The sequence below is a fragment of the Patiria miniata genome, unplaced genomic scaffold (genome assembly GCF_015706575.1).
Source record: "Patiria miniata isolate m_02_andy unplaced genomic scaffold, ASM1570657v1 HiC_scaffold_7, whole genome shotgun sequence".
Classification (NCBI taxonomy): Eukaryota; Metazoa; Echinodermata; class Asteroidea; order Valvatida; family Asterinidae; genus Patiria; species Patiria miniata.
In genome coordinates, this window is record NW_024037074.1 from 36193116 (window position 1) to 36316487 (window position 123372).

At 40.5% G+C, this 123372-nt stretch overlaps 1 protein-coding gene across 3 annotated transcripts; it reads left to right on the forward strand.

Moving 5' to 3' along the window:
* The first annotated feature begins 17370 nt into the window (after nt 1-17370).
* Nucleotides 17371-75091, forward strand: LOC119746021 (zinc finger protein 608-like). Of its 3 annotated transcripts, XM_038222775.1 has the most exons (8): nt 17371-17492; nt 37608-37709; nt 58414-59487; nt 65494-65623; nt 66645-66732; nt 67132-71171; nt 71668-71740; nt 72251-75091. In XM_038222775.1, the coding sequence occupies exons 3-8, from the start codon at nt 58648-58650 to the stop codon at nt 72255-72257; spliced, it is 5178 nt and encodes a 1725-aa protein (XP_038078703.1). In that variant the 5' UTR covers nt 17371-17492; nt 37608-37709; nt 58414-58647; the 3' UTR covers nt 72258-75091. The 3 variants fall into 3 exon arrangements, with proteins under 3 accessions (XP_038078703.1, XP_038078704.1, XP_038078705.1); XM_038222776.1 differs by lacking the exons at nt 17371-17492; nt 37608-37709 and adding an exon at nt 49239-49464; XM_038222777.1 differs by lacking the exons at nt 17371-17492; nt 37608-37709 and adding an exon at nt 50300-50454.
* The last annotated feature ends 48281 nt before the right edge of the window (nt 75092-123372 follow it).

Below are 123372 nucleotides of genomic sequence, written 5' to 3' on the forward strand. Positions count from 1 at the left end.
CAGCTTATTTCTTATGACTTTCGCAAATTGTAGATTTCTCCCCGAGAAATGTGGGATAACGTACTTTCGTCTGATTTGTTTTTTGAGTAACTGTCAAGAAACCCGAGGGATTCCTGCTTTGTTTGTGAGGGGGAAAAAATCCTAATTCCTTGTGGGATATGTAGCAATTAATATATTAAAAGTCAATTTGTCCAGAGAGTTCCCTGTTGAGTTTATGTTGTTGTTGTGGCTGAATAAAGTTAATCATTTTGGAGCTGTTCTCTGTGTATTTGGACAGATGCTTTGTGTACTCAAGCCAGGGCCCTTTTGACACTGTAGAGAATAGAGAACACACACACGTGCACCGTCCATTGCGTGCACAAAGTGTCTGGGGCCTAAACAGCTTTTTAAATGGCAACAGTGCATTTCAGCCGCGGCGAACAAGGATTTAAGATTCTGGCTCCTGGCACAACCCGGACCCTTCGTATTGATATGTATCGCGGTATTTGCATACACTGTTTGGCTCGGATGTTGCTGGGACATTGGGGGGGGGGGGATGGAACACGGACCCGAGCCTTAGCACAGGGGAGCTTGATAAACGAAAGAAAAGGACAGGCCATACATGCCCGTTCAATAATGCATACACGGAGTCATTTCCATGAGAGGCTTTTTGGAGGGAAATTAAAGCTGAAGCCAGGGATCTAGGGTTTCCTGTGTGCTTGGCATAATGCATTGGCTCCTGGCTAATACAGACGAGAGCGGAATAGTGGAGAGTGGGATAGTTGAGAAATACACAAAAAATATGATGGGGAAAAAATCGAACAACATGTACTAATAAAGTTTTTTTTTTTTTTCTTTGGCGTGGATTTGCATCAAGCAGTCTCGTGAGGATTTCTTGCCATTCTGCCCCCGAGGTTTTCTTCCCTTTCTTAAGCAATTGACAACGAATTTTACAACCTGAATGTCAAAAGAGTGGATTTTGAGTGAGGGAAAATACTGGACACGCATAAGTCCTGCCACGAAAGCTGAACAGCAAAATGGACAGGGTTTTCAGAATCACAGTGGGGAAGTTGAACCTGCACTGATTTTTTTCTGGTTTTTTTTTTACCTCAACCTGTGGGGATTTTTTTGCTTTGTAAAGTTTTCTTGAAATGCCTGACTGACTAAATTCACGGGCAGAATCCACATCAGTTCTTTTGCTTTCATCATATTTATGTTAATATTTTTGTAACCTTTTTTTTATTTGTGATTCAATAAATGCTTCTAAAAAGTGGAGAAATAGACTAAGATCTAACAGAAATATTACATGGTATTTAAAATCTAGGCATATTTGAACAGAGTGGATAAAAAGATTTAACAATATTATGAACCAATTTTCGCTCTACACTACTGTCTTCTTTTTAAAAAGAAATTGCTTTTTTTTTGAAAAATGTGCCTCTTAAAAACGAAAAGGTCTCTTAGTTAAAAATGTATATGGTCAAAAATGTACACGGACAGTCTAAAACATCCTTTAAAATCATTGCACCTGGTGTACTGTCATTTTCAAGAATGTAGTATTTTTGCATCAATTTCCAACGCTTTGTCGGCCGTCCAGTGTTGTAAAAAATTGGCTTTTTTCAAATACTGCCCCCAATTTACCATATTTATTTAGTCCGCATGTTGTTTGCAATCGAGTACACACCTGTGAATGGGTACAAGCCAGCTCGACTGGTTCCCTGACATTACAATTCCCCGACGTTTATAAATTGCTCTGTTTCATCTTATGTGGGGTCAGGGAAACAGACTACAGGAACATGATTGTTTTTCTTGGGTTTTTTTTTCACAGCATCTACGAACACAAACCTTCAAACAAGTTAGTGTAACAATATTTGCTATAAAACACGAACCCCAAAACCATCCATTTCTGAAAATTACAGCAAAAGCAAATGTTGCATAATATTTTCCCTTTAAAGATCTGCTCTACTTTTCCCCTTTTTTGACAACATGTCACACATCATCCATGTATTTGGGTCAGGGTGTACATTTAGACCTTGTAAGATGAAAGCAAATGTATTTCCCTGAAGTATTGACATGCTAATCTAGTCTACAAGGTAATCCATACAAAAAAGGGGAGAAAAAAAGGTATCTCACATGAGCTCTGGTAAGTATTATCACCGTCGGTGCTTACAGCAGCGAGAGAAATTAGGTCGAAAATTTACAGTCTAGTTACCACCAAGGGCAAGACTATAATAATCAAGAGGGTCTAGTGCACAGCTCAATAAAAAGAAAGAGTGGGGTTTTTTTTTGGCAATAGCTGCATGATGTTTCACTTGATTAGACATGCTTTTTAGTTTTTGTACCAACATTGATTTCAGTTGTCACATAGTTTTCCTTCAATTCCGGGGATAAGTACATTTGAATTGACGCGGAGTTCTAATGTGGTTTGTAAGGCAGTCAGTTGGAAAAGTGTACAACTTTTGAGTGATCTAAATTGCTTGCTGTCCATATGGATCAGAACATACCGTTCTCTATGAACAGTTACAGTTAAGGGCGGATCTAGAGAGGTTCCTGCGGGACGGGGGGGGGGGGGGGGGGGGGGAGCGGACGGGCTGTCTCAAGTGAAAAATTGCCTTATTTGAGAACATTTTGGTCACTGCTGGGGGGGGGGGAGTGTGCCCCCACCACACCCCCTGGATCTGCCACTGAATTATGTAGAGCACAGAACCATTACAGAAAAAAAAAACGTGAGATTTTTGGGTCAAAGAGGAAACAATACAACAAGGAATCGATAGCGTGAAGTGGTGTCGAAACTTGTGGATTTTGGCGTTCAATAGGTTTCAAAGTTTGCAGCTTATCTGAGCGGGGAAAAAAATTACTTGTGCATGAGGGGTGAGAAATTGCCCGATTAATCATTGCTAAACGACTGGAGGTTTTTTTTTCTTTTTTTCCCCGATTAGAAAATAGGTTAAAAGGGTTGGCTTGTTCTGGCTAGCGCTAAGGACAAAGTGATACTGAACATTGATGGTATATAAATGCTGGCAGCCAAAGACAAATTTACATAAAGCAGCTATTATCTCTACTGAGATGTGAGCTATTAACAAAATATTGATCTATATATTTAAAGAAGGCTTTAAACAGGCCATATTTGCACAGGGAATAATGGTGTATTTTTATCTCCTAGGTTTTTTGTAGGTTTTTATTCCTTGTTAAATGCTTCTGTCGTTATTTTGTGATGGTACCTGAAAACCCTAATATTGAATTGGTGTTTTTTTCTACCAGTATGGGTATTGATTTGCTTTTTATTGTGTGTTTGTGTATTTAATTTCTCATCCAAGTGTGCGGGTCTAAAATTTGTGTATTTTTGGTTGTAGCAGTTTATTGCGTTCAAAATGGCGCTGAAAACCCGCATTACATGTCTGGTGATACACAGTGCGAACGGAATAACATGTCAATTACAAAAGACAAATCAACCAGTCAACTTTTTAATGCCACAAAAGTCCGAAAAGATATGGTTAACCACTAAAAATAGGTTTACGAAGGGAAAAAAACAGGACAATAGGGGTAGGGAGCAATTATTGAGAAGCAACTTAATTTTTTTTTAATAGAATATTGGTGAAAGTTGTTTAAATTCTGTAACTTTTTGGGAGCAAAATGTTACCTTGTAAATTGTACTGAAGGCTCGTAAACCATTTCAGATTGTTTATAAGGATTATACCTTCAGAGCTATGAACTCAAAAGCTCGCCAGTTGACAGAATCCAGCAGGACATATGGGGGGGGGGTGACTATCCACAAACCACACTCACTGGTCAAGAGAGGCTGATTGTTTTTGTTTTTTTCATGACTTTGCATTCGATAATAAATTAAACTACAGAGGTTTTTATGAGAAGGACTTGTCCATACACATCCCTAAATTATTTGCATGGTTTGCATATCTTCCTGCCACTTTGATTCTCGCCATGCGGGTCGTGCAGTCCGGGGTTTGAATGTTGAGCCCAAGACTTGTGCTCAGTATTTCTTAAAACGTAGGAACATACATGTTATTATTATGAATCATTTCTGGTAATGAAACCAAGGATTCCTCAAAAGCGCCCTAGGCACTGTAGCTCGCAAGCCTGAAGAAACCTGTAGAGAGAAGACACTGAGAAGAAATCACAGTTTTAGGGGTGGGAGGAAAAGCCCAGAAGAATATTCTGGGGAAAACCCTTGGAGTCAGGTAGGGACTAAAAACCCAATCCACATATTGGCCCAGGCGGGATTCAAACCCGGGTCACAGCGGTGGAAGGCGGGGAAAGTACCACAAGGACAACCTGACTCCCCCTTTAACCTTTAATTTTCTCCATTCAACCTGACATGGAGGTAATTACCCGAAAATGTAATGTAAGAGAAAAACCTGGCTCAGCGTGAAGATCATAAGCCTGGTCCCAACTACCCTGTGAAATTATTCCACCAGAAATGCCATGGGCAGACTTTTTTTTAACATGCGTTAGCAGCAGTGGACTCCAGTCACAAGATACCAAAAATTGGGCACGTTTTCTCTGTTTTTCTGAAAAAGTCAATTAAAGCCACGGAGCTTCAATATCAACAGGTTTAGTTGTTACGCACCCTACTTAATGATTTTTAACAGTGTTGGCGCTTCAAATGAAACAAAATGCAAAAAAAAAATGCAAATGATCTTATGAGCCTTTAATTTTCTCCATTCTCATTTGGCTGTCCCTGTTACTATCGAGCGCGTGTGTGTCAACGGCTGCCGTCAATACTCCATTGATTGGAAAGCCGGGCCCTTCCTGCGCTCGGCAATGAGGTCATTTTTAGATCACACTCCCGGTCTCTTCTCAACCGTCCTGTACATGCCCGCAAGCGCAAGTCTCTTTTACCGAGAGCCCCATGCTTGTTAGCCCCGCGCTTGTCGAACGACGAGAGCCGTGCATCGCATAATTTTCTGAGCATCTCCCTTCTTCCTTTGTTGTGTGTGTTTCCCTCCCGTATGCTGGAGGGGGTGTGATGTATTGGCTGGCCCATGCTGGCCGAGGCCGGCGACGCATGTTAATCTGCGTGTGTGTGGCAAGCCAAGTTGTGCCATCCTGGCAAAGAATTTCCAGTGCGCTTTGATTAATTGCCTTGTGCTAGTCTTACTGTATCATTTCCCCGGAAGATTTTTGTTTCGCTGGCATCCCCAAAAAATTCTTTTCAATACTTGATATTTCATATTTAATGACTTAACTGATTTCGTAAAACTATTTAAGAGGGGGGGTTAAGTGTTTGTAATCTGCATACACCATTCCATTTGCATTAAATTGTTGGCAAAACACAGCCTCTGTAAAAAAAATATTTTGGTTACATTAGTTTGGTTATTGAATTATTAGTGAGTTATTTTATCATATACTCCTCAGCACTTTGAATTGTATTCATGTACATAGATTCACCTGACAACATTAAAAAAAATGTTGCTTCATGTACATTTGACTCCTGCTCTAGTCAAAGACTCAGAAATATTAAAGTTATGTTTTATTTTGGACAAAACGTTGCCTGTAATTTGTTATTTTATATTGAATACTAGAATACTTGGATTTTACAGTTATGTTTCAATAATGAAACCGAAACCGCAGTAAATAGGTCATCAGGTTGATGATATACTCTTATGATAGGCCCTTATAAACTGTATCATCTTTTATTCCCTCAGAGCAGGTCAAAGGTCCAACCCATGACATTTTTTTCCTCCTGACATCACAAAGCGTGTAGTTGTTCATAACTTACAAAAATAAAGCGCAAATCAAATAATTATCGTCGTGTCGCGGCCGTCGGATTGAGTAATTGTTTTTCTCGGGCGGCAACCAACCGCTCATGAGCCAGGCTATGAGCCAGTCACATCCCTCCCTGACTCTCCTCAGAAAACAAGCCCTTGAAACGGTAACTGGTTTATCTCCACTCGTCCAGATGGAATGAGTCAGTGAGCTCGGTCTCCTCCGAAGGTTTTTTTTTTTTTCACCTGGCATATAAAGAGCCAGTTAGTGACATTTATCTGTGCTTTTGCTCCGGGGTTTCAGCAGCTTCCGATGAATCAAGGCTCTAATCTTTGGGAAAGGCCAAGTTGGAATTTGCTTTCACTGTAAATACGTCTGCAAGGAGAGAGAGAGAGTATCGACGGATTAAGTGCATGAATAATTCTCCGGGCCGCCGCTGTTTATTTTCATTGCTTCTAAGCTATTTGCACCAACACTTGAATCTGTTTTTCCATTCTCTATCTCTCTTAAGTATGGATGGGGCTTGGGCGGGTAACATGTGCTGCATAGGCAAAATGAAAATTGCATTTTGCTCGGGTCATTGTGTATCAAAATAAATGTTTCTGTAACTGTTGAGAGAAATGCAACATTGTAATCTGGCCACTTCAAAACAATGATTTGTTGTCGAGCAGTTTGGGGGGAAAAAAAATATTTTAAATGTACAGGGTAAGTAAAAAAAAAATGCAATAATGCAAAGGAGCCCTCTTTTTTCAAAAATTAAAGTTTTGAACTTTTTAAACCTTGTAAGAATGACATATTCGTTTGTGTGTGAAAAATGAAGATAATTGCATTTACCGTTTGTCTTTAGTGAACCTTTTTACTGCGGTACCCGATTTATTTTTTATCCACGAGGCGTCTGAAAATTGCATAAGAGCAAGAAATGTGTCCCCAGAGCCGTTATTACCATGTCGAGAGCTGAGACATGCATTGCCTTGCAGGGTTGCCAAGTTAGAGGGCAAAGCTGCAGTTGTGTGGACAATGAAGGACACAGTTGTATAGAGAAACTTTGCATAAACCTAAAAAAGTGAAACAGAAAATAAAGCTTGAGCTAAGGTTTAGTCAGTTTTAAAGCTACAGTCCATCATTTGTAATTTGTGCATTTTGTTCGTTTGAAGCAACAAAAGAGTTCAAAATCTAATGAAGGATACTGAGCAGCTAACCTGATGAAGTTTCAGCTAAGCTTCAGCTAAGCTTCAGCTGTACATTCCGAGAAAAAAACAGCATTCTAAGATCTCAATTTCAAATCAAAAGTTACTGAATCATGTTTTGAATCGTTTTGAATTGCAGCTATATGCGACGTAGCGCACTGATCCGACGCATGTGCGTCGTTCCAATAATTGTGCGCGCTGCGCTAAATAACAAAACGAACTATTAATTTAAATTTTCCTACGGTGCTTCTTAAGAATCACCGTTGGAAATGCCTTCTTTCGTTGATTACTTCAAAATGACAGCTTGCCAGTAAGAATAATTTCACAGGGAGTTTAGTTCCCTTACTATCTTTCAACCAAGTTTGTTTTTCAACAATAATTACGCCAGTTACTTTTCGGATGGCTGCAAATGATGGACTATAGCTTTAAATCTGTGTTGTCTTTATTGTACCGTTCCTGCTCTTACATGAATGCACAATTCTGATGCCTCGTGGACAAAAACATAAATCGGGTATGGCAGTAAAATGGTTCACAAAAGACAAACGGTAAATGTGATTAACTTCATTTTTTCACACAAGGTTACTGATGCATGTGTCATTCTTACAAGGTTTCAAAAGTTCAAGACTTCAACTTGGTTTTGAAACAAAGACAGCTCCTTTACAATATTGCATATTTTTTTTACTCACCCTGTATATCTTTACAGTTTATAACTTGGAATTGAATTTAGATTGCTTAGTTTTTGCTGTTCCCAGAGGGCCATCCTATACAGGGTGGATAAAAAAAAATTGAAACCGAGATATTATTGTGGTTTTTGTGGTGTCATTAGTCACAGAGTGAAATGCTATGGTTGCCAATCAAGGCAGGTGGGGAAAAAAAGAGATTTTTCCATGAAAAGTGGCGCAACTCTCTAAGGCCAAAAAACAAAGTCTCCTGTTTCTGGTGTGGGCGCGTCACCGTAGCCATGCGCGTTGGCAAAATTAAAAAGTTTTTTTTTCAATGTAAGATGATGTCTCAAAACCGCCAAACTCACTGGTTTTACTGGAATCATGCTGCTGCACAATTTTAACGTGTTTTTAGATAGGGTTACGATCGAGTATAAGCTTTATGTGGCCTCTCTGGGCTCCCATACATTTTGCACTTAATTTAGTCGGGCACCATTTGCAGTCATCAACCGACATTTGACGGGGGGGGGGAAAAAAGAAGAAAAAAAAGCCACGTCACCGCACCACTTTTGGGGCAAGCTCCATACCAGAAACCGGAGCCTTTTTTTTGGCCTTTTTAATAGACCCTTTCATAAAATTGGTCACTGCTCAGTCAACCGTGAATGTAAGGACATGATCAGGGTGTCATTTTCAAGAGGAGATTCAACCCTAACAGAGGATATCTCCCTTTCATTCACATGTGCCCTACTTCTGTTCCAATTAGCAATAATATCTCAGTTTCGTGTTTTTTTATCCACCCTGTAGTGTCTTATTATTACGTATCTCACTAACTGACGGACTGATAAACTGACTTGCTGGGCAGTGCTTTCACATAGGATTACCCCATTTCACAATGAATGGGCTAAATCCGGCCCATTGTGTAGGCCACATGCAAGTAGCTTCCAGTGAATAGCCGTTCTGTATCAAATGAATACAATTTTCTGCACTCTGGGACCAGTAGTAGGCCTGCCTTTACTTGTTTAAAGGGAAGATACAACATTTGCAAACATCAAAAAACGAAATTATCAAATTATCCCAAAATGTCTTACTTGATTGTTAGGGAATGACAGTCTAAAGCATCCTGTAAAGATGTGGCTCCCGGTGTGCTGACATTTTCAAGAAAGACTTTATTTTTCCAACGCTGGTCGGCCGACCAGCGTTGGAGAAAACTGGCTTTTTTTCAAAAAGTGCTCCTAGTTTTTCATATTTAGTTCGTCTGCATTTTCGTTGCAATTGATTACACCTAGTATGAAGACTACAAGCCTGCTAGATGGATTCTCTGATCGTACAATTCCCCAAAGTCTATAAATTGCTCCGTTTCTTCTTAAGTGGGGTCTGGGAACCAGACTACAAGAATATGATTGGTTTTCTTGGTTTTTTCCAGCATCTACGCATCCAAAACGTGAAACAAGTCAGTGGAACAATATTTGCTATAACATACTAACTCCAAATCCATTTATTTCTGAAAATTGCAGCAAAAGCAAATGTTGTACATTCTCTTTAAAGGTAATATACAAGTTATAATTTGCAAACATCAAAAATCAAAATTACCCAATTTTTAAAAAATACCTTAGGCCTACTCGACTGTAAGTGAATAATAGTCTCAAGCATCCTGTGAAATTGGTACCTGGTGTGATGCGATTTTCAGGAAAAGTGGAAATTTTGTATCAATTTCCAATGATGGTTGGCCGACTGTCATTGGGGGGAAAAAAACTGACTTTTTGTCAAATACAGCACCCAATATACCACATTATTTATGCAGATGTTTGCAAAAACAAATGTTGTATATTAGTGTATAATAGAGAGTGCAATCAGTTCTGTTTATAACCCAAAATGGACTCAATAAGGTGGGGGTTGGTTTGTTTGTTTGGGGTTTTTTTTTGGGGGGGGGTGTTTTTTATTTTATTATTTAATCTGCCATACTTCAACATAATTGTTAAGGTTCCACGGATCGCCCATTGCAGTTTACTTCATGGCTAAAGTTCCCCAACAAAGATTTCTGTTTTCTGTAATCACTTTAAACACCCGTTTGAACTCGTTCCAGGGTAACTGTTTATGTCTGGAAGCGTTTTATCTGTTTCCATTCATTTGTAGTCGAGGCGTTGATAAACAATTCAGGAAATTGGGACTACACGTGAAAAGCATCAGCGAAAGGGGGGAAGTTGAGGCGAGGATATCCTGGTAACCTTATCCGCAAGAAACCCTTCCCCTCTTGATAAGTTGATTTTGGTTTCCCAAAACCGTGGGTGGCAATATTTGAGCACCCACAGGAAAGTGGATACACGGGACATAATTGGGGTGATACTTTGGGAGGGGGGGGGGGGGCGTGGTAGCCAAATTGATGGAGCAGCACACAGTGCACTAGTACTGCAAACACACAAACTTTGCCGGGCCAAAGTAGGTCGTTGGTGCCCAATTTCTGATAATCACAGAATTCCATGCTTAACGATCACCATTCTGCCAAAATGTTGCAACCTGACGCCACTTTTTTCTTCATATATCATCTCCATGAAGGTCATTCATTGCAAAAATGATGATAAGACATGAATCTGGGACTGAGAAACATTTCCAATTTTGTTAGGAAATACTTAAAAAAAATTCTTTACTCTCCATAGACTTTGTACACAATCGCAGGAGTGGCGTCAGGTTGCTGGATGCGCCCAGCAGGCATTACTTTGTACACAAAGTTAGCGCTCTAGTAATTTAATATAGCTCTATGATTTTAAAGTACATTTTCTTGTGTTTTTATGTGCATCTATTTATTTACCAGTCTGATTTTAGCTTTTAGGATCATTGTTCATTGTCGATTTTGTTTTAACTTTAATGTTTTTAACTATTGTAAAATGACCATAATTCAGCCTTCGGGCTGCCATGTGTCCTTTAAATGAAATAAATAAACATGAATAATATATAATAATGCAACATTTTTTCCCAAAAAGACAACCATACATCCCCTGATGGAACGCTGTTGCCACATATGGACCGGAGCTTCTGCATGCCAAATATCTCTATTACATTGGTCACAGAAGCGAATCGTTAAATTAACTTGGTTGGCTCATCATTGCAACCCCTTTCCCACCGTAGGTCAGTAGCCACCCTCAGTCCGTTCCACCATACAGAGATACTTCCATGGACATTGTTCCACCAGTTTGTTTGACTTGGTTCCTCCTGTCAGGGTGTTTGAGCGTGCAACCAGGCTCTCTGCTTCCTCTCACCCATACACTCTAGCTGTGCCCAGATGTAGAACCAAGAGCTACTATAATCAGGCATGCAAGTTGTTCCACCAGTTTGTTTGACTTGGTTCCTCCTGTCAGGGTGTTTGAGCGTGCAACCAGGCTCTCTGCTTCCTCTCACCCATACACTCTAGCTGTGCCGAGACGTAGAACCAAGAGCTACTATAATCAGGCATGCAAGTTGTTCCATCAGTTTGTTTGTCTTGGTTCCTCCTGTCAGGGTGTTTGAGCGTGCAACCAGGCTCTCTGCTTCCTCTCACCCATACACTCTAGCTGTGCCCAGATGTAGAACCAAGAGCTACTATAATCAGGCATGCAAGTTGTTCCATCAGTTTGTTTGACTTGGTTCCTCCTGTCAGGGTGTTTGAGCGTGCAACCAGGCTCTCTGCTTCCTCTCACCCATACACTCTAGCTGTGCCCAGATGTAGAACCAAGAGCTACTATAATCAGGCATGCAAGTTGTTCCACCAGTTTGTTTGACTTGGTTCCTCCTGTCAGGGTGTTTGAGCGTGCAACCAGGCTCTCTGCTTCCTCTCACCCATACACTCTAGCTGTGCCGAGACGTAGAACCAAGAGCTACTATAATCAGGCATGCAAGTTGTTCCATCAGTTTGTTTGTCTTGGTTCCTCCTGTCAGGGTGTTTGAGCGTGCAACCAGGCTCTCTGCTTCCTCTCACCCATACACTCTAGCTGTGCCCAGATGTAGAACCAAGAGCTACTATAATCAGGCATGCAAGTTGTTCCATCAGTTTGTTTGACTTGGTTCCTCCTGTCAGGGTGTTTGAGCGTGCAACCAGGCTCTCTGCTTCCTCTCACCCATACACTCTAGCTGTGCCCAGATGTAGAACCAAGAGCTACTATAATCAGGCATGCAAGTTGTTCCACCAGTTTGTTTGACTTGGTTCCTCCTGTCAGGGTGTTTGAGCGTGCAACCAGGCTCTCTGCTTCCTCTCACCCATACACTCTAGCTGTGCCGAGACGTAGAACCAAGAGCTACTATAATCAGGCATGCAAGTTGTTCCATCAGTTTGTTTGTCTTGGTTCCTCCTGTCAGGGTGTTTGAGCGTGCAACCAGGCTCTCTGCTTCTTCTCACCCATACACTCTAGCTGTGCCCAGATGTAGAACCAAGAGCTACTATAATCAGGCATGCAAGTTGTTCCACCAGTTTGTTTGACTTGGTTCCTCCTGTCAGGGTGTTTGAGCGTGCAACCAGGCTCTCTGCTTCCTCTCACCCATACACTCTAGCTGTGCCGAGACGTAGAACCAAGAGCTACTATAATCAGGCATGCAAGTTGTTCCATCAGTTTGTTTGTCTTGGTTCCTCCTGTCAGGGTGTTTGAGCGTGCAACCAGGCTCTCTGCTTCCTCTCACCCATACACTCTAGCTGTGCCGAGATGTACAACAATGAGCTACTATAATCAGGCATGCAAGTTGTTCCATCAGTTTGTTTGACTTGGTTCCTCCTGTCAGGGTGTTTGAGCGTGCAACCAGGCTCTCTGCTTCCTCTCACCCATACACTCTAGCTGTGCCGAGATGTAGAACATATAGCTACTCTAATAGCTTTCTCCCACGTTCTGTATCTCTTTGGAACTCCTTGCCTAGTGGCTGTTTCCCTCTGTTCTATGTTCTAGCCTCTTTTAAGAGGAATATCAACTCCTACCTCCAGCTTTCCTGATTGTTATTTTTCTTTTCTTCACATTTTTCTTCTTTCTAGCGCTTTGCCAAAAGTGGCTTTCATAGCCTTGCTTGGGCGATTTTCCATTTCAAATAACAGCAGGAGCAAGAGAATTCTGTGCTAAGCCCTGTAAGCACAGAATCCTTAGTTACAAAAATAGTTGCAGGATGTACACATGCGCATAAGCAAAAAGTTCCGTGCTAACCCTGGAAATACGCTTACCCTAAGCACGGAAGTTTCTGCTATACAGTAAACAGGAATTTTACTGGGGTTTTTTTTTGGCTTGGCTTGTAAATTTGCTTGACAATATATCTTGCTTAGGTGCTCTCTGAAATCGGGCCCAGAACATCAGTGAAAAGTCAAATTTCACGCATTTGGCATTCGACGAATGTCAACTACTGTGAACATACTGTGACAGCTTGAAGTGAATAAATAACAGAGAAATAAACATGTCCGACAGACGAAAACGGTTAAATGTCATCCATCTCGCTTCGAGTCCATGATGAGACGTGCACACATGTGCATGTGATTTCTGTACATCTGGCTGGCAGACTCCTCCATTCAATTTGTCTGGTCCGTTCACGGGTGAAAAAAAATTAAAACACGAAGTTGAGGAACTTGTGATGTATAAGTTGTTCCTGTGAGCGTCAACTACAACCATTTGTCATTTCCTCCGACAGCGCGTCCCATCAAATCAAATCACGTCAGAATCTTTTCTGGGTTTTTTTGGCACAACCTTTTGAGTGGCACGCACTAACTGTATGTTTCAAAGGGTTCATGAAATGACTTTTTTATGCTGAGACATATTTTGTGTAAATTCCATGCGTCTGAATGGTATGAAAAGAATTAGACACCGTTGTTTGGTTGATTATATGTGTAAAGTGCCATTTTTCAATCCTTAAAATGTCCCATGCTGTTCCTGACAAATGAGGATATTATTTCGATGATTTCACTTCAGGCACGCTCTCTACAGTTTAGGGATTTTCAAATTATGAACACGAAAAGAGGCTCAGTAAAACAAAATTGTATCAAATGTTTGGTAAGTTTGTGATGTTCGAAAAAAACATGTGGGGAACTGCTCCGTTGGCTATTTACACTATTTACAAAAAGGACGAAATGATATTATTATTAATAAAAACTTGAAGGTCCTGCCAAAACTGTTCTTGGGGCCGCCATCTTTACATTTGTCCTGATTAAACCAAACAAAGTAATGAAAATGTAATCTGATGAATCAAGGAACATCAAACTGAAAGTTAATTGAATTAGGTGCTAATCTGTAACTACAAACTTTATCGGCGTTGGATTTAAGGCTTTGAAATCGACACATTGGTGATCTTAGTCTTCAGGGCAGAATAACTATCTCTCTAAGTTATTATTTTACATGATGATTGAAACGTCAATCAACATGATAACTTGCACACGTACATCATAGGCCTAATGGTACATTATTAAAGTACAGTTAAATAAAAAATGGAAAAAAATTAAATAGTCATTTCCTGCAAGACGAAGACAAAATATACATGTTGTCAGGTCTTCGCATGGCAAGGGTAATGATGAAGCTCGCAAAAATAATTTAACAAGGCAGAGCAGCCGAGGGCGCTAAACAACAGATATGTTGCATAACATGTTAACACAAAAGAAATAAAGGGGGTGTCTTTAAGTCGACTTTACATTTAAGGCAACTTCATGTGTACACTTTTCAAATGTGTTTGGGTTTGAGCCCAACACACAAAACATGATAAGTGTGATTTTGGGCTGTCTGATTTTTGTGAAGAATATCTTGAGAACAAGTCAAGAACTGAGAAAGATGTACATGGATTTGGATATTTTACGTCAGTTTGACAACTACTATGATTTTGTAGTTTGTATCTTTGAAAAAAAAAAGCTGGCTGTCATTGTGTTGGATGCCTGCAGATGATTTGCAATTACCCCAACAGCTAGTCAGCCAGTGTGTCATAGCACAGACTGCATTGGGGAATTGAAGGATATGTGGAGCATGCGTTTATTGCCCTTGCATTCTTCTGGTGGGAATTCCATATAGTACAAGCAGACGGGTGTAGGAGACCTCCGGATCTCGGCCTATGGTCTCATCATGCACTGATGGGCGTTCGGAGAAATGGATTTGAACTCTAGCGAGAATGCCAACGACGCCGGGATTGAATGTTCAATCTGGGATGGGAATTGAAATTTCTGAATGGCGTTCGTTGGTCGTGAGGTATGTTTGTGTGTGGGTTGGTGTGTCATCCAACCATGGTTTTGAACTAACTGCTGAGTACTGGTTATGGCATACATGTACCGGTATAGCATTCTTAGGCTGACTTCACGGAACTGCTCGGCACTGAAATTTACTGAGCATAAAAGAAATACTTGCTAAGCGGAAACAGGTTGACAGCCAAAGTTTCACGCATTTATAATTGCTTTTTACTTGCTAACTTTTGCTTACCACAAAAAAAAAAATTGAAACATCTGGGGTCAATTTCATGGAACTGCTCAGCACAGAAATTTGCTACGCATGAAAAATACTTGCTAAGCAAAAACAGGTCACCAGCCAAAATGCCATGTGGTTTATATTACTTGTGCCTGGTCCTTGGCTGATTTGTGCTTAGCACTATAAAGTCTGCAAAGCAAGGTTTTCAGCTTATATTATAAAGCAAGACCTGTTCATTGAGACATACATGTACTGACATGCATTCTTGCGAAATTACTGAAGTTTCTGTTATTGATAACTGGTTATTCCTACTACTCAGAACCATACATACAGAGATAGTTGTGACATGAGGCGAACCGATTTCAGACGCCATTTTGGGGTCTAAGAATGGGGAACCCTTTCTGTTGTGAGATTCTAGGGTTATTTTAATGGTATTGTCAACCTAAGCGACAGAAAATTAGAGAAACTGGTGACTGTGCACAAAAGTCCCACTGCGCGTTTTATGGACACTGCTCGTGCTGAATTGTGGACCGAGTATAATGGCGTCCATATTGATAGTTGTTGCAACTCTCTTTCTCTCTCTTTAAACAGCACCTGTGCTTCTCATTCTAATTGCCCACTTCACTGGAATCGGAGAACTCGTATGGCAGCCATATTTTCACTTGTTCAGGAAAAAAAATATTGGCCTTGGTTGAATGAATATCTGCAAACAGACTTTTGTGAATTTATCAGCACAGGCTTATTGAGAAAGGTTCATCAGGACAGAATATGTGTTATTGAGTGGATGTTTTGCAGTCGTGATCCAGAATCTTTTGTTGCGAGAACGGAATTGGCTATCAGTCCATATGTATGTAAGCCTACAGGCAATTTTGATCTAGCAGAGAGATCCATGGTTGAACAACAAAGTGGCTGAGCGGTTTGTCATACTTGCGATATCAATCAATCAATCAATCTAAACTCCTGGTCTGGGCCATCACCGAGCAATTAAAGGCTGTACATGCACCATTAATCTTGCTCAATATGTATCACACTGGGTTCCCTGCTGTACCAATTGTGCCCAGCTTTTTCTGTTGTGTCATTAAAGGGACACCCCGCTTGTATGGTAAGAAAACAAATTACGGGATTAAAAAAAAAGGTGAAATCTGAAATTAATTCCGTGTTGGGTAAAATTGTTTTCCACAGTGCTTGTTGGTATCTTATTATGGTGTGTACTGCATAGCAATTTTGTTAGCACCTTCACTCACTGTTCAAAACATTATGATTCTTTTTGTGAAAGTTAGTATCGGTTTTTCATTGTTTAAAGGGAATATACATCATTTGCTTTTGCTGTAATTTTCAGAAATGGATGGAATTGGGGGGTTGGAAATATATAGCAAATATAGTTAAACTGACTTTTTTGAGGTTTTGGGTTCAAAAATGCTATAAAAACCAAGAAAAACAATCATTGTCCTGTAGTCTGGTTCCCTGACTCCATTTAAGAAGAAACAGAGCAGTTTACATACACTGGGGAATTGTTAGGTCAGGGAACCAGTCTAGCTAGCTTGTACCCGTTCATAGGTGTGTAATCGATTGCAAACAAGTGCGATGGTCAATTGGGGCCAGTATTTGAAAAAAAGCCAGTTTTTTCCAACGCTGGTCGGCCGATCAGCGTTGGAAATTGATACAAAAATACCACTTTTCTTGAAAATGACAGTATACCAGGTGCCATGATTTTACAGGATGCTTTACACTGTCATTCACTAAAAGTCCAGCAAGGTATTTCAAAATGATTTGGTAGTTTTATTTTTTGATGTTTGCAAATGTTGTATTTTCCCTTTAACCACTAGTATAGTTACTGTTATCATATGAATGCTTGGTTTTATAACAGTAGAAGCCTACTAAACTTAAGGCTCCAAAGGCTGTGGCATAATTGAAAATTGAGAAACTGTATATTTCTTGTTTCTTTGCTGTGGCTATATGGTCTTCTGCAGTTTGGGGCTTTTTCCCCTTCATGTTGTTAAAGTGCAACCATAGAGCCGTTCCTTGCTCTATGGTGAAACTATGGAGCTATTAAAAAGCTTGACGGTGAAACCATCATAATAGAGCAGGGAACAGGCCAAGTCTGCTTTTTCACTTTGCATATCCCCTTAAGCAATCAGTGGCCAAGCATGGTGTTAACTACAGTGCTGCTAATTTCAAGAGGTGTTTAATCTGATTACAGGTAGTTTATTCTCCATCCAGGAAAGGGAGATTTGGGGATAATGAACAGATGACTGATGTTGCGGCCACACTCCAGTTGTTCATTTTTGTGGTCAGTAATGAATGGAGACTAGGAGGCCGTGTTGACAGAAGGCTTGTGGGTTTTGCATTGTATGCAAGACAGCCAGTGATTTCAACTCCTGTTGCCAATTCAGTGTTTGTCCCTGATGGTAGATCGATGGTCTCAACAACTGTTTCATGTTTGTTTTTTTATCTTTCCAGGTAGAGTTCTGCTGAGTTTGCTTTCGGAATACGTTCTCATGTGTCATCCTTTACCAGTAAAGTTCAGTTAAGAAACTGGTTTTGCTTCCGTTTTCAAGTTAATTCGGGTAAGTAGATAGTGTGGTGCTGTATTTACTTTGTATCGTTCATGTTCACGTGTTTTGTTTTGCCACGTTTCACTTTCAGCCGTAATGAAACTCAACATGGGAATGTTTTGATGGACGTGTTTGTGTTGTCTTTGGTGTCGCAATTCTCGGCTATTGCGTTTCAAGCTTTTCTCTTGTGATGGAATGTAATGTAATAACAGGGATACATATATCCTTATAGTACATTGCAAAGGTCCCAGCCTTACTTCCTTTTCTGATATAAGGAAATACACAATGCTTCATTTTAATTTTATGTTATGTAAGTTCCAACACTAATTTTGTACCACATGTAAAAGTGTAATGCTTGAAAAATTTTCATAATTCTGTCTGTCCATGTTCTGTTAAAGGGAATCATACAACATTTGCTTTTGCTGCAATTTTCAGAAATAAATGGATTTGGAGGAATAGTATGTTATAGCCAATATTGTTACACTGACTTGTTTCATGTTTTGGGTTCGTATATGCTGGAAAAACCAAGAAACCAATCATATTCTTGTAGTCTGGTTCCCCGACCCGACTTAAGATGAAACGGAGCAATTTATAGACTTTGGGGAATTGTAAGATCAGAGAATCAGTCTAGCAGGGTTGTAGTCTTCACAGGTGTGTAATCAATTGCAAAGTAAATGCAGATGAACTAAATATGAAAAAAGAAGGAGCACTTTTATTGAAAAAAGCCAGTATTCTCCAACGCTGGTCGGCCGACCAGCGTTGGAAAAATACAGCTTTTCTTGAAAATGTCGGCACACCAGGAGCCACAACTTTACAGGATGCTTTAGACTGTCATTCCCAAACAATCCAGTAAGATATTTTGTGACAATTTGATCATTTCGCTTTTTGATGTTTGCAAATGTTGCATCTTCCCTTTAACAACAGCAGCGTAGCCATGGGAAAGGCATAGAGGACGCATCCCCCTCCCACCTCCCAAAAAAAATGGTTGGACCCCCCCCCCCCAACTGGAAATTTTTAGGGCTATAAAGTGACCATGGTTAACAGGTTAAACAGATATTGCCCCCTCCACACTCCCCCACTGCTACGTCCAGCCCCCCCCCCCCCCCCCCCCCCCTCAACACTTTGGTGATAATCTTCCCTCTGGTTAACAAGGACAGTAAATATGTTGACAAAAAGATGATTTGAAACACCTCTTCTTCTTTCCTTTTCTTATTTCCTTTTCTTATTTCCAGTTTCTTCAGAATGTATACCATACTGTCTCTTTTTCCCTGAATGCTTGTGACTTAAGATTATTTGCACACATGTTCTTTCTTTTATTAATGACCACCGCATTGTTTGGGAAAATGGACATGAAATTTGTGTAAACATTTACCCACTGGTGCACCGACGAACAAATATCATGTTAGCATTTTCACGCATCAATTTGTCAGAGTCCCTTGGCGGAAATATGTAAATTATTTCAGCATTCTTGGAGCATGCTCAAGCAGCTCTGTGACATGGAAAAGTCTTTTGATTCACCATCTTGCTAAAGAGCAGAGCAGTGTGAATATGTCTATGCCGACAGTTGCAGATGCATGCCCCATGTTCTTAAAAAAAAAAATTGTTTTAACGATTTTTCAATTCGTTTGTTTCGTTTAAATTTTTTTTTTTACTTCGCCCTGTGAGAGCCGAATTATTGTTGGGCCACAAAGAAGTTGAATTTTGTAAAGTAATCACTCAATAATTAGACATGGATATTTTCATTTCAATGACTTATTTAAAAGTAAAAGCAAGATAAAAATAAATAACATTTTATATTGCTGGGAAAATGGCAATTGAAAAATATATTTTTGGGGGATGAAAAGTTCTTCAAAATAGCACAGGGAAGGCATCTTGCTAAGATGCTGGAGTATTCTGGTCCGAGGGATAAAAATCAATGGAGTAACTGCTTCTTGAATTGGCTCTGTTCCTCCTTGACATTTAAAGACTCCCGTCATCGTCTCTGAAAGGTGTCGCTATTGACAAGCCGGCATTCTGATATGTCCCCTCCCCTTCCCCCAAAAACACCTGCAAGTAGTGGACTGTGAGGGATCGGTCTCCGTCTAAATAAATTCTGTCTCGTTTGTTTTGAAAAAAATTGTTGTCGGTAATGGCACCATGTGCAATGACCAGCTGCTATCGCAAAGAGTTGATGTGTGTGTGTGCGTAGGGCGGACTTGATAAGATCATGTGAATACAGCATGAATATGTTTGTTAATCTCTAAGCATTAAAGTTGCATCCCCCTCGCTATTTTTTAAAAGTTTTATCCCAAAACAACTATTCCTTTTCTAAATTGCTATTTTGCTAGCATACAAAAAATATTCCCTTTTGAAGGAGACATCCAATAAAAAAACATCAGCATATTGTTAGTTATTGAATTATTACTTTGTAAATTTGAATTTCTTGCAGCCTGACAATAAATCATTCTTACGGGGTAGACTGGTTCCTTGCCTTACAATCAGAGTGTTGCAGATGCCAAAAAAAGAAGAAAAAAAAAGAAAGAGTTGTGGGGGTTGGAAATTGGAATAACACATACAAAAGTGGCCATTTATTAAGAGAAAAAAAATGAATTTCTTTTTTTCCTGCTCTTCAATTTATTATATCTAAACATAGTCTTCTAATTTACTTTTTGAAGAAAACCTTTCATCCCTAAACGCCTACTCAACCAATTATTTTTCCCAAATAGGTTTCTGAAAAAATTGCCTCGTCCCCCAAACCTCTGTCTTTCTTTTCCAACAATCTGAACGGAAGCATCTTGTTCCAAAATTACTTGCAGAGCAATGCCTTTTTCCTTCCATCAGAACCCTGCCTTTTCCCACCAAATTACTCTTTCAATATTGCCTCATTTCCCCAAATAACTACTGTATACAAAAATTCCCAAAAAGTATCTGAGCAGTGCCTTCTTTTTTCCTAAATATTTACCAGAGCAATGTTATTACAGGCATGCATTTTTTTTCCCTCGGATCAGCTGATTTCCCCTGTTTGTCACTTCACACTTGCACCATTGAAAATGTAAAAACACTGTATAAAGTCTTGTAAAGCCAAATATTTCTATAAATTTGTGGTACACTTTTCTTTTTGTGTCCCTGTTACATCTGACATTTATGATTTTATAATTCTTGATGCAATCCTTAATGCAATCATCCTCCAAGAGTGATTATGAATATCAAACTCCCTACCCAACAAATACAAAAAATTGTTCGAAGTCACTCATATTAATGATATTCCAATGGTAAATTACAAAGTTCCAAGGTAACGGGGATAGGAAGAATGTCACACTTTGGATGCCAAATTTACAGATGACCCATTTCTGATCAATACCTCTTTTTCCCCCTTAATAACTCTCTCAGCAATGCGTTATTTTGCATTGCAAGTCGGTGCACGGAGGTGGTCTATTTAATCTCCTGTTATTTGCCAGACGAACATTCTACTATTATTGCCACTGAGGTGATGGGGGGCAGTCAACCATCAGTCATTACCATCCTCCATTTATCCCTGGGATTACCCGGGTAGTGCCATTTACCCAGAAATTGCCCATTCGATTGCTTGGGGGAGTGTAGGGCAAGGCAAACCAATGCACATAATGTACAGATCTTCTGTCTGTGCTATACTATACTAGTACAATGTTCACACAGTGTCTTGCGAAATAAAAAACATTTTACTCAAATAGAGAATATAATGATGGCATTTTGTGGGTTTGGCATTCGAAGGATATATGTCTATAGTATTAGTCCTGCAGTATTTCAGTCGGGTGTGCAGTGAATGGTACTATTCAACTCAATTCCTCTTTGTACAATGTACATGTGCACTATGTCAGACAGTACACTTGTATAATAGAAATACATGTATGCAGGGCCCAATTTCACGGCGCTGCTAAGCACAAAAATTTGCTTAGCACAAAAAAGTCTGGCTTACAAAAGCAGGTTACCAGCCAAAACTCCATGTGATTTTCATGCTAAGCAAACAACAGTTGAATACTAATCACGAGCAATATACATCACGAGGAGTTTTGGCTGGTAACCTGCTTTTATAAGCCAGACTTTTTTGTGCTAAGCAAATTTGTGTGCTTAGCAGCGCCATGAAATTGGCCCCAGGTCTCACAGCGAAACCTAAAAAAAAATAGGTCTATAAAAACCTATATTTTAACTTGGGAGTCTGTTTTTTTCCTTAAAGTAACATATTGGCCTATAACCTATAAAAACCTATATATTTGTTTATTCTGCCATACAATTCAACCATTTTTTAAGGACATTTTGTAAAATTAATTTGACCCACAGTTGCCAAAATCATAATGCCAAAATAACCTGATTGTCAATTTACCTAAGTGTTTCAGAATTTGGGCAGTTTGCATGAAATTGGTTTCAGGTAACTTTATCTAGTGTGCAGAACTTGACATGAGCAAATCTCTGTATTTCTGATATCTCATGCTGAACAGTTGCACAGTTGTGCACACTAAAAACCTATAAATGCCTATATTTTGGCGCTTGGGAAACCTTTAAAAAACCTATATTTGAAAAAAAAAAAATCTTTATGGATGAAGAAGGGCACTGTGGGGCCTCAATGTTTATGAACTCAGAAATAATGGCTTTCATCCGGACTGTCCAAACAAAACCGGACTGATGATTTTCCCCGACAGATTCTCACAGAGTTATTCCCAAAGGAAATTACCTAAAGCGGGCTGCAGGTACGTACTCATTTCATATAACATTACGTGCATGTGCAGAAGAGGCCTTTAATTTCTCTGCCACACACATTCACGATCCCCAGCGCACCCGATGAAATAACAGGATACGATGAAGCACATGTGTATACATATGGAGCCTCTCTTCTGCCAGTGTGGGCTGATGAAAAATGGGGTTGCACAAACCATGGAGCTACAGCTCTTCATATACACAAACAAGACAGGACTAACATTTTCACAAGACCTGGGCCTGAATGAAGGGACTGATGGGTGTACATATTCACATGTTTATCACAAGCTTCGTCGGTGTACATATGCACTATATATGTACATTGATCAGTTTTCCTGCCAGGTTTGAAGACGTCTGTTTGCCCGCCCGTGGTTTTCAAGAGAAAAGTATGGAAAAGGGGAAAACACGTACAATGTATCTGTAGTAGTTTAAGGACGGCATTAAAAAGAGGAAACCATATATTCATTGAAGAGAAACATTGATCTTTCATTGTTACATATGTAAATTTTTAGCTCTTTTTAAAATTACTTTGTTTTACTCTATTAACAATACACACAAGCTCAAATGTAGATAAGGTGACAAATAGTCTAAAATGTAAAAATGCAAAATGTTTGTGTTGTAGCTTCGAGAAGAGATACTTAAGTATTTAAAGAAGGGCAAAAATTTAAAAAAACTGTTGTAATTAAAAAAAAAAAAACGTTTTAAATAAGGGAAAATTAGTCTTCATTTTACAACTGAATCTCTCATTGTAAATATTCAGTGCTTTAAAATATTTTGTGTTTAAATCTATCAACAAAAATATCAAATAGCTGATGAAATACCAAAGATGTAACCTAATTTGTGTTGTGCCTTCACTAAGAGATGCTTCAAAGCATATTTTTGAGAAGAAAAAAAAATAAAAACAGTGAAGATTACAACACTAAAGAGGAAGCTATTCAAGCCGAAGCCACAAAATTGTCTCTGTTATTTACAAAGTCTTCAACAGTCTGTATTCACCACGTTGTTTGTATTACCCCCCAGCGATCCAAGCCAGAGATCCACAATCCTTTTCTTTCCCTCGCATTCAGTCGCTCGTTTCTTTCCTTTTTTTTCTCTTCCTGTTCTCATCGCCTCTCGTCCTCTCTGTCTCCCCCCTTCTCTCGCTCTCCCGTTCTATCTGCTTGAGTGAGTTAGTCAGTCAATTATTATTGATTGTCACTTATTGTGCGCTAGACGCTACCCTGCGTATTACACAGAGCATGCATGCTGCGGTGCGGACAGAGCGGACGGATGTTTCGTTTGCCACACAGTCCTGCCTTGCTGTCCAGTGTTAGCATATTGATATCATCTGCTAAGGGGAACTGGCGGCGAAATTTCACAGCACGGGGTATATTTAAAATGCTGCATATCGGAGTGATTTGTGTTTGAGCGATTCTCTTGTGTTTTCTAATTTGATGTTGTTGACTTGGCAAAAACTGTGACTGCTCTAAAAACAAGTTACCAGAAAGAAAACCAAATTGTGTTTGAGCTGATATGATCGTTACTTTTTGTCAGTTGGGAGTCGGCAATTTCCCTGCTCAGAAGATTTTGTTGTTTTGTTAATATGCTTCAGCAAGTCTAAGCATTTCAATTTCTTACTAGTAAATGCACCCTTTGAAAAATACTTGGTCAGCTCTACATACAAGTACATGAAGAGCTGAAAAAGTGAACGCTCATTGAACAAAACATTTCCCCTCTATTTGGAAAACTGACATGAACTATTCTGATGCACTTTGTGTACCATTCTGCTGGAAATGTAAACATGTTGCAAAATTTTGAGACAAAAACCATCATGTTTTTTATATATACAGTCTACTCTCGTTATAACAAGGTCGATGGGACTAGCCAAATTACCTCTTTATAACAGGAACGTTTTTATAAAAGGATAGCGAAACAAAGAAACACAAAAAGAACCTGAGATTTGGGCCCTCAGAATTTGCTCTTTATAAGCAGAACCTCTTTATTAAAGAGCTCTTTATAATGAGAGTCAACTGTATTCATAATTTGGTTCAGAATTTGAGAAACATTTTCAGTAAAAAAAGAAAGAAAAAAATTACAATAAATTAAAAAAAAAAAACCAAAGATAAACACTTATTTCTTAACAATTTCAAATAAACCTAATGAGGATCTGTAGAGCTTGTAATGATACAACATGCTCCAGTTTAGCATATTTTTGTGCTTGTGGTCCTTGTCTTTCAACATGGATGCAGAGGAATCAGGTTTTAAAGTTCGTCAAGATTTGGTTTCACAAGTCTGTTGTCAATTGAGATTTTTCGGAGTCTCAGAAATGCAAGGGAAAAAACCTTGCAATTGACAATCTGTGGATTTCTAGGTCATTTTTTTTTCTTCTGATCTTGAGTAAGTTCATGTAAATCCGACCCGACACCCCTCCTAGACTGAATGACCTTAACCTTTCAGCAAAAAAAAAAGGACCTGCGTCTCCACCCCAAAGGTGCAAGTGACTAATCGCAGATTATCCTGCGTTTCTGCTGTCAAAACTATGAATTCACCGAGGGGGCTCAGTAAGTGACTTCTACCATGGAGCTATAAAGCTCCGTGCTCTGTCCACAGCAGCCGAAGGAACTCAGGGCGTTTTTTCAAACCTTGATTTCATCTGTGGCTTTAGGTTGGGGACCGTGCTGGTCTCAGCGTGCCAGCCTGTGTTCTGTTGTACCGATCTAAATGAAACTGACTAGATGATGGACTCAGTGACTGTCACTTGTGTGCCTGGGCAGTGCTGTCGTATAGGATTACCCATGGGGCTAAGTCTGGCCAATTGTGTAGACTGATGCGTGAAAAGATTTCCATTGAATAGCCAGTCGGAATCGATTGAAAAGAATTGTGTGCACTCTGGGACCAGCTTTACTAGGTTTGCCTTGTCATGCTAGGCTCCTGACTTATGTACGGGCACTTCAGTTCAGCAATGTTGTTTACATGTTAACATTTGTTTTGGATTTAAATCTTGTTTTGTCCAAAATGTTACCCTGCACATGTATGCATCGCAAAAATCTATTCATACTCTTTAGCTATGTACTCATTAATATTTCCCTCAATTTGACAATCTTCAAGGAAGGTTATCAAACTCATTATATTCTCTCAGCTGACCATGAAATAAAGAAAAGGAAAAAAGAAGAAAAATATGCATCCAATTTGTGCAATTATTTCTATAAAAAAAAAAAAAAATTAGTTTGCATAAGTACTACTCAGTGTTAGTTTACCAGGGGGTAATGTACTAAGAAAATTATTTTCCAGGGGGAGGGAAGTTAACTTAATATAAGAAACAGAACATTCTAGAATTATCCCCTACACACTGATACCCACACATTTGTACTTGAACAAGTTTTTCCTGCATGTTTTGGTTACAGTATTAGTATAGTAATAATTATGTATTTATACCTTTATTGGTGCTCAAGGCGCTACATAATTCTGTGGAGTATGCTGCCTGCTTGTGACAGCTTTTGAAACAGAATTTTCAAGCTTACTCACATCGGACTCGAACCCCTGATCTTCTCCATAGTATATAGGAACTGTGACAAATAAATTGAATATTCAACATCATCAACCCAATATTTGAATAGCATTTTTTCCATTCAAATAATTGGGAAATATGGAGTCACCAAGAGATGATCTTTTTATGTTGTAATTATACAACTTGTATTATTTCGTTGTTTTGTCATATGTGCCATACTTGTGTCTGAATCCACTTTTGTGCTTGATTTGAGAGCTACAATGAGGAATATTAGCTAAAATGTCTTAAAATCGGTCAAATATCAGCCATTCAACTTCCTCTTTTTTGTATTACTTTAATATGACCTTTGTCAATTTTCAACAACCGCATGAGCATGCAAATCTTCATTGGCGGACAATTTTGGCTGGCGCATGTCAAATTTGAGTAGCGCTTATCAAATATTCAAATATTTGATCACGTCAAATGTACTAAATTATTTGAAAATAAACAGCCCTAACTACAAAAAAAAATTAATCTGCGATAGTGACAAATTGGGAGATTGCCAACATATGGTAGGCTATAAACTCAAGTACATGTAGTACAGTAGCAGCCCAATAGTCCGCATTTCAAATAATTATTATCAAGTTCAACACAGAAATTGACTGGAGTGGGGCTTGAACCTGCGACCTCTGGATTACCATTCCGGTGCTCTACCAACTGAGCTATCCAGCCCTTTGTTGGCAGTTTCCCAATTTATCAAATAAAATTGAGGGAAAAAATGAGATAGGCCTGATTATTCCGACTCCTCCCGACCCTTCCCTCGATTCCTTCTCAAGCGTCAAGGCAACGCGAACTCGCACGGTGATGCAGCACTGGGCCAATTACAGTCCAAAGGATGTCAGCAAACAGGAAAATGACACCGTCACCCATTTATGACGATGATGATGTCAGATCATAACACAGAGAGGATGGCCAGCGTTAGCCCCGTTTAGGGTTTTTTTATCTCGGCTAATTAGGAATACGGTCAGGCGGTCCACGTTTTGACCTTCAAAGCACACCTGGGAAAACATCATCCGAGGAAGTGACACGTTGGCTTTTTTTTTATTATTATTATTTCAAAATAGAACTTGGGAAGCTGGAATGATAATGGGTTAGTGTGGTTTGAAGTTTGAGAGTTGAAAGCTGTGATAACAACATTGGATCTAATTGGTTAAAATATTACAATGAATTACTGTGTAAGCTCGCGGATGTTTGCAAGACTGCATAATGTGCAGCGTAGCAGTGCTTGTTATATAACAAGGGTTGGACTGTATTTAATTGATATTTGGGAATCCGCTGTTAAAGTTAGTTGACACCATTTTGCAAACATTAAACAAATGAAACTGTCAAAATATCATGAAATGTTTTACTTGATTGTAAGTAAATAATACGATCATGCATTAGGGCCTATGTGAAATTGTTGCGCTAGTATGCTGTCATTTTCGAGAAAAGAGGATTTACCAGCATTTCCTCGCAAGGGTTAGGATTGAACGATGAATGCTTTCAGAGGAAAAAAATGCTTTGCGTCAAGAAAAATGAACATGTATTTTCAAAATGTTCTCAAAAGCGTGACATCTGCTGAGCTGAACTTTGGCAGGTTAGTTTTTTAATAATCTGCTTCAGATTTTTTGTATTGTTCCTTGAATCAGCAAAAAAAAACATTTTGGGGTTTTTTTTGGCAAATTGTGTCCATTATCTTTAAAGTCTGTTACAGCTGTTTTGTCCAAATGTTACCACTTTTTTTTTTAAACTTTGACAAATGTATATTTGACAATTAGATTTATTGTGCTACTTTTTCTTGTCAAAATACATGCTGTACATTTGTATGCACGGTAAAAGAGCAAAGAATTTCAGAAACTTGGCACACAAAAAAGAGAAAAGATTCATTACAACATTTCGGAGGATCATTACATCCCCGAAAGCCTAGAGTACATGTCTGTACATGTAAGTGATTCCTTAATGTGGGTGGTTTTGGGGGTTTGGTTTGTTGCTGCTGCTGCTGCTGCCGCTGCTGCCACTGCTGCTGCCGCCGCTGCTGCTGCTGCTGTTGTTTACTTAAACAGTCATGCAGAGATTTTCATTCAAGATAATTTGTTAATTATAAACATTACACTAAATAATTTTTTTAATAAACCTGAAAATGAATTACACTGCTAAAAATTAACTGCTTACTGACTAGATTGACCTGAAATATACAAATCAACAAAACTAGCTGGCCTGACACTTCGGTCTTAACAAGACCTGCTTCACAACTTTTATTTAATAAAAAATTACGTTTTTAAAAATTCAAAAATATGTTTTAAAAAAAGTGTGTTGGCATATGAAAAAAGCTTCCGTTTCACTGTAATAGATAAGTCTACATGTACATGTGAGTAGTGCACAGTGTACATGTACCAGTACATGTAAGGGCCTGACCGGATCCACTTTTGTTGTCACAGTATATTTGCTAGTTCCCCCGTCCACCAGAGTGAGTCCTTTTATTAACGAAAGTGCACAGCCACTCTGCTGTAGGATGACTGTATGTGTAATAACAATGGCCCACAGCTAAGCGTATGGTAAAACCGCAATATTATATGTGTGCTGGTCAGTTGGACCAAAATATAATGAGTAATGAATAATTTATGAGGCTGTGAGGAGGACGTTGGCTTGACCGCAAGATTGGCAATTTGTTTGATTAGTTTTGCACCTATTCAAAGTATTTGAAGCAGTTAGTATTTTTTTTCTAACTTTTGCAGTTATACATGTACATGTACATGTACTTTGGTTTGACTTTGTACAATAATGACATGTAAATTTGCGTTCATATTGTGTTTTCTAAATTAATGTAGTAATACTGTAAATAAACGGTATTAGTGGCACTGTGCACATACCAATTGTCTCTCGAGACATAAGGAGGCCAACAACCTGCGCTGGTGCGGATCCAGTGGGGGGGGTTTGGGGGTCGGAAAAAATTAATAATCCTCCCCTGCTCTGACACCAAAAAAAAAAAAATGTCTGCCAGTCCGCAACAATCGAACATTAAAATATATTTGACGGCCTGACTCAACCCCCCCCCTGCAAAAATTCCTGGATCCGCCCCTAAGCTGTACATGTACAATGTTCATTTAGCAGTTACACTTATACCGTACATGTACAACGTACATGTAGTTTGGTTTTACTGTACATTAATGGGCAGTGTACATCATGTACATTTCCCCTATTGTGTTGGATCATAAAGGCTGTTCATGTACATGTACGTGTGCACAATTACACACTGTATGTACATTTGCATATTACCCTGGTGAATTTGTGTTTGCACATACTGAGCTTTGGCAGCTGAGAGCATTGTATTAATCCCATGCATTAGTCACACATTAAGCCTTGATAAATCATTCAGTCAGTCTTTTCTCCCTTTTTTGTGTGTGGATTATTTGGGAACAAAAACATAACGAAATTGTCGATACATATATTAATATTTCTTCAAGCCTCCAAACATCACTGTAAGCCACGGGAATGAGAAATGTCATTATTAAGAGAGCTCCCTCATTCGCGACTGCGTTAGGCGGACAAAGAAAAAATGGCAGTCAGTCCATCTCCCCCCCCCCCCTCCCGAACACCACCACCTTTTGTACACTGGATAAACACAAGATAACGTGATAGTGTAGTCTGCTCATGCAAGTTTTTACGCTTTATATACCCACAGGCCAAAGCACTGATCGTTATCATCAGTACGCTGAGCTGATCACAAGAACATTTTTTTTTATCGAGGCAGAACAGGATGTATGCAGTCGTGCCTACAAAAAAGACCTCACACCCCCCCCATGAAATCTGTAATAATATTAGTTTTTAATCCGGAGTTTAAAAACGCAGGCTTTAATAATAATAAAAAAAACAACACTGTTGTCACATCAACAAGGGGATAATAACATCTAAGGATTTCTAATTTTGCGATAATGGACCCAGTTTCCACGCAGATGGCAAGCATTGTTCCGTGACAAACAAGTCGTTTGGGTCGGAAACCGAGGGGGGGGGGGAGGAGGGGAGAGTCGGTAAAAAGGTAACAGAGTCTAGGGCCTTTAACGTCCATTGTGGCGAGCAAAGCTTCCCCATTGTGCGGCTATGAAAACAGCTGAATCGCTGCCTGCACAAAGGCGTTTTTTTTGTGGATCACCCAAGGTTTTTATCAACGGCTTCAAACCGTGCGTTTATATCACATTTATTCTGTTCATGCGCTGGCAGAATCCCACTAGCGTCATATCCATCTTGTTGGCAGTAACACAAGAGGACATAGAACAAGTATTGGTTTACACTCGACTGTCGTAACACATACAAATTATTAAAGGGATTTTATTAAACCTGAATTTTTCCTCACTTCAAATTGTTGATTTTCTCAAAGCAAAAAAAAATACTTGGATCTTTTTATTATTGCTGTCCCTGGACCCTAACACATAATATGATTATTGCATCAGCTATCAAATTTTTTTTGGCTAATGTCAAAATCCTGATTTTCTCAATGAAAAAAAGAGCTCAAGCTGAGAAATGTGATTTACTGAATTCTGTCTCGGCTCTCGGTAATCGTGATTGATTTTCCGCAAGTACTGACCCATATTGAATTCCACACAGAGTGCATATATTGAGAGGTGCTTATTATGCGTAGTCATCCACGGGCTTGAAGTCATCAATTGGGATTGCCGAAACAACGAGTAGCCTGATATTAGGTTTTTAAAAAAGAGATTCATTTTGTATTCATACAATTAAATCTCACACACAAAACAGTTTTGTTTGTTAGACACAAAAAAGGATCAAAATACATTTTTGAAAATTATAATTTTCATTTCAAATTGTAGAAAACTGTGTTTCACTTACATTTGTATTTCCCTCTTTGTTTTTCTTCTTTGATTTAATAATCACTCCAAAAAAACACTTCACTGTTAATTTATGAAAACATTCAATTTTATTCTGCCTTCCACAACATCCAGCAGCAAGAATAATAACAAGATTGATAAAAAACAATCAGATAAATTTCAATTTAAAGTTGCATATGTTATGTACATGTATTGAGCATGTTGAAAAAAACATAATGTCAGCGTCGTTGTAAGCTTTTCACTTGTAGTTCTGACTTAAAATGTTAATCAGAACAAATTACAAATCTCTGCCAGGGTGGTGCAGGGCGTAATCTGTGTCAAACATTTAACTTTTTCTGGGGACGAAACATTGTAGGTTTTGTCTGTGACTTCATTCTCATCAGTCCAGTCGACACTCTGAACAAATTGCACAGAAGAGATCTTGTGTGACATTTTTCACCCCCCACCCCTTGGCACAAGTCATCCCGTCCCCGAAATTGACTTCATTTCTCACAACCAGATTCCGACAAGTGAACTCATTAGGCCCTGTTTTATTGGGGCATTGATATGTAAGCCTGTCAGATATGTGCTGAGCTCGTAAATTGTCGGGCAGCTCTCATGAGGTATGGCATGAGTTAACTTAACCCCAGGATCGGAGGAATCCTGGGAATGTCGGAGACATATATAGTTTCTGTGAACGCTTCTCCAGAAAGAGAAAACTGACAAATGCTACACGGCATTCATGAACTCGTTCCGGGAGTCTTTCATTTCAGGTTAATGGTTCTAGTTCAATTAATTTTAATGACAAGCAGGGGAATCTTTGGGAGAAAAGGAATCAAATTTTTTTTTTTTACCTGACAAAATTGCATATTACATTGTATTTCCCCTTTTTGGTTTTGCAGTGTAATTATTTTAGAATCAGACTATGATTTTTAAGGACTCCATGGGCCAGCCTACTGTCTACTGAGTGTCTGGGTAGGTGAATGAATACCGACTGATGACCGCTGGCTGACTGACTGACTCCCCTCAGACAAGCTTAGGCTTGTTTTTCAATGTCAGTCTGTGTACATCTGTAATATTTCATTCACTTTAGGCCGAATAAAAAAAAAAAACATGTTTCTCGTCCGGGTTTTTGAAAAAAAAGGAGGAAGAGGGGCTTTTTATTTTTTTATTTTTTATTTTTTAAGATGGCTGCCATTTTAAAATTTCCTGCAACCGTTGGTGTTTCCACTGTTCAAAGACACTTTTAAAATGAAAGACAATTTGCACAAGAGAACTAAACATATTTACAGTGTCGTTTAGAGTTGTATTGGTCTACAATGAACAGTTTTAGATGCATTTGCTTTAACCGCCGAATTTGTGGACTTTTCTCTGTGTTTTTTTTACTGCATTTTTCAAAAATAAAAAATAATTTAAAAATCCAGGCGGCCTCCAAAAAGGAAGCGGGCGGGGACGAGAAACTTTTTTTTTTTTTTACTTCGCCTTACTCTCATAGCTGAAAGCCCCTCTTCCTCCTTTACTCTCATAGCTGAGAGTAAAGTAAATGAAAAAAAAAAATTTCCAGTAATTTATTGTGGTTTTACAAACATGCTAGTTTTCATTCCAGAATGATAACACATTCCAACTCGTTTTTCTTTCCTCCATGCTCTGACACACATGTATGTACATGTACACCCATTAAATTTCTGATATCCCTATTTGCCTGTTCCGTCTACTTCACTTGCAACAAATTTATCTGCCATTGTACTTCACCCACAGATCGGAATTTAACCTCCTTCCTTTTTTTTCACTCAGGCAAGGACTTTTTTTAATAGTGTGTCACGGGGGCTGAACTAACAGACACACAAGAATGCGTTTGAATTCATTCCCTCGGATTACCCTCGCTGCACACTCGGTAAATAACCAGTCATATAGCGTGACCCTGTCAGATTTGTGCCGACCCCGGTGTCACGACAGTACTAGTAACCTGGGTTCTCCTCTCTGGTTTCCACGGGTGCATTTTGTCACTGTGTATATAATATATGCCTCGTCAGTCAGTGCAGACACATTTGTCATACTGGGCGTAAAGAGTGCATAATAAACGAGATAGGGAATTGGGTTTCTAAAGAAATTTTGCACTCTGCTGGAACTGGGGGGGGGGGGGGGGAATGGGAGGGACTTTTGGGGTTCATGGACTTTTGACAGGTCAGAATGATTTAGTTAAAGCCAGAATCCATCATGTGCAGCTATCCAAAAAGTAACTGGCGTAATTAATGTTGAAAAACATAGTTGGTTTGAAAGATAGTAAGGGGACTAAACTCCCTGTGAAATTATTCTTTCTGGCAAGCTGTCATTTTGAAGAAATCAACAAAAGAAGGCCTTTCCAACGGTGCGTCTTAAGAAGCACCTTTGGAAATTTCCGTTAGTAGTTCGTTTTTTTTATTCGGCGAAGCACGCACAAGCGTTGACATGATGCACACGCGTGCGCGGTTGCTATAATTTGTCGGATCAGTGCGCAACATCGCGTAGCTGCAATCGGCTCAGTGAGAACGTATCTCGGACGCTTAATTCTGTCCCAATTCAAAACATGATTCAGCAACTTTTGATTTCAAATCGAGATCCCAGAATGTTGTTTTTCTCGAAATATATATAGCTGAAGCTGAGCTGAAACTTCATCAGGTTAGTTGTTCAGCACCCTTCTTTAGATTGTGAGCACTTTTGGTGCTTCAAACGAACAAAATGCACAAATTACAAATGATGGACTATACCTTTAAATGAGTTGGTTCCTTTTGATAATTAGCGTATATTCAGGGGTTTGTATGTATAGTGGGGCCAAAGCACAGAAAGTTGAATTTTGCTTCATGAAAACAGGTTACCAGCCACAATGTGATAAATTGTACTTATTATTTATGACTGGTTAAAAGCAGGTTCCTGCTTAGCTCATACATTTTCCAGGCAATATTTTGAAAATGCAGTAGCTGACCTGAAACCAACAATACAATGCAACTTCTGTTTCCATAGCAGTGGATTGAAGCCTATATCAAAATGCATTTGACAATTTCAAATTTTTTTTTTTACATCTTGGCCTAAAATGCGTCAAGTAATCCGCTTAATTTCTCAAGACTATCGTTTTATATCTTTGTATTTGTGTGACATTTAAAAAAAAAAATGTATTCACTTTACTGTGGGATTAAATTTGATGCAGCCTTCTTTTTTTTGTATGAATGCCATGTAAGTTTCACAGTTTTGATGATGAGACTACCAGTATCATTGAAAAATCCTTGAAAATTAAACTCTACAGATGAGCAACATCACAAAATAAATTGATTAAACCTTACCTTGATAAGTATCATGTATTTACAATTTGTTGTTGTCATGTTATATGGTAGCCCTCTTTAAACTGCATTCGGTATCATGGCTGTACCAGTACTGTGATACATAATACATGCTGTCATACATAATACATGTACTGTCCTACATAAATGTATGCTATAAATACATGTACTTTCAAGCCTTGTACATGTGTTACCTTATGAGTGTAATAAGAAGCCTTAGCTTATTTGTAATGCACTAAACGTGCTTGAAAGGAGTAAATCCCTTTTTTTTGGTTTGATAAACAACAACTCATTATCCTTTGGCTTTCTTGTCTTTCCTCCGTTGCATCATGGGATCGCTGTAGTCCATGCTTCAATTGACTCACCCTCAAAAAAACGACCCTCAACAAAGAAAATCACACATAATAAACCACAATAACAGCACTCCAATATAAAAATCTATACACACAACAGGCCAGCTTTAGTCAGAACATTTACTGTATTGATCTGTGGAGCTCCCGCCTTTTTCATGTTGTGTTTAGCCTTCCTGTCTAGAATCTGGTAGGCCATCGAGAATTATAAAAAACCCGGCTCTGCCCAGCCAGGCATGCATTAATCTACCCCCAACACCCTGCTTGCAATCACTGATTACATCAGGCCTCCGAATATTTTCCCCCGATTTCAGCGGCAGGCCGGCGCATTACGCTGGCGTCCCGCGCTGCTATTTCTCTATTAATGCTCTCATGGCTCTAAAGCCATACTCTGCATGCCGTGCAGTGTCCTGTCTGTACCGGCCCGGGTTTATAAGGGGCAAAAAAATCCAGTGATTGATCGGGATAATATTCCCAATTATTATAGCCGTGGAGCTCGCTATTGGAAATCAAATCAAGAGAGTAATAAAACCGTGTGTCTCACCACACAGAGAGAGAGAGAGCAAGGACTTTGTGTGGTTATTCATGAATGGCAGCACCGTGTGGAAAGCACAGCATGAATGTGTGAAAATTCCGCATTGTGCAGTGTAAGCACATCTTAACAAAGAGAGAATTTGAGATATACAAATTTACGATCCTTATAACATACGCATGTTTCATCTCATCCTTATATTTGAAAAGAGTGAAGTTTAGATACAGACTGGAGTTACATGTGTATGTACATGGAAATACATGTGCACATGTACATGTATTCAGTTTTATTCCACAAATGAAATTGTACATAAACATTAATGACCGGCCCGTGTTTCAAAAAATCGCCCCAAAAAAACATTAGCGGGAGAAAAACACCACATTTTAGTACATACACTTGTTTGCTAAATCAGGTCATGCAGTAATAAGGTTCAATTTTAATGGTAGGTTTTATTGCTTCAGCTATTGATGTACATGTACGTGTGCCAGTTTCAGACGGATGAATATTATCAGGGTGGGGGACGGTTCTTCAATTATCGTGAAGGCTTAGCCATAATGGTGTCTGGCATATGACCCATGGACTGTACATGTGCTTGACCCGGGGACTAGATATCGGCATTGCACGACCAGAATTAATCCCACCGAGCATTAAAAACCATGCTGATAGGTTGGGGGATATGAATAAAATATCAAGGTGTTTCAGACAGTGTTTAATAGTGCTTCTGTAGACACTAATACATGTACATGTACTTTTTTTAATAGCTGTTGGATTAGTGCTGGTCTGACAAGTAGGAAGTCATTTCAGAACTTCATTTATATAATTTTAAGTTCTTCAGTTTTTTTAATTGATATTTTGCATAATTATGTACAAGGTTTTATTGGCAGTTCTTTCTACATGAACTGAACTTGTGAATATATACAAGTTGTTTTAAGTTAACCCTTGCTCTTTGTTATAATCTTCTTGTTTTTCTTGTTTCATGTTTGTTTATTTCCACACTATCAAAACAAAAATCACGAAATCATTTATTCAAAAATTACAAGATCATCTTAGGTCTATGTCTCCAAGTTTAATCTTTTCCCAATCATTTCCCATCAGCACCTAGGCTTTGACAAGTCCTAGGGATGTAGTTTCATTGTCCAATTTTGTTTTCAGTTGACTTTTCAGATGATCATGATATCTATCATCTCATGTGCCACAAAATCCATTCTTCCTCTTTACTTGTTACAACCAAATCATTTCCTGTGTGTTTTCTGCATGAACCGATACTTCCCTTGTTGTTTCAAACATACATGTAACACTGAGACTGCCCTGTTAAAGCTACAGTCCATCATTTGCAGCTATCCATAAAGTTACTGACGTAATACTTGTTGAGAAACATACTGGGTTGAAAAATAGTAAGGGAACTAGACTCCCTGTGAAATTATTCTTTCTGGCACGCTGTCATTAATGAAAGAAGGCCTTTCCAACGATGCGTCTAAACTCTAAAGAAGCATCGTTAGAAATTTCCGTTAGAAGTTCATTTTTTATTCGGCGAAGCGCGCGCAAGTGTTGACACGACGTACACCCGCCCGCGGTTGCTATAATTCAGCGCGTCACATCGTGTAGCTGCAATCGGCTCAGTGAGAACGTGTCTCGGATGCTGAAATCAGGCCAAATTCAAAACATGATTCAGCAACTTTTTATTTCAAATCCAGATCCTAGAATGTTGTTTTTCTTGAAATACACAGCTGAAGCTGAGCTGAAACTTCATCAGGTTAGTTGTTCAGCACCTTTTTCTAGATTTTGAGCACTTTTGTTGCTTCAAACGAACAAAATGCACAAATTACAAATGATACTGATAGACTGTACCTTTAAATATAATCCTACTTAGTGATCCCAACCTTCATATCAGCAGACATAAAAGTCACATTAACTACATTATATGTGCACAACACTGGCATGATTTCAAGCCACACATATTCATGCTGCATGTTAGCCTGTTTATTGTTACTCAAAGTCTGTGCTGTCTGGTGCACTACACAACAACAACAAAAGTCCTATACCACAACTTATTGTTGATTGCACAGAAAGGTGTCACATATCCCTACTTTGTGTGGACATCAAAGGCCATTATGCACATTGAGTAGTCTAGTAGTGAAAAAGAAAGAAAAGCACCCATCCTGTTTGGCTTTGCATGGGATCCTTTCCATTATAGCATAGTGCATTGCTGGCATGCAAGCACATGTGTATGCTTACACCCCTTGCAGAGCGCTCTAAGCGGCCTCCCTGATTGGCCAGTTGGCGATACAATGCTGGGTTCTGATTGGCTGCCTGGCTGGGTCTGGCTGTATGGCAAGTGTGTGTGCATTATTACCACAGCTCTCTCATAGCGGATTTTTTTTTCGTGTGATATGTGCAGCGTGTTTGCAGTAGGCATTGTGAGATAGGCTTTCTCCAGTCTGTCCACTGTGTATGTGTGTGCATGCATGGGACACATCCAAACCAAAGGATTATACAGTACACTGTGTACCGTGTACTGTACATGTACATGTACATGTACACACCATGTGCATGGGCTGAATTTTATTCGCATCATAATGTGTGGTGGAAATGTGTGAAGGGATTTTTTTTAATTTCCAACAGTGGAGTTACAAGCAACCAAACGGATACACTGAGAAAATCTGCCTGTGTTGCTACATGGAGTTACTATGCTGAGAATTTCTATTCACTGGGACAAATCCTACAGGAACCTCGGTAGAACAACGGGAATGACTTTTATCAACTCTTCACTTCAGTCCCGGCCAGGCTCATTGGAATATTATTACCCGGATTTTTACACCTCTGTGCAAGTCCCCAAACGTCACTGAGGATTTCTAGTTACTTTTTTTCCCCCTTTCCTTCCCCTCTTCTGTAGTTTGTTATTTTGATTGAGGGAGTGGAACATAATATACATACCGGAGTGTCGCGGCGTGTTAACGGAATAGCCTGCTAAATGAACCGATGACCTCTCCAACATGTGAGTATTATTGTTTTGGTGGGGAGCGGGGGCTAAAGCAGCATTTATGCCTTGAACTCTAAATCCATACGGGGCTCCGGGGGAGTTGTATACAGTACACTGAACAAAGAGGTTCACTTACTGGTTGGGGTTGTGTGCGGTGCGGGCAAGGGGGGAGGGCAAGCTGGGGCGTATTAGGGCTCCAAAAAAACGATTCGCAGTTGTTTTTTTGTTAGCCAGTGGAGTGTGTGTGTCTGAAAGGGGTTGTACATCTTTGTCTTTGTTCGTTCTTTTTTATTTAAATATGTGGCTGTAACTCCTCTGTCAGGCTCTTTGTATCTTGTGTTACGGACCGACTGCTTAATGCTATATATAGGAAGAATGGGGTTGTTAAAACACTAATTACCCGCATTATTTTCAAGACTTGCTGATGTGTGAGCGACTGACTGTTTGTTTTGACCATGGAGCCGTTTTGACTTGCATGTGTGGTTACTGTTTTTGTGTTCCCGCCGCCCAGTCTGCCTATTTACATTGCACATGTAAATGCATTGTGTGATATTGATTGCTTTTTTTTTTTTATGTTATCTATCTGTGATCATTGTGATTGTTCTTTGGCAACTGTGTGTGGTTGCTACGTGTCTTTGTCATGGAAGAGTGCTTTCCGATGATACACGCATTGAAATTTTTCATATTTTTTTTTCACTTTGGGTTAAAATACTTGCTTAAAATCCATTAATTCATTTTTTTTAAAGAGTTTAGTCCATATCAAGACATTCTTTGATTGAGTCTGAATTCTTTACTGACATTCACAGTGCATCCTGTCTTACACTAGTTGAGTTATTTTTGCATGAAGAATTTATTTAGAAGAAAATAAAATGTTCAAACAAATATCCTGTTGTCCACTTGTACATAAGAATAAAGCTCTTAAGCTTACTATGTAAAATTATTCAAAATGCAACATGCAAGGCAGCAACAAGTCTGTTCTTGTACTTTGACTTGAAAGAAAATAAGAGGAAAGAAATCAAATATGCACACACAGAAAATCAAACTGTTTTAAGAGTAATTGAGACACCGGAGGGAGTAAAACTATAAATAAAAAAAAAAATAAAAATTAAAAAAAAACTGAGGTTACATGCCAACAAGAAAATATATTTAAAGTATACAATCCTTGAATTAGAGTAAATATTTGAATTGAAGATTTCCACACAATAGAATCTTCTATGGCACAACTTCCCCCTGGATCATGCCCACAGGAAAATAAATACCCATTTGATGTCATTAATATCCTCGGCCCAATCATCACAACCCTTTGGAGTTTGGGGAAGCGCACATCCTTTCCCCAACAGATGGCCAACCACTTACTACTAGTACTAGGTTTGGAAACAGGGAAACAAAGTTAGAAAAGATTCCGGCAATCCGGCTACAGTTCTCAACTGAATCTTCATCGACCATTGTTCAGTTTATCTTCCAAGAAACACAAACACCACTCCTTAATGTCATCCGTTAAATCCAAAGGAGGAAATTAGATTGTGTTTTTAACACATCTGCTTGGAAAACAGTTGCATCACGTGCTAATCTCTTCAGTGTTTGAGGCCTTGCATTTTTATATTAACCATTGTGAAAATCCCAAGTGGTTATGTAAAGTCACTACAAATTTTATTGCGTCAGCAAAGCACTGAACACAACCCAAACAGGCAAACTTGAAATACATGTATACATGTTCAATAAATTGGAACCACAACTGTTGTACTCTCTTTATGAAGAACTGCGCATACAGATAGTGAAATACACACAAAAACCACTCAGACAATTTTGAGCTGACATCTTTAATTAGAAATCCTCTTCTAGTAGAAAATGTATTCAGACGAATACAGTTAATGGTGGGTTAATGTCCGATGTCGGCCATAATTTCATGATCCTTTGCATACAGCACTGTTCAAGCTAGTTGAAGCACTACCAGTACAATTTTCACATTTTCAGTTATAACACAAACGGACAGAGCCACCTCCAAAAAAAATCATCCTTTCAATATGTTCATATTTTCAGAAAAGTGCAGCTTTACAAAGCCAAGCAGTTTCAGATAAATTGCCTCCATTGTGTTTTCAATATTTGCAATTCATAAGCCCCTTTCTAAAGTCAACAAAGAAGTCATCCTTCTAGATCATTTCTGACTTTTTTTGGGGCAGAATTACAGTTACACTGCGTAGACTAAAGGTCACCTCAAACTGCCTTTGGGCAAACTACCTTTTTTTTTCTTTTCTTTTTTGAGGTCATATCCTGCCCCTGTTTATGATTCGCTGTACTCGGCCAATACCCAATGCATTTACACCCCCTTGGTATCCTGCTCCGACCCATGCATTAGCCAGTTTAATTTCATATTTTAACAGAATGCCCCACTTCAACTTGACCGCTCAGCTGTGAACATCCATCAATCAGTTGTCGTAAATATTTCTCGTAATCGGTTGAAGAGGGGATAGGGCCCAACAAAAAAATTACCAACACAATGGTGCAAATAAGTACTCAAACATATGGCAACTGCACTACATGTCATTGTGACACTTTTCGCCAGATACATGAACTGGTACAGTTTTGTTCTTGTAATAACCTTAACCACCCCAACCCTTCAAAAATCCAACTGCATGTTTTGCTTGATTCTGTTGGAGTGAGTACTGCACAAGTAAACTGAGGTACACCACATAATCAGAGTCCAACAGTTTGGGTGCATAGAGTTTACCATATGGTGTTGGATTTTGCAAGAGTGAGGAAGGTTCCTAGCTAGTAAATCACTCAAGGGGGTAAAGGATGATAGAGCCTTTTTTTCATAATAATGAATAAGAACATGCACACACACACACACATAAAAAAAACATAAGAAAACATAAGGACCATTCACAGACTCAGTGTAAACATGGTATAAATAACATGTCTTCTCTCTGTAGTCTAAACTCTTCTAAATCAACTCGGTGGCATTTTCTTTGTTGTTATAAAAAAAACACTACTTCATGAGGTAAATGTCACCCTTGTCTTGAGATGACTAGCGGTCTGTCCACACAGAGAAAAACGTCAACACCCCCCAATTAATTGGACTTGTGAGATCTCACTGGAGATGTCTGTGTTTGTGTGTGTATAATGTAATAGGGAGGGTCGGTAATTCATCAAGCGTGCCCTTTGTTGCTCCGTACATGGAACTCAATTAGTCCAGTTGATCTAGTTCATATCACACTGAACAGCAGGAGGAAGGACTCTTTATCACATAGAGCCAAAGAAGGAGAATTCATTTGTAATTCAGATACTTAATTACAAGCCAAGCTTCACATGTGTACATTGTGAGTGTGAGCGGTCGTACCGTGCCCCGTTTTTGTCACTTTTTTTTTTGCGAAGGACCTAGCAGTATTTAACCCAGGCCATCTCAAAATAAAGTAGTGGTTCTTGGTTTTATGTGGGGTCTAAAATGTACTTCATCCTGTTAAAATTCAAAGCCTTTTGATGTGTGTAAGGAGCCTACCAATAACCATTCTTGTTGCCTTTTTTATCCACAGCGCAAATATTTAAGTTCTTTGTATTAAAAATATTTCTTCTTTTTTTACAGAAAAAATTTGCAAAAGAGGAACGCTCCTGTTTTGATGATTTTTAGGTTAGGCATATCTTGCAAAATATAATGCTATATTATTTGGCGGCTCAATGTTAAATTAAAAAAAATTATAAATCATTCTTTTTCAACCCTTGTTCTTCAGTCATGTCTAAACAGCTGATAATTTAGCTTTTGTTACTGAAAACATCGAAATCAATGTTTCACAAGACATTGCAGGAAACAGTTACCAAAATACCAGCAAGTTTCACGTCTCAAATATGCCGCATATTGTTTGTTTTTTTTACACCAAATGTTGAAGGGCTTATAGGTTTTGACAATGGACTTTATATGCATTGAGGCATGGTTTATAGCGGGCAGTGGTTCTTTGATTTCCCGGATAAGCAAGTAAACCTTTTATGCATTCATTGTAAACAATTTTTTGTGGGCAAAGAACACTTTCGGAGTCTGAGATATATCTGCAAATGGCTAGAATAAAAGCCTATTGTGATTTGAAAGCGCATGATGTATCCACAGTGAAGCTACCCAATGTTCCCCAATACCGATGTTCCCCACTACCGATGTTCCCTGAAATCCGTAGGATTAGGGTTAGGGTAAGGGTTATAGGGTAGGGATTTCGGGGAACATCGTTAGGGTTAGGGTTATGGGGTAGGGATTTTGGGGAACATCGGTATTGGGGAACATAGGTATGCACCCCATTTGTACATGTACGTGATGATTATAACATCCACGCTGCATGGCACATGCACCTGGTCTGACCTCTGTGGTTTAAAGCTTGACAATAGTGTGAAGACAAACATCTCCAGTACAACAGTTTCCATTCTAACCATCTTCATTATCAGAGCTTTGGATCAATGACTCGTCCTGATGCTGAGTATAATTACTGGGTGGCAGCAACACAACCCAGCTGTGTAATCTCAGAATCCTGCACAGCCTTATAATCTCTTTATCACAGGATGAGCATTGTTCAATATAAAGTAGGGGTGGTTTTATTTTGGAGGAGACATTCAATGGTGGTAGGGGCTGATCAAGAGGGGGGGGGGGGCATGTATGTTTGTTGTGTGTATTTTTTTTTCATTTTACCCTTTTTTCCCTGTCACCTTGTACATGTAGATGCACTACTGGCTGGTATGTAGTTGACATTTTCAAAAGAGATTGTCTTGTGATTAAAACCAACGAACGATTTTTTTTTTAACTTTGGGTTGCTGCTAAGTATTAGAAAATGGTTCTTGTGAAAGGAAATATTGGTAACCAGCCAAAATATAATGCATTGTGTAATGCTTGTGGCTGGTTCCCAGCTTTTTTCGCCTAGCACATAAATTTGCTGAACACTTCCAACAAAGCAGGGGAAACAATTGCCTAAAATGTGTTTGTTATTGTTCAAAGCATCTTGGATTTTGTCTTACAAGGGGAATATTTTTTTTTCTTCAGTTTCCGTTGTGCTGAGGTTGGATTTAAGCATTATAGTTGGGCGTATAAGACACTTCCATTTTGAAAAATATGGTGAGTTTTATTTGAGGGTTCCTTGCAGTATTTGTAAGAGATGCTATCATCTCAAAATCACTTTCACTTCCAAAGTTCCAACTTCCTTTAACCAGTTAACGCCGGAAGACATGTAAACACGATCTGGCAATATATAATCGCAGCCCGGGCGGGTGACGGTTCAATCATCAAGCTTTCTCCCGAGTCTCCGGTGCTGGGATGTGTATACACGTCATTGGTTCCCATTGTTTTTGTACACACCATGTGTTGGACTTTAACTTGGCCATTGTACATGGCCTGTCGTAGCAAATATCGCTCCGTGGTGGGCCACGGAGTGTTACAAAATTTAAAGTAACGATAAGAAGTATCGCACAAATATTGTACAAATGACTCTAGAGAGTCAGTATTTGAAGCCTTCAACTTGATTTTCTATTCTGGCCGATATATGTTGTCTTTTTCAAAAATGGTATTTTTCGGCCGAAAATAATCCCGTTGTCCAGTCGTTAAAAGAAATCCTAGAATGCAACCTTCTTGGAAATGAGTTGAAAGTCTCCTCCTTTGTCTCCATCTCCTACTGCTGCCTAAATTGGGTGATGACCGCTTGAGTTTCCCCCTAACCAACAGTTCATCAGTTGGAGCCTCTCCAGGGGGTTTTATGTATCTTTACACTGCACACTGCGAACAATCAATGCGTGTGCGTGTGCCGGGTGCTGGATCAATTCAAGCCGGCTGGATTATCAAGCTTAACCACGGAGAAATAAGACATGGTTAAAACCTAATCTTTTCGCTGTCTCTCTCTTCCTTCGGAGAAGAATGTGTGGTGAAGAAAAGGAGATGGGTAGTTAATAGGTTTCTGACTCATCAGGGGGATTGTGGTAGGAAGAGTGGGAAGTAATCTGCAAAAATGTGTCTTGTGCAAGAAGTAAATCTGTTGGTGAAAGTCGTCAAAATGTGTTTTCAAGAATTTGCTTGGGCATCTAGTCCCCTGTTTGACAATTAGAATTATGGAAAATGTAGCATTTGAGTGGACAAAGAATGAACCAAACTCTAAAAAGTTTAATTTACGTGGACATGTACTGTAACATTGCCGGTATCGCTAATCGGTGTTTGATGCATGTACGTGTGTTGTATGTTAGTTAGTCAGTGATTTTAGGGAAAGTGATTAAGTGATTGGAGAAAAATTTAATTGATTATAGAATTGAAATATAGGTCAGTGCAAAGAACTTGTATCATTCAATATTTTGAAGTGAGCACAATCCTGATTTAAACTATGGAAAAATGCAGTTATAAGATTTTGTAAAAATTGAGTTTGTAAAAGAGGTTGTGAAGATGTGAATACCTACATTCTTAAATGTTTTTTTTTCTTTCGATCTACATGTAGTACGTTTTTCATTTTTATGATGATGAACTCTAACCCCCTTGAGTGATTTACTAGGATCCTTCCTCACTCTTGCAAAATCCAACACCACATAACTCACCCACACTGTTGGATTCTGATTATAAGCATAAACCATTTACTTTAGTGCAGACCTCACTCCAACAGATTCCAACAAAACTTGCAGTTGGATTTTGAAGAATTGGGGTGGCTAAGGTTAAGGACTGATTATAAATTTGTTGAATGAGAGAACAGCTCTCAAACCGCAGTGTTTCCTTGCTTTACTGCACTGACTCTGACAAAAAAATAGAGGGAGACACAAAAACCAGCGGGATATCGATAACGATCTTGATGCCCAGTTGATATGCGATCCCTCACACCATTGCCTGATGTCACCGGTGCCAGAGATGATTATCCAATGAGCACTCACTCAGACTCACACGGAACAGTAGTCAGCTGGGTATATCGGTCTGTTGGATTAGGGGGGGGGGGGGGAATATGCGCGGCAGAGCTCGTCTCTCGGTAACTGCCAACTACAGACACACGCTAATTGTCTAAAATTAGAGATGCCTGGTTAGATTAAGCAAGGCCCACAGATCCTTTGTGGAGAAATTGTAATAGTTAGAAATCCTTGACGAATTTGTTAAATTATTGTGTTTCTGAATTTGGTTTACTTTTTTTTACTTCTTTTTTTTAAATTCATGTTTAAAACACAATGATCATGGGTTACTTGAGTCAATTAAGTGTGGGGCCCATGAAATGGCTTTCACTACTAGAATATATGTACATGCATGTACATAGATGTAAAACATTATGTAAAGTAGGATTTTTTTTAAAGAACATGGAACAGCATTTAAGCCAAATAAACAAATTGGAAATAAAAGTAAAAGGGACAAAAATACTTTCACAGGTTCTGTAGAACCAGCTATTTTCTACTAAAATTGGATATTGAGCTTGTAAATTAATGTCAATATATATAGTAAAAAGGACCCAAAAGAAACAGCACTGTGTAAGTCAAATTAACGCAACTTCTTAACTCATGTTTTAAGCAGCATGAACCTACCACTAAGCATGAACATGTCAACTTCATGTAGAACAACATAAATATGGTAAAAACCCCACCTCACCCTCAAGAGATTCCTACACGCAACGGGGCGGTGAAATGTGCCTTAAAGCATACAACTCAGGCAATTTCCCAAAACTCGCTGTGTATTTTTGGCTTGAAAGGGTAAAGGTCCATTTGCTGTTCCACATCATTTAAGACGCCAAATTGCATATCACTTGAAATGCTAAAAAATGTCAGTTTTTCAGCACGTGTGTGATATTGCATTATGTTTTACATTTTGGGCTAGCCTAGAAAATACCTGGAATTATAGGAGAGAAATGAGGCAGAAAATTTCAACATGAGTTTCTTTTTAATGTTTTCTTTTGCTTGGGTGATCAATCTTTCGATATTGCAGTAGAGATTATTCTGTAGAGTGGAGTAATTAGTACAAGCAATAATACATTTTTGTAAACCGTATGGTTATGTTCAACTGAAAAAAATATTTTGTTTGCCATTAAAAAAGTCCTTTTTGTTTTGAAAATGGGTTAAGTACTAGCATGATGTACAGCCAAGCAAAAACAATCAACTCCTAAAATTTTGATTATAATTTCCCGGAATTTTTTTTTTTTATTTGACAGGATTTAATTCTAGATTTAATTCTAATTCTAGATTTAATTCTTCTCTTAATTTGGGATTTAATTCTAGAGTTTTAATAAAAGTCTTTTAAAATCTTGGGAAATCAAAATGTTTTATTTTTTTGGCCAAAAACTAGCCCAATAAACACAACTTTTTGTTCATCTGGCCACAATTGATTTCTAATACTAATTGATAAGTTGAGAATGGAATGATTAATAGCCCTCCAAAACCTGTCAAGGCTAGCCCAACAAACAAAACCTTTCATACATATGGCCACAGTAATTGATTGAGAAAAACATAACTCGCACCTCATGAAAAAAAAATCCCCTTGGAATTCAATCAGCCTTGCTATTTCCTCATCAGGTTGAATCGTCATTTAATTAACAGCTAAAAAACAAAAGACTGACTTAGAGCTTGAACAATTGGTATTCCTTCCATTTTGTAGTCTAGAGCGGCTAATCCATGTTTTTTGCCTTGTTGAGATCTTCGAGATCTTCGAGTTTTTCTAAGCTCGACGTCAAGGATACCCATGAATTATCCAATGGAAGTGCTGCAATGTGAGTGACCGTATTGTCAGCGCGCTGAAATAGTTGATTCACCATGAGATGACCTTTTTTGAATTATTCATGGCCTGACAGTTGACCTTTTCTGGAAACCAGTCTCTGTGAAATTGGCTCAACCAGGCAGCACAAGCAAGTAGTTGAAAACGCTTGTGAAAGATGTCCCGAGGATATTTACCAACGGCAATTCATTTTTCATGCATAGGAATTTGATCGTTTCATTTCACTACATGGGATCTTCATAACTCTGGAGCTATTTTGATGGTGTTGCTATTAAAGCGGAACAGACTGCCAATTAAACTTTTGCACCAAACAGGTAATTTGTAAGAACCTCTGTCAAGCATTATATTTTATAGCATACATATTCTGTGCTTAGCACATTGCAGTCTTCACCATGCTTAGTAGGGCCCAATTTTGTGGCTCTGCTTATAAAGGTTAGTGAAAAATACGTGCTTAGTGTAGTAGAAAATGTTGTGCTTACGGTAGGCTTATTTCACAGGTTAGGGAGGAATTTTGGCTTCCTGCGCATGCGTACATCCCGTAACTGAAAGGCTTCTGTGCTTACAAGGCTAGTGCAGAATTTTCTGTTAGCACAGAATGGTGATCGTCAGCGCAGAATGCTGTGGTTAGCCATGGAGGAAGGAATAGCCATGAAATTGGGCCCCAGATCTTTTATCAAGGTGTGGCTTAGCAGAATACCCAGAGTAAATATGTATGCTAAGCAGAAGTCAGCTGAGGACCAGCCATGAGCAATTAGCATAGAATTGCAAAAATCTCTGCTTAACAATTTTCTGTACTCGACGTGCTTAGCAGTTCTATGAAATTGGATCCCCATCTTTTTCTTTTTGCTTAAAAAACCCATAATTTCTAATTTAGATGATGCATCAGCATGTTATCATCACATTACTTTAATCACTTGGTGTGATTCTGGATTGAGTCACTCACAGTGACAAAACATTTCATTTCTCATCTTTGCTGATACGGCTGCCACATGCGCAGGAATGTTTTCAGCGAGGGGAACATGATTAGCGTGTGTGATTCATCATTACATGATTGATGTTGCTTGAGATGGAATTGCACAGCGACATGTCTACAGTCTACCACTGCCAGTCATTCTGTTGCCTCATTTCCGCCTTTTTCACACTGGGAGTGCGAAATTTACATTATTCACGTTTAAAGGCACATAGGAACATTGGTAAACATGCAGAAACAGACCTACCGATTTATTGTGAAAAATCTTTCTCAAAGTGAAGATAGGGATAGTACCAAATATCCTGGGACATTTTCCCACATAAAATGGTGCCACCTCAACAATCGTTGAAGGTGGTTTTAAAAAGTGTGCCTGTAGACACACTTTTTTAATGTGCCTTAGCAACGGACTCCAGTTACAAGACCCAACAAATTTTGCAAATACTTTGGAAAAAAAATGTTTAGTAGTCTAAAATTGTATAGTTACCACTGAGTTAAAACATCCGCAGCTAGTTGTTATGCATGATCCTTCTTAAGATTTTGAGCAGATTTGTTGCTTCATATGAAAACAAAAATGCATAAAATGCAAATGATCCAATGTACCTTTAATGGGACCATGAGTCCGTGACTGCGTTAAAAATTCCAGAACTGAATATATTCCTGAAATGAATGTCTGACTTTTTGGACGGCCTGATTTGTTCAACACACTATCCACCTAGTGGTCTGACCAGTTGTTCATAATTGTACCAACAGTGAAAACATGGTTCACTGTTCTTGTTGGGTGTGCTTGCCAATGTATGGAATGTTATAATATTTGCAAACAATAACACCATGTAACTTTAGAACTAGCAGACAGTCTTGTTGATGCCTTTCACCTGTGTGCTGATATTACCAGACACCATGCATGTGGGGGACACAAGTACTAAACAAAACCACAGTTGACAGAACAGTACCATATGGTCTGAGGACAATTCTAGAATTTCCTTTTTCCTTTGAACACTTTTCTTTGTCCCACAAATGATTGTTCTACGCTTAAGTTGTAGCCGTTTTAACGTGCTGTACATGTAAAATATGTATTTAAAGGTTTGTCCTTGTTTTCGATGACCAACTTAAAACAAGTCTGAATTTTCCCATCAAGTTTCTAACAATGTTTTTATTTTTATAATTGCCATACCATCCTGACCTTGTTTGAAAATTTTGAACAAAATGTAAACTAGGATCATATTCATAATCATATCCATTTTGAATAAGATGCTCTCCTATAATGTTCTTGGCATTTGCTCAATTTAGTGAATATTCCTGCTCTCCACGCTAACTTTTTCTTCATTAATCGTGTTAAGATCTATTCTTAAGTAAGGAAAGTAAGTACCGTACAATCTTTTAACAATACCCAACCATGTGCACTATTGGTATGTGCCCAAGATGGACTAAAAAAAAACCTGTGTATTTTCTTGCATGTGTGTCCTTTGTATCAAATACAGAAGCCACCTTCAGACATCCAACCCCACTAGTTGCATTTCTATTGTCAGGTGGTAATTGACCACACTACATAAGGATCCAATGCCTGGGTTTCTGGACAATCAGATAGCTAGACATTCCTTCCTGTTATGTACAACCATAGAGCTAGGACCCCCTCCCGGCCCTGTTGTGACCCTTCAAAGGTCATGCCGCTGATGAGATACTACACCCAAAGTTGTACCCCATGCCCCAGTCCTGGCCCTACCAGGCCAGACAGGATAAGCCAGTTGCCTTTTGTATGCTTCATGCTTCGCTCCACCACTTTATCAGGAGGCCGGCCTAGCCCCGCCCCTTTTCTCGGCTTGCTTTGTTCCTATTGGCTGCCTGCCACAAGTGGCCAGGTGTATACACATCCACACACACACAGCAAATACACTGGCAGAGCCGTGGTCGGCCTTGGTTGAGGCTTGTTGTCACTTTTGTGTGTTGTGAATGATCACTTCCTTAATTGCTGACGAGGTCGCAGTTTTAAAGGGGACTGCTCCCTCTGTGAACGACCCACTAACAATGGCTGCGGCTTAGACCATATTGTCAGTGCCTACTTGGGTTCTTAACAGTGTGGTAAGCCGGCACATATTGCAACATGGGAAGCTGTAAAAAAGGTAATGATATTTGATACAAACAACTTTTTCAAGGACTTGTTGTGAAACACAGCTTTGTCACTTTCATGTTTATCAAAATGAAAACTTCAATTTAAAATGTCACTTTCATTTCTACAAATGAAATCAACCTTAGCAACATTGTTTATTTTACATGAGTCTCAGAAGTATTGTTTCTATCCTCTTTTGTGTACAGATGTTTACACATTGTAAATTTTCAAATGTCCATTATTTTTTTAGTCCTCTCTGTTTACTAATGATTATACATTGTTATTTTTCTACTGGCATGAAGGGAAATTGTCGGGGACAAACACATACCGTGCTGGCAGTCATGCGTTAATAATGGCAACAACTTCAAAGCAAAACAACTGTTTTCTGACAAACAATTTAAAGAAGTACGCTTTCCCCTTGCTTTGTTGAAATAAAAAATAAAAAGCTTTAAAGATATACCAAAAACAAAAACCGACATATGTTCCCCCAAGAAAACAACTCTGGAATCGCGCAGTAAAAAAGGCCTTGCAGTCTGTGAAACCTTTTACTGTATTGACCTGCGATAAAAGATTATACCGCAGGGGGCAGAGAGTACACACACAATGATAATTCCGCAATGTTTGATCACAGTTTTAAAAAAAACTCCTTCTAGAGGTAAACACCTCTGTTCATTGTTGAATGAGGCCGGGGCCAGTGGCATGGCTTCACATGGCCAGTCTAGTCCTACAACAATATAACTGCACTCACTAGCAACAAGGACCCGCAGAGCCCACTGTGGAATGTACATGTATATTATTGCTTTTCACTGAAAGTGTGGCGTGAAGAGAGGGAAAAGAGCTCCGATCCTGCGTGTTTAACAGCCCAAAGGAATGATTCAACTTAATGGAGGCTGATCGCGCCAAGTTTCTTGTCTGACTGTGGATTATTACTTTTTTTCCCTTCTTTTTTTTGATGGTGTCTGCACCAGCCGGAATTGTGGTATACTGTTTCCTTTTTGAAGTGGTAAGGATTTTTTTTAGCCAGTGTTGTGCCTTTTGTCTGTTGTCGCTGAAAGTGTTGACACCAAGTTGCTTGACCTCGCTGGAATTCAATAACTTTTTTTTCTTCATTTTGGTCAGTTTTTGTCACTCAGAAGAAGCGTGGGAATTGGGAATCAGCTGGAAGTGCCAGGTTGGATTGCAAGTGCAAGATTTTTGTGAATGAAATGAATATGTCTTCAGTACCCTCAGGTTTTCGCAGAATTGAGGAAGAAAATACCGAATTTGGAAATTATTCGCAGAATATGACCCCATTTTCCTTAAAAAGAGTGAAAGAGTGTTTTCAGTCCTTGCTCTGTGGTTGGAAGTTGGGCAAGCCAGTGTGTGCATAAAGAAATCACTTTGCAGTGGGGGTGGCTTCAGGGCACAGTGGAGTGACGGGGATTATGTTTGCCAGAATGCTGAATCGGGTGTTGAAAGGTCATTATTGAGTCTGCACAAACCTTTGTACAAGCATGATAGTCAGCACTTTTGTGATACATACATGTAAGTCAGTGGCTGTTGTGTGGAGTGAGATTTAAACATTTCTTTGCTGTTATTAAAGGGAATGTACATCATTGGCCTTTGCTGTAATTTTCAGAAATGAACTATTTGAGGGGTTAGTATAATAGATAAAATATTGTTACACTGACATATTTGAAGTTTTGTGTTCGAAAATGCTTGAAAAACCAAGAAAAACAAAAATGTTCAAGTAGTCTGGTTCCCTGACTCCACTAAAGATAAAATGGATCCATTTATAGATGCCGGAAAATTGTAAGGTAAGGGAACTAGTTTAGCTGACCTGCACCCGTTCATGAACATGTAACCAATAAGCAAACAAAATTTGGACTGAAGAAATGGTAAATTTTGAGCAGTAGTTGCTAAATAGTTAGGTTTTTCCAACGGTGGTCGGCCGACCACTGTTGGAAATGTATACAAAAATATCATTTTCTTGAAAATGACTTCACACCAGGTGCCATAATTTTACAGGATGCTTTAGACTGTCATTTACCAACATCCTAGCAAGGTATTTCGTAAAAACTTGGTAGTTTTATTTTTCGATGTTTGCAAATGTTGTATATTCCCTTTAACCCTAAAAGGGCCGGGGGGGGGCGGAATCCGCCCCCCCCTCAACATTTTCCGCGATAGCTTCTAAAAAAATTTTTTTCGCAACCCGAGCTGTTATGACTTTTTAGCCTCGAGCTTTACGCATCTTTTGATACCAAAAACATAAAAATCGGACCACGGGTTGGCACGTAGCGAAAAATTTTCCGGCGCTACGCGCCGTGAAAACTGAATTTTCGCATATACGTCGTGTACACCGAGCAGAATTGCCATTCATACATATGAATAATTAATTAGCCATAATTCCAAAACCCTTTGACCTATAGTCATGAAATTTCTTGGGCATGTTAAGGAAGAGTTGCTCTATGCATGTGCTGAGTTTCAAAATTTTTCGTCACTCGATGGCCGAGATCTTAGGGGGGGGGCGGAATCCGCCCCCCCCCGGCTGAGAGATGGTCAAAATAACCCGGCCCCTTTAGGGTTAAGGTAGTATACAACAGCATTTGCAAACATCACAAAAAACTACCAAATTATTATGAAATACCTTACTTGACTGAAGTGAAGGTGATTAATAATCTCAAGCATCCTGTAAAATCATGGCAACTGGTGTGCTGTCATTTTCAAAAAAAGTGGCATTTTTGTGTCAATTTCCAACGATGGTCGTCTGACTTTTTTTCAAATACTGCTCCCAATTTACCAAATTTAGTAAGTCCACAGTTTGCAATCGGTTACACATCCGTGAACAGGTGCAAGCCAGTTAGTCAGGTTCCCTTATACCTGACAATTCCCCGATGTCTATAAATTGATCCATTTCGTCTGGAGTATTAAAGGTCAGGGAGCCAGACTACAAGAACAGCATATTTTTAAACGCTAACAGTTAGTGTAACAATATTTGCTGTAAAATACTAATCCCCAAATCCATCCATTTTCTGAAAGTTACAGCAAAAGAAAATGTTGTATATTACCTTTAAAGATACTGTGACTTATTTTCTTTCACCAAAACTCTGAAATGGTAATCTTATTGACAAATTAAAGCATATGTGTCACACACTAAGAAATTTGTACCAGACTCAGTCATGTACACTGTTTTGGCACTACCAGTACATTGTACAGACCAGATGAACATGCTTGAGTGAGTTTCAAACAAGCCAGGAATTGTCCTAACTTCATACAAATTACAATGTATGTAATCAGTACCAGGTTGCAGTGCTGTGTTAGTTCACACACAGGATTTCCCTCATCCTTGAATGAGGCTTTACGCCAAGGAATTTCTTTTGACCTTTTTTGACTTGCACTGTTGACCGCCAAGGTGAAACAACCACCAGCAATGTCACAGAAAGATTTGTGTTGTCAGAAGGATATTGACTGGTTGATCTCTGTTCCTGGCACGTTCAGCATGTGGCAATAGAGTCTTGTATCAGATTACACTAACCAGAGAAGGGAATAGGTAACACAATCTTGCTATTGTCTGAGTATTCCATCGTGAATTATGTGCATTTACAAAAGACTCTGTCTTTCTCAATAATGACAGCCAAAGCGGAATCAGCATGATTAGGAATGCTTCTTTTCACTTAGTTAAATTCTTTTCTTAAATTTCAGCCTGCACTGTCATTGTACTATTTCCTGTTATAAATCTTTATTCGCATTTAAAAAGCAAAAGTTAAATTTACTGCAACCTGGTTCAAATGTTCAACAACAAAAAAGTGAAGAAAAATCTTTAAAGCCCCCTGAAACGTGTTCATCCTAACTTAATATACAAAGACTCTGCATAAAGCACCATGTACATGAAGGTAACTATTGCCTTTGTTTACCCTCAATCCTGTATGTACAAAAATAACATTTAGGCTTCATGGTTATCAGTAAATACAATTAAGCCGGTGTTGTTTAGACCATGTTTTGGCATTGATACTTGTCACTTAGTGAGACCATGGAGCTAGCCTAGCTCCATGGTGAGACTGAGAGATGGATTCCATTTTTATGTACAGCAAAGCTTACTTTGCAATAAAAAAATGCATTGTTTTCTGTACAGTATATGTACCTTTAATAGTAACTGTTAGCAAAAGTATGGCATGTTATTCCATTCAACCAGGGATTATGACTCAAACCCAACTATTGCCACGCTCGAGTCACAGAGGCAAGTTGCTGTCACGTTCGGTGAGGAGCCAGCATGTTGAACAGTGGCAGGGTCCGACAGAGAGGGGAAAAAAAACATGACTGCCCTTTAAAGCCACTCATCTGTCAGTCAACTGTGAAATGGGATGGAACAGCCACATCCTGTGCTAAAATATCACACCCATCCTTGATTAGCTGGTTACTGTTTTTGCCTGGCTGTTATCAGCTGGATGGCTTGGGCGGTTGTTGTTGTAATAAGCTGGTTGAAATTACAAGGCACTGGAGATCCAAAGTGCATTCCTAGCATGGTGGCATCACTTGGGAATGTGATAATATAGCTAATGTGAACTATAGAGGAGTACACCAAAGTACATAGGAAATGATACATGTCTCTGTATAATCACCAGGTGTGATTTTTTATTGTACATTGTTGGATAATGTTTGGAAAGTATATTTTTAGGTAGGCTGAAGTTTTGGAAATTACTTTAAAACTTCATTTAGTTTTCTCTTTCATAAGAAATTCTGGTATTTGTTTCGTTTTCATTGGTTGTTTTTCATGTCCTTGTTTTATGGAAACTGCAAGATGTTGCATTTCTTTGTTGACTCCAATAAATCCCTAGCAATATTGGAAGTAATACATTGTAATATCCAGACGCCATTTCAATGGTTGTGTACAAAGTCTATGGAGAGACAAGAAATTTGTCTAAGCATTTCTCATTTGATGTTGAAATGCATTGATACAGTTAAACATGTGCCAGCCTACATGTAAACTGGTCACTGACCGGGATTTGTGGGCGCGTCTGCCAAAATCAACAAAGAGCTTTAAGAACGGGTAGAGGAATGGCTGATAATATTATAGCCAATTTTAAAGAAGAAAGTTGAGTTTATGTTTCTCATGGAATTAGCTCTCAAATCAGACAACTTATACGTTTTTCATCATCTCCTAGAGACCGCTCCCATTTTTCGAACATTTGAATCAAGAAAAATCCTATCTGGATGTTCAGTTGATGAACAGTGGGTGTATGGTTGCAGGCTAGTTAATAGACTGCCAATGCCATAGACCCCAGTGATAAAACATGCCAACTTCCGAAATTTCGAAAAAAATACTCACAACTCTCCAATGTGTTTGAGACACACATCTTTCAGTTTCTGTACAATTTTTGGAAGAAAATTCTATCCAAAGATGATCACCCCTAAAAGGAGTCCTTAAGCCCATCGCCATTTTGAAAAATGATGCCTGCGCTACATTGCAAAATACAGCAATTTTAGGGCCCAATTTCTTCAGCATTTCACAGAATTACGAGCTCGCAGTCCTGTTCACGGTTTCTACCCGTCTTTTTTTACAAACCCTCAAGTTCATGGCCCATAAAATGCTCTAATAACAAAATGTTGAGGGCATGCAAATTGCAAATCCTGATTTGGCCGATGTAGGCAATTTCAGGCTTATTCACTGACCTGCATTCATATATGACACAGCCCTTATCCCACATGTTTGTGCATTCTGCCGAATCAGAGATCATTTTGTTTAAAGGTAGAGTCCATCATTTGCAGCCATCCGAAAAGTAACTGGCGTAATTATTGTTGAAAAACTAACTTAGTTGAAAGATAGTAAGGAGACTAAACTCCCTGTGAAATTATTCTTTCTGGGAAGCTGTCATTTTGAAGTAATCAACGAAAGAAGGCATTTCCAACGGTGATTCTTAAGAAGCACCGTAGGAAAATTTAAATTAGTAGTTCGTTTTGTTATTCAGCGAAGCGCGCACAAGCATTCGAACGACGCACACGCGCGCGCGGTTGTTATAATTCGTCGGATCAGTGCGCGACGTAGCGTATAGTTGCAATTCAAAACAATTCAAAACATGATTCAGTAACTTTTGATTTGAAATTGAGATCTTAGAATGCTGTTTTTCTCGGAATGTACAGCTGAAGCTTAGCTGAAACTTCATCAGGTTAGTTGTTCAGTATCCTTCATTAGATTTTGAACTCTTTTGTTGCTTCAAACGAACAAAATGCACAAATTACAAATGATGGACTCTACCTTTAAAGGCATCAACTGTCCAAACACGTCCACTTGAGTTTGATTTCCTGCCAGGCTATTAGAATATTAATTGCTCTTTTACTTCCTGTGGGCATTAAACAGTGCACTCACACCACCTTAATGCTCTTATCTGGAAGTGATTAAGATTAAAAATTAATCTGTTGTTCTTAAGTGTGAAGATGGACATAATGCCAGCCTTTTCTAAAATGAGCTTTACTTCTTTGTGCATGCATGCGGTGACAGACAACCTTTGTACAGACTCGGCCAGTAATGGTATCTGCTTATTTATACTGCTTTTTTTGACAGAAAACTCTGTGGTCTGTACATGAATTAATCTCCTCAAATTCTTTAGTACTGTGCATTTTTCTTTTTTTTATTTAGTATTCCGTTATTGTGACTTGTAAATCATCAATCTGAAAGTATTTGAACACTGACATAAAAAAAAACTTTTTATGAATATCATGTATGTATCGATATATTTTGGGGGGAGATATTTGGCAGATTTTTAGAGATGCAAATTAGGTGTAATATTCCTCATGAAAAGCGTGTGAAGTGGCTGTCCACGGAAATGTGGCATTCTACAAAAAGTCACACCACGCAACTTACCCGAGTTACATCAAGGATGTTATTTGTCATCTTCAGTATTTTCAGCACAGCCCGAGAATTCTTTCAGACTTTGAAAGGATGAAAGATTGTATGTGACTACATGTACATTTGATATCTGTGGAAACCCTTTACTTCGATCAGATTTTGATGTTCAGAAAATGATCATTCAATCAGAAGTTGCTGTATTAGACCTGCAGTATCTCCAAAGAAATCCTTCATCAGCTCTTCACTTTTGATGGTTGATGAAAAAAAAAAGTAAACAGCAGCTTCTGAAAAGTGCTCGTATCAGCTTTTGTGTGGTACCAAAAAAATCTTATATGCAAATTTTCACCATGCGAAATACTTCAAAGGTAACTTTACATAACTGACTCTGTTTTTTATTTTTTACTTTGCTGATAGTTGCAGATGCATTCCCTTCCCCCATGTCATAGTTCTTCCTGACTGAAAAAAAAATCTTCTTTAAGCCCAGCACAGAAAGCCACAAACCTAACTTCAAAAACACATGTACAAACAACTTAATCAATTAATCTAGCACAGCATCCTTTTTTATAATCGCAGGTCAAATTGTTGTACCCGCTGGAGGGAAAACTGTCATCGACCGCCTTTGATTAAAATCCCATCTGACAAGATATGTTGAATGGCCGTTTGTAACAAGCGGGGACAAAATGGAATGGACAAAAATAACAGTGGAGCTCTCAAAAGTGCATACTGTATTGCTCGCAATTTTTAGCATTTCAGAAAAGGCCACTATTATTTGTAAATGGTTTTGACGTTAGATACTGATTGATGGCACAGTAGTATCTCCTCCTATAACCACCCCCCCCCCCACCCCACTTCTCTCCCCTGCCGTGATTGATTCTCCCGTTCACAGTCCATTGAATAAATAACAAGCAAGTAGTCCCATACCCTCTTCGGATCCTGAACAGCTCATTATGTGCGCACAAGGAAACTTCATCATCCCTGCAAATTCTTGCCCCAATCCCGCTGTGGTCGGAAACCCTATCGGTGTTGATGGAGGGATATTTTTAATAGGGCTGTTTGTGTCCAGCCTTTGACTCTTCCGAGGCCGTAACGATTGTTCACGCCTTTTCAAAATTCATGTAGGCTCAACTAGCAGCTCTGCAATGAGCACTTGTAAATGTAGACCTATTTCCTTGTGTTGAAAGTATGAGTCAGTTGTGGAAAGAGGATAGTTTTGTTGTGTGTGAGTAGGTTCATGGTGTAAATCGAGGACACACATGTGCAACATTATTAATGAATTGAGGACAGGAACCGAATTGAGGACGACCTCGATTAGAAAATGTTTACAAAACCAATGAGAGCTGTTGCAAAAAAATTGAGTATAAACAAACAAAGGAAAAAGGAAGAGGAACAATAGAAAATCCTCAATTTACACCATAAACAAACGTGTATGTGGGGGTGTTCTTGTTCCTGTCTTTCTTTCATGTTGCACAGAACACACCCTTGCAATACATTGACATTCTACAGTGCGTGAGAAAAGATAACACCTACTGTAGCTCTATGGTCAGAGAGTACACTGTTGCAAAACCAAACTCCCCCAAGTAAATTTATAAACAGTTTGACAAGCAGATCATCAGAGCGGTGTTATCTTGCAGGAATGTATACAGCAGTACTATTGTTTGTGGGTTGGGTTTCATTTTATCCAACAGGATGTTGGACTAAATTGAGACCTTTACATAAATGTCAGTACGTGAATTTACATGTACTTGTCACTGTAAGGTGGGTTGTCTTGCTCAGACCTTGTATTGCTTCTGGCTATATTATAGATGCAGTAACTAAGGCTGTCTTTATGGCCAGGTGGAACTGAAAGCTTGCAGGATTTTTGCTGGTCATTGACTTTTAACCCCGGTTTGCTGTTAAGAAACTGGCCAAGGTGTATTAGGTGGGAGACTCACTCGTCAGTTACAAGTCGCCTCTAATAGCTTCTGACTCTAGTTTCCTTTGCAGTTTTTTTCTACTCTCAAACTACGTGACGAAGACCGATCATGAATTTAGTCCGAAGGGACTTGAGAAAGACAAAAACTTGAATCATGCCACTCTGAGGGTTCCTGGTGACAATGGTTTTATTCTTTTTGATCAATTTGGATTTTTTTGTTGTTGCAGAATGACAAAGATCTGAAGTAGGCAATGCATTTGGAAGCCATCTTGGGACCACCTTGCTGACAAGTCCGCCTTGATCGACTGAGTGAGTTGTTGACTATTGTGTGAGGGTGTTTGTCGCCAATAACCCCTCAACCCTGGCAGGCAACGCAGTCACCATTTGGCGTCTACCTCTCAGCTCAAGGGAGACCCAAGAGGGGGAGGGGCAAGGCAGCGCGCCTTAAATGTCGCACCAAGATGGACACTAGCATTATCAGCCCGGACCCCGCCACCGCCAACGCCAAAGAGGAGATCACGCCACAGTACGATAGCAGCGAGGAATGGGAGATCGGGCTGGGCAACCTGATCATTGACCTGGACGCTGATCTGGAGAAGGATCGGCAGGATGTCCCCTCGGCCGACTGTAGCCCCTTGAGAATCGGTAAGATGAAGATCAAGCGTAAGGTCAGCAGCTCCAAAGGGGAGGCTGCCACCATGTCGTCGCCCCGTAAGGACCCCTCCACGAGCAGCAGCAGTAGCAGCAACGAAGACACCCCAACGACAACAACAGCAGGGGTTTCGACAACGCATCATGCGTCACCGGAACGCCCAGAATCCGTGGCCAAACCGCGAGTGGTCATACACCACAAGAAAGACTCGGCCACAAAGCAAGACAAGGCGTTCAGTAACCCTGCCATGAGCAGTGCTTCCAAGGGACCCACCGCGGCTGTGTCCCTGGTGCCCATTGCGGGAACCAACCAAACCAACCCCACCGTTCTACTCAACACTTCCATGGTGGTTGCCCCAGTTGCAACGCCGCCCCAACCACAACAACCGAAAATCTCGGACAATACAAACCACGTCCTTCCACAAGGAGCAACAGTCAGCATTAGCCCCATGAAAGTCACTGTGAGCACTGGCAAGGACTCGGACAAGAAACTCGGCAGAGCGGACAGCCGAGAAGATGACAACAAAACAAAGGAGGATGGGAAGAGGAAAGAGGAGAAAGAGGTCAAAGGTGACACGAATAACAAGAAGGAGGGATCGCACGGCGGCGTTGCCAAGAAACATGGCGGGAAGAAGGCCAAAAATGACAAGGTGAGGATTTTGGTTATCAGGATCTTTGTCCTTTACTGTCAATTTAAATAATACAAGATTCCCCAAAATATTCACCTATTTTTGGCAAAGCTTTTTGTGCGCTTTGAGTATTTCTGCATCATCGAAAATTTATTTCCACCCAAAGCAAGGTTCATAAGCTTTACTTTTTTCAATTTCAAAGACTTTTTCTAAATTTTCTTCCAGCAAAAAGAAATACTGTTGCTTTGTTTGTGTACCAGTATTTTCACCACAAAGGCTATTTTTCTCTTGGTCATACAAATAAAACTCAGGGGAATACATGTATACCTGTAATTTTCATGTGTTTCTTGCTCAAATTTTGGAGACCTCTTGCGGAAGAATTACCTAAAATCCCCAAAGATCAGGCCCGAAATCTGATAACTGAACAAGAAACCTTTCTATAGATGTCAAAGTTCAGGGTGGATGTCATATCGGCGGGGAGTTGTTGAAACCGCTTCCTTTTTCCTGTAATTGGGCAGGCTGTGGAGAGAGTCCATGAGTTGGATTTGATTAGGTGACACAGAATACAAGTGTTTGCAGATTTCTGGCTGCCCCGAGGCCAGAATACTTGTAGCTGTGGCATTGGCGGTAGCCTTGCGGTGCGGCACGATCTGTGTAAATAAGGGAAGAAGACTTGCCCTTTTTACTAAGGATATCAGGCAGGGTTTCTGTTTTTGAGCTAAGCTAAAATTTCTGTTTTTACAATTGGTGTAATCCAAAACAAAACAATTGGAAGTTACCAGAACCATGCTCTCTTAAATTGCCCACCCCCTCCCCTCAAAAAAAGCTTCTTTTTTTTCTCCCTGCAGTCATTGAATATCTGTATGATCCAACAGTCACTCAATTTAAAAAAGGTTTGAAATTATCAACATTTTTGGACAGTTTTTGCTTTGGATAGATTCCAACAAAACTTGTTACAGCCCTGCACGTAGTGAACAATGTTTAACGTCTGGTAGTGATACTCTTGCAATAATAAACACGATACCCGACATAAATTTATTCTGCATGCAGGGAATCGCAGGGAGGTCCATTAACGAGGGGGTCAATACCCAGTTAAAATATGCCTTCCCGCCAGAAGGTTAAAGGTCATTCACTGTTCCAATGAATCCATGACCCCTTGCTCTTACCCCTTTTAAAGTCACTTAATTTTTTTCTCCAAACCAGGCTCTCCCCATAATCTTTTCTCAGTGGCAAGTAGTAGAGTAACAGCCTTTAGTATAACAGGTCATAAATCTAATTTCATGGTTGTGGCGATCCCACCCCTATTTGCCATCAATGGTCCCTTCCGCATCTGTCATCTCCCCATCCGATCTCACTGGGCAGACTCTATGTGGCAGTTATGAATAGGGGGGAAATGTGTGGTTTCATATTACACTAGGGGTGGAACAGGGCAAGCCCCTTCTGGTAATTCTGGATGTACTGCTGTTGGTTGGGTTGGGTAAGTGGGGGTCGAGAATCTGTTGATAGTCTGAGATTTTTAGTCTTGGCTACTGTTGTCTTCAAAGCAGATTTGGTCAGATGATTATTTTTTCCATTAATGCATTCTACTTTTTTGGGGTTTTTTAAAGAATTTTCTGTTTACATGATGTTAAAAAAAAGAAGTAATAAACAGCTGAAGCGAGTTCTTCACTTGTTCCACAAATGTTTCCAAAGATATTAGAAAAGAAAGTGAAGCACCGTCTTCCATTACTACTTTTAAGAAACAGTTTAAGCAAGACATAAGTACCGGTACGTATTACTTAAAAATTAAAATTGAAGCTAGCCGTGAGCACAAATATCCCATTAACTAACCAAGAACGGTGTCAACGTTGCCCTTGCACTATTATCAAAACCAGGAAAGGATAACATTCACACATTCTTCCACGCTTAACATTAATGATCAACCTAAAAGGTACATGCACTGGATGCTCTCTGTCGGTTGTTGTTGCGTGCACCTTAGCGGGGTGCCTGCATTCCTTTGCGCCAATTGAGCAAGCTTTTCAAGTACTACACACAGGGCAACCCGGGGTCCGTTGTTCACGAAGTACAGAACTCGCAAAGCAGGCAGACAGTCTGTAAACACACCGGTTGCAATTCATCAAGTTTAATCTTGTATGGAATAATGTTAACGATCCCTGGGTATTCACAATCAGTGACTAGTTGTGGGCCGAGCAAGGAGCGGGGAGTAAAGTTCAAGAAGATGACAAATATTGATACAACCACCTATCACCCGACATGATAGATGAACAGTTTAAGTAGCCATTCAATTAGTCTATAAAACACTGTATTTTTGCACATTTGGGAGGGATTTTTGTTTGCCTGACCCGTGTAAATGAAAAGGTTTTATCACTGCCTTGTGATTATATTTCGCGAAAACAAGTCAGATGTAGTTCTGTACGGTATGGTACCCACCTCCTATTTCCCAGTCATTTGAAGAATCCATGTATGAATCAGAAGCTTGGACCTAAATTGAGGTGCCAGGATCAGAGTGGGAGATTCCGTCATAATTCCCTCCTGATATGAAATAGTTGTGTCGGCAGGAAGCAAAGTCTTGTCCCATTAAATGGCTATCCTATACTGTCCCAGTCCGGTGCCATTACTGAAGGAGAAAATACTAGTAAGCCTAGTAGGCCTTGCAGACATTAGGATCCAGATGCTTTGGATTTGATACACACTAATTTGAAATCCAGATCTACATATACTGCTCACACAAGTTTGTTGCCTGCAGCCAATTTGAACTGATTTGTTTCCCCTCCCCCAATTTTTTTTTTTTTACGACATCTGATTAGAATCTCCAACCCTCTGGATTTACAGGTCTCTTTCCTACTCGACCGAAGTAAATCAAGTTTAAAATCTGTGAAGTAAGGTTTCAGCGATCTCTTAACGTACAAACTTGGAGTTGTGAAATGCTTGATTAATCATGATGGATCTAAAAGTCGAACATGTGCGCACAGTTCCTGAAAACCATGGCCCTTCAGGCATTACTTAAAGTACACAGTCAACCATCTGATATCACAGCAGACAGACTTTTAAGCCTCTTGGGAAAAAGAAAAACCCGGCCTCAGAATTTGTATTAAAAGGGCAAAGTATGAAAGAAAAAAAACAACAGGTTCGAAGCAGCAATTGCAAAAATAGATTCACATAATGTGGGGAAGAGTCTTGGCGCCAGCCCAGGAAGGGAGTCATCCTCCGTCCGTGGCCCGATCCTTACCCACAAGAATGGCCAACAAATGTATACCTAGGTCCTTCTGGGTTGATAAGTGACTTCCCATTGACTAGTCAAGTTTGGTAGGGGGTGGGGTGGAAGTTCAGGAGGGGAGGGGGCAAACTGAGCAAGCTGTCCACAACTTCTACTCAATCCCTTCAGGCTTCACACCAGACATGGTGTGGAGTATTTCCTGGTTCTACAGTCACTTCCGCCTCTCCGTGTTTCTTATCGTTTTTACCCCCTTTCTTTCTCAGCCGTTCTCCGAAGGGTTCCCCTTAAGCACAGAACGGGACACGGTCTGTAATCGCTTAACAGATACCCCCGAGCTACCGGATCAGACATAATCCCGGAATGGCTCTGGAAGGAAGTTGTTAAAAAAAAGCGGAAGTTGATGTCCATTCATTCTAAAGTCATGCACCTGATACATTCATGTAGTTTTCTTTCCCATTCACACCTCCTGCATCCCCAGAGCAAATTTGGACTAGATTTATTAGGCTGGGAACATGGACATGCACATATTACTGAACACCATCTGTGCAGCACATGAATGTACACAAACTGAAACCTTGTTAACGCAGGACTATCAAAGAAAAAAAATCGTAGGAGTTCTTCATTCTGTCTGTTTCTATTTGATTAAAATGCACATTTTTTGAAATTAGGTTATGTATTTTTACTAATTTTCCGCATGGAGGTGGGTTCATTTTATAAATGTAGACATTCTATAAAATGTTTTTTTCCAGTCCCTGTAACATCTGACATGTACGATTTTGTAAATTCTGGATGCATCTTTAAAGGTATTGTACAACATTTGCAAACATTAAAAAACGAAACTACCAAATTACTATGAAATAACTTACTTGACTGTAAGTGAATAATAGTCTCAAGCATCCTGTGAAATCATGACACCTGGTATGCTGTCATTTTCAAGAAAAAAAACTGACTTTTTTCAAATAATGACCTCAATTCACTAAATTTAGTTAGTCTACATTTTGTTTGCAATCGGTTACACCTCTGTGAACGGGTACAAGCCAGGTAGTCTAGTTCCCTGACCTGACAATTCCCTGATGTCTACCGTATGAGTTCCTCCATTTCATCTAAAGTAGGGTCACCGTCAGGGAACCAGACTTCAACAAGAACAGCATTTTCTTCTTGTTTTTCCAGCATCCTTGAACACAAAACTTTCAACAAGTCAGTGTAACAATACAGGTATTTATAAGATGAAATTTACGTCGGGGTGTTGTAAATCAAATTAGGTTTTTTGCCCACGTCGTTGAAAGGAAAAAACCTAATTTAATTAAAATACATGTATTTGCTATAAAATACTAACCCCCAAATTCGTCCATTGCTGAAAATTACAGCAAAAGCAAATGTTATATATTACCTTTAATGCCTTCGTCTCCCAAACCAGGGACAGGAAAAATGACACATTTTGATCCTAAAACTATACAATAACCCACATACATTTATCTTCTGACTGCTTATCCGAAAGTCAAATCTTCGGAATCGTCCTTCATAAACCAAACTGGCTGATTGCTTTCTGCATTTCCACATGCCAAAATGATTCACATGTAATGATACTTTCCTGTTCAATAAGCCATGAACCATTTTTGGGGGTCTGCAATTGTAAATGCCTCAGCTCCCTGGGCTTGACTGCTTACAGACTCTCCTTCAAAAAGTGCCAGCATTGATCCCTTCTGGCAAGTCTGGGGTCTGTGGTTACAGAGCCTGGCACAAGTGGGAATATCTGCTGGATAAGCACTGGGCACAGTGAACAGTGTACTCATTGGGGTAAAGGTTGAAAGGTCATGTGCCACTCTGGAAGCCATCAAGGATGTAGTTGGATACAAAATGGGTACATATTTTACTCACACATTTGAACTGCGGTTTTATACAGACCTACATGTACCTACATGTATTGTCTGTCAGTCAACACGTTTCTATTGCTTTGTACACAAAGACCATGCACAAAGTCATTCTTTTTCTGTTGCAAATGTTAGTGCTCGGTGCATTTACATTCTTGAAATTTCATGTTCAAGTGCCTTTTAAAGGGTGCACTTATGAATATAGGCTGGATCAAACTTCAGTGAATACCCATTTCCTGAATTAAATGGAAAAAATAAAGCATCTGTTGATGTGATTTTGTCACGGACATTGTCCATGCAGTTTTCTGACACACGAGGGCGCTCTACCAGTTTAGAGGTCTGTTGAAAATATAACCCTCAAGCTCTTTGTAAAAGTTGGTTCATAACTTGAGCTCACAGACTGGCTGCCCAGTCAATGTATGTCTAAAACAGGGGGATTGAGATTGACATGTGCTTTCGCAAATTCTTGAATACTTAAATGCTAATCTCATATAAGATGAACTCAGACTCCTATTAAGATGGAATTTGCCTCGGGTGATGTAAATTTAATGTTGGTAATTTTTTTTTCTTTCTCGCACTCACTTCGGACAGCACTGAATATACAGTGTTTATAAAAAAAATATGCTTGTGAAGGGGGGGGGAGACAATATTAACTCAAACAGTTGTTTTGGGGGTTACTTTGATAAAATGGGAACTGCCAACATATATGCTGGATAGCTCAGTTGGTTGAGCACTGGAAGAGCAATCCGGAGGTCACATATTCGAACCCGCTTCAGTCAATTTCTATTCATCTGTTACAAAATTGTATATTTTTTTCTCGATGCAGAATCTTTCAACTTTTGTAACCAAAAAGAAAAATGCCCACTGATGTCATACCCATTTGAAACTTATCTCTGTATTCTCTCTCTTGTTTTCTTTTCCCTGCCTTTCGTTTCTCAGGTCACCACTCATTCTGTAGCGATAGACACCTCCGACATGTCCACACTGACGGATCCAGACTGTCTTGGGCCCTGCGAGCCAGGAACCTCGGTCAACTTGGAGGGCATTGTGTGGCATGAGACGGACCAAGGTGAGCAAGAAAAATTGGCTTCAGCCACGTCATAATTTTCTTGGCTGAAGCCGGTAGTAATAACTGTATCTATAGGCTTTGTTCATGAGTCGGCCATATTAAATTGAAAGCAAGGTAAAATATTCATTTTGGAACTTGCGAATAGAAATGAAAGCAATGAAATAAAGTTAATTACAAATCAAAACCAGTCTGCTCTGATGAGTAATAAAAAATTTGTGATTGAACATACACTAATGTTTTAAGCCACATTAAAACAAACAAATGGAAAGTGAGGCTTTGAACGCATAAATAGTCTGGCACCATCCCATTCAATAGCTTGCAAGTTATAAACTACATTCAGGGAACTTGATCAAAAATGGCTTCCTTGTGAATAAGGTGTATGGGAAGTGGCTTCAGCGGCTTCCATAGGGGCATGTGTAATTGTAAGCCACAGCCAGGTAATTTAAACAAAGCCTTACATTCATCAAATGGCTAAGGCTTAACACAGAGATTTTCGTTTAAGAATTGAAAAGGTTAACTTGGTTACAAGTAAGAACACATTTTCTGAGATTATTAGCATTTACAACAAAAATGAAAAAAATGAAGAAAAAAAGAATTGAAATTGCAGCGAATAAACTGTGGGAAAAGTGCCAGCCATTTTTTGCCTGCATGAATGCTGGTTCATACGCAAATATGAATGGTTCATACGCGAACGTGAATTTATGATGTCAGTGCAGGTTTTCGCACTGCAAAGTCGCAAAAGTTGAGCACATTTTAACTCTGGCGAATGTTGCAGCGAATGCTTCATGACTTCAAATTGGCATTGCATTCACATGAAGTATGAACTGCCGTTTGAGGTAAACTTGGATACCTGACTGAATGGAATGAGGATAGGCGTTCACTGCTCAGCTTCTTGGAGTTCAGTGGTTGTTCTCACCATAGCCAATTTTTTGTCTGCTGAGATTAAGGTATAGAGTGAACTGAAAATTAGGTCAGTTTAATCAACGTTGTTAATTTCGGTGATGTCTTCTAACCCCTGTAGGTGTTCTTGTTGTGAATGTGACTTGGAGGAACAAGACCTACGTGGGCACGCTCCTTGACTGCACCAAACATGACTGGGCTCCACCGAGGTAAGCAAAAGTCTTCATTTTACGTTGTAGTTGTTGTTGTTTTTTGTGGGTTTTTTTTAAGTAAAAAGGCAGAGTATCAAAAACAAATGCCAAAACGTTACGCCAAAGTGCAATCTTATTCTGGGCCAATCAGTATTTTCTTTTGGAAATAAGAAAACTGCTACATGAATATATATTGGTCATTATATCTTGACCACTACTTACAGAGTTTAATCAGCTTAATTTTTAAGAGTGAATTATCAATTTTATTTGTTTTTTACTCAAAATATTATCCTGTGAATAACACAAATTTGCTTGTTTACAGTGCTATTTTCACTGTTTCCTGATACAAAAATTGATCTTGTGATATGTAATAAAATAAAAATAGAGTTTTTTTCTCTCTTACCCCCTCTTTTGTAGGTTTTGCGATTCTCCTACTAGTGACATGGAGATCCGGAATGCCAAGACACCGGGCCGGCCCAAGCGAGGGCGCAACAGCTCTTCCACAACAAACAGTGACCTCAGCAACTTCACCGAGACGCGTTCTTCCATCCACAGCAAGCTCCGCAACTCAACCACCATCAAGAGCCGGCGCGGCAGCGGTGCCTCCAACGGCAGCCGCACGCCTCCCAACGCCATCGACCGAGCCCAGGGCAAACGGAAGATACGCCCCACCGACATAGACCTTAGCTCTGGGGAGGATAACAATAAGGCATCCAAGAGGTTGAAAACTGCACGAAATACGCCGACTCCCAACTCCTCCGAGGGTGCTACTTCGCCTGTGTTCATTGAGTGCCCAGAACCAAATTGCAATAAGAAGTACAAACACATCAATGGTTTGAGATACCACCAGACACATGCCCATCAGGACCTTCCGAGGCAGGAGCTGATTACCCCTGATGAAGCAGATCAACCGGAAACTCCTAAAGCTGTGGTGGAGGCAGCCTCTGATTTCAGTCCCTCCAAGAGGGACAAGACTGCCGTACCTTCTGAGGCTTCTGCAACAGGGTCTGTCCCTAGCAATGTCAGTCCAGCAAAGGGGGCTGGCAGCTCTGTGGAGAAATTAAAAGACATTAAAACAGCTCCCGCAATGACTCCAGAGAAACGGGACGACAGTATACCACCTTGTTTACCCACTGGAAGCACATCAACTGATGTGTGCAAAGACCCTAACACTAAGGAAGTGACTAAAGGACGGGTAGATGTAACTCGCAGCCCCAAAGGCGGGCAGCATAAAAGTCCAAATGATAAAACCAGTCCTAGCAAGATTCTCCATGGTGCCAACAAAGCCAAAGATGCAGTCAATGCTGTCAAAACTAAGCCTGACTCTCACTCCAGTGACAAACCCAGCAAGCACAAGAAACCTGCGAGTCAGAACACTAGCAACCCCAGCAGCAATCAAAAGGACATGTCTGTCTTTGATTTCAACTCGACAGCAGAGGCTGATGATCACACCAAAAAGACTAACAGCAGCTCTGGGGAGAAGCAGACCAGCGTGAGTGTCATCCGCTCCAACCCAGAGCAGATAGTCATTAAAACAGAACCTCTCAGCCCACCGCCAACAAATATCCCCAAGACTCCTGATACGCCAAAGATGTCGTCAGCACCCAGCAGTGAGGATGCTCAGAAACACTCAAAGAGCAAAGACAAGGACAAAGCAAAGGGAGGGTCTGAGAAGAAGAAACCAAAACAGGACAAATTAGTCCAGAAGCCGAAATCAGCTCGACCAATTGCCCCAGCTCCTCCTCACCCTCAACCTCCACAACTCATTGCAATACCAACTATTGTCACTACAAGCAGCGGACCAACGCCCACACCTCTCACAATACCAACAGTAACAACAAAACCTGCAGGGTCATCTCCCAGCACGGGAGCAACATTGAAACCCATCCAACCAAAGCCAGCCGTGGCAGATAACCCCGCTGTTAATGCCTCTCTCGCAACTCTAAAAGAAAAGAAGTCCAAACCCAAGAAGAAGTCCAAGACTGACAAAGAAAAGCATGTGGCTGGGAGCACCCCAAAGGATGGGACCAAGGGGGACCCTAAGGACATCACTAAGCAGAAGGAGGGGAAACCCAAAGAGAGTCCCCCTACCATTCGACCAGATCAACTCCCTGAATCATCACCAGCAGCTGCTTTGGAGAACAACATTCTCAAACAGGCGTTGACAGCATCGGGCATCGGTCCTGAGGATGCTGGTAGGAACTCTCCTTATGTTCCAGGGAGTAATCCTGAGAGCCAAACCAAAGCATCAGAGCAACCGCCAAAGGATGCCCCAAAGGAACTACCATCTTTAATCCCCAGCAGACCGATTGTGAACCCAAGCATGCCCGAAATGCCGAAGCTTATCCCCACCAGTAGTATTATGAACTCGGTAAACCGGCCTCCGCATCATGGACCAATGCCATCACAACAACAGCAGCAGCAGCAGCAACAGCAGCCTCCACCACCCCCACCAACTAAACCAATCATCCCGTCTTCCCCAGAGACCATGAAAAAGGAATACCAAGGACTCCCAGCTCCCGCTCAAACAAAATCCAACAGCTTGCCCTCAGAACATCCTGTGCCGACCCTAGTGGTTCCCCCAAACACAGAGGATATAAGGGCGGGCAGCCCAGCATATTCCGATATATCAGACGCCAATGACGAGGCTCCAGTAGGACCCACAAAACCTAGAGAGGAAAGAGATCCTTACGCTTTTCACGATACACCTGTTGGCAGATCCTCCCAGGGAAGCAAGCAAGTCCCAGAGGATTTGCGAAGACTTGAGAGAGTAGAACCATTAAGTGTACCGATGTTTTCACCATTAACGGAGGTAGCACGAGAGCGAGGAGTCAGCACAGAATCTGTGGCCAAATCTATGGAGTCTGTGCGAGCGACTCCCACCCAGCCCTTGAAATCAGAGCCGGGCAGAGAACCTTGCAAAGAAGGACCTGAGCCCAAGAAGGCCAGGAAAGACTCTCCGAGCCCATCAACTGAGACTGGCTATAGGCCTCAGGCTCTTCCAACTGAGACTGGCTACAGACCTCAGGCTCCTCCAGGTGCTGTCTATGGTGGCCAGTATCCCTTCTTACCAGGCTACGTAACAATGGACCCATCATATCACCAGCGGCTTATATCCACCGATCCTCATTATAGACAGCAACATGAACAATTTATGGGGGAGCAACGCAAACGTGCCGAGGCAGAGAGACTTGAGAGGGAGAAAAGAGACCAGGAGCCTGGCAAGGACAAAGCTTCTGAGAGTTCTGATCTGAGGGATAGACCTATCCCTAAGATCAAAACAGAACCTGTCACTCCTACCAAAAGGGACTCAGTATCTGACACAAGTAAGGGAATAAGACCTGATAAAGACCCTCAACTTTTAAAGAGAAAAGGGGACCGGGAACCTCCTGAGACAATCCATGGTAAGCAACTTGATTTTCACAAGCCGGGATCCAAGAGTCCTGATGTCACCGCTCCGCTTGGCGTGCCAAAATCCTCAGAAGCAGCTCGCACTTTGCAGGAACAGCAGCGAGAGGAGATGAGGCTGTACTCTCTGTATGATCATAAACAGAGAGAGTTGCAGCGCCAGGAGGAAGATAACCGGAAAGCCAAACAAGAGGAGCGCCGAAGGTCCGAGTCCAGCGAATCACGGAGAGAGAGTCAAAGAACAGCAGAAGACCGCCAGCAAGAGCACGAGCGCTCTAGGAGACCTACCAGCTCCCCGCGTCAAGAGTCATCCAAGGAGCAGGGCAACACAACCTCATCTTCTAAATCATCAAGTGATGACAAGAAGCACAGAGACTCTCCACAGCCAAGCAAAAGTCAATCCCCCCATGATAAGGGTCCACCCAGAGGATTGATACCTCCCTCCAGAAGAGTCCTAGACACGTATCCGGCATATCTCCAACCTCCCTATGTGCAGACTCCATTTGGACCAATGCCCTTTGATCCTGGCCATCCTGCCTACCAGGCAGTTAACCCCATGGTCGCTTATCCCTACATCCCGCACGAGTTGCACTACCCACCACCGCAGGGGCCACGCATGATCAGTCCAATGTGGAAGTCACCGGAGGAGCGAGGTCGCTATGAAATGGACCGTGAACAGTCGGGCGCAACATCCCCTCATAGCTCTGGGAGCAAAAGTAGAGAGTCCTCTCGAGAGCGGCCAACCAAAGCTCTGGACGTTTTACAACAACATGCCAACCAATACTTCAGCTCTCATAAGAACGAGAGGTCACGGTCCCCAGAACCGGAGAGGGAGAGAAGACCATCCTCCTCCCCGCATCCACCGGCATCTCCTGCTGAGAGGAAGACCCCGGTGACACCTACATCTCGTGAGGATTCTCCCAGGTACGACTCATCCCGAAGACACGGCCCACAAATCCCATCTCATCTACTGCATCAGCATATGCACACACACCAACACACGCATCTAGGCATGGGCTATCCGGTCTTGCAACCCTACGATCCTTACGGTAAGAGCTGCTCTACTTTTCCCTGTTGATAAACACAATTTTTCTCTTTAAATAATCACAGGTAACTTTGGTTGTGCCTTGTTTAAAAATCAGATGTAATATTGTTCTTATTATAATGTGTTTTGGGTTAAGCGACAGCAAAACATATTTGCTTCTTCATGCTTTTGTCCACTTTTTGCCGTGGCACACACCCTAGCGGTATTACTAAGTGAGAGGGGAGTACTCAAATTTTGCATTTTTAGTTGAATAAAAGCAAAGAAAAACATAAACAAAGCCGTTCAGTATTTGGCTAAGCGCATCGCCCATTAAAAGCACCACCAATAGTAGAACAGTTGTCATTCTGTTTTAACTGCATGTACCCACGGTTGTATATGTTGAGAGTCTGGTGACTTGACTCGCCTAATTCCATTGTTCTTAATAGGTGCTTTTGGCAGACACATCCAGCACACTCGTTAATTCATACCAAAATTGTTTTGTTTTGTTTTGTTCCTCGTAGTTCTTGCTAGTCACCAGCAAGCAGCAGCAGCAGCAGCAGCTGCCCAAGGCGTCAACCCGTATGCTGTCCGAAGGTAAATGGAAAACCATTGTGCCATTTCAGTAGCTGTACAGTCTAATCGCAGGAGAAATATTGGAGTCCAGTTGTGAATAGACGTTTGACTCCTGGATAGAGTCAGAGACTATTCTAAACATGTTGGATTTGCCAGACAATATTCTGCAGAGAGTCCATACCAACTATTGCATGCACCTGTCCTGCCTGTCAATCCATCAGTGCACATTAACCATTAGATCACGATTATTAGTCAAGTGGCCAGGGGGCAGCTCATTCAAACTCGGTCAGAAGCAGTGTGAGAAATGTACACAAACCAAAGGTGGAGGGTGGGACTCTTTGACAACTTCAGATGGTCCACAGTGTCCGTAAAATTGACAGGATTATTCATGCTCATTTTATTTCTTAACCTTCGGAGATTTTATCATCTTAAAACAAACTGTTGTTGACACCTGAAGTAAGAAACCAGTTGTGCTGTTTATAGTTAGCCGGCTTCCTGATAAAAGCAAATCTTTTGATATTTTTGTTCCAGGGAATGAGGCGCCCTCAAATCGTGCGACCAAGGTATTCTCTGCCGCCATGTTTAATAGCATCCATTGCTCCATCAACCAAAGAGTCTGTGACCAAAGAGTGATTTCTCTTCCCGCCCGTCAACTGTTGTGGAACGAAGCTCCGTCCCATTGCGTGGGTTCTGGAATACTTGATGCCAAGATTGTGGAATACTAGAGTTAATCTCTCGAGGCAAAGAACTGTTGGAGTCTCACTTTTGTGGAGGCCGAGCCTCTTCGTTTTAAGAAGAGGAAAGCAGAGAGGACATCTTGAGACGATGACAAGCGTTGTTAATAACTTTTTTATATGAGAAACCTTGCATTGGTCTTTTTTTTTAAGATGTTGATGTCAAGTTTTCTGGAAACTTTTTGCCGTTAGAGCAAGGAAAATTGATGTTTGAGGACGTTTTGTATATAGCAAGAAGACATGTATTTGATATATTGTCTCATCTTTTGATCAGACGGAGGCACACGTGGATATTTTAGACATATGGGCAAGGCATTGTATCCGCTATCAGAATGGGATGCTGGTGATTTTTATTGAACAAAGTGCAACAATTCAAATCAATCAAGTACTTTTTAAGATGTATCATATGCCGACTGTGAGCTTTGGCTCTATCACTTCACCATCTAGGCCAGCTTTCTTCATTTTTCAAGGGAATTTAGACCATAAAGCATTAATATGACTTTGGGAAGTGTTCAGAGACTAATTTGACCATAGTTTAACCCTTTGGTGCAGGGGGGAGGTCGCTAAAGAAACTTTATAATTTACCTAATCCAAAAAATCTGTGCACCAAAGAGTTAAGAGAGGTTTTTTTCAGTGATTATAAAAATCCCTAAACAGTGAAATAATACTGACTTCAAGAGGAATTTTCAAGAGCAAATTCAAATGCACAAATCTTGACATCAGAAACTTTCTCAAAGTTGAGTAACTCAGCTCCTTGCGTGCTAGTATACCAAACAAGAGGTTTATACAAAAAGTCATGGTACCTATAGGCTTGTGTGCTACAAGCTTAGACAACTTTAGTTTCAATCTCCCAAAATATGCCAAAGTAGAGCTTTTAAGGTGCAAATGGAATCATACAGATATTGTTTTATATTTTGGAATTTTTTTTAGTTCTTAGTTTCATACACACTTTTGAATGCTCATATGGTCAGAATATGACTTTCGACTGATTTAATCGGAAGTGCTTTTTTCTTTCTTTCTTTTTTTACATGCATTTTGCACAGTCCAGTTTCTTATACCCAATTAAGTAAGATTTGAGGCTTTGCATGGTGTAGATACTAAATAATGAAAGGTTTGCGGAAACACCATGTGCCTCTGGTTCTTTTCAGAACCATTCTCTTAGTTGAGAAATTATTCGCACATGGTGTTTCCGCAAACCTTTCATTATTTATACCCAATTGTTGCATATATCTTTTAAATGTGGGCAGGGGGTATTCAATGGAATAGCCACTTGCACACAAGCGTCTATGGTATTCGCGCAGTTTCGGCGATTAATTACGCAAAACAAGACTGCGTCTTGACCTCCAGATTCTGACCATTCAGGGGGCACCTTCTATCGGGTCTTCTGTAACATGCAGCCAAATGGGAGACTTTTGAGATGTTGGTGGCAGCAAACACACCGGTCCTTTTCAATTGTTCACGTCGTGTTTAAGCTAAAGGGCGCATGCTCAATATGACGCGAACAATGGAAAAAGGACCATTATGTTTGCTGCCACCAACGTCTCAAAAGTCTCCCATTGACCAATCAACTGCTGAGTCCAGTTTCTAAAGTTGGCTCCGATTGGGCTGGCACGCGGAGTCACATAAAATGTGCATGTTGGGATATACCAGACGATGTTCCTAGTTTGGCTCTGCACACGTGATTGTCTGATCCTCAAACTAGGGGATTGCCTCAATTAGACAGTGGTAAATCAATGTGCAAATGACGTCTTTGAGCTGATATATCACCTTGTCATGGCCATTCTTTAGCTCACCAAACAGAAAGTGTAAAGGCTTGAAATCGATTTGACAGATCTATGCTGTAATCTGGCAAAAAAAGAGGAGAGAGATTTGACATCTGAGTATTTCTATTATTTGGTTGTTGGCGCATGCAACCAAAAAAGATCACACCATGATGATTTGAAGCGGGTTTTGGATGCTGCGATTTGATTGCAAGTTTCCCATTTAGCGGGTGAATCACGGACTTAAAACTGGTCCCCTGTAGGTAACGAGAACAAATTGGGAAGCTGAACGTTGCCATGGCCTGTGTTACCATGCCAACCAGAGTATTGTGCTTTAGATTGGTTGTCGTGAGGAACAAGATTGTGGCATTGCATGTGAAGGGCATTAATGTTAAAACTAAATCATATTGACAAAATGTTCACAATTGAACATTCGAGGAGAAAGGGTTGTTTGCTTCCTTTAAGCCTCAAATTTCTGTCTCGGCATCATCAAAAGATTTTTTTTTTCCAGAGTTTTGCTGAGGTTGCCAGTCTAAAATGGAAGTTTATCTGTTAATAATTTTTTTTGTGAGAATTTTTCCAGAGAAACCAGTCTGTTGAAAGCCAGCTGTTCTCAAAAGAAGAAAAAAAACTTCTAAAATTGTAAATGATGGAGTGTAAACGATGTTTGGCATCAGACTTTGTCGCTTAATCATTTTATCTTATTCTTCCTAGATGTAAAATAGACCTTATATTTTCATTCTTGATTGTTGTTTCTTTGTTTTTTAAAGTGCCACTGATTATAAAACTGTGCAGCACACACACCACTTTGTATTTTACTGTATCTTAATAAAATTGTAGACTTTTGCCGCCAGATTGCGACAGGCAAGTCAGTTTGACTAGTCTCCATATTTGTGTGTCTTGGTATATAGCTTTATTTTGTTATAGTTTAATCTTTCAGAGGGGGCAATTTTGTATTTCTATTTTTTTTTCAATTATTTTGTAATTAGAATAAAGGGCTATATTTAATTGATGAGGAACACTATTACAGTTTATGGAACGCCACAAGAAAATATGAGATGGGAGAGCAAAACCCTACATTCTTCCAGATTGATCAATCAAAGGTCAGGAGAGGGCGGGGCGGGTTGGGGCGATATTAAAAATGGCCCTTGATCACTTGCGTGTTCCAAATTTCAATATTTAAGCTCTCAAGGATAGTTTCGTGCATAGTTCGCTCGAAGCCACCGCCCAAAGGGTACGAGCGAACGGGAGTAGGAAAAGAACAGTCATCACTTATATTTCGGAAGCTAACGTCTTTCTATCGTCGGTACCCGCGGTGTATGTGCTGGTGTGGCTACCGTACGAATGGTACAGCGCCCTCTTGACATCGGTGCGTTCGAGTAGCTCACCCGGATCGACTCGGGTAAAGAAAAGCAGACGTGCTGGCCACGCTAGAATCGAACGCTAAAGTAACCGCGGGCCATCACGATCCTCACGGTGACGCCCGTGGCCGGTCTTAGTTTGAGATTTACTGGGTTTTTTTTCAGTCAATTGCAAAACTTAAAACTCAGAAGTCGCAATGAACGCAATAAATTAGTACCTGACTTCAAATAAAGTTGATGTTTCGCTCCACTTCAGATTTACGGTACGGTCGCAAGGGATGAACAACGCATCCTTCTGACGTATTTCCACCACTGACTCTGATCTGCTCCACGAGCAGGGTGGTGGCCCCTGATCTCGATTATACTGACCAGTGGTGGTGGCTGACCCGGTTGAGCCCCGAAAATGACGTCAGAGCTAATCGAACGATACGGGAGTAACGTATAACCCGAGTCGATACGGGACTAACCCGAGTCGATACGGGACTAACCCGAGTCGATCCGGGTAAGCTACTCAAACGCCCCCTATGTTTCATCTGATAAGCCTTAAGATGCTTAGCTTAGGTTTTGTCATGATGACATTTCATGTTCTTAGTTCTTACAAATTAGGCCAGCTAGTAATTTCATTATTCATAGGCCCTATTTGTTATTTGTTTCACTCACATTCGTTACCTCTCCCGATAAAATACACGCAAGTGTAAGCATGGAGGAATAAAAACATTCCTCCATGGTGTAAGCAGCTAGCTTTGTGCGGGCATGCCAATGGTAAAATGCTGTTCGCGGTGTCGTACTTCAGTTTCTCGTTTGTTTTAAACTTTGTGGAAACTGAACACAAGGGATCCTGATGTTCTTTTTCACCCTGAACTTCAGCTGATTGCACTGGATTTCTTCAAGAAGTTCTCCATGTGAACAAAGTATACGCCGTCCTTAATTTAACCCCTCCCTCGATGCACATCCTTCCCAAAGAAGGGCGAACATTTTGGACAAAATGTTCATAGCTATGTGTGGCCAAACTCTATTCTATTTCCGAAGGAGGCCCATAAATTTCAGGCAATACCTCAATTTAGTCTTACAATCAGTCACTTTGAAATCACATTTTCGTTTACCCAGTAAAATAGCAGACAACCCAACTCGGCTAGCTCGAGCTGGACAGCGCCACCATTTGGTCAAACCAGGCCAGCCCGAGTTTAACATCAGCCTTTCAGACGCATAGCGTCCGTGCAGTGACGGTTCATTGTGCATCACCGCAGTTCACTCTCAACTCACACCGGGGCTCGAGACACGATCTGCCCGGCGGCGGTCGGCCTGCTGTGTGTGCCGTCGCGGTGGTGGTGTCATTGGCAAGCACCCGTAATCCTTCATGCGTAACTGTAAACGATACAGTAACCAGACCTTTTGTGTCCAGGGAATAATAAATCGCCTAGTTTGTAGCGGCAGCAACTGAGCCTTTTTCTCTCCCTCCATTTTTTTCTCTCGATTCTTCTATTCTTGCTTGGAGCTACCAGGGTAGAGTTAATGGGCTTACCGCTAACAAACCAAACTCGGGCCATTCAAAATTGAGCTCAGGCATTCAAGAAATGGAGGTTTATCCTTGCGCCTGTTTCAAAAGCCCCTTGCTCACCATAAAGGAAGGGTATTTGGTTAGGAAAACAATGACTAGTAAATAATTTGTTTTCGGTTTGTTTTATTTGGCCATGGGTCTTGTGCAATATTGGAAACATACCTTGTGCTCAATTATATCGAACGAGGTGTCAACTAATATTTCTGTATTTAAGAAGATGCTACATGGTACATATAGCATGAGCAACAAAGTAACAAACGAGAAAGCATATCCAGTTACGAGTATGCCAGATATTTTCATAAAATGAAGTGTAAATTGCTGAACAATTAAAGAATCCCGATTGACAAACTTCACATTTATTTCAAGATTTAGTTTTATCATCAAATTGGCTCGCCTTCGTGTCGTACACTAGGACACTAGGAACATAAGCACCTCAACTTTCAGCTATTTTGGATTCTCCCGCACTGCAAAATCTGTAAAATGAATCACCCTACAAACGTAAAATACAACATTACAAAAATAGCAACTGTCTTTCGAGGTTAACTGATACATCAACACAAATTACACCAATTACATTAAGCACTCTTGAAGAGATAAGAGTAATCCAAACTCAAACACTTGGGTCGCTGGAGTGGGTCCTTCAGATGCGCCGTGCAACATTACTGGCCGGGATTAGAGGAGATAAGAACGGGGTAGATCAGAGGTTGGTATCGGAGGCTAGTATTGACCGTGGATACGGTGATAGTAGCTGGGAAGACTGACCACTGCCCTAGCCTAGTAGTCAGTGACCAAAATTTTTTAACATCAGCTTGTTCGACTAGTGAGAAAAAAAACTGCGAAGTACAACGCGGATAGATAGCATCAGTGCCCGAGTCAGAGCGAGAGAGTTTGCTGTGTTGAGAGAGAAAAAAAATAATAAAACGGCACACCAAAGACCTTCAGTTCTTTTCAACTCGTCAGCCACTTGTTGCACAGTAGCAACACTAGAGTCTGTCTGAAAGAGCACAACACCCTCCAGGTTCCCGTGGAAGAAGTTTATGTATTCAAGTTGACGGCTCGACAATGATAGGACGTATTATCACCGATGGGGAGACACGCACCGTACGCGCCGCCCAGAACCCCCGGCACATAAAGCAGTGACTTCGCTATTGCTCTTGGTTTACAAAGTTCTTGGACCGTTTTGTGTGTGAGTGCATCTGGTGACTGTGTACACGCGGGAGAGGAAATCGGGATAATCCAGTCTTAACCGTAGCCCCAGCCTCGCCAAAAAGATCGCCCAGTATTAACAATCACTGCGACAGAGCTATAAATTTTACAGCCAGCCCTGACTTTTTGAGGATTGGGTCATAATTTAGGATCCGTGGTACAAGTTGTTGGGAAGTCATCATCGTACACCATGGTTCGTGCGACAGGGGGTTGGCCGCGTAGGATGAGATCGCGTGTGTTGACAGCATAATCTGCCTGGGAGAAACTGGAATCTTAACTGATCGCCTTGCAGTCAGACCAAATCGTTCCACCAGAAGATGCTTGCTACACTCGACACCATCGGAGCTCTATTACTCCCCTGACGAACTTTGAATGTTCAACGCTATACCAAACACAATGATCGTCTTCATCTCAAAACTTTCCGACCAACGAACGACTTGTAAAAGTTAAACTTAGTGGAACTGCGAAACAATTTGGTGTTGATTGGAGAAAAAAATATATTTGTTACTTCGACAGCAGAACTATATCGTTTTGAATTATCACGAAAATGGATATACTTTGCGCCAAACATCGTGGACTTTCAGTCAGGCGGTGCCTATACCATACACAAATTCTTCTCACAGTTTTATGGTAAGTAGAATAAATTCAGACGCTCTCCAACTGTGCAAGTGAATGATACCCACCGCGGTGTGCATGATACTGATGTCATTTTAGGTAAATGTATAAACCAAACTTGTCAAGCCATTTTGGGGGTGCAAGGTTTATGCCAGTCACGCACACATTTGAACCGAGGAGATGAGGTTCACCTGTAAAAGGAAACACTTTCTCTGAGTTGAACTTCGCGTGGGTTTTTGGTAGGCTTTTCTCTTTTAGATTTGCGCGCGAAAACCGAGTTTGAAATAGGCCTGTCATAATATTGTGATTTTTCTTATTCTACAAAAAGAATTCCCGCTTGAAATTGGTAACTTGGTACTATTAAGTTTTCACAATTGTTACCATGTGGTAAAAGTTATAGATATTTTCTTGAATTATAACCGAATGTCGCTTCTACTCCCTAAGATGTTACCCAAAGTACATGTATGCTCCATTAATATATACAAATGGCAGTTTGGGATAAATTTAAACAAATATTGAAATCTCTCTTCAGATCGGTTGGTAATGTGCTTTGTTGGAAAGAATAGTGAAGAAGTGCAGGAATGAACTCGCTACAACGGGTTTGTTTCGAATCGCAAAAAGCATTTCCATGAGCAGGCCTATCTAATATAAATTGTATTGTGTGCTCATTTTTGAACAAATTCTTGAGTTTCGTAAAGTTTGGTCGAGACTGAAGAAATCAATTTTGTCAGTTTGTAACTAAAACGTGAGAGTGCGTTAAGGTAAGTAAGTTTGGACAGGTATAACCACGCCGCAAGATAACATTAGTCCGTGTGTCCAAAATATCTCCATCTTCCCGCCGCGTCTCCGCCCAAAAATGCTAGCCGGTCTCTGTCGGCGCGCGTTAATGATGTAACGCCGTCTGGTCTATACACTTCACGTGCGCGAGGGCAGGGGATGCTAAATGTTAATCGATTTGGTAATATTAATGCGTCGTATTTGAGACAGTTGAACTTCGCACCAGCGGGAAAAATGGGGACAGTTTATTTAGACTGTCACAAATGTCGTCTCGCAAAGGTAACTGTGGGATATGCTTTCAGCTTGTAACCTTTTGGATAAAACGTGCGTTGTTCCGCGATCCGCAGATGCAACCAAGTGGGGATGCAACTGAAAAAGCTTTTTTTGGGTAAACAAATTACTTTAAAATCAATAATAATGTTTCGTGGTTTTCTTTTCGAAGATAATTATTGTCTGTATCCGATTCTGATTTTTTTCATGATGCAAAACGAACGCCTGTACTCCGAAGTTATAAAAATTTGCATACATATCATAAGAACAGTTTGAAACTAATTTTTTTTTGTACAAATCAACTTTGCAGTATTCAAAAGGAAGTACATTAGATATTGCTTCTAAACTTTGACGCCTACAACATAATTTGTGCAGCATTTAGGCAACCACCATATGCATGTTGCCAATACATACATTCTTGGAAAAAAATCTGACATGTAGACAATCGGTGTGTTAATGCTGATGGATTGGCAGACGTGATCCAGGTAAAATCAGATCAGTAAATATAACCTGGTATGCTAGGAATAAAAAAAAAATGAATGCATATTTTTTTTGCCTGTATAGGCCCCATATCGGAATGCATCTGGGATAAATGAGCGCATTACATCGCCGTATCAGGGGGAGTTACGATAACGAAGTAATGCCCAACAACCACACGCCAAACCAAGTCAGGTTTTGGGTTTGGGAGCAGTTGTGTTGAAATCAAGATGGCCGATATTGTAGACACGAGATATTCTGAAGGATATTGTTAAGGTTGCAAAACTTGCAGGCCAGTAGATAGGCCCGAAATTGCCCACGCCGGCCAAATCACGATTTGCATGCCCTCGATTTGTTGATATTGGAGCATTTTGTGGGCCATGAACTTGAGGGTTTGTAAACAAAAAAGAAGGATGGAAGCCGTGAATATAGGACTGTAAGCTGGTATTTCTGTGAGATTCGGATGAAAATTGAAATTGGGCCCTAAAATTGCTCTATTTTGCAATGGAATGCAGGCATCATTTTTTATGGAATTTTCTCCCAAACGTCAATGGTTACCCCCCCCCCCAAAAAAAATGAACGGAAAATGAAGGATTATCAAATAAGCCTTGATTTGATTTGTGTCTCAAACACCTTGGAGAGTGGTGAGTATTTTTCCTGAATTTTGGAAGTGGGCGTATTTACACTGGGGTCTATGGCAGTCTGTTTACTAGTCTGAAACCTTAAATGCATCCCTCCGTTTCAGATTGGCATCAATGGTCGCCCCGGATCAAGTTATTCTTGAGAATTGAATTTAGTTCGACGTGACTTTTGAAACATTTGGAGACGACTGCATAATGAAAGATCGACTGTTGAGTCGTTCTGGTCAACTCAGAAAATTGGGGATTCTAGACTGTATAGTCTGTGGAAAATATTACATAAAGTTCGCCTGCATTAAATGTTTAAAACTCAAATCTAATTGTTTCGACTTGAATTGGCTCGGTCCGACCCTGGAACGCCTGACTGAAACGGATGCAGTTCAATTCGGGTGTCAAATCCACAAGATAAGTGACCCAATTTTTCCGTTATAGTGGTTATATTATTGCCAGCAGGTCATGTTTTTACGTTGCGAGTTTGTTCCCATGTTGAATTTGTATTTATTATAAGCAATGTGGCGCATGCGTGGTCTTACAAAATTATTGCTCCTATCCAAAACCGGTTTGCATAAATCTGGTTTCGAGACCAGTCAGCCCCCCTTTTTTGTATCAAGACATCAAGGGCGGATCCCCCCACCTCCCCCCCCCCAAAAAAAAACCAACCCAATTTGTTTTTTTGTTTAAGTGACGTCGCAAAAAAGGCAGGCACTGCGTACACCACCATCTTTTCCTAAAAAAAAATTGGTTAAAGTGGTCAGAAATTGCCTCAGATCGCACCGGGAAACCAGGCCCAGTCCAGGCCCTGGTCCAGTCGAGTCGATATTGATCACAGTTTGTCAAATTTAGGGCACCAAACGCAAGACAGTGACCGTATGTATAAATCAAATCAAGGGCAAGTTGTATTTCAAACTGGCGATACAAATCTATGATACGATTTGACACGTTGTTCGCATGATTTCCAGGGTATGCCGTAATTCCAATGTCTACCAAATTTAGTCCGGCCCCCTTATCTGCTTGGTGGGGTCCCCGTTATTTCCTTAAAATCCAAGACAAGCATCCCGCATCCTTCATCGTGTGTCTTACGGATGAGGAATATCATGATCAGACAAAATAGTTGTGCTCGGCCGTTGTTTTTTTTCATCAGACCAAAAATAGATCCTGTGGGAACGTCATGATGTCAGCACTTAGTGACGTCACCCACGCGATCGAAACTTTCCCTTCCCCCTTCCCCTTTCTATAAAAAAATAAATAAAAATACGTTCGTTGGGCGACTGTCGAAGGAAATGAATCCTGACAACGATTGGGAGGGCCGAACACACCCACCCGATTTTGGAGGGGTAAAAGTGTAAAAACAAATACGCCCAAACTAATCGATAATTGATTCGATTTGTGCCTCAAAACTCGGTTTCATCTTTCGCGAAGTTCGATGGAACTTACAAATTAACGTGGCGATAATGATAGAAATTCGCTATAAAGTAGAGGGTGGGCCTAGAACTACAACTGGCAACGTCGCAGTTGACGTGAAGTGATGTTTTGACTGTTTATACCTTCTATATTCGTGCTGTTGACCCCATGCGTGATGACCTGGTCACTACCCCCCCCCCCCCCAAAGGATAGTAGTAGGCTTACAGTGATGTTCTAACGATCTTCCGAATACAAAACCCTCGAATAGACAGAGCCAGATCCACCTCAAAACTTTTGTGATCGAATCGGCTCACGGGTCATTAACAGGCGAGATCCAGCTAAGACTTCTTAGGCCCCAAAACATCCTCAGATTCGGCACTGTTGGAGATCTCAATAAGACACTCACACTTCGTTAATGTTCAGCCGATGCAACATTACCTTTTGTCCCGATGTCGACCGACCTCGTTTGGTGTCTTTCTGACTGGCCGCTTGATATAATGGAATTATCGGCGAGCCTTATAATCCGTACGATGCTTCAGTGAGTTATAGATCTGGATAATTTAGATCCTTGGGTATATCTCATAGAGCAAAAAGAGACTATACGTTCGGTCGTTCTGTCCGGGGCTTAACCCTTTAGGGTTCAGACCAGTAAAGAGATTGCCATATATAGACACACGTTCACACCAAAATATCGGGGAAATACTCACAAAACACCCAGGTGTTCAGGACATACATCAAATTAAAGCTTGATTTACCCTCTTTCCTGTTCTGTTCAAATTTTGGTGATTAACTAATGACTTTTTGGTGATCTTTCCCTTCAAATATAGACACCCCTAAAAGTAGTTATGAAGCCTATCTCCATTTTGAAAAGTGATCCCTCAACTCCATTGCAAAATATAGCGACTTTAAGGTCCAATATCTTCTCATATATTCATGAAATAAAAGTAAAGAGCGGTGTAGAAACAGGACCCTTCATTTCAACTAACCCTCAAGTCCAAATGCCACAAAAGTGATTTGATCAGCGTAGACAATTTGGGGCCTATTTAGTGGTCTGCACCCCATCCCAAGCACGCCATGCTATGTAGTAAATGCAACCCAACGACTCCATTCACGTACTCTTATTGTAAGAAGAATTTCTTCTGATAGACATGCAACTGTTAAACCAGAGAGGAAAAAATCAAAAAGTCAACTGTTTCCGTTCAAAAGATTACCAGTAATCCCTCAAATTCTCCTCTGCCGCGGGCTGGCATTGTTTCTCAGCTCTTTTTAGGCACTTTTAACACCGACAATGTCCACCGATAAAAGTGAACCGACCGGTGCTGCTCAGACAACCGGGCGCCGATAAGAAGCAAAATACCCCGCCTATCAGACCCGATCGATCCGCCCCAGGCCAGCGGTTGTCGTAGGCTAAATTAAATTTGCTAGAAATGACGTTGAATTCACCTAATAATTTTTCTACTTTTCAGCAGCACTGCAAACCGGGTTCTCAGTGCTTTATAGTTTGTTCTTGTAAATGAGGAAAACTGTTCAAAGAATTCGAAGTACTATTCGTTAAAATTCTGCAATTTCCTTGTAAAGGCAAAACACTCCATTAGGTTGAGTTTGTCAGTACTAACGAAAGTAATGGAGTGTATTAATCGTATAATATAAGCTTTGGTTTCTCGCTTTTCTTCCTGTTTTCTCCCTTCCAGCCTGGCAAATATTCTGATAGAGAAGTTGACTCCGACATTATTCATCCCATGCAGGAATAAGGGGACCGCCAGATTGCGTGCACCGCAGTTCTGTTGAGGGAACCTGATTTTCTTGTTAGTCCTACAAGGTTGCAGCTAATTGATGAGATCCCTCGCCTTCTTAAAGAAACACAACTGTCTCAAAGGTGTCCAAGACACACGCCAAACCTTATTTACTACTTTTCTCCACTCATCTGTTAAACTTTGGCATGGATGAGATGAGGTGACGTTTGGATGATATTCTCTTCCAACAAATGATCAACCCGAAAATATTAATGTCATGTCCATTCTAAAAACGATCCCTTCTCGTCCCATTGTAAATTGGAGCGACTTTTGGGTTCAAATTTCATCAAAATTGACCAGAAGGCAAGCTGATGTCCCTTTCGGACACTGCATGACCTCATAACTTTTTTGGGGAAAGTGGAAGGCATGTATAGGCCTAAATCTCCTCGTGGGTAATTTGGGTCCTTAGGCATACTGGTCTGCTAACACCGGCTCTCTGATATGATAAAATGGTGACCCTTGGTTGGAAAGCATCAAGGTTGATAAGTATATTCGTTACAGAGCTAACTGTCCCTGGACCTAATTGTATTTACAGAAGTCCGTTGGCCCAAGAGATTGTGAAGCCCGCGAAATGCAATTGTGAAAATTGCAGGCGAACTGAACGAGGAAATCTCCCACAAACATTGTCGCGCTGCATGGGCCGTCCGCTAAACGGACGGCGTCCTCGATCCAACAATTGAAAGAACGAGGCACGCCTTGCGACCGGGAGAAGACGGGCTTGTTTTGACAGCGCACGGAGGCTTGAAAATAGAGAAGGCAATTTGTGTTTTAATGACATACACCAACATTGTCAGACGATTGGCAGACTCAATCAGGATCTTCTGGCGTGAAGAAGCAAGGAGGAGAACTATGTAAATTCCCCTACAGTCGACACATCAATACCACTGAAAACCATTCAAGAAAGAAATCGCTATGTGGCGCCCGTTAAAGTTTGGCGTCCTACTATGCATTACACTGTCTTTATTTATAAAAATACCATAGCTTTACTATCCCTATAATATAATGTTTAATATGTGTAGTTCCATACCCAAATCTTGCACTTTCAGTGGAATTCATGTATGACTTCAGGAATTTGCCATTTGTTTAAATTTGTTCGAATCGAGAAATATCCTTTCCGATGTCCACAAACCAAACTTCCTGTGTTTATAACAAAATTTACAAGACTTTAGTCCTTTTAGGCCTACTAACCACTCACAGCTTCTCATTGGACCACATGTCATCAAGCTTACAAACACACAAGTGACTTATTCGCCAGTCGGATCGTAAATCCATGCCAAAATGTCATTCCGGTTGTCAGCCCCATCTAAATATTGGACCCAGTTTTCATGACTGCCCTATTACTGTTGCGAAATTATTACACACCGAACCCACCACCCATAAAAAAAATCACCGACCACGGACCTTATAGCTTCCCCGACTCGCCTGGGGGACATTGGCCCCAAATCCCGCCACAGATAATAAGTCAAGGGTGCCCTTCCCTCGGAACTCATAATTTACGATGGTTATTCCTGGGATATTCTGGCTTGTTTTGCAGCTAGTTTATCGACCGTGTTCACGGTCATGGCACCATGCTATGATTCATTTCCAGAACCGTAAAATGCGCAACCGTGCCACTGACATTTTTGTGTCAATGTTCTTCAAGAAGTTCTTCATCCTTCGTGACCCATGGACCTCTCGACTCGGACCACCATTACTGCTGCATCGCATCAGTCCAAGTTTTATCAGTGGCATGATGCTTCCGGTCGCATCAAAAATTTCCCGCCAAAATGTATCATGCCAAAATACGCATCCGCACACAGGTTTCCAGTAACGACACAGGAATAGGCCAACGTGGGATGATTTGGTACTGTATGTTCCCTTATTAAGTTCAAGAACCTGCATTTTGAACCATTGGGCTGTAACTCCATGTTTGAACTAACCTTAATGTTTGGAGGTATTTTATCGTGAAGTTTCGTTCCTTTAAGAAACCCCTAATACCCCTTTAGTCACTAATCGGTTTGCAACTTGGCCAACGCCAGAAGGTAGAACTAGACGTTGCCGAGTGAATTCGGGATGTGTTGCTTTTCTTATAGTCGTTAATCATATTGACTAAAGTTTCCAATGATGCGATTTTCTCACATTCAATGGCGAAATTTGCCTAAGCACTGTATAAAGGCAGTGTTATATAGGCTACAATGGAGAACTCACAAACTTGTAGGGTACGGTGGGACTCGAACACACGACCTCTGCTCGTCTTACGTCAGTAAAAGGGCAATTCCCAGTAGGTCTATCCCCGACCCTTATTCCATCAAAAATCGATCCGTGTCAGGCTTTTAGGCGGAGCTGGGTAATTTCCCCAACCAAGGCAGTAAAAAGTTAGGCAACCCGTGTGATTTAGACCGAGATATTTACACCCGTAGGTCCCAAGGTCCACCATAAAATTATCTAATAGGCCTATGTAGGCCTACACTGTTGGATAATACTAGGGCCTGCAACGTTGAAGTAAAGTAGGATTGAGTAAGGTTGGGTGTGTTTTGGTTAATTTTTGCGAGGGCATAAAAACAATTTGTAAATACATCAACATCCAGCAATAATTTACGGTCCTTTTTCTTCGTTGGGTCACAGAATTACGGTGGAACAAGATTAAAATGTCAGTTATTGAGAAGATGTTTGGTGCCTCAAGGTGTAAACTGTTTTTGAGATGGAACAGGAGTCCTCGTGAAGACATCAACTTGGGGCTCGTCGTCCGTTGAACTACTTATGCTTGTCCTTCTTGCAAGGAGTAGGCATATTATGTAACTTCTTAAAAAGATATTGACGGTCGTTATTTAAAAAAAAATGTGCGTTAGAAAAAGTTTCGCCTGGGCCAGTACGTCACACCTATGTCACGTGGCACACACGAGCTTCCGTACTGCTTGGCACCCTCTTAACCTCATTCCCAGATCTATTTTACAGATCAGCTTGTAGCGTGCGCGTATAGTGATTGATCGCTGTACGAGGACAAGGTTGGGAAGTTTCTGGAAATCGATGAAAAAGAAATCGTCGCAGGCAGCGCGGGAATCCGTTTGAAGTTTGTCGAGTAGGCGTGCTTTCTTTGAGAGGAAACTGTCATACTGAAATAGATAACAGTGAGGTGGAGTAACTGTGAGCTTTCTTTTTCTTATTGTGGCCAAAGAATGCAGTTGTTTTCGTCCAGTTTGGTTTAGCTTGCGTGATTAAATTCCACTCGGTTGCATGACTGCCATGTAGAACTTTTTTCGTCCACGTGGCCATGTGGACAGCATTTCATGTTAGTAACTTTTTGCAGTGTTGAAGGCATTGAATGGGGGGGGGGGGGGAGGGGAGGTGACGTTTTCTAACGGTTGAGAGAAGCACAACCTTCTATATTATTGTCATTGTAAGAATGACATTGATGACTTGAAGATTTCAGTTAGAGATTTTGTCATGTCTGGGGAAAAATATTGCTTTTCGTCAGTTCTGTTGAGGTCTGAATCAAATTCTGGAGTTAAAATACTGACCACACTTACACATGTGAAATTGATTTAGTCACAAGTCATCACGGTATGACTGCATCACACATAGGTCCATGACTACTCATCATGTCTCGTGTCTCAATTCAAATCATTGCTTATTTCTTGGTAGGCCAGGTGGAAAAAAAATTAGTTTCTCGTCCGGGCTTTTTGAAAAAAGGATTGAGGAGACCACCTTTCCCCCCCCCCCCCCAAAAAAAGATGGCGATGTTTTTGTGTCCAATTGAGCTGTTACCCTTTCTACCAGATTTTGAACCGTTTGCATTGGGGGTTGGTGGGGGGTGGTGGGTGGTGGTTGTTGTTGTGGGGGGGGGGGGGGGGAGGTGGGGGGGGGGGACAAGAAACTGGTCTACTTGGCCTTGTCTTGTGACCGGATTCATGACCTGAGGTGAGCGACTTGTAATTGGTGAAATAACATTAGTATATGCAGGTAATCTAGTAATTAACATGGACCTAGACTTGGGCTAGGCTAGGGTTAAGTGATTGTATGTAAATGTAGTAAAAAAACCTCATATTTGCCCCAATTTTTTTCTCTGCAGGTCCCTATCACTCGTCCACACATTCCCGCGGGCCCATGGACTAGGAGACTGGCAATCCCCAGAGACTAAACGTTACTGCCACTCGCAGAACTGGCTCAGTATGCGCCAACGCAGACTGTGTGAGCTTCACCCAGACCTTATCCCAAGCCTGACGGAAGGCATACTGGCAGGCATCGGAGAGTGCAAACGCAACTTCAAGGATATGAGGTGGAATTGTCCGGTCAGTAACGTGACGGCCGTGTTTGGACCCAGCAGGTTGAGGACAAGTAAGTGAATCCTAAATTAACAAAGATCCCTTCAAATCCAGCAGGAAGTCTTGCAGGATTGAACAAGATAGAGCCATTGCATGTACTTTATTTAGTGCTTGGTGCCCTTTCAAAGTATTTTTAAAATTGGGAGATTGCCAACATAATTCTAGTCTGAGATTCAGACGTTCGTGGTGCAGAGCCACTCTACAAATGTCTGATATATATCTGTGCATGTAGATTTTATGCGAACCCATGCACCAGCCAGTTGTGACGTCATTTAGAGCAGAAGTTCGGCCGAAGCTGTTGATTGGTCAATGGACCCCTCTCACAAACAGCCATCTTTCGAAGGAAAATTACAACTGCGTGTTCAAGAATATGTCATTGGCTTTCCTGACAGTGCTGGGTTTGTAGCCAATTAAAATGTTCTCAGGTTAACAGAAAATCATGTGAGGTTCAAGTTGTGTAGTGCAAGTTGGTGTAACCCCCAAAGCAATTTGAACATATTCTCTGAAATTCTTGCCACACCTAAAACTGAAATATCCATTTATCTCACCTTGACCAGGTTTTTATTACTTCTATTTTACTCGGACAGAAACTTTGTTTTTCCCAGAATCCATTCCTCAGTACACCCTCGAACAAATAAATATGTTTCACAATGCATGATAAATAGTGCGGGTGTTGCAATTGTATCCACTGTGAGAGATATAGGATTGCGTCTTTTCAGATGAGTTGGTTCAATAGTTCATTTGAATGTGCACCTTTTGGAGGAAATACTTGTGTGTCATTTTTAGAATTTCCCAATTTGGAGCATTCATCCATCATTTTAAGCGGTAACAGGAAAAGGAGGTGTGTGGTTTTTATGGCCAGATGCTAATGTGCAATAACACTTGGGTCTAATACCTGTTTATCCTAGGGGTAACCCTCATGTAAATATCATCATTCAATGACATACCAATGCTCACCTGTTAAAATGCTCCACTATTATATCATGCCTATAATATCCGTGGGTGGGGAATAGGATTGGAATTCCATCAAGTATTTCTTCCATGGTTATTCAAAGGGGAGGGGAGGAGTCAGAAATTGTCCTCCCTCTTATCTTGTCATTAAAACGGGGGCAAATTTCATGGAGCTGTTATGCACAGACATTTGCTAAGGATGAAATTTATTTGCTTAGCAGAAACAGGTTACCAGCCAAAACCTCATTCAATGTATACGGTTTGTGACTGCATGGTCCTCAGCTTATTCGTGCTTAGCACGTAAATTTGCTAAGCAATATTTTTCTGCTTAGCAGAACCTCCATGAAATTGGGTTCGGATCTGTTTAAGAGAGGAGGAGGGCCATGTTCATTGACGGGAAAGGGAGGTGTAAACGGGGGCGGGTTTTAAAATCAGACAGGAAGGGACTGACTTTTTTTTAGCGTAGCGACTATTCAAGGCATTCCACTAAATTGTCATGAACGGGGGGGGGGGGGGGGGGGGGGGGGGGACAGAAGGCTTAAAAGCAAAATTAAAGTGGAAGGAAGTGTGATGTTCAGCCCCCACTGCCCCCCCCCCAACACTTCTGGACCACAATTGCGTTAGGAATTGTTTTTTAGAACAGATCTTGTTAATTACGTAGAGGGAGGCAAAATACGATCATCCCAAATTGTCTTTAAGTTCTTGTTTTACAGATAGTATCATGGAGAGTGCTCCAATGGTCATTCTCTGGTTGTACCTCCTATTGACCCCTTGGGCGCACTACACGCTTCTCCAATCCATCCATTCACATCCATATAAACAGTCATTGTTCACAAAGCAAATTCTAGGCAGTATTCATCCAGTTTCTTCCCATGCACTGCCTCACTATGGAACTCCTGTATCTTGTTTTCCAGTTGATTTTGATCTGTCCCAGTTCAAGCATAACATTAATTCTTATCTTTGTGCTTGAAGTGTTTTGTCTTTTTCTTAGATTCCTTTTCGGTCCCTTCTTTGGACCTTGTGATGGATGACTCTAAAAAAAAAAATGTTTTATTGGACTCAAATGGTATGAAGTCTTAAGATGGATTTCACCAGTTAGAATTCTATAGCTGTTCAGTTTGTCATTTGTCATCAGGGGTTGTACAGCTTCAAGGAGTTCTAGTGAAACACCTAAGATTTATTGTTTCCTGTGTAATCTTAGAAGGAAAAAGAGAAGGAATCTTGAGATGCCATCACTGGGGCCAATATTTCATGGCAGCCTTGTCCTTGTCCAATATAGGCCTTGCTCTGCTGCTTGGGGAAGCAAAATAAATCACTCCTCCAGCTTCAGAACGCATCAATTGACACCGACTTTGGTCGCACTGTACCTGCATAGCTGTAATTCTTGGCATATTGCACAAACAGCCCAGGTATGCATGCCTGAGAGCGGGGCTCCTGGGAAAACTAATTGTCATTGATGAATCTTGTTTTTACTTCTGTAAATGTCACTGTAAATTTTCTTCAGTGGAAATTGACAGTTGTAAAAAATTGTTAATTCGTTTCACAATACAAGTAATCTTTTATCTTTGTTCACTGCGGTGACATCCAAGAAACAATCTAAAAATTTCTTATCAAGCTCAGACCCCACAAAATCTACTAGCATACTTTGGAGACTAAAGCAGGATTTAGGAAGATATAACGTTTTAGCCAGTATACTCTTGAAATTCCAAAGAGTACCTATATACACCCAGGGATTTGATTTGATTGTGCCAGACATTGATAAACTAAGTTTGGATTCTTCTTTGTAAAGGCATAGAAAAGCTGGGTCGATAATAAAAGTCTGCAGCTTTCACGCCCATGTTTCTTTAAATTAGGTTATTCACAGATCCTGAAAAGTTTTGAATCAAGCATTGCGCGTACTGGAACAGCACGGGTGACTCATTTTGTTTTGGAGACTGGGAGTGCCACGGAAGACAGTGTCCGAGTCTTTGTGTAGTTTGCTCACAGGGACGTTTGAGTATGGCTGTATGGATCTAGTTTGTACCCTAGTCATGCGCCCGTGGCCATCCGCCAGTCCCCTCTGCGTTTGTCGCTTTTCCTGTTGAAATAAATGGGCCACAACTAACTTTGAGTGACAGTTGTTCGTTGATTCAGATGGCTAACTTTTTGGTAGTAAAAAAACCCCCACTTCACTGTGTGATTGTCTCTGACCCTAATATAATGGACTCCATGCATGAACAGTAGATGGCGCTATTTACCACTTGCAAAAGCTTCAGTGATAGGGACTCACTGCATTGTGCGAAGAACGCGTGCAACTTTTTATTCTGAGTGTGCACGAACCAGTTGCGTCTTTGTGTGAACGTCGGTCGTCGTCAGCAAAGCGTTTTGAGTGTCCCTCCAAAAGGTCTCCCTCAATTCTCCTTGTGTAACCATTGAGGGGTCACTGGTGCATTGAGTCCCTTGTCAAAAGACTGTATTCAGTAATCCACAATCAGGTGACAGATCATGGACTCCGTTCAAAAGTATATCCTCAGCGGTGACACTGGCGGATCGAGAGAGGTTAGGGAGGGGGGTGGGGGGCTGAGGCTGTGGGGGGGGGGGGGGCTGGCCAGAAGGCCTCTCACAAGTGGCGACTGATGGACACCGAGTGCCGTTCTTCTCACACAAAGATGCTGTGCACGGAAAGTTGCTCTATTACATTGTAAGTTCAGTCATCAGGGCCCAATTTCATTAAGTGCTAAGTGTTGAAATCTGCTTAGCACAGGAAAACTGTCATCCAATGTGTAGTGCTTGCGACTGGTTGCCGGCTTATTTGTGCTTAGCACATAAATTTGCTAAGCAGCATTTTCTGCTTATCAGTTTCATGAAATTGGGCCCGTTTGTTCAGAGGTGCGGAACATGAACATAAACTGTTAGTGTTAACATTCTCCACCCGCTTTCAGGAGGTGTGCCGAAAACAGATGATGTAATTTGATTTTTACTTCTCCCTGTGTGGTAGATAAATACAAAGTATACTACTACATTTTATTTCAAGAGCAAATCTTTCATTTTTATACTGCTCTGAAATGATGTTGAAAATAATTTATAAGAAAGCAAAGCATAAAATTTGAAAGCACACAGGCTACAAAACATACATAGTGACATATAAAAGAAGATATAAATGTTTTATGTTCAGAATTGATTTATTACATTTGTAAATGTTTGTATTACAGTGTGCGTGAAAGTGAATTAAACACGTTAATAAAATATCTATTTACATGCCTAGTGGGTAGGCATAATAAATCTTAATAAGCCGGCCTCCGTTAATCATAATTGTTCCGTCAAAAGAATGCATGTGCTCAAATATGACATTAAACATACGCGCAGATTCTATGTTACAACAAAGGTCAAACGATCAGGTCATCGCTAGGGGGTCTCATGCCCACATACGGAAAATTACGGAGCAGTTTATGGATACACACCTCAAATTCCATTTGGCGCCCACCTTTTGGACGTGCTGCCATTTCTTTCAAAATTCAAATCGTAAATTATTTGTAAAAATTGCCAGAGGATCCCTTTTTCAAAGAAACGATTCCCTTGTTTGTGTACTTTGAGGCATATTAAAAATCTGTACGTGTGTCAGTGCTTTGTTAAGTTTGTATTTGAAAATGTCTCACACTTTTTATATGTTAAATGCAAAAGGCGCTTAAAGTTTATTGGTTGAGAAAAAGTTGCTAAAATGTTCAGAGGAATTTCTCATGAAATAGGCCTACTTAGGATATTGTTGACAGATCAATCCCGGCCTGAGATGTTATGCTCATCATATGCCTGTGTTGACATTCAGTCTTGCAATGTAACTAATTTCGAGGAATTAGTGGCCATTGAGCTGTTGCTACAATATTCTGTTAAAAAAAATGTTTTACCAGGAAACTGTTTCTTTCAAACTATGTGTGGAATTGGGTAGAAGTAAACAGAAGGCCCTTGGATCTTCGCCCTCTCAGTTGAAACAGTTTTTTTCTGCGCAAGCTTTAGCAAGAAGCTTCCATCAACTGTGCAAACTGTACAGAAGTAGCCTTCCCGGGGTGGTGGGTAAATGCCCCATTGTTGGTAGGAATTTATCTACCAACTGTGTCTTTCGGGGAACAATCACCTTTCGAATGCAAGTAATCACAAGAAGGCCCTGACTGATTTCCAAAGCTCCTTTGAAACAAGAAAGCGCATCATTACTGTGAGATAAAAGACAACCTCAAGTGTTGCTTTTAGCTGAGGACATTCGTCAGTTGTCTAGCGGCAGGGATTTTGGAATCGGGGAAGATTTCGCCCTCTCTCCGGAGAGAGATGTCAACAGAGGTGGGAGGTTCGATCGGAGAACAAAGACAGGGGGAGGGGTAGCTCTTTAGCAAGATAAGCCCCTCAGGATGGTAGCCCTAAGTGCCTCAAAAGGATTAGAGGGTAGGAGGGAATGATAAATGGGGCCAAATCTCCCGTTGTGCTTCTTCAAAGAGAAAGAGTCAAGACAGAGATTGACAGTGTTTAAAGTCCCCCAGGGAAAGGTCTTACTTTCATGACAAATAAAACTGAAGTCTGTTCGGAGTCAGTCATTTCTACAGAAACCTCCATCTCCAGGCTGTCAATACCACAGATTCGCTACATTAGTCTTCTGGTTTTGTTGGTGAGTTTCTTGTCCAGTTTTTAAAAGAAGATTGTTGCAGTCTTTAATCAGTTCCTTGGAATTTCTCGGTTAGACATAGGGCCAACACGGAGGAAAAAAAGAGTATAGGGAAAAGGAAAGAGTGATGTTTCAGTTTCTTTTTCTGGGCTTTGTGTAGGCCTACTTTTCTCTTTTAGCTTGCATTGAACATTGCTAAATTGTATAATGTGGGGACTTCCTTGTTAGCAGGGACCATGTTTATGAAGTTGCAGAGCACAGAAAATATTTGCTTAGCAAAAAAAAAAACCCAAGTAAGCAGGAAATGCCTGTGACTCATTCTCAGCTGGTTATCAGTTATTCTTGAGTGAATGCAGAGGACTACATAGCATGTTTTTGGCCAGTTTGTCCTGAAAAGTAAAGTCTGTCGTGAGCTAGCCCAGGTTGGACGAAGTCTTCATTGCATAGTCCACCTGGGCTAGTCGTGAGCCGATGTAGCCCATCAGGCCGGCATTTATCTCCGGTTTCAGTGGCACGAAACAACAGAGAATATTTTCTATTCTGCCTTGATAGGATGCCAGTCCATCTCAGGTTACTCTCCAGCTAATGCTAGTACCTATTTACACTCCTGGGTGGAGATGGGAGTGAAGTGGCTTGCCCAAGGACACAACATATGGCCAGCAGCTGGATTTGACCCCCTGAACCTCTGATGGAGAGTCACAGACCTTAACCACTTGGCCACACTGCCCTCAAGATGTCCAGTAGTGGTGCCCAAATGATTACTCAACAAAAATACCTGAAGATCTAACATGCTGAATTGCCCAAATGAAAAGTAGGTCTCTTATGGGCTTTTGGATCTTGATTTTAATTGTTGTGACAGTTGTAAATAACTTAAAAACTTTGACAATCCAACAATTACAGCTGTGATATAAGAAGACTGTAAAAGATAGAGTTTTTCACCCTAAGATTAGTAACAGAGAACCCTTGTGACAGGCCTACAATACAGCCCGTAAGAATGTCTACGGTGAGAAATCTTTTGAGGAGAAGAGATTCTGAAGAGATTATACCTCCAAAAACCAATGTTTAGGAACCAGAGGATTTACTGATAGTGATAGACAAGGGATTAAAGGAACCAACAAAAAGGAGAAAGAAACTGTAAGAGTTTCAACTGGAGGAAGGAAATAATTGGCCTGACGGAGAAGAACGGCTGTAAAAGAAGAGATTACCTGTCAGTTGGCGTTAGTCTTCCGGAAACGGGTGGGATTAGCGACTCGGAGAGGATGTCAAAGAGTTATCGCTTTGACATCAGCGAGTCAGGTGGGTGGCGCACAAGTGATATTCCCGTGGAGACCTGTCATTCGTTATTTTTTAATTTTTATGGGGAGTGAAATAAAGCAGCAGTCAAGAAAGTGGTTGTGGTTGAGGAAAAGGAAATGATTTTTGTTTCAGTGAGGATTATTCATCAGTTTCTCTGTTGTTTTGTGTGTGTTTTTTTTTAAATAATTTTTTTGGGATCTATAAATTGCAGCTAACTTTGCGGTGCTGTAGCTGCACTAACTTTAGCAGAAAAAAATGCATCAAACCTCAAGTAGACATGCGAATGCTTGTCTGCCATAGAGATTGCTTCAATCAATATTTTCAGCAAATTGCATTGAGCATTTGCACCTATTGTTAGTCTGCACCCATCTGTGTTTACTGCATGGTGTCTATGAAAGGGATACCTGTTATAGCAGTTAATTGTATGTTTAGCAGTGCCTTGAAATTTTGCCCTGTGCACAACCACTCGTTATTTCAAAATTCAGTGTGACCATCCTGCACAAAACTAGTCGATTGGACCAATTTTTGAAAAACTGGGAGTTGGAGCTCATTGGAAAGGTCATTGAATAAATGTCCCCCATCAATGTTTGGCATGTGGAATTCGGACAAAATCTGACCCAGTTGGAGGTTTTTTCAGTTTTAGAAATTGAGAAATGTGTTGTTTCAGTTTCCCAAATGAACTCCTTATCAACACACATTTCTTTAAAAGCAGTCAGAATGAAATTTGGAGTACAGGTTTGTCACTTGCCCTTATCAATTTACACAAATTTCCATCAATATATTCTTTTAATAGGCTGTATCTCAAAATCTGGCTGTGAAATTTCCCACTGGTTTTGTGCTGGCAGGGCACAAGGGCATGAATGTTTCAAAACATTTGCTCTCAGTTCGTAAGCCTGCAAGATTGATGGGGTCGAGTGTTCTCCCAAGAGGGGTATAACGCAGGTGTACATGTACCCACACTTCCCCCTTATGGGACAGATGATATGGGCAGAGGCCATGGTAAAGGTTCCCCTACCCTATTTCGGGCAAGCTCCCTTTTCATTTTCTGCTCCAGTTTGAGTTGATTTGTGTAACATTTTTTTTTTTCCCTGCGCTCTGAGTGAACTTCCTCAGGTAGGAGCGGGTGTGGTTGGGGTTCCCCTTGCCCTACTTTTCACATTTCAATGAGTTCCGTGCAGTTTAAAACTGTTTCTGCTGTGAGGAGGTCACATATCTAATGTGGGTGGGGGGGGGGGGGGGAGGGGAGCAGTAGGGGGGAAGTTGAAAAGGGCAGAGGTGCATGTGTATCGCTTGTAGTAAAAATACTTTAAAGCAGTCTGTCTAACCCTGAAATTATGATATCTCTGGGCGTGTTAAAAAAATTTGAAAGTCAGAAGTGGGATGGGAAGAACACTTCATCATTTTGATGATCTTGGCCCAACCGTCTCCAGTTCATCTGGGTGCCAGACGGCACTGAGTCATATCTTGCGAGTGGGGGGCAACTCCACGTTTTCGAGCCTGCGAGGAAAGTCCGTCAACAGACAACTAGCGTATACCCGAAACTTTCCAGCCTGTGAGACTGTTGGTATCCAGCAGGGGATTTCATCATCTCAGTGTCAGAATCTTTCTGCTCGTATTTTCTGGTTCATTAGGAACCATTCCGGCTGACTTGGCCGAGTTTGAGTACTATCGTGGTGGTGGAGGGGATCATTTCACTGGATACCGCTGGCAGTCGGCCGTGGGTGTCCGTAGGGAGAAAGCAGGGGGAATCACTAAACAGACAATGAAGATGGGGATGTCTGGACAATGATGGTCTTTTGAGTGGCTGGTCGTGAGTTGGCAGTGCCTATCCATTCAACTGTCTACAGGTAGAAAGAGTATCAAAACGGTGATCTGGATAGAGACTTTTTGGGGCAAACGTTATCTTATTTGGAGGGTACAAATTTCTTAATACATGTCAATGGTACATGTCGGCAGATAATAAGTTTGTATTTTGAAATGTTGTTCCTACACATTATTGAAATCACACTCCCCAAAAGGTATACGTGAACATTGACACTTTTCTGTAATGGAGGGAGCACCATTCTGGGAGTGCACTGTACATAATACAGTGCAAACCCAATAATTTTCCCCTCGAGAATAATTTCAGGAAATTTTATGAGGTGGGGTTGGAAGCTTTGAATGATTGGGTGGCATTTATTGGCGGATTGTGATGGGATTAACATTGAGGGTATTAGGATTACGATGCCGGCACTGAGTTTTGTAAAGTTTGCCTGAACTTTTCGCCATGCATAAACTTTTTCAAAATTGTCCATTATTCTGGATTTGAATTTTTTGTTGTGGCTATAGCTATAGGCAAGGATTATCTCTTAAATTCCAAAAATCATGTGCAAACAACAAAAATATTCCATGGTAAAATGTCATGTTGGTAAAAGTTGTTTTCCTAAGGGGAGACTTAAAAGTCTGCACCGCGGAACTTTGAATGTGTCATGCAATGACTAACACTAACAGAGTTTGGGGTAAAATAGAAAAAAAAAGGACCATGTGACCCATAACATTTGGTTTATCTTGTGCTTTGGGGTAAATACTGCAGAATTGATCACTTAACTGACTCCAAGCTACAGTAAACAGGCTTGTGAGGTGGAGATTGAACTATTTAGCCGGGGAAAATTAGCCTTAGTGATGAATCAGTGGTGATTAATAAATTAGAGTTAGTCTTTTTCAGGACTTGCTGTCAAAACAAAATGTGTGGTTAGTTTGTTTTTTAGAAGTTTCAATTGGTAAAGCTTTTAATAATTATATGTTCATCAAATTACGAAAATAGTTCATTTGGACTCCGTGTTCTGAACTCGGTTCATATGTTCGATATTTTTCTTCGGAGTTAATTATATAAACAAATTTATTGGCCTTTTTTTCTGTTGTCTTACAGTGATATCATTTGTTTGTTTATTTTGCATCAAAAATATATTTTATAAAAACGAGTTGTCAGTATTATTGCTTGCTGCGTTATATTTGTTTACCTAAGTCATATTTTGTAGGGCTGTGGCGGACTCGAAGTGTGACGTCATTTTGAACTAGAAAGTGTAGTGCAAACGAATGGAGTACACGCGCGTGTTGGTTCACGGGCTGAATCACGCGCTTATGTCTTTCACACACATTTTGTGCGCGTGACGTATTCACTTCAGTACTGTACCAAATATTCATTTATCCTATCGTCCACCATATATCTTAAATTTATAATACCATTTTTCCATTCAAATATTGAAAATGTGAAGGGTCTCGAGGAGATGACGGAAAAGGTCCAAGATGTTATTTTGATTGTATACGTTGGATGGTATTCGTTTGTCAAATGCCATTTTGTCAAAAGCCACCTTGTTGTACGTGATGTTCTTATTGGTGGAAATCTTGTTCACAGACCAGTTTAGGTTGATGCTAATAAATCTCAAATCAGTGCATTTTGAATATTTAAGTCCAAGTTAGAATAATGGAATACTAATTATTCCAAAATGCACACAATAATATTTTGACATTGGAGTACGTGCCTGCCATCATATGAACATCAGAACCCCGCCCTTAAGTGTTCTTATACACCTCAAGCCCCATTGTCACATGACCCTGGTTACTAACCAAGCTGCTTTTAAAAAAAAAAAACCGGTAAGGCCAAAAAAAAAAAAAAAGTCGGTCTCTGGTCAGCGCGCGCGTCGATTTTAATCATGCGCGTCAATCTTTTTTTTCTTTCTAAAATGTTCTGCGGTAGCTCCTACAGCGCCCTCTATTGCCGCACCTCCTCAATTTTTTTTACCAAAGAGCACCAAGGAATGGGAAATTGCACCAAGGCAAATGATCGAAAGCACCAAGGCAAATTATGGAGGACACCAATGTACATGAGGACACCAAAAAAGCAAAATAGTACCCAACCTTGTCTGTACAATCCAAGCTTGAAGAAAGAAAAAAACAAAACAAAACAAAACAAAAAAAAGCCGCGTCCCTGCGTCAATTCCGGAACTTTGGTCTGACCAGAGACCGAATATTATTTTTTTTTGGCCTAACCTTATGTTCCTCAGAGAATTGTCAAAAGCAAAATAACAGGAACTATGTTGAATTTAGAGAAAGTTGGAATGTGTCCCAATCACCTTGGAGTACTTCGATTGGCAGGAGAAAAAGGCAACAGGCGTGGAAAACACATAGTTTCATGCTAAGAGATATATGCATCAAGTTGAGAAATGTTCAGTGGAGGGTTGAAAATGCCGTGAAATGATTAACAGATTCTTTTAGGCTTCATTCAATCTACTGTCCCTGACCCAAACTGTAGTATTTCTCAATTGGAACCCGTTGCCACGAAGTGATATAGAGAAGTTGCCAAAGTTTGTGAAATGTTTGGGTGTTTTCTTGAAAATTAAGTGTCCGATTTGCAGTTTCACATGTACCGGTACCTTTGTCTACCTGTGTAATATTTTTGAAATGTGAGGTCAAGATCAAAACAAAACGGAACAGCTAAACACCCTAATCTATTACACATGTATGTGTAAGTACTATCACATTGTGGGGTTGCAAGTTCAAATCGTGTTCAAGTAAATTTCTTTGTTTATTTAACTGTATATTGTTTTGCATATTTAATAGAAAAGTTTTTATGCACTACAGATGAGTATCCGCGCTCTTTTCAAATTCATTCTGAAAAATAGATTACTTTCTAAATCGCTATTTTCCTAGCAATTACAAAAGTTATTCACTTTTGAATGAGACAACGACAGAAAAAACCCATCCACATTTATTTTTTGAATAATTGCGGCCCAACAGTAATTCTGTTGGGAGGAGGGAGGCTGGTTACCACCCCACAATCAGTTTCGATAGTGTACAGACCTGACCAGGAACCAGTCTGCTTGTAAGGCGGCTCTTTTTGATGCCCAAAAAATAAAAAGTAGGAGTTTTTTTGGTTGGAATAAAACATACAAGTTGAAAATTTATTAAGAGAACAAAAAATTGCATTTGTCAAAGAGCAGGGTTACAACTTTAAATTTATCACCTATAGAAGTATAATTTGCCCAACTTCAAACAGCAGACTTTACCTGGCACAACTTTAGTCTTATTTGGAGTTAGAGAGGAAGGGTATGGCAGACTAGTCCATTCCCCCCGAGGCCGTCAGAGTGGGCCTGGTGCTTAGGCTTGTTATGTCCGCAGCCTGGGTATCTTAACAAGGCAGCTTGATTTGCCCTATCCAGAAACAGGTATATGTAGATAACGTGTGCATGCATGTACATAGATGGTAAACATTTCTTAGGTTGATCTACATGTAGGCATGGTTGATATACGGCCATTAAACCTTTGCCACAGAACGAGTAACCTTAACCCCTAGCTCATCTGGAACATTTTACTTTTAAAAAGCTAAAAGACGGGACTGAAAAAAATGTTTCAAGTTAAAAAGACAAGACTAAAGAACATGTCTACAATAAATTGCATGAGCAGACTTACAGACAGACGTACACGTCCGTCCGTTGACGCGCGTGCGGGTTTCAGGATGTTTAGCCTAGATGACCGTGAGGCGTGTAAGGGGGACGAGCCCGAAGGCACAAGTTTTCAACAGCAGTGAAGCCGACTGTTTAGTGGAGTTTCCACCCCTTCCGCTTTTGTTTAACACTTTGAGGTGTAGCCTGAGGGGCGGGCTAGCTACGTGCCAAACCAACAGCTACAGGTGCCAAATATTATACCTGACCCCCCTCACCCAACCAACCAACCCCCTTGTTTTCCCTCCGTATAAGTCAGAGAGGAAATTCCCAAAATACTTGCACGCCGTGCCACACCACACTTCCCCTTGCTCCTACCATGCTCCTACGTACCTCGACCACACAACCTCCTTCCTGCATGGGCCCTTCAAAAAAGACCATCGGGACCCCACCTTGAACAGAGAGATCGATGCTTCTTGTGGTAATCCTGTTCAATGCCCGTTGGAAGGTATTCCTTTGTGTCCATTTTGTTGAAATCCGCAGACTATTAGAGGCTTTTAGATTTTGTTTAGCTGGATTAATGGAGAATGAGAACGTAGGGTTATGCTTCCTGCAAAGTTTAATAAAGTTATTTTGCAAAATTTGTTTGATGAAATATATTTGGCAAAGTAACCTTTAAAGAAATAGAAGATATTTTGATTTAAAATGTACATAATGGGATACTTTTGAGATGCTTGCTGGCTGCAAACATGTGAGTACTTTTGTATTGTTTGCGTCATTTGAACATGCACACATTAGCTTAAATATGATGTAAACAATCGAAAAGGACCGTGTGCTTGCTACCACCGTGCGTCTCAAAAGTCTCCCATTGTTTACTGCTTAAACACACAAGTAGTATATAGTGCATGAAGTTACATGTAAGCTGTACACAGTCTCAGCTGTTCACAGCTTCAGCTGTTCATGATAAGAATTGAAAAAAAATTAAATTTTAAAATCTTAAATCCAGATGTAACCCCACCCTTGTTAAAAAAGAAGAAGTGGAAATTACACACTTCCTTACCAGCTTACTAATATTAATATAGTATGATGTCTTTCCTTCCTACTCTACTAGTTCTGAATGTCGTACGAAAATAATTTGTTATCCTATGACCCATATACGTTTTCATCTGTATTTAATTTGCACGTTGGGGTGTGGATATAGGGGTGATGTCGGAAGAGTGACGTCATTTGCGGTGAGATGACAAAGCATGTTACTTTACGGATTTTTTTTTCTGGGTTTTGCACATTTGGAGCCTGTCGTTAATTGACCTTATCCGTTAAATCGGGGTTAAGTCCCGGTCATACTACTTGAAAATGCGAATGCGAAGTGAATTTGACGTCGCGAAGCATTTGCAACGAAATTCGCCAGAGTTGAAATTTGTTCAACCTCTGCGAATTTGCAGCGCGAAAACTTGCCCGGACGTCACAAATACGCGTTTACGGTTCACTTTCCCACCGACTATGAACTGGCTTTTAGAGAGCAAAAGGAAACATTTGTTTGCATTCATTATAAATAAAAACACAAACATACAAAGAACTGGCTCTGAGATATACCTACAAAGTATGAGGTCTACAGTACTTAATGACCCCTAATGATAATGTAAACAATAATGTCTGTTCCTGTTAAGAAAACAAAGGCGGGGATTTCTGAATAAGTTCAAAACTTTGGGTATGTTACTTTCTTTTCCAATTTTTTTTTTTTAAATTGGTTTGTTAGTACATTGGGGTGTGCGTACATTAGTAAGATTTCTTGAGGAACAAATATTGGAACGTTGGAAATGTCAGGGGATGTAGGATTAGGCTACACCCAAATGTATGACAAGCCATGTGTCTTGTCTTCCTATAATGACTTAGCAGTATGTGGTTCATGAGAATATCACCAAGTCATGTTCACCGTTCTGCTATAAAACAAACCAAAAACTCTTAAATTTATGACACCCTGCGGAACATTTTGCAAAAAAGCCTCGTTGCAAAACAGGAACACATGCACAGTGATTGGGACCTCTGTTTTACATCCATCTAGGCCTATATCTCTTGAAACATTTTCTAAAGTTTCGTTTTGAGAGAAAACAAATTGAAATTGAGGTACCCACCCCCCCCCCTCCCCCCATCCCGCAGGGACTTTGTTGCTACCAGGCAAATGTTCTGAATCATATTTCACAGCTGAACATTTCGCCAATGGGGTTTTCCCCCAATACTGTATCTTTCGCCAAAGATTAAATTAGTCCCCATTAGTTGAGAGTTTAACTGGAGTGCAACCCCCTCAAGGAAATGCTAGGGTCACGCTTGTGATACCATCATCATATTTCTGTTTGAGGTTGGGGGGGGGGGGTGTAGGGGTAGGGGTGGGGTGGGTGAAAGTCACTCTGAATATTACTTGAGTGGGTATTTCCAGGAGGCAATGAACTTGCTCTTTCGATCAATGGGAGGGGGAACATACTGGAAACATTATCTTGCAAAACAAGTTGATCGGCTTCAGACGGCATTTGGGCAGTAAACTTGAAACAAACTATTGAAGTGTGTGCAATTTGCCACTATACCTTTGCAGCAGTTCTGTTCTTTTAGGCTTGACCTCTTTAACATGTTAAATAGGTACCATACCCTGAGGAAGGCGAAACGTTACTTTCATTATGAACACTGTGCACAAGTACCCCCTCAACGGTTACAAAGAGAGAGTTGTGGGAGACCACTCGGAGGGACATAGAACATATTGCTGACGATGCCTGTACCTGACGCTCACGCAAAGACACTTTCTGCACATTCAGAACAAACTTAGTCGTTCATAATTTCAGCATTGTATTTGAGGCCATCACAAGTCCTTACACAAGTCCTTTCATAAAACCAGTCACAAGTAACAGGATGAACAATGACAAAGGAATGCTTTAGTAACAGTTCATTGAGTAGCTATATAGTGACTTGACTTGAGACTGAAGGACTTGTGACGGACTCGTGACGGACTCGTGACGGACTCGTGACGGACTCGTGACGGACTCGTGACGGACTCGTGACGGACTCGTGACGGACTCGTGACGGACTCGTGACGGACTCGTGACGGACTCGTGACGGACTCGTGACGGACTCGTGACGGACTCGTGACGGACTCGTGACGGACTCGTGAGGGACTCGTGAGGGACTCGTGAGGGACTCGTGAGGGACTCGTGAGGGACTCGTGAGGGACTCGTGAGGGACTCGTGAGGGACTCGTGAGGGACTCGTGAGGGACTCGTGAGGGACTCGTGAGGGACTCGTGAGGGACTCCTGAGGGACTCCTGAGGGACTCCTGAGGGACTCGTGAGGGACTCGTGAGGGACTCGTGAGGGACTCGTGAGGGACTCGTGAGGGACTCGTGATGGACTCGTGATGGACTTGTGATGGACTTGCAGGGACTTGAATACAACACTGCGTAAATGGTGCCATTCATGCTTTCCAAAGTGGTCAAAAAGCGCCATCTACTGTTCGTGTGTGTAGGAGTTTTTAATTAAGATGCAACAAATGATTTGCTACCTTCCCCAAAAAAGATCAAGATTTTTCCATTATTTGCAAAAAGCGGATTTGTATCGAAATAAACGTTAGTGACCTGTCACCACGAAATGAGCATAAAGTTGGAAATTGCCATTTTGCAGTGGAGTGGACCAAAGCTAAAATCTGAAGGATGGTAATTTTTTTTTGTTTTCAGGTAAAGCTTAATCTGTAAGTCCTGAATTACTTTTCTCCAATTTTATTCGGTCTGTGAAACATCTTTCAAACCTTTCATCCCATTTTTATTCGTCGTTCATTGACTGTAACACAACTGTAGGATTTTAATGCCATTTTCTCGAGAATCAGTTTTACAACTTCAAGCAAGTTGACGGTCTACATTTCCGTTACAGAACTCGATACCTCTTAAATACCATTTGAAAGCTCTTATTCTGCAGAATCCAGATGTATATAGGCCTAAATATCTCAATTCTTTGTGGTGACATTTAAACTAACGACTGTGTTGGAATGATCATCATTTCAAATAAAGTACATGAACCCATACTTTCTATTTCTAATGAGCGGACAAATAAACCTCTTCACATGTTCACCCCGAGGTGTACAAATAAACTTCAAACAGATAGGTCACATACTCAAGGATGTTGCAAGCAACAATTTTTTGATGAATGGGGTTGCTCGGTTGGGGAACCCTCTCCCCTCGCTAAGGGTCCACGGCATGCTAACCTCTAGCGATGACCCAAGAAACTCAAGAATAACACCTGGAGGACCCATAACTCAAGGGGGAGGGACAATGAAGTCATCTGCTGACTTGCAGCTGGCTTACAAGGAGGTTTGACGAAACTCGACAAATGTACACGTTATGATTTTCATACTTTCTCTAGTCAGTTTGCAAGATTTTTGTACTCGAGTTACGTACATATACTGTACATGTATACCTGATAGATGTACACATTGTACAATGAAGGTTTCTTGCAACAGCTGCAAGATATTCTTTCTTGTTATTTGACAGATGTCAAGTGTACAATGAAATAATATAGTAGTGACTAGAAGATTTTCACTCGCATACATTTTGTACTTGATAGATGTACGTGTAAGTGTGATCAAGACTTTTTAGCAGCAGCTTTGAGATATACTCACTCATGCTGTTCAAAGGATGTATAAAGTGAATAATTTTTAGGCTCTGGGAATTTTCTCACAGAAATTTCAAGGAGTTTATTCGAGTAACTTGACAGATGTGATGATTTTATGGCAATGATCTGCATACTTTTTAGCAACCCCTGCAAGATTTCTCATCCTTTTTTTCTTGGCATTTGTACAATTTGTACAGGATGGACTTTTTGTTTGGGGCAGATTTGAGATATTGTATTCTTCAGAAACTTTGGAATTTCAATTGATCTGGCACTGGTATAGATTCATGTAGAAAGTAGACAGTTTGACAGATCTACAAAATGTGAAGCCCAAGTATCATAACCGTGATAATAATCATCTTCAAAGCAGAAGAGTGTTGAGTGTTCATCAGACTGAAATCTCAGAAAACTGTTTTCAAAACTGTCGCTTCAGAGGATTTGACTGCCGCAACGAACGTAAACAGGATTCATGAAATCTGCTCCGCAACTTCTCAAAAGACACTGAGAACATTTGACGACATTAAACCTGCCCTTTTGAAAATTGGATTGACCTTTTGAAAGCGGCACAAAAGTATGCTTTTCTTTCATAATTAAATTAAAAACTTCTTGCTGCATTTGTAGCATGAGCTGTTCACAATAAGATGCACTTCTCCTTTTACATATTCTGTGTCGAAATGCTTTTAAAAATCCACTTCTTTTTCTTCTAGAAGTTTAGGAAGGGGATAGATAGATAAATATATCTGGCGTAATAAATCAAGGTTTTGTTGTTGCTGCAAGCATTCCTGGAGTGACTACCAATGGAACATGTTTAAAATATGGCCTGCTACAGTCAAGGGTCACCTGCAAGGATTCTGGACCAGAGAGCTTGCAGACCCGTGCTTAAATGTACACCAAAGATGCTTTGTGTGTCGGATATTAAATAATTCTCAAGGATGGCAAATTTGAGGGGAAGGAATGACAATTTGTTGGCCTCTGCGATTCCCCTTCGATTCTTCTTTGCCATACCAATGTGTTGGATACTTCGAACACTCACTGCCACAATTAAAACACAATGCTACAACCAGAAGTGTGGTGTCCCACTAGTTTGTACATATGTAGTAATCTTGTGCCTGATTTATGCATGTTTTACAATTCTCAAGTCCATCACATTCCCCTTGTCAAAACAGAGGCGCATTGGAATTCTCAGAAACTAAATTACTACCCCACAATCCCTGCTTCACTCAAAGCTGGTGGTTTTTCAATTTTTCACCCATCTAGCAATAAATATTGTTCACGTTAATCACCTCAATAAATTTTAAAAAAATTGCCAGTTAGAAAAAAACACACCACCCATTGTGTCTTGGACAATTGCCAGGGAAAAGGAGCCACAATTTACACGTAACTTGCAAGAGTGACACCTGACACGTGGACCAGACACGGATAGTTATGAGTGGAAGTGACTCACGAGACGTGAAAACACTTGCTGCTGGTATGTTTCGATTTCATCTGTACGGTGTATAACACAGCTTACGGTCAGTTCATTGTCGGTGCGAAAGTGAATGCAAACGCAAATACGTGACATCATGGCAAGTTTTCGTGCTGCAAATTGGCAAAATAGAACATACATATTTCAATTCCAGCTAATTTTGCAGGACTGTTTTGTGAAGTCAAATTTGCTTTGCATTAATTCGCATTCGCTTGGAGTATGAAACATCTGTTACACTTCCAATTTCCTTTCGTCACTTTGAATTTTTTTTCTGGATGTCAAATGCAACAGATGTTGTTGTCTTGGTAAATTATCAAAGAAAGGGAGGGATGGTTTGGGGTCATGTTCTGGTTTGTCAGCTTGTACATGCAAGGCCGTCTGTGCTTGTGCTTTTACAGGATGTGAAAATATCAGGGTTGCATCTTGAGTGTGATATATGTGCACCACCTGTAAATGTTTATAGGATCTGAAGATTATAAGTATACGTGCATTTTTTTGCAGCCAAAAATTCAATCATCCTTCAAACAATATCAACAACTTAAAAAAATTTTTTGGGAGACATGTGTGCCGGCAGTAACCTTTTACTATGACACTCAAAGCCTGATGAAATTTCCTCCCTTCTGGGAAAATTCGGAGTCATAATCCCTCTCCATAATTCTTGTCCCAAACGAGGATTATCTCCATGACTGTTTCATTCTTGCAGTCTGCGGTTTGCTTCTCTCTTGCAGTTCGGGAATGTTTGATCAAGTTTGACTCCAGTCAAACTGCCTGGAAAACCTGCTATATGGGCCTCGTCCACAAGTACCCCCCCCCCCCCAACGTTAAGAAAGGGAGAGTTCAGGGAGACCGCTGGGAGAGACATTTGAATGTATTGCCATCGACGCCTGATGCAAACTTAAAGATTGTATGGCTTTGTGTGAACCAGTACGTGCATGCAGTGGGGCTCTCGAAAGTCAAAGGTGGCAACAAAGAACGGTCTCTTCTTCGTGCACGGAGCTCATATTGGGACAAGGGTGGATGCAGAAGGGGGGGGGGGAGGAGGTAGCACTCTCTCCCCCCCCCCCCCCAAAAAAAGAAAAAAATTAATCTGTTTTGGGTGAGGGCATGGCCCCCATTGGACCCTGTGGGTCTGACTTTTGATCGGGAGAGGGAAGGGGGCATGGCCAATTTGGGAAGGACACAACCTGTTTGTTCCGCAAACACTTTATCCTAGATTAAACTCTCGGCTCAGGTTCGAGGGTAGTCAACCCTTTGTGGTCTTGCTTGACACGGTCATGAACCCTGCGGTCCAGGTTCAACTCCCTCCTGAGTCATTTGGCAGCTTTGGTCAATTATTTCAATCAATTTGATTTTTCAGTCACCATTTAAGAAATTACAAGATGTACATGTTCATTAGCACTCAACGTGGAGATTGACAAACTTCAAAATGGAAATTAGGGATGTGGTGTCTTTAAACAAAACCACAAGTTGAACTCTTTTATCAGTTTTGTCAGTCTGCAAATCACATATCAAAGGAGGAGAACTCACCTGTCGGTGCACTTTTCATATAGAGTCATTGATTATTCATGAGGTAGAGTGGCCAACCGTTTTGATTGGTCAGATGTTGTGGTTGCAAATCATGTCTGAGAGGAGTCGTCACCTGTCAGTGCACTTTTAATATAGAGTCATTGATTATTCATGAAGTAAAGTGACAAAGCTTTTTGATTGGTCAAAAGTTGTTGTTGCAAATCACTTCTGAGAGGAGAAGTCACCAGTTCCTATCAGTGCACTTTTCATATAGAGAATTGATTATTCATGAGGTACAGTGGTAAAGCTTTTTGATTGGTCAAAGGTTGTGGCTGATCATTTGCATGTTCTGCCCGAACTTGTGATGAACTTGATATAGATTGCGAGTTGAATGCAGTACTTAAATTATAATCACATGTTCACTTGAAGTCTTCAATAAAATGAATACTTCTGACTTTAGTGTATACCTACATTGTAATTGTTTAGGTTTGATCTGACTGCATTAGTTTGGATTTTTGTGGTTTAGTGTGTATCAACATGTTTGTTATTTTATGGGTCAGTGAGCCGCTGTGCATGTGGTACTATTTTCAAGTGAATTAATCTTCAAAGAAAGCAAACATAACCTCTCCAATGACAATTTAATGTCTTTTACCTAGCAGGAGGGTTGCTTGTTATACCAAAATGGATGGTGCTAGGAAACTTGTAAAAACCAACAAACAATGATTTATTCTGTGGTTTTCTTTTTTTTTTCAAGAAATTTGTGGTCATGTTTGAAATAGATCAGAAGTATAACATTTAAAAAAGTTATACGTATAAGTGTTTTTTCCCCCACAATGACAGTTGCAAAACCGCTCAGAATGTAATATAAACTGTTTCCTGTCGTTAATTGCCTGACGAATAAACTTGTTCAAATCTATTGTGATATTTGGAAAGAAACAACGTTGCATTGCAAAATCACTGAAGATTTCTCAAGCTGTTGTGATTAAAATCAGGACAGGCACAGTGTTGCAGCGACAGCAACAAAATAACAAAGGTCAGGGACAGGAAATGGACTTTTGAAAATAAATGGAACAAGCGTGAGTCAGGGAATTTCTTGGTTTATTCAAGGAGAGATGAGGAAATATTACAAGGGATGAGAGACGAGCCTATCTAATGAAAAACATCCCAGGCTGGGTCAGATGGGAGTGAAACATTAGAATGGGAAGATTAGGAATGACGCCGTGTTGAGGCGGCGGTCTATCCTCCGCATGGCGTCAAAACAAAAGTGGATCAAACAATTGTCCAATCCAAAGCCGCTTTGATTTTTTGAGGTGCTGCATTTGGAAACACGTTTGCAGATCCAGGAGGGGAGCTGAGAGCTCAAGCCTCCCCCATGTCTGTGAGAGTTGTGGTCCGGGAATGTTTTCTGGCATTGACTATGGTACAAATTTAAAATAAAACTTGCATCTTCCATCTAATTTCTGGATCTGCCCCTGAAACCTGTGACTTGGTAAATACCGGCACTGATTTGGGGGTAGCTGAGTTGCTGTATGGAAGTCTGTGTTTACTGTTTAGCTTTGTCGGCAATGGGTCTTTTTTTTCTGAATAAGTAGATATGTGTGCCAAGATGAATTAATAGACAAGGGCCAATTTTTTTTTTTTTAATTTTTTTTTTTAGAAATACATGCTGTCTAGAGTTAAATATTTCAGAATCATGCACTAAAAAGATAAGTCCAGGTTTCACTTGTACTGTAAGTACACAATTGTACATGTTTTGTCGTGACAAAGCTGTTTCTAAAATGAACGTAATGTACATGTACTTGGTGAAAGATCAGTGCAGAATGTGTGTCAAAGTTTCTCAAAAGTGAAATGTCATGAACTGGTGGGGGTAAAACATGACTCATTCACGAAGAGATACATGTACATGTGTTTTGAAATAGTTGAACTTTACCAGCAAATGTGTGAATTGTAGCACCGCTTTTTGCAGTGAAAACAACCATTGTTCCGTTCATGGCTGCTTTTTCGACATTCGGGGAGAAAAAGTCTAGAGTGAATTTTTTTAGTGTTCGTGTAATAGGGAAAAATTGAGGCCATTTAATAGCTGGCTCATGCGGTGGCACGTTTTCTGCATACCTTGCGATCTCGACTACAGACCATGGCCGTGTCGGAATAAATGACTTTGGAGACAAAAAGGAGGTCGGCTAATTATAAACAAGTAGAGCTTTACAGAGACTAGGACCGATCGATCGTTTAGCTCCTTACAATGAATGGGTTAGGAGAAGGATGGATGGAGGGAAATGAGGCTAAGAAAGGACCGAGGGGGTCTACCGTGGGACTTCCAGGAGCCAAATGTCAATTTACTGGGGGAGAAAACTCCAAAACAAAACAAGAAATGGGTCTCTGTCTGAACTTTTGACCCCCGCCATGTTAATTGATTTGGGGTGTTTTGGTTACGGCAAGTTTATTTTTTTCGCTTTAATTTCTGTTATTCATGTGGTTAGTTTAATCTATTGCTAATTTTTACCTTGTACAAATATGGTGAAGTGTGTCACTGAAGGAAAGGTAAGCAAATGAATAAATAAAGAAATTAAAGTTTGGTCATATTGGGGGTAATAGGCACATAGTGATATCAGAAATTAAATTAGGCCTAGTGGTATCAGAAATACCTGTATTTTTTACAAGTACATATTTTGTGAAAAGAAGTTATACTGCTGTTGTAAAGTAAGTGGAATTTTTTCCCCCACACAATTCTGTCAAATGGACAGTGTAAAAAAGGGGGACCCGCCCTGTAAACGTTGAAAAAAAGTTGTCTTGATCTTTCAAGCAAGTGATATGAGCGTGATTACCGTGTGAAATATTGTGCAAAGTTGGAGAGGTTCAATGGCCTTGCGTGTCCAAAATCAAGTTTGACATATCGAGGGTGTGGAAGATTTCTCTGAACTCTGTCCTCAACTTGAAGTAGGCTCATGTCCCCTCCCAGATAGCCTGCCTTCAATAGAGAGGTATATTATTCATCCAGTTGTTTAAACAAGTCTTGAATGTGTTTGTTGGTGAGGAAGTATGGGTTGGGGAGGGGGGCGGGGTTCATGTTAGCAGCGGAAATAGTGAGAATGAAGACAACTTGGCATTTTTTTCTTTTTCAGGGAGGAGAAATTCACTTTTGGTATTAGTGGAATGTTTTTGCATTTGCGAAGTTGGTTTAAGCTGAAAATGTTTGTGTATAAAATGTTTTGTCTAAAACATTGTTGCAGCCCGTGTAAAATTAGTTCGCCTAAGGGCGTAAAGACCAGTAGGGATGGGTAGGATATATCCCCCCAACTATTTGACCAGGGCGGATGGGCCATTGGATCATTACACCCCCCCCCTTTTTTTTGTTTTTGTGGTGAGAAACAAATAAATGCCGATTTTAAGATATCTTGTTATTTCAATAGTCCAAATGTATTACATAGTTCAGAAACTTGGAGAACAGTACAAAAGCTTTAAATGTACCATTTTCAGCAAGGTTAATGAACGTACATGTAAGCGCACAAGTTTGCATAAGATGTACATTTGTGTCATGAACAACGCCCCCTAGTGTCATGTGTTGTTCCGTCCCCCCCCCTACTTTTCGAATTTCAACAGCCGGACAATTTTAGGATTTTTGGTCATCCCTATCCCCCCCCTTCCCCCCCCCTCGCCGACACGGATTACGCCACTGAGTTCACTGAAATTTACGATAGAGACCCCGGCACATGCATTTTGTTAAAATGCAAGGGGGAAAAAGTAAAACCCCATTATTTACAAAGAAATATATTGATAACCAGAGCAATCTGTAAGACTGCAAATAGGCCACACACCCTTTCTAATTTTTTTTGGGGGGTTGGGTATTTTGCAATAAAAAAGATATTTGGTGAGGGGGATCAGACATGTTTTTGTCCCAAATTAATTTGATATTTTTGGTAGAAAGTCAGACAGGAAGACAGCATCATAACCTTTTTAGTTGTCTCACACTTGGATGCCCTGCTTTCAGACAGAAATCAAAGTGTGTGACGTCATCTGGAGAAGTATCGAGGAAGACCGGCTTATCTTGGCTCCGCCTGGAAAGAAAAATTCCTGCCCTCTCTCCACCCTTTTGGGGGGCAAAGTCTGGGAAACTTTCCGATCCGTCCTGGAAATTATTTCTCATTTTTCAGCCCTTATGGAATTGCAGAGAGGGAAGGGCTCGTGGCAGTGGGGGGAAAAAAACCCTGAAAAAGTCGGCCAGAACGTTGAATGTTTCCCATTAGCAAATTGATGCTTTCGTTCCTGGTATTTGAAGACCATTTTCCTGGACCTAATTCTTGATTTGATTACAGAGTATGCCCACGGATATTAAGTAATTTCCCAAAACGTTATGTCAAGTTCTGTAAGCACCGTGGATGGATTTAGGCCGCTTGCATAGAGCTCTGGTGAATTGGAGATGAATGAATTGGGAATTTATCATCAAGTCCCCATAGGCCTACCTGTGCAATCATTCTCGTGTAATATGCAATGCTAAAATATAACTGCGTTTGAATATTTAAGAACTTTAAAAACGTGCATTTGAAATGTGTAATACATCACTTTGTTTACGAGAGTTGTAAACTCAATATTTCTTCATCGTCTGCTTCAGGTTTTTTTCGGGGTGACGCTCTTCCAAAAAGAATTATAACATGTTGTACATGAAAACGGAATAAGATGGAAATGAACTGTGATGAAATAGTCTCAAAATTATTCTGAAACACGTAGAGAGCCAGTCCCAAGTGACTTCAATACTTCTACGTCACCGTAACTTGTGACTTCAATACTTTTTTTAATCCCCTCAAGTCAAAGTACAACCCTCCCCCCCCCCCCACCTCTTTCTCCCCTCTTTCCCCCCTCTGGCCAAAACGTGACGAGCCCATCCACCTCATCCTGGGGACATGAGCCGTGTTGAAGGAAACGAGGCAAGGCCTTGCTAATTGTCAAGAATTTCCGCGATGGGTCACCCCCGGTGGCTCCGCGGTGCTGTTTTCCTGATAAGCGCAGACACCTTTAATCCGGTACTCATATATCAGTCTCGGCCGGTCCCCTTCTGACAGCCTCATGCCTGCGTGCAGTGCATGGGGACCGGCAGGCTGAATTAGCACAGGTGTCCTCGTACTTGTTGGACATCTTTACTGTCGTCTAGATTAAACGTTTAATGCTTCCTGACAGTGCGGCACAGGCCTGCACATCATGGTCCCTGTCAACTTTATTGAGATAAATTTGGTTAAATACAATGAGTTTTAATTGTTCTTCCTGCTTATTCCTGACAAATAACTTTACTGTGGCGAAGCAGCTTCAGTCCATGTGGATATATATCCTACATGACCACAAGCTCAGTGTATTAAATTCAACAAGCGTAAGATTAGATACCTTGTAAATGTGGCCAGGGATGACGAAACATTGTTATCTACTCTGTGAAGCGCAATGTTCACTCTTAAAGAAGTACTGCCAAATGCAATTGTTTTTTGTTTTACCTGGAAAATAGATTTCTTTTTATATTGCTATTTTTCTAGCAATGTAAAGAACTTTTGAATGACATTGGAAGAAAAAAAAAATTGTTTCAGGTGGGGCACTAGGTATTTTACGAATTTTAAATTATTTGTGTCCCGATGAGAATTCATTTCCCGCAGGGTAGACTAGACTGGTTTCTGCCATCACTCATAATCACAATGTAGGGAGCGGGAACCAGCCTACGCACATGGCGGATCTGTCTGTGTGGAAAAGTAACCAAAACTAAAAAGCCTTTATTCAGATAGTTCACACACCCATATGAGAAAAAAAGTAGGTTTTTTAAGTTAAAATGAAACAAGCAAGTTGAAAAAAAAATCAATTTGTTACAGAGCACAGACATAGTACATGTGGTACATTGTTCAGCATTCAATTGTTTTTCCAAATGACAGAAAATTAAACTAATCTTTACAATCAATGACATGCATTTAATATACCATGCAAAATACTGTCTACGTACATGTACAGTGTATTGTGGAGAGCAGTTTGCAATAAATCATACACCGGACCAGACTATCAGAAGAATAACGCAAGGAGTTGACAGACACGCAACCCTTGTCTGTTTTGACTTGACAAATAAAGACCCTGCGTGCGCAACGGTGTTCACGTTCGTGTACGTAATAATGTCCGACCAAAATACCACACGTTGTCTCGGCACTACTTAATGCGGAATTTGGGTTGTGATGAAAGGTTTCGATCGCGGTTTACATAAGATGTGTGAAATATGTGAGGCCTGTGTATTTTCGGAGCAATTTTTGTGGGTATGGAGAGTTAATGAACAAAAAGTGAAGAAAGTACCGGTACTTGATAAAATAAGTTTTTATGGGAAACTTTGTATTTTTATTTGAAACCTGAAAACAGAAGCAAATGAAAGTTCATTAATTAAAGTGTTCTATGCAGGAAATGTGTTTTGTTTCGGTGACTGCTCTATGTTTGGTCACCCTATTACGTTCCGACACCCCTATGTTCCGACAACCCGTACATAAGATTGTGTTACTCCAGGTTAGGGTTAGGGTGAGGGTTAGGGTTAGGGTTAGGGTTAGGGATAGGAATATGTGCAGTCGGAACATAGAGGTGTCGGAACATAAGGTTGTCGGAACATAGATGTGCAACCTTTGTTTCTGTATACTACAAGTTTGTCCTTCCCTGAACGGAATTAACACATTACACACATTTTTGCACCATGTACCGGTCATTCCTAAAAGTAATGAAAATTATGTTTTCTCTTCCCATTCATTGCATTTTGTTTAAAAGTTTTGACTCTTTATATTCATGCTTTGGACAAAAAAAAATCCTCTTTGATTTTATCTTACCTAAAATAAAATACTATTTTCCAAACAGCACAAACTGAATGCCATCAATAACATTCCTTTAGAATTCCCCTGGTGAGTTTAGGATTCTCAATAAAATGAAACTGTCCCACACTATTTATTCATTTATCTGGCACCAGAAACCCGGCCACTATTCATCATTTTCCATTCAACACTGTGGAGAATCCGGTCAAGAAATTCAGGCCAAGCCTTATTAAAAAAAATGAAGGGTAAAAAAAAAGGGCAATTGGGTTCCTATAAATTTCTCGGCTGTCGAGTTATCGCTCCCAGTAGAAGAATAACCGTAATCCATACCACAACTCCCAGAAAATATTTGAAGGGTGTGAAAATCTGTTGGGAAAAATTCAACTTGAAGCGAACTGTTTCCAATTCCGTTTGGAGTGATTTGAAGTGTGAGATGGTCAATGATTGATGCCTGAGTTCTCAATTTCAAGACAAATGTTTGAAACCTGAAGGTCCGAACCGTGAGAAAAAAAGTAGTTAATCTTTGAGTGACCTCCCCTCCCCCCTTGACAGTTGGCAGTGATAATGGGAGAACCACACACTCTGAATATTTTGTTGTGTTTTTTTTTTTTATTGCTCCCTGGTTTGGGACACTTAGGTTTATGTGATTTCCACCATAGATCATAGTGGCACAATAATATGCCAAGTGACCCAGTTCTTATGCAAAAGTTATTCTTTGGTCGAGTTTTAAAATGTTCATTACACTCCAGAGATGCAAATAGCCACGGAAATATTTGCTGCCAGGGAGAATAGTTCTTGCTATTGACTGATGAGGCTGCTCTGGTAATATGTCCACTTTAGGGACTCTCTTTATCAACATCATGATAAATTGCTCTGAGATTTCTTTGTGGAGTAGAGAAAACTTTTGAGTGATGCAATAGTTTTTATCTTAATAGGTCTCACTAAAAACAGAATCATGAGAAAACATCCCTTACTCTTATTTTTCACCTGATTTCATTTTACAGGGTAAAAATAACCCCAAGAAAACTAACACTGTGCATAAATGATAATTCCTAATCATGTCACATTCCAATTCTTGAAGAACTAAATCCCTTCGCATTTTCTCAAACAACAAGTTCTCTGTCTTAAAAAAAGAAAAATTGAAACATTTGTAAAGCTTTTCTAAGATTCTAAATTCCTGATTACAATAGCTGATACTGCATGTAATGTAATTTTGGAATAATCCAAATACAAATGTTTACTCCTTAAATCTTTGAGTATTTGTCCATGTAGTCGCTATGGGTTGCAGCTTCTTCTAAACCAAACTGGCAGGAACGGCAGTGGAGAAACCACTTGCAAATCGGTCTGCCTCCGTTTCCGACAAAGTAACCTACACGGAAAAACGTGACAGTCGCGGTTTCAGGTGCATTCCGGCACCTCCTTGCAAACATGTGACATATCGCGTACCCTAAGACGAAGAAAAGCGTCGAGTGACGCTCGGATGTGACCCTAGGTCTTATACTTCAACGCACGCACAAACCGGACAAGATGAAAATAACTGCAACACGTGTTGTGTGAACCACAGGACATTTGGAAGAAAAAAGTTGAACCCCTGTCTGACCACTTTGACGGTGTGGTTTGTTTTGCTGTCAACCAGGAAAAAATAATGCCAGACACAATTTAAAGTCACCATGTGGACAAGTTTTGGTTGACTTCATGTGCTTTCTTATTTTCAAAGAGAGAAAATTTGCTATATTTTATTAAAAATTCACTCCATTCCAACTGAATCTAGGGACAAGGTAAGTTAGAGGGAAATTCATCCAGTGTAAAAGATTGAGTTGTTTTAACTGAAGTGATTCTTTTTATTAAGTGTCAATGTCACTGTAAATCATCTAGTCCCTAGTTTTACTCTTTGGAAATTAATTTTAACGTTGAACAAAGAAATTGAACCTGCGACCACCAGATCACTGTTGTGATGCTCCAGATCATTGTTGGGACGCTCCAGATCACTGTTGCGACACTCTGGATCATGGTTGCGATGCTCCAAATCACTGTTGTGACGCTCTGGATCAGCGTTGCGATGCTCTGGATCACCATTGCGACGCACCAGATCACTGTTGTGATACTCGGGGTCCCTGTTGCGACGCTCTGGATGCTCGTTGTGATGCTCTGGATCACCATTGCGACGGTCCAGATCATCGTTGCAATGCTTCGGATCACCATTGCAATGCTCCAGATCACCATTGCGATGCTCTGGATCACTGTTGCAATGCTTCGGATCACCGTTGCAATGCTCCAGATCACCGTTGCAATGCTCTGGATCACCGTTGCAATGCTCCGGATCACTGTTGTGACACTGCGGATCACCGTTGCGACGCTCCGGATCACCATTGCAACACTGCAGATCACCGTTGCAATGCTCCGGATCACCATTGCGAATCTCCGGATCACTGTTGTGTCGCTCTTCCAACTGAGCTAATCAGCCCTATGTTGGTGGTTCCTGGATTGTAACTGTACATGCCAAATGTCACCAAAACAGCCCTGTGTTTGTCCACAACAAAAGTCTAGTTGTCAGTGTCTTTGTTCAAGGGACGCCCTCTAAGAAATTAGAGAGTGTCCTTAGATTTACCCTTTTGTAAACATGCATGTCGATTTGGCAGGCTGCTGGAAAACTACCAGCTTCAAGAAAATGGTTTCGGTTCTTCTATGAAAAAAAGAAAAGAAAAGAAAGGTAATGTAATTGGTTAATTGAGAGGAAAAACGAGAGTGCTGGGGAACAGACTAACGCTCCTCGCCTGGAGGTGTTAATAACCAACAGTACAATGACTGTCTGGTACCCTACGTCCCCAATGGCCCAATCCCTAAACATATTTCCCGTCCTTTGAAATATCTCCTCTTCCCCGGCCGATTTACACCTGTTATCTCATTTCCGCCAATTTTCACCGCGCCGTCACCTGAGAGAAATGACAATATACCTGCGGCCGATTTTCCCCCCGGCCTTTTGGTTTAACCCCCCCCCCCTGCACCTTCCTCCCGACTGCACGGGAATTTCAAAATCTGGGAGGGGAGTGTGTTGGGGCTTGTGCCTGGCTAAGGTTTGGGACTTGCATGATCTTTTGGGGATTGTTCCCATAATAGAAGCCAAACGTGTGGAGAGATTAGGTAGACGCCTGTTTCCTTTAATGTCTATCCTGCCTAGATTATAAAGATTTCACGGCGAGATAGGTTCGGTCTGTGCCCCATTGGAAATGTGCTTGATCTTGATTGGTTGATTGATTGATGGATCGACTAAATGCTTTAGGCAGAGTGGGTTGTTCCCGGTGACTATAGATATTTGCAGAAAAGTTAATCCATTGAAGTTGACCGACATCTCGTGATCTGGTGTTTAATAACGTTAACATTAAGTTAAACAAAGAAATGTTTACATACATCATAAGTTGCTAGAAATGTTTAAAATATCAAACCAGACCATGAACACTGAAATACAAGGTAGTGAAGTAGGAATTAGAAAATGTTGTCTTTTTTGTAATACGCTGAGTATTTGCATAACGGAGAGCAAGTTCAGGCGAGGACCATTATAGTCGACTAGTGGTTGATTTGTGACGTAACTTACAGCTGCGCACTAATAGCAACATGTGAACGACTCTAGTCAAACGATTGGTCAAAACGTCATCTTGAAACTCCATGGTGAGGTCCTGGCTCCCTGCTGTGCTTTGATGTGCACAGCTATTGGTCACCAGCGAAGTAACCGTGCCACGGGCTTCGGTTCCAAGCAGTCGACTGGAGTAGTCCAACCATCCTCCCTTCAAGTGAAACTTAGTTAAACTTAAGTCTTTCAAAAACGTCTTAATTTTTGAAAAAGCGTCAAATTTTGTGTTCAACCACTCATATTCCATATTATTCATATTACCTTGTCACACAGCCGTGATGCTTAGGTTTTTATTCCTCATGGACCAACCATGAATTTTAGTTCATTGGAGGACACCATACAAAAATGTGACCTCAAACATTTGCACAGATCTATGCAATAGGGGGATAGCATGAACCGGTTTTAAAGGAGACAGGCTTCAGACAACTCAGACAACAGGGAAAACAAATTTCTGACACAGAATGAAAACCCAACTCAAAATGAGCTGCAGTTCCTCAGCCCGGCAGTTCATTGGCCGATTAACATTGTAGGAGTATCCCAGGTATCCAAGTTGGACCCAGCTGGGCTCAATATTCAATCAATTATCTCATAACCGAACCAGACACCTGCGCTGTAGCATGGGGCATTGACGGACACATTTATTTTCCTTGCACAGAAGTGTATACTGTAGCACGAGGGCACTAGGCACGGTGGTTGTGGGTGAATTCACAACAGCTAAAATGATAATGTATGATGCTAGCTTGTACTCACTTTGTGGGTGACTGCTCTATGTTCCGACACCCCTATGTTCCGACAACCTAGATTGTGTTACTCCCGGTTAGGGTTAGGGTTAGGGTTAGGAATAGGAATATGTGCTGTCGGAACATAGGGGTGTCGGAACATAGAGGTGTCTTTGTGTACAAGTCTACTTTGATTAAACTTGTAAAACAAAGGGTTTTGTGACATGGAAGGCCATTTTCATGTTACATTGTGCAACCGCCATCTTACTCTTGTTACGGACTTTACTGTGCGAACCTTAAAATGTTATAAAACAAATTTTATTTTGCATCGGGTAATGTGAATTCAATGTTTGACAGGAGGTAGTGGGTTCGAATCCCCTCCGAGCAGTTTGTGAAGTTCTTCTCACAATCACTCTTGACACCACTGAGTATAAAGTGTTTAGCAAAAAAATATGTCAGTGAAGGGCAAAACCCCAATATTGAATTTACAAATGATGATATTCCTCTGTTTAAAACTTTCATATATTTGGCACTACATTTTAAAAAAAATACTTGTGGTGGCTTTATGAAGGGTTAATGAATATTCTCTTCAATAGAAAAGATCGAATTAAATTCATAATTCAGAAATATACATGTACTTGAGAGGTGTAGAGCACTATGCTTATCCTTTTGATGGTTTTGATTTTTTCACATTCTTCTGTGAGATTGATTGATAGAAAATCTTTAGTAATTTTTCAATTGGTATCCACTAAATGACAAAATGATAAACTGTTAATTGTGTAAAGGATTTGTTTGTTCTGTTTGGATTGTTGGAACAAACAAACAAACAAATCATTCAGATTTTTTTTATAAAATATTATTTACTGTATTTGTTACTGTGTGCGTGATTTAGCTATTGACAAGTGTTCAGGCAAGATGATACCAAGGGTTGAAGCCCCTCGTTATGCAACTCAAGAAAGTTTACTAATGAAGCGTGTGATTAATGACTTAATGACTTGCGAGTTTAATTTTCAATGCGGAATCCCCCACTCGTTAATTACGGGATTAAGCCAGGCTCTGTCACAGCTCACATGGGGATCAGGGTAATCTCCAGGGACCTTGCTTAAGGGGATTTAGGCTTGGGGATAATCCCAAAGCCGAGACAAAACTGTGAAAACATGCCTCTGGGATGTCCACATTTCGGTCCGCTTTGAAAGTTGTACGGTTTCTGGTGCTTAGCACTCATAATTACAGTCGGTGTGCCTTTTCTGAAAATCGAATGCAGTCATCAAGAATTCTTCAAATATTGAGAAATAAGTTGCTCTCAGTTGACTGGATTCACTTCTGCGAAAGATGTGCAGTAATTGTAAGTGGACAGGACCTCCATTTGGCTCAATTACTTCCACCTAGTCAACTACCCATTTGGGTTAGCCCAGTAAAATTTCCTGTGATAAAAGCTTCCTTCCATTTCCTTAGGTAAAGCTTAAAAAAAATCTCATACAAACACTGTTTACATTGTAAGTCAGTCAATTAAGATTTGTCCCAGTCGTGGGTTCGAGTCCCACCCAAGCAAGCTTATGAATTTGTTTCATATTCTCTCAGACAGCACTGACTACAGACGAATCCGGGCACATTCACTGTACACTCGCGAGGCCCCCTTCAATGGAGAAACCATTGTGCATGCTATTGTACAAAGCAACTGCCCTGTGACAGATTATTTTAACAATAGCTAGCACAATGCTTTCGCCATTGAAGGGGGCCTTCGTGATAGAATTGATAGCGTGCACGGTCTATACAGTTCTTATTACGTGTAGGTCAAATCCTTGAAAGTTAAAACCCAACATTGAAATTTCTCGAAATCACAAATTCATTTCATCAAAATGTTTAGATCAGTTGAAACAGCAGCTGAACCCTTGTATGGTGTGTAGCTGTCTGGGTCAGACTGATATAATCCTAAACAACATTTTTCTCAGAGCTTCTAGTAAGCACAAACATTTGCAGGGGAAAACAAATGTGCTTGCTAGTTCACCAAAAACGTCATGTAATATGGTTCTTGTTAAGGGGACAGGTGATTTCTGCTGTGTCTGTAACTTTGCTAAGCAAGATATTTTCCTGGCAGCCCCACAGAATTGACCTAGATTGGCTTCAACTCGTTTAACCCCCCTTTGGTGCATAACCTCACTCCGCACCAACGATCCCCACCAGATTGCAGTTTACCTGAACGGTGTCAGCCTAACCATATCCAGTTTGGCTAACATTTTCACACAGTCTGCATTCTGGGACTGATTTCACAAGGCTGGGAACATGAGACGCTTCAAGTCGGGCTATAATTTGAAACATTTTGTGAATGTTCCCTTAGCTGAACCCAATTCTACTCTAGCATCCTGTGCAAGTAAATGGACTTTTTTGAAGGAAATTTGTAAGTTCATGTAGTGTAGATGCTACATCACATACATGTACATGAATAGGCAAGGCACGCATACGTAGAGCTGCTTCTATACCATGGACAGTCAGTTTGTGAGATCGTAACCAGTCCGAGTGACGGGGAGTCAGTCAGTCAGTCAGTGCAGTCAGGACAGGACGCTTGGCTGGCCTGCCCTCTCTGGGACTAGCAAAAAATTTGCTCTGAAGTTGACCGTTTCACCCTGCAAACAGATCTTCAAAATTCAGGTAAATCTCACTTCACATTCTTGACTGAAAGCAGTGTAAATCACACACCTTATAAATCTTGCCGTTGTCAAAGCCTAACATTGAAATGAGTCATTGCGGGATTACGCTTTCAGTTTTCAAATTTTCATATGTGTGAAAGTCTTATCACAGGGTCAGCTTTGATACCTCTGTACTTTTTTTTGACAGGGTTTAGTTAAAACAACAGGTGGTGTGTCAGTTTTAATCTGCCAATAAATTACAACTTATTACTTTCGCATTCGGATCCAATCCCATTCATAAGTCCGGTGGAATTGTACAGAAGGCGCAGTGTTTTTGTGTTTTCACTTTTAGATTTATTGCATTCTTGGGGTCAGATTTCTTTATCAATTTTTTTTTCATCATCTTTTTGTGGTCTCTCCCTTGGGGGTCATATTATCACACCTTGTGACTGACAGCTACATCTGGTTCCTAATTGGTCAGTTAACACCTGCTAGTTCCAACACATGGTCCTAATTGGCCGGCCAGGAAGAATTTGGCATCTCCAGGGAAACAAGTGTTTCGCGTGAGATTTATTTTTGCAACAAACACAGATTCTTTTCCAAATCATATCATAACAGGTCAGTCGCCATGAAGCATGCTGCCTTTTGCCGGCCAGGTTTCTGCATTGATTCTTTGCAAGTGTTGCACAGCTTAGGTTTAAGCATGTGCTGAGTTTGCAGAGGTTAAATTTTTGAAAGTGCTGCATTTGACTTATATGTAGTCTGTTTAAACTTGACATCAGAGTCATTAGATATTTTAATACAAAGCCTGAATAAATCCTTGTCATCTGATTGGTGAGTCACATGTCGTTGCATTATTCGTCCCACCCCATGGCCTGGCCACACCGCAAAATAGAAGTTCTGTTCCATGGTAAATAAAAGTTCCGTTGCACGGTCACACGATTGGTGGCTCTGACCATCAGATGACGAGGATTTATTCAGGTGTTATATAAAACAAACACTGACTGTTTCACATTTGTGCAATGGAAAGAATAATTTCATTCAGTGGCAGATGGAACGTTACATTTTTGCCTCA

What these genes read in the sequence shown, in the direction of transcription:
- LOC119746021 (XM_038222775.1), top strand. Translation starts at nt 58,648, where the DNA reads ATGGACACTAGCATTATCAGCCCGGACCCCGCCACCGCCAACGCCAAA. An exon ending in AGAAGGCCAAAAATGACAAG is followed by an intron (nt 59,488 to 65,493) that starts GTGAGGATTTTG and finishes TTCGTTTCTCAG; the next exon opens with GTCACCACTCATTCTGTAGC. An exon ending in GTGGCATGAGACGGACCAAG is followed by an intron (nt 65,624 to 66,644) that starts GTGAGCAAGAAA and finishes TAACCCCTGTAG; the next exon opens with GTGTTCTTGTTGTGAATGTG.